General features: G+C 44.9%; 1 protein-coding gene across 1 annotated transcript; it reads right to left on the bottom strand.

Annotated features, from left to right (window-relative positions):
- Positions 1-75,310: 75,310 nt before the first annotated feature.
- Positions 75,311-131,650, bottom strand: LOC140203607 (serine/threonine-protein phosphatase 2A 65 kDa regulatory subunit A beta isoform-like). The gene is made up of 16 exons (XM_072269655.1): positions 131,590-131,650; positions 128,537-128,694; positions 122,634-122,724; positions 122,442-122,542; positions 118,815-119,047; positions 116,900-117,047; positions 113,918-114,073; positions 110,598-110,712; positions 108,149-108,219; positions 107,100-107,234; positions 101,855-102,028; positions 94,508-94,568; positions 92,569-92,723; positions 80,506-80,648; positions 77,402-77,493; positions 75,311-75,673 (listed from the first exon to the last, which is right to left on the bottom strand). The coding sequence occupies exons 1-16, from the start codon at positions 131,648-131,650 to the stop codon at positions 75,657-75,659; spliced, it is 1,911 nt and encodes a 636-aa protein (XP_072125756.1). The 3' UTR covers positions 75,311-75,656.
- Between the last annotated feature and the right edge of the window lie 12,529 nt (positions 131,651-144,179).

Genomic DNA, 144,179 nt, shown 5'->3' with positions numbered 1-144,179 from the left:
GACTGACCAGGTGGATCAGAAGAACGTGGAGCAGGATGGCATCATGAGGGAGATATCTAATGACAAACAAGAGAAAATCTGCAGATGCTGGAAATCCGAGCAACACACACAAAATGCTGAAGGGACTCAGCAGGCCAGGCAGCTTCTATGGGGAACAGTACAGTCGATGTTTCTGTAGGTGCTGTCTGGCCTGCTGAGTTCCTCCAGCATTTTGTGCGTGTTGACTGAGATACCTGTCTGGGTTTTCATTTGATCATTTCATGGGATTGAATTCAAGAGCAGAGAGGTCATGCTGCAACTCTACAGGGTACTGGTGAGGCCGTACCTGGAGTGCTGTGTGCAGTTCTGGTCTCCATACTTGAGGAAGGATATATTGGCTTTGGAGGCAGTGCAGAGGAGGTTCACCAAGTTAATCCCAGAGATGAAGGGGTTAACCTATGAGGAGAGATTGAGTTGCCTCGGACTATACTCTCTGGAATTCAGAAGAATGAGAGGATATCTTAGGGAAACATACAAAATTTTGAAATGGATAGATAAGATAGAAGTAGGAAAGTTATTTCCATTGGTAGGTGAGACTAGAACTAGGGGACTGCCTCAAGATTCAGGGGAGAAGATTTAGGACAGAGATGAGGAGAAACTGTTTTTCCCAGAGAGTGGTGAATCTGTGGAATTCTCTGGCCGGGGAAGCAGTGGAGGCTTCTTCACTAGATATATTTAAGATACAGTTATATACATTTTTAGATAGTAGGGGAATTAAGGGTTATGGGGAAAAGGCAGGTAGATGGAGCTGAGTTTAAGGACCGATCAGCCATGATCTTACTGAATGGCGGGGCAGGCTTGATGGGCCGGATGGCCTACTCCTGCTCCGATTTCTTATGTTTTTCTGAATCATGAATGGAATAACAACTGTTTCTTCCACCGGAGTCTCTCCAACTGTTCTTTTAGTTTGAGAGCTTTAGATAAGAGCAAATGTGCAGTGCGTTCTTTAGAAGCAGTGATGTGAGCTGGTTTGTAATCTCAGTGCATATTGGATTAAAGGGCAATCGGTTAATGGTGTGATGGAGCTGTTATTTCTCCATCTATCATGTTCCTTATTTATTTTGTTGTGAACTTAAACAAAACTGCTGCATGTGCAAATTCTGGATTTTTTAATTAATATGGAAATTTGCATTCTTTCATTATTTTTACAGAATTAAAATTATTTTTAAATATGTAAAAAAAAATCTCTCCCCTCCCCTCTCCTTCCTCAATTCCCCACTCTGAGCTTTTACTTCTCACCTGTCTATTACTTCTCCCTGGGTCCCCACCTCCTTCCACCTGTCCTGTGGTCCACTCTCTTCTCCTCTCCTCTCTCAGATTCTTTCTTCTCCAGCCATTGACGTTTCCCACCCACCTGTCTTCACCTAACACCTTCCAGCTGGCCTGCTTCCCCTCTCCTCACCTTTATATCCTAGCATCTTCCGCCTCCCTTTACAGTCCCGATAAAAGGCCTCGGCCTGAAACACCGACTGTTTACTCATTCCCATAGATGCTGCCTGAGCTGCTGAGTTCCTCCAGCGTTTTGGGTGAGTTGCTCTGGATTTTCAACGTCTGCAGACTTGATTCCCTTCATGTGCTACACCTCAGAAGATTCCCCAAATGTCGGAAATGCCTCGATTTTCCAGGCACAGCTGACAGATTCCAAGTGTACATCTTCAAATTGTCAGCTGTTAATTCAAGCCTTGAATTATTTGTTAGTTTGAAATGAAATCAAGAAAAAAGCCTGCCGAATCATGATTTGAACTGTTGTATAATTTAATAGTGATTAGTATTTTGCATGTATTTATGCCAAAGGTGCAGAAAGATTTCTCAAACGCAGAAATTCAAGTGTTTTTCTTTTGTGAAATGCAGCTTTTCACAAAATGACCGTTGTTTCCTCCCATGGCCCTCCCGAGGAGCTCGCCTGCACTCAGGGAGAGTGAACGGACAATAAAGGACAATTAAGACTCAGGAACAGAATTAGGCCACTCAGCCCATCGTGTCTGCTTCGCCATTCCATCATGGCTGGCTTATTACCCTCTCGGCCCCATTCTCCTGCCTTCTTCCCCATAACCTTTAACACCCTGACTAATCAAGGACGGGTCAGCCTCCACGTTAAATATACCCAGTGACTCGTCCTCCACAGCCATCAGCGTTGATGGATTGCACAAATCCACCTCCCTTTCACTGAAGAAATTTCCTCTCAGCTCTGTTCTAAATGGACGTCCCTGTATTCTGAGGCAGTGCCCTCTGGTCACAGGAAACGTCCTCCCTGTTCTAGGCCTCTTAATATTCCATAAGTTTCAATGAGATTCACCTCTCTTCCTTCCCGTCTGAACTCCATCGAGGACAAAGCCGGAGCCGTCAAGCACTCCTCTTGTTTGTTTCATTCCCAGGATCATCCTCGTGAACCCTCTCTAATACCAGCACATCTTAGATAAAGGGCCCAAAGCTGCTCACTATACCCCAAACTGCGTTCTGACCAATGCCATATAAAGCTTCAGCATTACCCTTATATTTTTTCTAGTCCTCTCAAAATGAATGCCAACATTCCATTTTCTTTCCGTACCACCAACTCAGCCTGCAAGATAATGTTTAGGGAACCCTGCACGAGGTCTCCCAATTGCCTTTGCACGTCTGATTTCTGAATTTTCTGCCCATTTGGAAAATAGTACACGTCTTTACTCCTTCTACCAAAGTGCATGGCCATACGTTTCTGGTAGTAGGCACCCTTCGATCCCGGGGATGATGGGTTTGTGCCTCTGGTGGACTGTGTCCTCTCCTGGGCAAGTAGGTTTGAAGGACCGGCTCTTGTCAATGCAGCAGGCTCCCCCTCTCCACATCACTCATGTTGTCGAAGGGAAGGGCAAGCGCCAATACAGCTCGGCACCAGTGTCATCGCAGAGGTTGCCAGAGTGAAGCTGTAAACGACATCAAACTGCCTTAGGGGTTTACCCCCAAAGCCTTTCCCATGGGTGGGCATGACTGCAAGGCAGTGGAGGTTTAAAATCAGGGTTTTCCCTCTCCTAAGCGGGCTGCCGCCCAAGGCTGAGGAATCCTACCTACTCGAAACACTTTCGGACACCACAGTATATTCCAACTGCCACTGCCTTGCTATTCTACCAATCTATCAAGTCCTTCTTCAGACTCTCTGCCCCTCCACCTATCTTGGTATCATCCACAAATGTCACCATCAAGCCATCAATTCCGTTGTCCAGATCATTGACATCTGCTTGAAAAGAAACGGTCACAATACCAACCCCTGTGGAACACTAATGGTCACCTGCAGTCAACCAGAAAAGGCCCCTTTCATTTGCAATTCTTTGCCTCCCGTCAGTCAGCCAAGCTTCTATCTTTACTAGGATATCTTCTGTAATACCATGGGCTCTTAACTTGCTAAGGCGTCTCATGTGCGGCATCTTGTCAAACTCCAAGTAAACAACATCCACTGACCCTCCCTTGTCTATCCTGCCTGTAATTTCCCCTTAAGGAAACCATGCACCTCCAAGTACTGGGAGCCTCGTCCTTAATAATGGACTCCCAACATTTTCCCAACCACTGAAGTCAGGCTGAAGGGCCTATAGTTTCATGTCTTTTGCCTCCCTCCCTTCAGAGTGAAGTGACATTTGGAAATTTCCAGTCCTCTGGAACCATTCCAGATTCTAATGACTCTTGAAAGATTATTACTAATGCCTCCCCAATCTCTACAGCTGCCTCTTTCAGAACCCTGCGGTGTAGCCCATCTAGTCCAGGTGACTTGACTACCTTCAAAACTTTCAGCTTCCCAAGCACCTTCTCCTTAATAAAAGCAACTGCACTCACTTCTGCTAACTGACTCTCGAATTTCTGGCATACTGCTGGTGTGACCATAACTTGGACCATAATGTATAGTACTGTGCAAAAGTCTTAGGCTGGTGTATATAGCTGGGGTGTCTGAGTTTTGCACGGTCCGGTAGTAATTCTTATATACTGCACTGTGCTGCTGCTGCCGCAAAAAACAATCAAATTTCTTGACATCTGTGAGTGATGATAAACCTCGCAGATGTCTGATATGGGTCTCTGATGTGGACTGAGAGTGGGAAGGGGGCAGGGAGAGGGGAGTTGTGTCCCTGTCCCCCTCTTTTGGTGAATGTCGGTGATAGCGTAGGATGATATCGTGGTTCTGCATTTGTGTTTATGGACTGTGGACTTTTTCAGATTTAGGGTTTTTATATTCTGTTTTTTTCATCGCCTTATTCTTTTCGTTTTGTTGTGTGAGGGGAGGGTGTTTGGGGGTAAAATGCTCTGTTAGTTTTTCGTGCGGGGGATGGATGGGGGGGGTCGATGTTGCTGTTCCATTTTATGTGTGGCGGGAGGGGTAGTTTTGGGGATCAGATGATCAGGATGCCATTATTTTTTGTACCAGGGCTGGGGAGGTGTAGGTTTCATGCTTCTCTCTGAGTGACTTTCATCTTCTTTCTTTGCTTCGTGGCTATCTGGAGAAGACAAATTTCAGAGTTGTATTTGGATACGTGCTTTGATCATGACCAAACCTTTGACTCTTTGGTTGGGAAAAGGGGGAAGGGAGCGGAAAGCACCAGAGAGACATTCTGTAATGACCAATAGACCAATTGTTTGGAATCAAATGCCCTTGCTTGTGTTCTCAGGGCTGAGTGTGTCTGCACTCGCACCACCCCCTCCTGCCCCTGGCAGTCCACCTCAGCCACCTCTCTCACACCCCTCCCGTGGGTGCTCCACTCTCACCATTCCCAACATCCTGTGCTCCCGCCAGATTTACAAACTTGCTCTCCACTGCACGTTGGCAAGTACAGTTCTGTGCAAAAGTCTTTGGCACCCTGGCTGGATGTGCATGTGCCTAAGTACTGTAAGTGTGAAAGTAGCATTCATATTTCTTTTGTGAGATTAATATTTCATAAATGTCCAAGATGATACTTTGAAAGCAGAGAGTCTGGGGAGCGCCAGTGTGTTTGTCAGACAGCGTTCGCAGTATGAATGTTTTTCACCTTTGCTGTACTCAGAAAATTGCCTTTCCTTCCTAGTGCCCTGAGGTCCGTTTGAACATAATCTCCAATCTGGACTGCGTGAATGAAGTTGTTGGAATTCGCCAGTTATCACAGTCTCTCCTGCCAGCCATTGTAGAATTAGCAGAAGATGCCAAATGGAGAGTGCGCCTTGCGATAATCGAGTACATGCCTCTGCTTGCAGGGCTGCTGGTGGGTGGTTTATTCTAAAATGTTTTTATAGTCTATTAGCAATGCTTCCATATGGATGATTTGCAGAATGGAAATGACTGCCTATATCAAATTGATACTTTAGTTTAAAGACGGAAATAACTTTGAACATCTTCTTTCCTTTTGCACCAGAAGCAAATGTGCGATAGTAGCAATTATACTTGTAGCCCACTGACATGGGTAGTCTTACTTTAGACTCGGGGCTCCCAACCTTTTTTTTAATTGACCATTAACCAAGCAGGGGTGGAAACCCCTGGTTTAGACCATCAGGTTTAGGCCCCTGTTTAAGGACTGCGGACTTTGTCAGACTTACGGATTTTATATTCTGTTTTTATATTGTCTGTTTCTTTTCATTTTGTTGTGCGAGGGGAGGGTGTTTGGAGGTAAAATGTTCTGTTGGTTTTTGTGTGGGGGGTGGGCTGGGGTTGTTGCTGTTCCATTTTCTGTGTGGAGGGAGGGGTGGTTTTGGGGGGGGTCTGATGATCAGGATGCCATTCAATGACTTTCATGTTTTTTCTTTGTTTCATGGCTATCTGGGGAAGACAAATTTCGGAGTTGTACATGATAATAAGTGAGCCTTTGGCCTGCACATCAAACAGACACAAACAGAAAGGGCAATAAACTCCATACAATCAGATGAGGGGGTGACAACGGTTGTCGCAGAGGAAATAAACAATATCTTTTTGAGATTTTACCAAGATCTGTACAGCTCAGAATATTCAGATTCAGCTCCACAAATACAAAAGGAATTTCTCGACTTGTTACAACTTATACCCCGAGACGAAACGTCCATGACATCACTGGAGTTTAACTTAGAGGCTAAAGAATTGTCTGCAGCTATAACTAACATGAAGGGAGGGAAAACTCCTGGGCCCAATGGAAATTCCGATTGAAATATACAAAATCTTTAAGACTAAACTAATACCACCTCTGCTTGATATGTATCAGGAGTCATTTGACACTGGATCCCTTCCCTCCTCTCTTATTATGGCAGCAATCACACTACTGTTAAAACCTGGAAAACCACCATCCCTTTGTGGATCTTATAGGTCAATCTCACATCTGAACAATGATCTCAAAATTCTCTGTAAGGTATTAGTTAGGAGGCTGGAGCCACTCTTGCCAAAAATGGTCCACACTGACCAAAATGGATTTGTAAGGGAAGGCAGGGCTTCCACAACATTCGAAGAGTGCTTAATATACTTTATGAAAAATCTGGAAGCTCCGATAGCGCTATTCTGTCATTGGATGCCAAGAAAGCCTTCGACAGAGTGGAGTGGAATAGGGGGAAAACTTCTAAGATACAGCTTCTATATTCTAACCCACAGGCTGAAGTTTCAACTAACGAGCTTTTTTCGGCATCTTTTAAACTCCAACGGGGAACAAGACAGGGCGGTCCCCTATCTCCCCTCCTGTTTATCCTGGCCATTGCGCCACTTGCTATGCCAATTTGAAAACAGGCTAACATAGCAGGAATAACTATAGGAGATGTAGAACATCGCATAGCCCTGTACATGGATGATGTAATTTTGTCAGAACAGGGTTTACCTATTTGGGTGTTAAAATTACTCCTACTATTGATAAAATTATCCCAACTAATTATAAACCTCTCACAGACTCAGTTATTCAACTTACAAACAGATGGACGAAATTGCTCATAAATTTGATTGGACGCATAAACATTCTAAAAATGTCAATTTTACTGAAGTTCCTGTACCTTTTCCAATCTATCCCACTTTCTCCTCCATCATCTTTCTTTTATTTATTTTTTTTTTTATTTTATTTTTATTTGGATAAGGAATTCACAAATATCATGTACTTTTTTCACACATATAACCTTTTCCATTTTTTTATATGTATAAAACTACAATTATTTATACATTCTTAAGTACACATTGAGATGATACAAAAGGAAAATAAACATTTAAATAGATAATTATGTACTGTGGTAAATCTAACCAATTAGGCTAAGTAATGGAATTAGTTGTTAAGAAAAATGGTAATAATAGTTTCCATATATCCCTTCTGGACCATTTCCACTGGTCCAAAATGTTGTATATAACCCTAAGTATCAACCATTGCAGGTGTTTATATCCTAATTTGTTCGTGCTTGCTCCTGCCCGCAGACATAATTATCCAATTCCTATGTACTTATTTACTCTTTCTTTTATTTATTAAAGAAATTTTTTTCTAATTTCATCTGGAATAATAGATGTCCAAGGCTCAGGCTTTTCCTGTTATATCTGCCGTATGATAGAGGTGGCTTACAGCTACCACATCTTATATGGTATTTCTGGGCGGCCCAAATTAGAGCAGGAATGTTTTATTTTGTTAAGGATCACTCCCCTCCTTGGGTCTCAATGGAATCCCAGTTGATCAATATCCCTCTAAAACTATATATGTATTCAGCAAATAAGGAAAACCTGGTCACACAATCTAAAATCCCTTTCTTAAAAAATACAATAATGATTTGGCACGGTGCTCTTGCGTAAATGGGTGAGACATCACAGTTATCCCAGTTTACTCCTATCTTTGGTAATGATAGCTCCAGCCCAGCAGAGCGGATCCTAATTTTAAAACTTGGTCGCCCCGAGGCATAGCTAAGGTGTCTGATCTTTATAATGGCAATTCATTTATGTCTTTTGAAGAACTCAAGGTCACATATGGAATTCCAACAAAACACTTTTTTAAATGCCTTTAGTTGCAAAGTTTTATTATGTCCAGGCAAAGTTACAGTTTGAAGCTCCCTCCTTTATTTACCCTAGACGACATCACTCTGAAATTATCTGAAGCTAGGGGACAAGTGTCTGAATTATACATGTAAGGCTTTCTTCTTTTATGTTACTTGCTCAGGCTAATAAAATGGCTTCTCTGTACTGTTAACTGCTGAGACAGTGGTTCTCTAGAGCAGCTTTTTTGGGTTATAATTACTGATACAGGAATTGTATTCATTTGCTAACCAATTGGGATAGATGGTATTCTTTCTTGTATGTCTGTAAGCTATTGTTTTTCGTGGGCTCTGGGCAGAAGGCGTGATGGGGACAGAGAGAGGAGACGCGAGGAGAGAGATGCTGTAAGCTGGGCAACGGCACGGACCCCGAGCGGGAGTCCGAGGCCCAGGGTCTTCAGCGAGGATAGGAGACGAGGACAGACTCGTGTGGAGTGTTTGGTGGATCACCGAGGGTGGTCCCATTCGTGGGTTGGCGGAGTTCAGAGGACATTGATTGGAGGAAGGGGGACCCGGTTCTGTAAGAGCTCCAACGAGTGTGCACCGAACTGATAGTTACTGTCTTGGCACCTTTATTCTATTTGTTTCTACTAACCCATCACCAAGAAATACTTATAAAGTGTAATCATTTAATCGCATATGGCGTACTGTCGGTTAATTGGCGGTGTGGGGTACATCACACAGCATCCACACAAACTTGATCTCCCCGTTTGGCGGGGCTGAAGGCTGCTCCCCCTAGACGAAAGCGAGCTGAGCGAGTCTGAGGCTTACCAGGGGGCTACATACAAATTGTTTGCAAGTAAATGCAAAGAGTCATCAAACAACATGCTACAAGCATGGAGAACTGATTTGCATGAGAATCTGTCAGAAAAAGAGTGGTCAGAAGCTTGTTCCTTCGTTCAAACCCAGTCAGTGAACACTCATTCTAAGCGGATAACCAGACAGTACATTACTCCAGTCAGGTTTCGTCACTTTAACCCCAACATTCCAGAAACATGCTTTAAATGTAATCACTAAAAGGGGTCTCTGTTCCATTGTATGTGCGAGTGCCCCCAGATAATCTGCTTCTGGAAGAAGGTGCTGGATTTGATTAGTCAGATTATTGGAAAAAAGGTGCTCCTTGATCCTAAATTATGTATTCTGAACATTTATCCAAAGGACTTTGTAACCTCCAAAAATGCAAGGTCTCTGCTTAATACTTGTTTATTGGAAGCCAGACGTTGCATAGCCTATTCATGGAAGAAACCCACAACCAGTGGACTTTCACAATGGCTGAAAGGAGTGACTTCGTATCTTGCTCTAGAAAAGATCAACTCCATCACAGAAAAACAAACTTGGCAAATGTCGGGAAATTTGGGATATTTTCTACAAGTTTCTGGAGAACAATATTTGGGATGATGAAAGTAACAAATTGAACTGACAGCTTGTTTTTAATGGCCGGGTGTTTGCTTTTTTTGTGCGTTGTTTTTCCTTTTATTTCTGATGTATTTTATTTTTCCCTTTTTCTTTAACCTTGTTGCACTTTCAAACCTATGGATGATCGAATGTGTTTACTTTTCATTCTGTAAAAGCAATAAAGAGATGTTTGAAAACAAATAAGTGAACCTTTGAATCTTTGAATGGGAAAAGGGGAAGGTAGAGGGAAGCACCAGAGAGATATTCTGTAATGATCAATAAACCAATTGTTTGGAAGCAAATGACCTTGAGAGCAGAATTAGTCCATTCAGCCCATTGAGTCTGCTCCAACATTCCACCATGGCTGATTTGTGATCCCTCTGAACCCTATTCTCCTGTCTTCTCCCCGTATCCTTTCACGCCCTGATTAATGAAGAGCCTGTCAGCCTCCATTTTAATTATACCCAATATCTTGGCCTCCACGGTTGTTCATGGAAATCAATTCCACAGATTCACCACCCTCTGGCTGAAGAAATCACTCCTCATCTCTGTTTCTGCCAGGTGCTCCGATTTCCTCCTCCATCCCAAAGACGTGCTGGTTGTAAACTGGTTGTTGTAGATTCCTCCTCTGTGTCGGTAACTAGCAGGAGTAGTGAGGTAGTGTTCATGGGTACGGTGTCCACTCAAAAATCTTATGGCAAAGGGGAGGAAGCTGTTCCTGAATCAGTGAGTGTGTGTCTTCAGACAAATTGTCCCTCCTTTCTGGTAGTAGCAATGAGAAGAGGCTGGTGGGGCCCTTAATGATGGACAGTGTCTTTTTGAGGCACCGCTCCTTGAAGATGTCCTGGATAATATGGAGGCTGGAGCACACGATGGAGCTGACTAATTTTATAACTCTCTGTAGCTTACTTAAGCTCTCCTGTATCATACCGGATTTAGTATGTATTTGGTTTTAAGGAAGCAAATCGCTCTCAGTTTCGGTGTGCAAACACAAAGTAGATTTTCTTCAGTAAGGCCTTTGACAAGGTCCCGCATGGGAGGTTAGTTAGGAAAATTCAATCGCTAGGTATACATGGAGAGGTGGTAAATTGGATTAGACATTGGCTCAATGGAAGAAGCCAAAGAGTGGTAGTAGAGAATAGCTTCTCTGAGTGGAGGCCTGTGACTAGTGGTGTGCCACAGGGATCAGTGCTGGGTCCATTGTTATTTGTCATCTATATCAATGATCTGGATGATAATGTGGTAAATTGGATCAGCAAATTTGCTGATGACACAAAGATTGGAGGTGTAGTAGACAGTGAGGAAGGTTTCCAGAGTCTGCAGAGGGACTTGGACCAGCTGGAAAAATGGGCTGAAAAATGGCAGATGGAGTTTAATACAGACAAGTGTGAGGTATTGCATGTTGGAAGGACAAACCAAGGTAGAACATACAGGGTTAATGGTAAGGCACTGAGGAGTGCAGTGGAACAGAGGGATCTGGGAATACAGATAGAAAATTCCTTAAAGTAGTGTCACAGGTAGATAGGGTCGTAAAGAGAGCTTTTGGTACATTGGCCTTTATTAATCAAAGTATTGAGTATAAGAGCTGGAATGTTATGATGAGGTTGTATAAGGCATTGGTGAGGCCGAATCTGGAATATTGTGTTCAGTTTTGGTCACCAAATTTACAGGAAGGATATAAATAAGGTTGAAAGAGTGCAGAGAAGGTTTACAAGGATGTTGCCGGGACTTGAGAAACTCAGTTACAGAGAAAGGTTGAATAGGTTAGGACTATTCCCTGGAGCGTAGAAGAACGAGGGGAGATTTGATAGAGGTATATAAAATTATGATGGGTATAGATAGAGTGAATGCAAGCAGGCTTTTTCCACTGAGGCAAGGGGAGAAAAAAACCAGAGGACATGGGTTAAAGGTGAGGGGGGAAATGTTTAAAGGGAACATTGGGGGGGGCTTCTTCACACAGACAGTGGTGAGAGTATGGAATGAGCTGCCAGACGAGGTGGTAAATATGGGTTCTTTTTTAATATTTAAGAATAAATTGGACAGATACATGGATGGGAGGTGTATGGAGGGATATGGTCCTTGTGCAGGTCAGTGGGACTAGGCAGAAAATGGTTCGGCACATCCAAGAAGGGCCAAAGGGCCTGTTTCTGTGCTGTACTTTCTATGGTAAAGAGTTGTCAAGGTCTGAGTCAGAGTCACGGGCAGAGCTTGTGGTTGGACTACTCAGCCACGTGGTTACCCTGGGAATTGTTAGCTGTGCTGGATATGAAGCAAAGTAACCTGAGAATTATGCAAAGGCTAACTTGTTCCCAGTGACTGAATGTAGAAAGTGGAATGTATTAACCACATGGGAGACGTGAATGTAGAATGGTGCACTGTCATGTCGAGGAGAGATACTGTGCGGGTCAGGAGTGTGGGATCTGTAATCTAAATAATCCAGCACATGCATAATTACGTTTAAATCGTGAAGTTGAAATAGCATCCTGCTGTGGATGTGGTAGCATAGGATTCACTGGGTTATTTATTTAAAGGTACATGGAGGAATAAGGCCCTTCCTGCCCTTCGAACCGTGCTGCCCAGCAATCTCTGATCCAACCCTAGCCTAAACAGGGACAGGTAACAGTGATGAATTAACCTCCCAACTGGTTAATTCTATGCTTCTAGACTAGCTTCCATCCTATGCTTCTAGACTAGCTGTTGCACATCTCTTGTCAAGCATGGCTCCTTCACCCTTCTGTTCTTTCCCTGTCTCAGTGGGACAAAACTCTGCAGAGCCTCATCCAAGTGAAGCCCAAAATGACTTCCACTTTTCAATTGTGTGTTTCTGAGTGCATTCATCCCAGTTTGTACTCCCAGGTTCCTGCCCAATACCATCATAATCCAAACACCCGCACCCCCCCCCCCAGTTATTACTGCTGCAAGCAATCTTGTCGTACACTTGCAGACATGGCAACAAGAAACAGACTTGACTTTGACCGATACGTTTATTTATTTAATTATTCGAGAATAGCATGGAACAGGCCCAACGAGACGCACTGCCCAGCAACCGGCCGATTTAACCCTCGCCTCATCACAGGACAGTTTACAATGACCAATCAGACTACTAAGTAATAAATAATGGTAATCTATTCGAAGTATTTTTTAAGTATCTAATGGGGCAACACAGTGGCGTCTGGTTAGCGCAACACTTTGCAATTGGGTTCGATTCCCACTGCCACCTGTGAGGAGTTTATACGTTCTCAGCCTGACTGCGTGGGTTTCCTCCGGGTGCTCCTGTTTCCTCCCAGAGACCTACTGGTTGGTAGGTTAACTGGACATTGTAAATTGTCCTGTAATTAGGCTAGGGTTAATCGGGGGTGGCTCGCAGGGCAAGAAGGGCCTGTTCCACGCTGTATCTCAATAAATAATCAATAATAAATAAGTATATTAAAATGCTACTTTCCAAGTGCATAATTTCCTCCACTGTGTGTAACTTGGTATGGAACAGGTTGACACTTTGAAAAAGGTGGTACGAGCATTTCATTTCGGAACTTTGTATTTTATCAGCAAGGTACATATTTGAAAATCAAGTAGTAACAGCGATCAGATCATTTCTTGACCTGTCAATGCTGTCTTGCAGTGTACGCCATTCGCGAGGCCGCGACCAACAACTTGACCAAGTTGGTGGAGAAGTTTGGCAAAGACTGGGCAGAATCCACCATTATGCCGAAAGTACTTGCCATGGCCAGTGACCCCAACTACCATCACAGAATGACCACCCAGTTCTGCATTAACGTGAGTATAGCTTTGACAATGTACTTGCCCATGGCCAGTGACCCCAACTACCATCACAGAATGACCACCCTGTTCTGCATTAACGTGAGTATAGCTTTGACAATGTACTTGCCCATGGCTAGTGACTCCGACTACCATTGCAGAATGACCACTCTGTTCTGCATAACATGAGTATAACTTTGACAATACTTCCATTACACTTCACAAGCTGCTAAAATATTTCATGAATAAAACGTACAGTTAGAACACACACTAAAGAATAAAGAATTTAACAAAAATAATATGGATTTGTTTAAAATGTTCTTTTAATATATTCTTTGTGAATGTTTAGATTCTGCAAAAAATCAATTAACACTTTGCCAAAGCTCCTCCTTCCAATATTGACATCTGCTTGATACGAGCTTCTGTGCTTGCGTTATTTGCTGAGGTGTAGTGGTGTTTTGTGTTTAATCTGCAAGGTGTCTGGAGTAAAAATTGAGTTGAGGGTGAGACTTTTTATGATTTCGTGGAGCAGAGTTCCTAACCGTCCCTGTGGAAATGGACTGATGGTGTTAGCTGAAGGACAACTGATTTAATGACCTGTTGACCCACCAGATGGCTTACAGCTTTCAAGTTTTATTTCACAAGGCTCTGTTTCCGTGCTGTAGTGGACTATGGCTCTGTCTTTTGCTTAGAGTTCTGAGTACCTTGAAATGGACATTATACATTATCTGGCTGAGGGAATTGTAAGTTTTTTGACGCAACTAGTTTCAATTTACAAGTGTACTTAAAGGCCCCCACAGTCATTCCAGTTGCGGAATTAACTTCTTTCCCTGGATTTATTTGATGGGCCTGGGCTTTGCTGGAGTTTGGACAAGGTGATGGAGAGATTCAGTTGAAATGCCCAGATAAAATGGATGTTTCTAAAAGTGGGTGAGTCTAGGACTGGAGGGCACAGCCTTTGGAACAGAGGGATATCCCTTTAGAACGGAGATGAAGAATTTCTTTAGCCGAAGCGTGGTGAGTCTACAGAATTCATCACCACAGGCGGCGATGGGAGGCCAAGTAATTGGGTGTATTTAAAGTGGAGCTTGATAGGTTCTGGAGGGTGTCGAGAGGTCTGCACGACCTGGCGTTTTTGCGGTATCCTCAAGGATTTGGCAAGCTGGACTCTCAAGAATGCAGGTGCAGCGGCCGCGGCCATTGCTGGGAGTGGACTTCAGGTTGGATGAGAGTGGCCTGAGAGGGGAAAATGAAGTGGTGTTCAGTCGATTTCAACAACGAGCCAGGTTAAAAAGTTTAAAGAGTCGCAGGGGGAAAGACTAACTTCTCTGTGAGGCTTTACACACCTCAGCAGTGAACCGACTGTCACTGTCAGCACTTGTCTCCGCACTGAATTGACTTGCTGGCTGTGCCCTGCGACCATTGGGCCCCTGGCTCAGATAAAATGCTGAACTGGCTCCTTGGCTGTGGACTGCAACCATTGGGCCCCTGGACTGGTTTCACTTCTCTCAGCACAGAACTGATTCCCTTGCTGTGGCCTGCAGCCATCTACTGATCTGAACTGGCTCCCTGCCTGTGGGCCTAATTTCGGCGACCCTGCGGTTCATGTTCTGTTTCTTACTGCTTTACTATTTTTTTTATTCTTGTTTGCCCGATTTGTTCTTTTTGGGCACATTGCGTGTCTGACGGTCTTTGCTGTGTAGGATTCTTTCTTTTTCCATGGATTCTCTTGTGTTTCTTTGTTTTATGGCTGCCTGCAAGAAGACGAATCTCCTGCTTGTATATGGAGTTCATACTTTGGTAGCAATGTACTTTGAAATTTAGACCTCTGGATCAGCAGGAACACCTCAGAAAGATATGCCTGCGCGGGCTGGACCAAAACAGGGCTAACAGCCTGCGGGAGTGCTCGCTGGGATTCAAACTCATAGGGATGGGCCACAGGCCACATTTACAGTTGAGGTGGCAGTGGAGTTAAATATCGAAGGGAAACAAAGCAAGCCCAGTAAGGAGAGCAAACCTCAGTCTGATAAGAAATGCAAGATTATATTTATTTTGGTGTAAGCAACATTACTAGTAAAGCAAATGAGCTCACAGGAGGGTGATATTGTTACTGTCATAGAGAGGGTTGAATGGCTGAACGATTCACTCAGTGAATGGTGTGGTGGGCGTGGCACCGTAATATTGATTTATTACTGAAATATCGAGGAGGAGGACATTCTGGGACACACCTTACTAATCCACAAGCCTCTACTGGTGAACTTCCGGTAAGATGGCGGTGTGCTGGGGCGCGGCGGGTTCTACGGGGCCAGCCAAACGTGTTACTATCTTTTGTTTATTTCTTTACAATCTCAAGACCCTGCTGGAAGTTAAGCACTTAAAGAGTGCTGCGGCCTACCCCAACGGCGTAGAAACTGAAGAAGCTGGACTTGGGGCAGATCGTTCTGCTCCCTGTGTCAGAGAGTCAGCAATGTGGTTGGCGTGCAGACTGGCAGCGAGCAATTGTCTTAGTCTCCTTTCTTGTGATTGCAAAACCCTGTTGAGCATTGTTAATGTGTAATGCTGCAAGTCTGGTCTTCTGATTTATTGCGGACTACAGGGGCTGGCAGCAGGGGTGACTGACACCCCTGCAGGGTGAGCGGATGTGGCCTCAAGCCATGGGGCCGCCTGTTTGCAGCCACCCAGGAGAGAGGCATCAAGAGCTGGCACTGGAGGTGGTGTAGCGCAGCGTTTAAGCTAACATTGGTGCTGTCCCTCTCCCCCAAAGTGTTTGCTTGGCAGAAGGCAGGATGTATGTGTTCGACTACAGACTGCTGCAACATTCATGGACTCAGGGACTTGGACTATATTTGTTGTGTGACTATATTTTACTGCTATATGTGCCACGTGCTGTGTATGACTGTTGGTACTGTGTTTTGTACCTTGACCCTGAAAGAACACTGTTTCGTTTGGATGTATTCATGGGTATTTATGAATGACAATTAAACTTGAACTTGATGTAAACAGCCAAGAACAGCAAAACATTGGAATATTACCTGCAAGCTGCACACCAACCGGACTTGGAAATATATTGCCATTACTTCTGAAACCATCTTTTCACTGGGCGTCTCTGGAAATGCAGCCTTTTAGCCCCTCGCAAACAGCCACTGGACTCCGCGGGGAGAAATTTCAGGCTTCGTACATCTAAGGTGTATGTGACTTTGGTCCCGCAAAATCCGTGAGGTTGGGATGTCTCACCTACCCAAACCCCGGTTTGTGTGAATGCTGTGTGATTTACTGCCCCTGGCAATCGCCTGTCAGCAGAAAATAACAGATTGTACACTGCATAGAATTATTCAGGAGTATATTTAAGAATGTTAACTTAAGCAAAGAGTTATTAAAGGAAAGAAAGAGAAAAAAAGCAAAAAGGGCCCATTCTACTTAAAAAGTCACAACTGCACACTGGAGCTCAAATCTTGAACTTCTCTGTAAATCGCGCGCTGGACCCTCCCTCGGTCTGTGTGAAAGCACACAGCACCTTCCGAAGGTCACTGGAAATCCATCTTGAACAAAGAGGCTTTCCCACGGGATTATTGGTCCTTCCTCCTTGAAGCCATTCATCTGCAGAAAGCACCCTCATCGTCCACCATCTTTCCTCCTGTCTTCTCCCAGCTCCCGCCAAACAAAGACCTCTCTGCCCAGTAATCTCTAGCACCTTCTCCCAATTCTACCATCCTGATTGGATGACACCTCATTCCTGAGCTCAGACCCAAACAGGCTGAAAGCAGAACAGATTGCTCTTACAGAACTGCTAAAATGAAATGCCTACAGCATAGCAGTAAAAATCTGAACCAGGGCATTGACTCTGACTGGGTCAGAATCCTGGATCACCCACCCTAACTGCATTGTGGGTGCACCCACACCTCAAGGACTGCAGCCCACCACAAAGGAATTAAATACCACTTCAACCTGTGATGCCCACACATTCCTTGGAGGAATATGCAAAAAGAGCTTCAAGTAACAGAGTACAGGGAGTCCCTAGGAGTGGTCACATACGACAGCTCTCCCAGTATTCAGCATGAGGTACAGGAGCAAGGATATCAGAATCAGGTTTAACGTCACCGGCATAATGTTGTGAAATTTGCTGTCTTTGTGGCAGCAGCACAGTGCAACACATAATAATAGAGAAAACTGTGAATTACAGTAAATATATAAAATAATAGTGCGGAAACAGAAATAAAAAATAGTGAAGTAGAGCATGGGTTCAGTGTCCATTCAGAAATGGCAGAGGGGAAGAGACTGTTCTGGAATCGCTGAGTGTGTGCTTTCAGGCTTCTGTGCCTCCTTCCTGAGGGTAGCAGTGAGAAGAGGGCATGTCCTGGGTGGTGGGGGTCCTTCACCATGGATGCCGCCTTTTTGAGGCATCGCTCCTCAAAGATGTCCTGGATACGAAGGAGAAAGGCAAAACACAGTTGTGCGAGTTATCAGGTTATAGCAGTACAGAACCTCAACTTCTCTGATATCAGCACGAACGATTTCAAAGGGAATGGCCCAAAGGAGGGGGGATCCAGGAAAACTTCGTGAGAAACAGAGTGAGAGAAGGACGTGACTGGAAAACTCGAGCAGGGCAAGAAACCGAGTTATTAGGAGTCTTTAGTGGGGTTGGATATGGATGTATTTCCAAGGCCTGATGAAATGTATCCTTGGCTGTTATGGGAAGGAAGGGCTGAGCTCCCAAGGTCTCTTTGAGAGTTCAGTGCTCCCATTGCTCTCTCATTGCTCCCCCTCCGTGATCTCTGCTTCCCTTCGACGGGAGTCAGTGAAACCTTCTCTCACTCTGTGATATCTGCTCAGCTCTTTACTTCATCCCTCCCCCCTCCTGGTTTCACCCAGCAGCTTGTATTTCTTTCTCCACTCACCTTCCACCCCCCCCCCACAACTTTTAAATCTACTCATCTTTTTTCTCCACTCCTGCCGAAGGGTCTCGGCTGGAAATGTCGACTGTACTCTTTTCCACCGATGCTGCCTGGCCTGCAGAGTTCCTCCAGCATTTTGTGTGTGTTCAAGGATCCTGGTTGTTTAAAATCCTAAATTGTCACAGAACAGGTGCCAGGTAACTGGATCCCAGCAGTACGGTGCCGTTCTTCGACGAAGGCAGCAACTGGTAACTACAGAGCTGTGAATCTAACATCAGTGGTAGAAAGGGTGTTGTAAAAAGTCTCGAGGGACGGGATTCAGCTGCACTTGGGCAGAGCTTCATCAGAAATGGTCAGCGTGCAAGCGGTGATTCTGTCGGCCAGTTTGAGTTTCTTGGAGTTACGGGTGTACTCATGCAGTTGGTGTTGTCTACAGGGACTTCGGTAAATATTTTGACAAAATCCCCAAATGAGCAAGAGACCGAGGGATCCGAAGTAACTTCACAAATTGGGTTCAAAGTTGATTTGCTGATCAGCTTTTGTGATTACCCCGTGGCGTACCACAGGAATCTGTGCTGGAACTCTCCTGTAAATGATTTGGATGTGGCTAGAAGTTTAGAAGATGACATAAAAATGTGAGCTTTGTCTTGCAGTGTTAGTGCTAATGATGGTGAATTGGTTAGTTGGCCAACTAGGCAGAGCAATTGTACCTAGAACATAGAACGTTAAAGCACTGTGTTAAAGTGCTGTGCTGATCTTTTAACCTACTCTGAGATCAATCTAACCGTTCCCTCCTACATAGCCCTCCATTTTTCTATCATCTGTGTGCCTATCTAAGAGTTTGTCAAATGCCCCTAATGCATCTGCCTCTACCATCACGCCTGGCGGGGCATTCCACACACCCACCCACTCTGTGTGTGTGAAACAAAAATCTTACCTGTGTACCTTCCTCCAATCATCTCAAAATTATGCCTCTGGTATTGGCCATTTCTGCCTTGGGAAAAAGTCTCTGGCTGTCCACTCTATCCACACTTCTCATCCTCCTTCACTCCAAACAGAAAAAGCCCCAACTCACTCAACCTTTCCTCATAAGACACGCTCTCTAATGCAGGCAGCCTCCTGGCAAGTCTCCCCTGTGTGCCCTCTAGATATTCTCCATGCTTCCTATGACAAGAAGGAAGAAAAAGAAAATATTTAAAGAAAAACTGGATAGGTATATGGACAGGAAAGGAATGGAGGGTTATGGGCTGAGTGCAGGTCGGTGGGACTAGGTGAGAGTGGAGTTCGGCACGGACTAGAAGGGCCGAGATGGCCTGTTTCCGTGCTGTAATTGTTGTATGGTTCTACAAGTCACTTATAAATTAATAGCATCATAACATTTTAAGTAACATTTGGATATTAAACACACAGCACGTATTTTCCCCGCATGAGCATATAAAATCATTGCAACACACCAATATCGCTGATTCAGTGGGAGCCCTGGGCTTGTTTCCCTGCAACAAGACGGTCCTATCACGGGCTGATGGGAGTCAGCGATACTCGAAGGGGGTTCCTTATGTCCAGTCTTTTCCGCAATTTAGTTTTCGTTGCATTCATTGCAGAGATATGTTGGAAATGGAAGCACCGTTTTCAGTGCTTTCATGGCTATCTCAGTATATTTAGCCTTGACTTTGATCCAGAATGTCGCCAGAGATGTTATGTCAAACATACTTTTCAGCCCACCGTCATTTGCAAGCTCGAGGAGCTGATCTTATTCCCATGCTGACATGGATGATGTGCGAGTAATGACCTCGCGTGTGTTCAAGCTGAACAGTGGGTGAGAGGGAATGAGGAAAGGTGCAGCGACTCCTATCGCCAAATCATGTCGTTTCCTCGCGGCCCGGTAGCACATGCTTTGTGGCTTGGTACTGGTCCGCAGCACGGTGGTTGGGGACTGCTGCGCTAGGGAAATTCTAAGCAGTTTCTAGAGTAGGTTACCTGGTCGGCACAACACTGTGGGCCGAAGGGCTTGTAATGTGCTGTGAATTTCTATGTTCGGAAACATGTGGTTAAACCTCCCAGCCCTCTCGTGCTTTCCCACTTATTTCTGCCTTCTCTGCTTACCGGACCTGCCTGTTCAGTGAGTTTGACACAGAATTCTGAGTTAACACCTGCTACACTAGTATCCTGTGTCCCAGCCCTGCTGCCTCACCAGCTTAAACCCTCCCAAAGTGCTCGAGCAAAGGTATGGATAAAAGGGACGCACAGAGGCGGTTTCCAATAGCGCAAGAGTCTGGGGCCAGAGGGCACAGCCTCAGAATAGAAGGACGTCCCTTTACAGCAGAAGTGAGGAGGAATTTCTTTAGCCAGAGGGTACTGAATCGGTGGAATTCATTGTCACAGACGGCTTTGGAGGCCAAGTCATTGAGTATATCTAAAGTGGAGGTTGATAGATTCTTGATTTGTTAAGGGCGTGAAAAGATATGGGAGGAGGCAGAAGAATGGGGTTGGGAGGAAAAATAAATCAGCCATGATGGAATGGCAGAGGAGACTCATAGAAACAAAGAAAATCTACAGCACAATACAGGCCCTTCGGCCCACAGAGCTGTGCTGAACATGTCCTTACCTTAGAAATTACTCCGCTTACCTATAGCCCTCTATTTTTCTAAGCTCCATGTATCCATTCAGGTGTCTCTTCAAAGACCCGATCGTTTCCGCCTCCACCGCCGCCTCTGGCAGCCCATCCCACACACTCACCACTCTCTGCATAAAAAAAACTTGCATTGAAACATAGAAAACCACAGCACAATACAGGTCCTTCAGCCCGCAAGGTTGTGCCGAACATGTCCCTACCTTAGAAATTACTCGGCTTACCTGTAGCCACCTATTTTGCTAAGCTCCATGTACCTATCCAAAAGTCTCTTAAAAGACTCTATTATATCTGGCTCCACCACCGATGCCGGTAGCCCATTCCACACACTCACCACTCTCTGAGTAAAAAACTTACCCCTGATATTTCCTCTGTACCTACTCCCCAGCACCTTAAACCTGTGTCCTCTTGTGGCAACCATTTCAGACCTGGGAAAAAGGCTCTGACTATCCACATGATCAATGCCTCTCATTATCTTACACACCTGTATCAGGTAACCTCTCATCCTCCATCGTTCCAAGGAGAAAAGGCCGAGTTCAGTCAACCCATTCTCATCAGTCATGCTCCCCAATCCAGGCAACATCCTTGTAAATCTCCTCTGCACCCTGTCTATGGCTTCCACATTCTTCTTGTAGTGAGGCGACCACAGTACTATAAGTGGGGTCTGACCAGGGTCCTATATAGCTGCAACATTACCTCTCGGCTTCTAAATTCAGTTCCATGTTTGATGAAGGCCAATACACTGTATGCCTTCTTAACCACAGAGTCAACCTGCGCAGCAGCTTTGAGCGTCCTATGGACTCGGACCCCAAGATCCCTCTAATCCTCCACACTGCCAAGAGTTTTACCATTAATACTATATTCTGCCATCATATTTGACCTACCAAAATGAACCACTTCACACTTATCTGGGTTGAATTCCGTCTGCCACTTCTCAGTCCAGTTTTGCATTCTATCAATGTCCCGCTCTAACCTCTGACAGCCCTCTACACTACCCACAACACCTCCAACCTTTGTGTCTCAGCAAACTTACTAAGCCATCCCTCCACTTCCACTTCCTCATCCAGGTCATTTATAAAAATCACGAAGAGTAAGGGTCCCAGAACAGATAACTGAGGCCGACCTCCATGCAGAATATGACCTGCCTACAACCACTCTTTGCCTTCTGTGGCAAGCCAGTTCTGATCCACAAAACAATGTCCCCTTGGATTCCATGCCTCCTTACTTTCTGAATAAGCCTTGCATGGGGTACCTTATTAAATGCCTTGCTGAAATCCATATACACTACGTCTACTGCTCTTCCTTCATCATTGTGTTTAGTCACATCCTCAAAAAATTAAATCAGGCTTGTAAAGCACGACCTGCCCTTGACAAAGCCATACTGACTATTCCTAATCATGTTATACCTCTCCAAATGTTCATAAATCCTGCCTCTCAGGATCTTCTCCATCAACTTACTGAGGTAGGACTCTTTGGTCTATAACTTCCAGGGCTATCTCTACTCCCTTTCTTGAATAAAGGAACAATATCGGCAACCCTCCAATCCTCCAGAACCTCTCCCATCCCCATTGATGATTCAAAGATCATCACCAGAGGCTCAACAATCTCCTCCCTCGCCTCCCACGGTAGCCTGGGGTACATCTCATCCAGTCCTAGCGATTTATCCAACTTGATGCTTTCCAAAAGCTCCAGCACATCCTCTTTCTTAATATCTACATGCACAAGCTTTTCAATCTGCTGCAAGTCATCACAACAATCACTAAGATCCTTTTCTATAGTGAATACGGAAGTATTCATTAAGTACCTCTGCTATTTCCTCCGGTTTCATACATACTTTCCCACTGTCACACTTGATAGGTCCTATTCTTTCACGTCTTATCCTCTTGCTCTTCACATACTTGTAGAATGCCTTGGGGTTTTCCTTAACCCTGCCTGCCAAGGCCTTCTCATGGCCTCTTCTGGCTCTCCTAATTTCCTTCTTAAGCTCCTTCCTATTAGCCTTGTGCTGTGGTAAAGGAGATAGAATTATGATCACTATCTCCAAAATGCTCTCCCACTGAGAGACCTGACACCTGACCAGGTTCATTTCCGAATACCAGATCAAGTACAGCGTCTTCTCCTATAGGCTTATCTACATATTGTGTCAAGAAACCTTCCTGAACACACCTAACAAATTCCACCCCATCTTAAACCCCTTGCTCTTGGGATCCACCAATCGATATTTGGGAAATTAAAGCCTCCCATCATGACAACTCTGTTATTATTACACCTTTCCAGGATCTGTTTCCCTATCTGCTCCTCGATATCCCTGTTACTATTGGGCGGCCTATGAAAAACACCCAGTAAAGTTATTGACCCCTTTCTGTTCCTAACCTCCACCCACAGAGACTCCGTAGACAATCCCTCCATGGCGTCCACCTTTCCTGCAGCTGTGACACTATCTCTGATCAACAGTGCCACGCCCCCACCTCTTTTGCCTCCCTCCCTGTCCTTGTTGAAACATCTAAAACCCAGCAGTTGAAGTAACCATTCCTGTCCCTGAGCCATCCTAGTCTCTAATGGCCACCACATCATATCTCCAAGTACTGATCCACGCTCTAAGCTCATCCGCTTTGTTCACAACACTCCTTGCGTTAAAATAGACGTATCTCAAACATTCGGTCTGAGAGCATCCTTTCTCTATCACCTGCCTATCCTCCCTCTCGCACTGTCTACAAGCTTTCTCTATTTGTGAGCCAACCCCCTCTTCCCTAGTCTCTTCAGTTCGGTTCCCAGCCCCCAACCATTCTAGTTTAAACTCTCCCCAGCAGCCTTAGCAAACCTCCCTGCCAGGATATTGGTCCCCCTCAGATTGAAGTGCAACCCGTCCTTTTTGTACAGGGCACAACTGCCCCAAGAGAGGTCCCAATGATGTAGAAATCTGAATCCCTGCCCCCTGCTCCAATCCCTCAGCCACGCATTTATCCTCCACCTCATTAACCACTGACATCTCCTCTGTACCCACTCCCAAGCACCTTAAAACTATGCCCTCTCGTTCTAGCCATTTCAGCCCTGGGAAAAAGCCTCTGACTATCCACACAATCAATGCCTCTCATTATCTTGTTCACCTCTATCAGGTCATCTCTCATCCTCGTTCGCTGCAAAGAGAAAAGGCCGAGTTCACTCAACCTATTCTTATAAAGCATGCTCCACAATCCAGGCAACATCCTTGTAAATCTCCTCTGCACCCTTTCTATGGCTTTCACGTCATTCCTGTAGTGAGGCAACCAGAACTGAGCACAGTACTCCAGGTGGGGTCTGACCAGGGTCCTATATAGCTGTAACATTACCTCTCGGGTCTTAAACTCAATCCCACGATTGATGAAGGCCAATGCACCGTATGCCTCCTTAACCGCAGAGTCAACCGCATAGCAGCTTTGAGTGTCCTATGGACTCTGACCACAAGATTCCTCTGATCCTCCACAGTGCCAGGAGTCTGACCACTAATGCTATATTCTGCCATCATATATGACTCGATAGCCGAATTCCGCTCTTGCGTCTTATAATCCTGGTTCCCTCTTGGCTCGGGTCACCTTGTCATGGAAGAGATCCCAGTGATGCTGTCTGCTCTGCACCCACACTTTGTACATTTCAGCCGTCCTGCCTTCCTGTTTCTAAACTCGCTCGTACCTGGCAGAAGGGGTAGTCCAGCGATTACAATATACCAGCACTTTTTCTTTACAGCTTGTCTATTGATCTGTAAATCTCCGTTGCAGGACCTCATCTCTCTCCTTGCGGGTGATCATTGGTGCCAGTGTGGACTATGCCTTTTTATCATGGGGCAAAATACATTCTGAGCATCGCACAAATCAGATCGATGATCTTTTCTTCAGTCTTGCTTCGTGAAGTTCGGGGCTGTGAATGAACGTTTGCATTTTCTGCTGGTTTTTTTTAGGTGTTGTCTGAAGCCTGTGGCCAAGAAATCACAGCAAAGCACATGCTGCCGACGGTTCTCCAGATGGCAGGCGATCAGGTGGCAAACATTCGCTTCAACGTGGCTAAATCATTGCAGAAAATAGGACCGGTTTTAGATGCCAGGTAAGTATTTGAGTTGGGGCTTATAACCCGGCCTGTGGAGAATGTTTCACCTCCAGTTTGGAATGGAAATTGAGACGCCACTGTGGTGGCATTTAGTGATGGAGTCGCACCGTCTTTTGTACCCACAGGTCCAATCCGGCCAAGACCACCGTCTCTGCCGGTCCCATCGTCCCAGGTTCTCAACCTGGGGTTCATGGACCCCTAGCGTAATGATCCATGGCACCAAAATAGTTGTGCACCCTTGCTCTAAACCTTTCCTGCCCGCGTACCTGTCCTTATTGAAGTTGTTAATGTGCCTGCCTCAACCAGTTCCTCTGGCAGCTCATTCCATGTACTGCATGGGGGAGGGGCATAAACTTAACCCTCGGGCCTCCCCCTCCCCTGTGGTGTTTGCCTCACTTTCCTGCTTGACCTTGATCCTTTGGTACCCTTAAACGATCTTCTTCTCTATCCAGAGGTTAAGGCCATAAGACACAGGAGCAGAACCAGGCCGTTCGGCCCATCGATACTGCACGGCCATTCTATCATGGCTGATTTATTATTCCCCTCAACCCCACTCGCCTGCCTTCTCCCCTTTTTTTTAAAGAAAGGACATCCTCACCAAGAACATTTAGTAGCCCGTTTCTACCCTCCAAATTACCTGTTTAAGGTCTCTCCACTGCCTTTGTATTCCAAGGGCCTCATTTTACTACAGCTTTCCCAAGCAATGCGCAATATTCCTTTGGGTTCTGGATATAGTCAGTTGTACTGTATAGAAGCATGACCTCTTGTCCATTGCATCTATACTGACAATCACTCCTTGCTATTGTAAACCCACTCAGCCACACTAACTCCACATCCCTCTGTCTTGCTCACTGAACCTGTAGAACAGGCCCGTTGGCCCACAATGTTGTACCAAACTAATTCTTCCTTTTCAGTCCGGACGAAGGGTCTGGGCCCGAAACGTCACCTGTTTATTCATTTCCATAGGTGCTACCTGACCTGCTGAGGTCCTCCAGCATTTTGTGTGTGTTGCTCTGGGTTTCCAACACCTGCAGACTTTATAAATAAAGCAGCGCCTAATTGAACCATGTCCTTTTGCCCGCACGTGGCCAATATCCTCCATTCTCCGCACGTTCATTTGCCTGTCTAACAGTGTCTAAAATACTTCAATGCTCACACAAAACGCTGGAGGAACTCAGCAGATCAGGCAGCGTCCATGGAAATGAATAACCAGTCGACGTTTCAGACCGTGACCCTTCATTGGATCGTAAACACTTGTTCTTGTTTCATACCTGCATCCACTTCCACCAGACCCGTCGGTGTGTTCCAGGTACTCAAATCCTCAGCACATCTTTGAGCTGTTCTCTTCTGGCTTTTACATCTCAACTGTGAGCCGTCTGCTTTTGCCTCAGAATTTTGTAAACTTCTGTCAACTCGTCCCTCCCTCAGACTCCATCACCCTGGAGAAAGCAACCTCTCCGGTAACATCTGCAGTACCAGCCAGCATGTCTTCTGTACCTTTTTCAGATCCTTTAAAGGGGAGGCCAGAGCTGAATTCAGTACTCCAAATGTGACCTAACCAGAGATTTATCACAGGCAACATCCTGTAAACATCTTCTGTACCTTCTCCAAAGTATCCACACCCTTTAAAGGGGAGGCCAGAGCTGAATTCAGTACTCCAAATGTGACGTAAGCAGAGATTTATCACAGGCAACGTCCTGTAAACATCTTCTATACCTTCTCCAAAGTCTCCACACCCTTTAAAGAGCTGGCCAGAGCTGAATTCAGTACTCCAAATGTGACCTAACCAGAGGTTTATCACTGGCAACGTCCTGTAAACATCTTCCATACCTTCTCCAAAGTCTCCACACCCTTTAAAGAGCTGGCCAGAGCTGAATTCAGTACTCCAAATGTGACCTAACCAGAGGTTTATCACAGGCAACGTCCTGTAAACATCTTCTGTACCTTCTTCAAAGTTTCCACGCCCTTTAGAGGGGAGACCAGAGCTGAATTCAGTACTCCAAATGTGACCTAACCAGAGGTTTATCAAGTGACTGTCCAGGTTTTTGTTCCGGCCTGCACCACCACCACCTCCTTTGGCAGCTCAGCTACCAACTCCTGCATGAAAAGTTTGCTCCTCCAATCTTCTTTAATACATTTTCCCTCTCTCCTTCAACCACTGATGGATAAATCCTGGTTAGAAGTGAAAACCGCACAGTGAGATTTCAGTTAACGCCACCACCATCTTCATCAGCATGTGACGTGGGCGATCGTGGTCTCTCCATGGCCACGGTTGTTCTTGGCAAATTATCCTGCAGAACTGGTTTGTGCCATTGACGCCTTCTGGGCCGTGTGTGTTTTTACAAGATGAGGTGACCCCCCCCCCCCCCACCCCCCAGCCATTATCAGTGCTCTTCAGAGATTGTCTGCCCGGCATCAGTGGTCGCACAACCAGGACTTGTGATCTGCACCGGCTGCACACATGACTGTCCACCATCTGCTCCCACGGCATTGCGTGACCCTGATCAGGTGGGGGGTCTCAAGCAGGTGTTCCACCTTGCCCAAGGGTGACCTGCAGGTCTGCGGAGGGAAGGAGCACCCTGCACCTCCTTTGGTAGCAACGTATCTCCACCCCGCCAACCCGTCCGGTGAACGATTTTTGTGAAATTGTGCATTTGTGATTTGATTGGAATTTGTGTGGAAAGCAATAACAGACGGATTGCATTAAAAGGAAGTTTATGCATTCAGTGCCCCCTCTCTTCAACGGCATAAAAATGCGGCATCCGAATTATTCTCCTTTTGCATCCACTAACCCAAATGAGCTCAGCTGCAGTTTGTGACCGTACTCTGCTAGTTGAGCTCTAACCTGTATCTGGCCAGTAAACGATCAGTTGTGGTAGTGGGAGCCTGCGTGAGAGGCAGAAAGAGGAGATTTTAATCTGGGTAATATCCAGTATCGCTTTAGATTTAAGTGAATGTGCTGCTGTCTTGTTTTGAAGGTCACAGGTACTAAAACTTGCTTTTAAATCACAGCACTTTACAGAACGAGTTCAAACCAATATTGGAGAAATTGGGTCAGGACCAAGATATGGACGTAAAGTACTTTGCGCAGGAAGCCATGACTGGTAAGCTGTGGCTTTGGACCCAGCTCGGTACGAGCATAAGCATTCTCCCTTCGAGCAGTTGTGGCCTGCATTGTCCCAGAGTCTGTCACTGGGTCTCTGAAGATGAGCACAAGACAAGATGGGTGTCTGCTGGGTTCCTGCTGTGGGGGCACTGATGGTAGAAAAGGCTCTTTAAGCTAAAGATGTGTGTTTTGTAATCTGCACGTGTAACGAGTGAGGGTCGGGGAAAAACATGCAGTCCTCAGCACGTTCATTAAAGGGGATAAAACACAAATTATGGATTCAAAACTCTGAACCAGCAAGAGGGTTATTCGAGCTGCTGGAACAATGCTGTGATATTTGGAACTGTTTCCAGTTAAAGGGATTTACTAATTGTTCAGAATTATAAACCTTGTTATAGAGCCAAGCATGAAGTTCTCAGTTCTGTCTCTTACTTGCCTCCCTGTTTCTGTAAGCTGAATATTTTAAGAACCAATCCAGAGTTTTGAGTACAATCCTCAGTAAAGAGTTCTGTGTTTATATTAGGTGATTTTTAGGGTTTAGGAACGGGTGTTAAAATCTAGTGCCAGACATCCCACCCTGCAAAAACTCATTTCAGGGAGGTAGCAGTACGATATGGAGAGCAAGCTGTTGCCCCATGTAGCAAGCTCCCCGTCTGCATGCACCCAAAGGAACGGCAGATTGAGTTTGGTACCAGGAGCAGCACAGGAGTTGTCATTCAGCGTAGGACTGCCTTAGGGACTCCAGCTCCGGGTTTACTCCCGAAGCCTTCCCTGTGAGTGGGTACAGCCGCAAGGCAGCAGAGGTTTGAGATCAGAATTTTCCTTCTCCTAGATGAGCTGACGAGTCCCATCTCCCCGAATAGGTCTTGAAGCAACAGGAATTAAGAGTTGGCAATGTATGAATTCACTTGCAATATTTTAGAAATGACATACTCCATCGCAAGAATTCCCACAAGTTGTCGTCATAGCTTACAGATAGATGCGTGTTCTGATTATCTTCAGAAACGTTCCCATTTTGTCTCCTTTTAATATCTAATCTGCATGTTTTCCTTCTTATCTAGTGCTTGCCTTATCATAGAAAGGAGTGAAGAAACGGCTGTCCAGACTTGCAACGAGATCTGCCGCTGACATCTTTGAAAACCTTCTTCACTCTCTCTTTGTACCGTATAGGAAAAAGGAAAGTTACGTCACATCCGGAGTTTCTCCAGTTGCCGGACGATTTCCCTCCACGCCTCTCTGACGGAGTGGGGAACCGCGTACGAGGCAAGTGACAGCAGTGGTTTGCCATTGCCTTCTGCCGGGTGAGTTTCCAAAGAGATCACCAGCTCGTAACCCAGCATGGATGGAAAGCGTGCATGGGAGCCGGCTGGATTCAAACTCGGGGTGACGCCACTACAGCATCAGCCGGGTCAGCCTACTGTATAATATGGGGACTACTTTATGTTGTAGTAACACATCGTTGCATGCGCTATTAGGCGCACATTGATACGTATGTGTGTGTTCTGCATCATTTTCTACCAGTAAAGAACCATGAAACTTCGCTCCTGTCTCCAGCATTTTTATTAATAGCATTGTTGTGTAGCCAGGCCACATACACAACACTCTTTAAAGAATTACCCCTGGAAATGTAAATGTCTCGTACGTAGTGTCACTGGATTTTAGCTGCCTTGTAGATTCTAGTTCTGCAGTCTTTCTGCTGTCTCAATTTAGCTTGAGATATCAAGCTGTCTACTTCCCCTATTTATTTTCATTGACTGTAGTGTACCCAGTGGCATTGTGTATCCGATGGGTTTAACTGTTAACAAGGATGTGAGGTTATTAGCTTTGCTGCTCTGTCGACAGTCACTTGTATCCAGTATGCCTCCTCCTCCTTTCCCAAAACACCTTCGCTTGTATTCCCAGCATCCAGTGGCAAATGCTCGAATTAAAACTGAAGATGTTGTCCAATCTGAAACTGTTCTCGGATGGGGTGGCAGAGGAGGGGCCCAGTGAGGGGCCCACATTGGATGGGCCTTGGCTTGGGGAAGTGGTCCACATTAATGGGTCCTGACCCTGATGTAGGAGAGGGTTTCGCATTTGATGGGGCCTGGTGAAGGGGTGGGTTCCACATTGATGGTTCCTAAGGTGGGGCCCACATTTAATGGGGCCTCATGTGTCTGCACTCATTGTCCCCACGTTGCTGAATGATGTGCTATAAGTTTTGACCTACCTTAATTTCCCTTTTAATTGTTTTTAACATTAAAAGAAAGAGTGCCCGTTAGACAGTTATTGAAATGACTTTCAATGCCGACCTCATTATTCCAGTGACTTGAACAGCAGTGCCAGTGGATGCTGTGATTACCTGATGGTTTGGTTCGGCAGCCATTGCTTCTGTACATATTAGTTAAAGTAGATTTTTCAATAGCTAAGCTTCTCTTCCCGACCAGAATTACACAATATTGTATCATTCCAGTGGTCTAGTCACATTTGGGATGCCATTTCAATATTGCAAATCACGTAATTTAATCTCTGTTAGCTTTTTGAGTGATTTTAGAGATTGTGTTAGGCACGTTTAACCTGTTACCAGTGGACGTCTTTCTCCTAATTTGTATATTACATCATTCTTTTGACTGCTTTAATTAATAAAGTGGATTAAGGTAAACGCTGCTTCGTGTTGCACACCAGAGAGGTGCAGGATTTACCGCCTTGCGACTTTTGCGGAGCAGAAACTCGTAAAAAGCATGTCATGTGTTTCGTTTCCTTTTAATTTTTTCCTTCTGTTACATTTCTTTTTGAGGTAGCTTTCTGTGCTGTTCACTGGGTTTTAGACCAAGGTCTTGCACACAAATCAGAGTTAGTCACTGAAGATTTAGTCAATGTGGAGAGACAAGTACAGCAGGGGAACGGGCCCTTCACCTCTTCTCTCTGGCGTCTTCTCTCTTCATCTCTTCCTAACAAAAGCCCCAAGCCCAACCTTAGTGTCCCTCACCAAAGAAACCTCCCCTTAATCATAAGACCATAAGATGGAGGAGCAGAAGTAGGCCCATCAGCCCATCGAGTCTGCTCCGCCATCCAATTCTTCCAGTCATCCCCATTCCCCTTGCCTCCTCATGATGCCCTGGCTAATCAAGAACCTATCTATCTCTGCCTTAAATACACCCAATGATTTGGCCTCCACAGCCACTTGTGGCAACAAATTCCACAAATTTACCACCATCTGACTAAAGAAATTTCTCCGCATCTCTCTTCTAAATGGATGTCCTTCAATCTTGAAGTCGTGCCCTCTTGTCCTAGACTCCCTGACCGTGGGAAATAACTTTATCATATCTAATCTGTTCAGGCCTTTTAACATTTGGAATGTTTCTATGAGATCCCCCTCCCCTCATTCTCCTGAACTGCAGGGAATACAGCCCAAGAGCTGCCAGACGTTCCTCATACGGTAACCCTTTCATTCCTGGACTCATTCTCGTGACTCTTCGCTGAACCCTCTCCAATGTCAGTATATTCTTTCTAAAATAATGAGCCCAAAGCTGCACACAATACTCCAAGTGTGGTCACACGAATGCCTTATAGAGCCCCAACATCACATCCCTGCTCTTTCATTCTATACCTCCAGAAATGAATACCAACATTGCATTCGTCGCGTTCACCACCAACTCAACCTGGAGGTTAACCTTTAGGCTATCCTGCACAAGGACCCCCAAGTCCCTTTGCATCTCTGCATTTTGAATTATCTCCCCATCTAAATAATAGTCTGCCTGTTTATTTCTTCCACCCAAGTGCATGGCCATACACTTTCCAACATTGTATTTCACTTGCCACTTCTTTGCCCATTCCCCTGAACTGTCCAAGTCTCTCTGCAGGCTCTCTATTTCCTTCACCTATCTTGGTATCATCGGCAAAATTAACCACAAATCCATTAATCCCATAGTCCAAATTATTGACGTACATTGTAAAAAGCAGCAGTCCCAACACCGACCCGTGGAACTCCACTGGTAAGCGGCAGCCAGAATAGGATCCCTTTATTCCCACTCTGTTTTATGCCGTTCAGCCAATGCTCCACCCATGCTAGTAACGTCCCTGTAATTCCATGGGTGCTTATTTTGCTGAGCAGCCGCTCCTGGGCACTTTGTTAAAGGCCTTTTGAAAATCCAAATACACCAAGTCTACTGCATCTCCTTTGTCTACCCTGCTTGCAATCTCCTCAAAAATTTGCAGTAGATTTGTCAGGCAGGATTTTCCTTTCAGGAAGCCATGCTGGCTCTGGCCTATCTTCTCATGTGCCTCCAGGTGCTCCGTAATTTCATCCTTAACAATCGATTCCAACAATTTCCGAACCACTGATGTCAGGCTAGCAGGTCTGTAGCTTCCTTTCTGCTGCTCCGACCCTTCTTAAATAGCAGAGTAACATTTGCAACTTTCCAGTCATCCGGTACAATGCCAGAATCTATCGATTCTTGAAAGATCATTGCTAATGCCTCTGCAATCTCTCCAGCTACCAAGGGTGCATTCCATCAGGTCCAGGAGATTTATCCACCCTCAGACCATTAAGCTTCCTGAACACCTTCTCAGTCGTAATTTTCACTGCACATACTTCACTTCCCTGACACACTTGAGTGTCCGGTATACTGCAGATGTCTTCCACTGTGAAGACTGATGCAAAATACTCTGCCATCTCTGCGTCTCTCATTACAATATCTCCAGCATCATTTTCTATTGGTCCTATAGCTACCCTTAACTCTCTTTTGCCCTTTATATACTTAAAAATGCTTTTAGTGTCTTCTTTGATGTTAGTCACCAGATTCCTTTCATAATTCATCGTTTCTTCTTCCATAAAACTGCAACTTTGAAGCACAGTCGTTGTATGCACAGACTTTCCCATCTCAGCCTCTGAAGCTTGTAACTTCTCCAGGGTTGTCACAGGTCTCTTCATGTACTCCCTCACTACTCCCCTTCTTGCACGGTCACTCAGTTTTCGAGAACGGCCTACTCCCTTCAGATTTACAGCTGTGCCATATCCTTTCCATTTCTTGATGATTGACTTAACTGTACTCCAAGGGATATTCTGCGACTGAGAAATATTCTTGTATCCATCTGCTGACCTGTGCTTTTCAATAACCTTTTCGCGGAGTTGCCTGGAGTGTTCTTTTGTCTTCGTGGTGTAGTTTTTGCCAGGATACTGACTCACCAGCAGTTGGACCTCTACTTCTTCTTCTTTTGTGTTTTATGGCAGTTGGCAACCAGTTTTTCAGTGCATTACCGCCATCTGCTAGACTCGTGGTGTCCCAACCAAATATGTCCTGGAGTTCTCTACTTTAGACAATCTAGTTCAGCCTGCAGTTCTCTATTAGCATCACTCTGTAGTTGCAATTCCTGGTGACTGCTTAATGCGCTCATTAGATAATGCCACAAACTGCTATCCCTCCCTAATTTTCTCACATGCTTTCATGTAGTTGCATTACCTCAATTACATTGATTTCATCTGCATCACTTGTAAGACTAAAATCGTCTTGTTAAAGAATAGTAATTATTGCACGTTATACTTTTAAAATTGCTGTTTTTCCAAGTCTGCTGCTTTTTCAGGTTTTCCTTTTCTTGGATCGTAGCCTGCAGTTGTTTACTGAGACCTCGGAGTTCTTCTTCATTTGCTTCCATGTTTTCATTTTATAATCCAAATGTAGATAATTCGCTTTGTAACACACTCCTTTTCTTTTTGTATCCTTGTAATAATTTCCTCCATTTCCCAATCTCCTTTCCAATTCACAGTTGTTCTTGTCGACTACTTCTATTTGTTGTTGCAGTTCTGCACCCTGGGCTTCAACCATAAAATCTGAGTATTTTCCTTAAGTTCTAAAACATATTTCTTAAATTCTTTTTTTTCATATTATTTTTAATTTTTTTTATTGTACAAAAAACAGCACATCTACAAAAACCACGACCTTAACAAAATCTAATTAAATATCGAGCAGCAAAAGGGAGAAAAATATGAAGGCTAAAGTAAACATACACAGCAGGGGTTCACCGCACCAAAAAACCTCAGTCCTCACCCCGTGAGAAAGTCCAATACAGGGCCCCATATCCTTTCAAAGATGTCCCCTCTGTCCTCATTACATAGTCTCAGTCTCTCCAAATGTACAGTATTTGCCAGTTCTCTCAGCCACAGATCGTACGTAGGCACAGAGTCCATTTTCAGCATTTGCAGGATTAACTTCTTAGCAATCACCCTGTCAAACAATACAGCCTTTTTTTCATACCTATTGGCTGAAGATAGGGAGCTTGTTCCTCCAAGGATGGCTATGAGCGGGTCTGGTTCCCGTCGCTTCCCATAAGCCGCAGAGAAAGAGTGAAAAATACTTTTCCAGTATGCATAAAGCTTACAACATGACCAGAATGAACGTGACAAGTTACTGCTCACAGATTTACATCTATTACAAACTGGTGAAACTTCAGGGTAGAAACTGTGCAACTTTACTTTGGAACAATGAAGTTTATGTATTGTTTTAAACTGTATAAGTGTGTGTCTGACGTTGACCGAACAATCATGTATACTCTTTAAACACTCATCCCAGACCTCCTCTGTCAGTTCTATACCCAGTTCATCCACCCATGCCTGTTTAAGACCTGCAGTATTCACCCGAGCTGCATTATGTAGAATCTGACAAAGATAGGATACCGCACTACGAGTAACAGGATCAAATTTATTTATTGCCTCCAGGGACTCATGTTTGTCTAAAACTTCGAAGTTAGGTATATATTTCCTAACATAATCTGAATTTGTAAATATCTAAAAAAAAACTAGATGCAGGGATATTATAAACTGCTTGTAACTGTGCAAATGAGGCAAAGCTTCCATTACTATATAGGTCACCTACACTACAGATGCCTCTCTGTTTCCAGGTAGAAAAAAACAGTATCATTCAGGCCAGGCAAAAAGGAATGATTGTCACAAATCGGAGTGTTAATATAAATTTTTGCGGCCTTAACGTGGAGTTGAATCTGCTTCCAAATTCTTGTAGTGCTGCCAACCACGAAGCTGTTACTAAAATGTGACTTATTAACTGCAGTGGGGCAAATAAGGAGAGCTTGTAAGGAAGTCTTTTTACAAAGCACTCGCTCTCTGAGTAACCATGCTGGGCACGAGTCTGAGGTAGAGGGTGGGCCTTTTTTCCACCATGCAAGCATGGATAGGTGGGCAGCCCAGTAATACATTTTAACGTCCAGCAGGGCAAAACCACCTGCTTCCCTGGGCTTTGACAAGTGTTTTTTAGTAATTCTAATGGCTTTATAATTCCAAATGAAGGGTATAATAATTGAATCCAATTGCTTAAAATATGACAGAGGAATAAATCATGGAATTGACTGGAAACGATGAAGAAATCGTGACAGTACAATTATCTTGATTGCATTAACCCCCCCCACCAAAGAAATCGGAAGGGTTTTCCAAAAGTCAATATTGCATTTAACCTGCTCACCTTTGTTTCGCCAATTCACTTGCAAAAGGTCATCTGGGTTTTTTGTATTAGTCACACCAAGATAGGAAAAATTATCATGAATTATTTTAAAGGGAATGGACTGTAAATATGCTGTATTAAACCACTGCAGTGACTGGCATTAGTTCACGCTTATCCCAATTAATAGAGAAACCTGAGAAACTACCAAAATGATTAATTAGAGTCAGAAGGGCGGGTATTGATGTTTGTGGGCTGGAGATAAACTCATAGTCATAGTCATACTTTATTGATCCCGGGGGAAATTGGTTTTCGTTACAGTTGCACCATAAATAATAAATAGTAAAAAAACCATAAATAGTTAAATAGTAATATGTAAATTATGCCAGTAAATTATGAAATAAGTCCAGGACCAGCCTTTTGGCTCAGGGTGTCTGAACCTCCAAGGGAGAAGTTGTGAAGTTTGATGGCCACAGGCAGGAATGACTTCCTATGATGCTCTGTGTTGGATCTCAGTGGAATGAGTCTCTGGCTGAATGTACTCCTCTGAAAACCCAGTACATTATGTAGTGGATGGGAGACATTGTCCAAGATGGCATGCAACTTAGACAGCATCCTCCTTTCAGACACCACTGTGAGAGAGTCCAGTTCCGTCCCCACAACATCACTGACCTTACGGATGAATTTGTTGATTCTGTTGGTGTCTGCTACCCTCAGCCTGCTGCCCCAGCACACAACAGCAAATATGATAGCACTGGCCACCACAGACTCGTAGAACATCCTCAGCATCATCCGGCAGATGTTCAAGGACCTCAGTCTCCTCAGGATATAGAGATGGCTCTGACCCTTCTTGTAGACAGCTTCAGTGTTCTTTGACCAGTCCAGTTTATTGTCAATTCGTATCCCCAGGTATTTGTAATCCTCCACCATGTCCACATTGACCCCCTGGATGGATACAGGGGTCACCATTACCTTAACTCTCCTCAGGTCTACCACCAGCTCCTTAGTCCTTTTCACATTAAGCTGCAGATAATTCTGCTCACACCATGTGACAAAGTTTCCTACCATAGCCCTGTACTCAGCCTCACCTCCCTTGCTGATGCATCCAACTATGGCAGAGTCATCAGAAAACTTCAGAAGATGACAAGACTCTGTGCAGTAGTTGAAGTCCGAGGTGTAAATGGTGAAGAGAAAGGGAGACAAGGCAGTCCCCTGTGGAGCCCCAGTGCTGCTGATCACTCTGTCGGACACACAGTGTTGCAAGCACACGTACTGTGGTCTGCCAGTCAGGTAATCAAGAATCCATGACACCAGGGAAGCATCCACCTGCATCGCTGTCAGCTTCTCCCCCAGCAGAGCAGGGCGGATGGTGTTGAACGCATTGGAGAAGTCAAAAACCATGACCCTCACAGTGCTCGCTGGCTTGACATCATCAGCGTATAACGAAAGGTGATGTTTATGTCCATGCATATCAATAGGAGCTATCAAAGGGTCCTGTCGGATGCTAACAGCCAGTGGCTCAATGATAACTGCAAACAAAAACGGAGAAAGGGGCAGCCTTGACGAGTCCCACGATGAATTGCAAAAGGGGAGGAAATATTCTGATTAGTGATAATAGAAGCAGATGGGTGTGAATAAATTATCTCAATCCATTTAATGAAAGATGGTCCAAATCCAAATTTCTTAAGTGCAAACATCATATATGGCCATTCCACTTGGTCAAACGCATGTTGCGCATCTAATGAAATGACTACAGCCTCTTCTGCATGTTTTGTGTATAAAGTATTGAAAGGATGTCGCAAATTAAACTGCATATATCTACCTGGCATAAAGCCAGTTTGATTTGGATGAATAATAGAACAAATGCATTGAAATCATCAAGAGATCCTTCATATGAAAAGGTATTCAGAAACCAAGACAGGGTCAGCAGGACTTGCGTCAACTTCTGACATGCTTGCAGAATCTTCTCCTGTTGCAGTGAAGGGTGTGGATGTTAGGGAGGAACACCGAGAAGTGGAGAGCCAGCAGGCCTCAGTCTTTGTCTCAGAACCCTCCAAGATCATCTTCCGACTCAGAATCCATTCCATGAAGTGGGAGGAGATGTACTCACATTACCTCTTCCAAAAGGCAGAGGGGAGCACTTTGATCCACAGCTTTAAGGAAGAGGTCTGGTAGCACCCTTGCAAATGGCCATACTGAGGAGCTGCAAATGCTTCTATGCCATACTCCTTAGTTACTCCCATTGACTTCCATTGACTTGGCAATACAGGGAATTGATATCAAAATTCATGCACTTATTTACAAATCCTTCCATGGCTTCATCCCACCTAGCCCACTTAGCCTTTCCCGGCCAAGTATCCCAAATCTTGTCTTCCCCTGTTCCAGCTCTGGATTCTAATTCTCCAGATGTTCCCACACTCTGAGACTTCCACCTTGCATTGTTATCTCTGCACCTCCTTCCAAAAAATGTCAAACCACCTGTCCAATCTCCTGTTTAACAACTAACAATTTTTAATCGTCCAAAACACTGCTGCCTTGTTCTAACATGCACCAAGACCTTTCATCCATCTCTTCTGTCCTCACCAAACAACCTAAACTCCTAGTTAAACAACATTTCAATCTTAAGACTCTTGCTTTCAATCCTGTCTGTTTCTGCAACCTCTCCCACACCTACAAATCACCCCACCCCCAATCTCTGCACCTCCAATTCCAGCATCTTGTTCAACCATAACTTTAAGCACTCTGCTATTGATGACTGTGCCTTCAGCTGTCTGTGTCCCAAACTCTGGAATCCCTTCCCAAAACCTTTCTGCCTCTCTCCCCACCTCTGTGATGCTCCTATGAAACTTCCCACCGACCAAACTCTGGTCACCTGTTCGAAAATCTCCTTTCACGGCCTGGTGTCAAATTGTGTTTGATGCTGCTGCTATGAGTGTCTCAGGACCTTTTGCTGTGTAGCTGTCAGTTCCAGTTCCGTCATAATTAACCTTTAGGCTCATCGGCCACTACAGCACAGAATCAGGTCCTTTGTCCTGTCCAGTCCGTACCAAACTATTATTCCACTTAGTCCCAGCTGCCTGCACCTGAACCTCGCCCTCTGTACCCCTCCTATCCATGTACTTATCCAAATTTCTCTCAAATGTTGAAATCAAACCCTTATCCACCACTTCCTCTGGCAGCTGATTCCACATTTGCACCACCCTCTGAGTGAAGGTTCACCCTTAAGTATTTCACCTTTCACCTTTAACCTATGACCTCTAGTTTTAGTCTCACCCTTCCACCATGAGAAAAGCCTGCTTGCATTTATCCTATCTACATCCCTCATAATCTTGGATACCTCTATAAAATCTCCCCTCATTCCCCTACACACCAGGGAATAAAGTCCAAACCTATTCAACCTTTCCCTATAGCTCAGTTCCCCAAGTCCTGGCAACATCCTTGTAAATTTTCTGTGTGCTCTTTCAATCTTACTGATATCTTTTCTTTAAGTAGGTAAACAGAACCGCACACAATACTCCAAATTCGACCTTACCTTTGTGAAAGATTGTTTCTTTACATTATAAACACCAGTTTTGTTTTTATAAAACGTATCTGAAAGTGACTTCAGGCATATTACTATCTTTACCTGCTGGTTCTTAATTATTTTGGTCAGTTTCCTCTTTTGTGTTCCCATGTCAGGTGGGTGTCACTTAAATATTCCTTAGGCCATGGGAAAGGAGTTAAGGGCAATTTATACTTCTGCATTGAATTAGTGCCACAGGTACGGCGTAGCCGCGTACCCTACGCTGTAGCCTGACGTGCATCTCCCCAAAAATGTAACCACGCGTTGCGGTGACGCAGACAGCAACAACTGATTGGTTGGCTTGATAGCATCGCATTTCCTCCTGTGCATTTCTGGTTGCTTCTTGTCTCTCAGTGGCCGGACAAGCACAGAAAATTCACCCTCCTTCTGCCTCAATCCATTCAATGCTCGTACACACCATCTCCTCCCACGTCTCGGCTCCTTTCTGCGTTGCAGTAACTTCAATAAAAGTAACTCTTGTTCAACATTTATTAGCTCCAACTGCAACATGATGCGCTCAGTTTCAGTCGCCACTGCTTGAAGTACACGAAGAAACTCAACACAGTGGCATAGAAACCCCATCGCCAACTAGCGTTTTAGCGGTGAATTGCAGAGCGACGCGGACACACCAGTGCAGAAGTATAAATGCTCACAAGGGCATAGACCACTTGCGTAGGCTACGGCATCGGCTACAGGTTAGAGCCGACGCAGAAGCATAAATCAGCCTTAAGGGTGGGGAGGGTGGAGAAGGGACAAGTGGAGGCCAAGTCAGTCAGATGACGTCTTGCATCTGGCTTCGATCGGCTGTTTCTTTGTGGCAACTATTCACCTGTCTCTCTGCTGAGTGCACAGATTGTTCTTATTAGCACTTGTTGATGTGGAAATGTCTTTGGTACCATAGTATTATATGGGAGTTGAATTCCAAAACAGTCCAATTGGCTCAACTAATCTGTCTCAATGTTTTGCCCCCCACCCCATACAAGAAAATAGTACTGATCATATTTACCCAATCAGCTCCTATCTGTCTTTAGACTTGTTTCCATCATGCACCTGTCCAGTCTTTCTGCTGCAACTGTGAACTATGAAAACAAATTCCATGGCTTCTCCAATATCTCCGGTCTTTTGTTTGAAGTTTCTTGCATTTACTGCTGTATCCATGGGCCTTTGCAGTGGATCCCATGACTACCACTGGTCCATCTTTGCAACATTTGAGAAAACACTGTCATTGCAGCATGCTGGGTTCCCTTTGTCCTTACCTACCAGCCCACGAGCCTCTGTGTCCAGCACTTCACTCTCCAAAACTTCTGCCATCTACAACGGGATCCTACCACTAAACACATCTTCTCCCTGCCCCCCCCACTCTCGCTTTCTGCTTGTCCACTCATCGCTCCCCACTGATCTCCCTCCTCCACTTATCCCTGTGAACTGCCCCGAGACCACCTCCCTCACCACTATTCAGACCCTTAAACTGTCCTTCCGTGTGAGGCGATAGTTCACCAGCAGGTCTGCCTGGGTCACCTGCTGTAACTTGGTGCAGCCTCCTCTACATTGGTGAGATTCGGCGTAGATTGGGGTATCATATATTTGAGCACCTTCACTCTATCTGCCACAAAAGGCAGGGTCTCCCAGTGGCTGTCCATTTCAATTCAACTTCCTATTCCCATTTTGGAGTGTTGGTTGTCTCCTCTACTGCTTGAAGAGGCCACACTCAGATTGGTGGAGCAACATCTCATATTCGATCTGGGTAGCCTCCAGCCTAATGGCACAAACACCGAGTTCTCCAATTTCCAGTAATCTTTCCCCACTCCCTCCTTCTGTCTGTTTCCAGCCCTCATGCGGGCTCCCCTCTTACCCTTCTCTTCACTTCCTCTGGTTCCCCCCTCCTCCTTCCCTTTCTTCCATGGTCTCTATCAGATTACCTCTTCTCCAGCCCTTTCCTTCTTCCACCTATCACCTTCCAGCCTCTCACACCCCCCTCCCCCTTCCCCCTCACCTGGTCTCGCCTATCACCTTCCAGCTTGTACTCCTTCCTGTCCCCGCACCACTTTATTCCAGCTTCTGTCCCCTTCCTTTCCAGTCTGTCCTGATGAGGGGTCTGTTTATTCCTGTCCAGAGATGGTGCTTGACCTGCCAAAGTCCTGTGTTAGTGTGACCTGTGCTGTTCCAACAAGAAAGATTCCAGTTTCAAGGTCACTCAAGTTAAGAGCAGTGGGGTAATCAGGTTGTTCTCACTGAATCCTGGTCTTCATTGGTGTGTTTTCTTGCAGGGAGTGCTGTTGGAGAGAAGTGGAAACACACTAAATAAGGAGAAGTATGTGACCTAGCATGGAGCAGTGTGCACGGGAGCCGGCTGGATTCGAACTGGGGACCTTTCGTCCCCAAGTCCGACTCTGATGCCACTACACCACCAGTCGGGTCACAGAAGGAGTATAGATGGGGAAATGCAAGCAGGCTTTTTCCACTGAGGTTGGGTGGGACTACAACTAGAGGTCGTGGGTTAAGCGTGAAAGATGACAAGCTTAAAGGGGAACATGAGGGGAAACTCAGAGGGTCATGAGTGTGTGGAATGAGCTGCAAATGCAAGTGGTGCACGCAGACATCCCACCCTGCAAAAACTCATTTCAGGGAGGCAGCACCATCAATTTGCGAGAGACTCCTGGAACTTTCCGGAGAGGTGGGATAGCTGCGATAGAGTAGCTCCTTAGCAGATAGCCGGCTAGTTTAAATAACGTTAGTTATGATAATGAATGAATGACACCTGTTAAACTCACCTCAACATGTCTTTTACAGTCTTAACCCACCATGGGCAATAGAAAAGTCACTGTTGCAAGCAGTGCAGCGAGCAACACTGTCATTATTTTTGACACCTGTTAGGCAGGGGTACACTTTAGTGTAGTCTGGGGTGAAGTACGTTTTATATTTTCTTTTTTCTTTTTTTGGAACACTCTGCCATCCATCCATCCTCTCTCCCTGCGCCCCCTCTCCCCCCCTCCCTACCCCTCCGCCTCTCTCCCCCCTCCCCCATCTGTGTGTGTGTGTGTGTGTGTGTGTGTGTGTGTGTGTGTGTGTGTGTGTGAAAAAAAATCGATTTCCAGGATATTGTACATAATTTGCAGCCATCAGGGAGCCGCTGTCAATGTGCGGGTGACTCCTGCAACTTCCGGGAGAGGCGGGATGTCTGTGCATGTGAGCTCAATTTCAACATTTAAGAGAAGTTGGGATGGGTACCTGGGTGGCAGTGGTGTGGAGGGCTATTAACCCAGTGCAGGTTGCTGGGAGTAGGCAGCTTAAATGGTTTTCTATGAAATAGATCAGCCTGGGGCCTGTTCCTGTGTTGTATGACCTATGGAAGGCTATCTTAAGTATGAAAAAACAGTTCCAAGGGAAGCTAGAGACAGAATCGGATGCACCTTAGCTTTGGCAGAGTTTGCATGCTATTACTTCCTACAAGGTGAAACCTAACATCATAAATGGCTGAATTAAGATGAATGCCTTTTATGTACACTTTGAAAGGCAGAATAAAATTATACATGTGTAATTCCGTGCAGCATCTTATATCTGTCTCAGAGGCCGACATCTGAACAGCTTTCCAGAGGGTGAACTCTTACAAAGCTTCAGGCCCAATGGTACACCTGGCAAGGTACTGAAAACCTGTGCCACCCAACCAACCAGTTCTATAGGAAATGTATCTGATTGGCACTGAAAACCTGTGCCACCCAACCAACCAGTTCTATAGGGAATGAATCTCATTGGTACTGAAAACCTGTGCCACTCAACCAACCAGTTCTATAGGAAATGTATCTGATTGGCACTGAAAACCTGTGCCACACAACCAACCAGTTCTATAGGGAATGAATCTCATTGGCACTGAAAACCTGTGCCACACAACCAACCAGTTCTACAGGGAATGTATCTCATTGGCACTGAAAACCTGTGCCACCCAACCAACCAGTTCTATAGGGAATGTATCTCATTGGCACTGCACTCACCCTTGCACCAGCTGGTCAACAACAATGCCTACGTCAGCCTACTGTTTATTGATTATAACTCAGTGTTCAACATCATCATTCCTTCATTACTGATCAACAAGCTTCAAAACCTGAGCTCCTGTACCTCCATCTGCAACTAGACCATCGACTTCCTGATCGGGAGATCAAAAATAACATCTCCTCCTCCAGGACAATCATCAAAGGCTTATTGTAACTTATTTATTTTGTTTTCTGTATTGCAGCCACAAAAAACAAATTGCACAACATATGCCAGTGATAATAAATTTGATTCTGATTTTATAATGAAGGTCCACGAACAACGCATTATTATGCATTTTAAACACTATTTATTTTGAAACTTGTAGCAATTTACTGTCTTTGGGCTGTACTTTTGCAACTTTGCACTTTACAATTGCTGCAAAGCAGCTAATTTCCTGTCATATGAGACAGTATTAATAGACCTGGTTATGGTCTCACTGGAGACTTTGCTCCAGGAGGTCATCATGCCCTTAACAATAAGTACTGTAGAACTGGTGAGTAAGGCGAACAGATTGAAATTACAAATGAGGCTAGTATGTGGATCCAGACAGCACCAAGAAAACTCCAGTCCTTGTATCTATTCAAGAGACTGCAGAATGGATGAGCAAAATTACCATAGTACGATGGTATAAAGAATACATTTTCCAAAATCCCACCTCTTTCTTCTTGAGGTTCCCCTCAACTGGAAGGAAGTAAACGTAACCCCACTCTTTAACAAAGTTGGGAGAAGACAATTGCAGAGAAAATACTTAAAGCCTATCATTGAGTGAGTGGCAACAGCACATTTAAAAAAGTAGGACTGATCAGTTGGACATATCGGGCCGAGGCCCTTCGTCAGGATGAACTGATAGAAGAGCTAGTAAGAGATTTGAGAGGGGGAGGGGGAGATCCAAAATGATAGGAGAAGGCAGGAGGGGGAGGGATGGAGCCAAGAGCTGGACAGTTGATCCTCTCATATCCCTTTTGCCAATCACCTGTCCAGCTCTTGGCTCTATCCCTCCCCCTCCTGTCTTCTCCAATCACTCTGGATCTCCCCACTTTCAAATCTCTTACCAGCTCTTCTTTCAGTTCACCCTGACGAAGGGTCTTGGCCCGAAACATCGACTGTACCTCTTCCTAGAGATGCTGCCTGGCCTGCTGCGTTCACCAGCAACTTTGATGTGTGTTATGGTAGTAGGGAATGGTATTGGATCAAAGAGAGAGAAACTGATTACCTTGGAGGTCTGGTACAAACATTAGCTTCCTTCCTGATCTCTAGTGTTGTCTGTGGAGTCTACACATTCGTTCTGAGATCCCACCAGATGCATCCATTCCCATTAGGAACTTGCTGTGCTGCTACTGAGGCACACTCAAAAGATGTGCAAGTTACTAGGTTAATTGATTATTATAACAGGAAATCAGATTAGTGTAAATGAGCTGTTTGATAGAACGGACACAATGGGTCAAATGTACGAGGTCCCTATGTTGTACAATTCTGTGACTAATAACAGGGGCCAAGCAGAGCTGGGACAGCCACTCATCCTGACATGAGAGGAAGTGGAGAAAGGCTCATTGCAGAAGTTTGTTTATGCCCAGAATCTTTATGGAACATTCTCCTCTCTGAACTTCAGTAAGATACCTAGTTGAGGTGCAGGTTGCCTTACACAAAGTCCTCACTGAAATAAATCACCAGCTACAATTACAACAACAGGGAAAGAACAGCATTGCCTTTTAATGTGGTGACAACTCTTTAGCATTTGGCTTCTCTCAGATTGGAGCTGTTTTTAATAACTCACAGTTAGTTGTCCTCTGTTGTGTAAGAGATATTAAGACTGTTCAAATTTACTGAGAATGTGCAGTAATTTCACTGGAGTTGCAAGCTGAACTAGGGTACAGGGCACAATTACTGCATGCACATAATTTGCAGGCAACACTGGTATATTTTAGAAGGTCATAGCATTTCCTCAAGATCCAGTTGACGTGACCATTGGCAGTGAATCATGTAGGTCAGTGCCCAGCATACTAAATGCAGTCATGATACATTCATTCTGTGGTGGTCCACCTATCCCATTTAGTAAGCACCCAGTGCTTCTGACCCTACACCATCCTGTTCTGCAAGGGGCAATACAATTTGTCGGTAAGTGTCACCTGGTTGACATGGTTATCTTGGTTGAAACGAGCAGTTTGTGTAACCTGTGAGATTTGGATTTGGGGGTCAAATGTTGGTGCATGGATAGAACAGGTGATGTACTCTAATGTTACATATGAGGCCTGATTTATAGTCTGATGCAAAACTGGTGATTTACTAGTCAATTAGGCTGTTGGTGCAGTTAATGGAATATGACTTTTGAAGGTAGGCTTATTGATCTTGACCGTTCTTTTGAGATCATTAAAAAAATCGAAGCAGAATTAGGTCACTTTGCCTATTCATGTATGTCCTACCATCAGTGCAATCATGGCTGATCTTCTACCTTACTAACCCTGCATCCATTTATCAGAATGGTGGATTCCAGTTAATGGGGAGACATCAGGATCAGTACATTTTGGCCCAATGAAGTGGCTGCCACAATTAGCCAAAGTTTCATGAAAATAGTTTTAAAAAGGCTAACTATGTTCAACTGAGTAACAAATTATGTACTTAAATAAATACAGAACAAATTAGAATATTACCAATATAACTGTAGTACTATGATAACACCTAATAGTTCCGACAGCATACAGTGTACGCTGCTCTGTTCTTTTTGATTGACTGTAAATGAACAAAATCAGTGTTGAAGTCATGTCAAAAATTGTTGCTTTGTCACTTGGCATCAGTAGGCTCAAATGAATACCATAGCACAAGCATACGCAATTGATGCTATTTAAAAGCTATTTGCTCTAAGCATGTTGTAGTGTCTCATGGCCAGACACATGCACACAACTGATGCTAGTTAGAAACTGTTGCATTCTCCAAATCCTCATTTTCATTGTAGCATTCAAGATGATTGTCAATATCTTAACTTTCTTCGTGGTTTCTAATTTGTTGAAGCAGTGAAATTGTTTCATTTTCATTCCCAGCCATTTCTTGCATCTCCAAGCCTGACTGCTTGAAACTGTAGTGAGAAAAACAGTTCTGAATTGTCTTACTGCTTATTTCTCTCTACCTATCCCTGACATAAACCACTGCTTTTTTGAACACAAGCTGATGATATTTAAAAACTGTTCACTCTAAGCACGGTGTACTATTTAATGACACACAAGTGCACACAACTGACACTAGTTAGAAACTGTTTGGCAATACTCTCCCCTCCCAGTTAAGAGACATAGTGTCCCAAATAAGTGAGGAAATTCTGGCTATTTTTTTGATTAGTTTATGTTGATTTAGAGTTGTCCCAAATAAGTGGCTGTCTGGATTAACTGATAGGATAACTAACCAGAATCCACTGTACAGTATATCATTTATTCACACCCAGTCCACTCCTGGTGCAAGGTCTCAGCCTGGAATATCAACTTATATTCTTCCTCTGCAGATACTAATTGATGAGCTAAGTTCTTTCAGAGTTTTGTTTTTGCTGGCAGATCCCAGAATCTACAGTCTCGTTTGTTTTCATATCCTTCATTAGCTCGAGAGACCAGATCTCTTTACAATATTCCAGGCACAATCTTACCAGATATTTATATAAATGTACTTGAATGTTATTATTCTTGTACTCCTTCTCCTTTCAATAAAGACGAGCAAACCATTTGTCTTTCTAATTGTTTGCTGTATTTTGGCATCAGTGATTCACGTACACTGGTACCCAGGTCACTCTGAGCACCAACTCCTTACAGTCTCTCATCATTTAACTACTCTACTTTTCTATTTTCCCTACCAAATTTCCTCTTGCACTTTTCCACATTACACTCCATCAGCTGTGACCTTGCAGATTCACATAACCTGCATGAATCCATTTAAAACCCAAAAGATACTGCAGATGCTGGAAATCCAGGACAACACACACAAAACGCTGGAGGAACTCAGCAGGTCAGGCATCATCTATGGAAATGAATGTTAGAGTGAATTTTTTGGGGGTAATGATTTGTTTACATTTAAGTGACTTTGGCCACCAGACTTCTACTTGACAATGCACTTCCTATGCTTCTGGCACCGTAGTTTGACCTGATGCTGTAGTTTTGAAGACAGTATTATCTATGCATTATAAATATTAATTGTTTTCTATGTTAGCATGGGAAATGCCAAATAAATGTATCGTAGACTTAATTTACATTCCTAAAGGCTGTCGATACCAACCCAGACATGTTGGCGTTGGAAGGAAAGGATGGTGTGATATTTTGTATGTAGCCTCAAAAGGAAGCATTGTCTATAACTTTTTAAGTAGCGATTGCCTTTGTGTTTAGCATATAAATATTGAGCCCGCATTGGGCTAGCAGACCTTTCTGCGGAAGGTGTCTCCGTCCGTAAGATGCCTGCTGTAGCTTGTGTCGAATAAAGAGGCTGCTTTGTACCTACCAGTGACTCTGTCTCTCTGATGATTTCGTCCACGCTCCAACAATGAATAAACTGTTGATGCTTCAGGCTGGGACATTCCATCAGGACTGGTAAGGAAGGGAGAAGATGCCAGAATAAAAGTGTAGGGAGAGGAGAAGGAGACCGAGCTTGAAGGTGATAGGTGAAGCCAAGTGGATGGGGGAGGGGGGAATGATGTAAGAAGCTGGAAGGTGACTTGCAGATGTCGGTGGGACGCAACTGAAACAAGAGGGATAAAATGGAGTTGTGGTATGTGGATGCGAGAGCAGGCAGAAACAATGGGCCTACCCAACCATTCAGCTTTGTGAATCTTGGGACCAGGTGTCAATTCTCTGGACACCTCCTCTTACTGACCCCTTGAAAAGGACCTCACTTGGGACCATCAGGATATTGTCTCTGACACCACCAGCAACCTCACCGGCTCTGGAGATCTCCCAACCACTGCCACCAACCCTCATTGTTCCCTTATCCCACACTGCAACACCTCGTATTCCAACTAAGTAGTCTTTAAGCTGATGGCATGAACATTGATTTCTCTTACTTGAATTACTTCCGGTAATTTTGCCCCTTCCATTCCCCACTCTGGCCTCTTACTACCTCTCCTCCCTGTTTATCACCTCCCTCTGGTGCCCTTCCTCCTTCCCTGTCTCCCATGGTCCACTCTCCAGTCCTTTACCTTTTCCACCTGTCATCTCTAAGCTTGTTACTTCCTCTCTCCCTCACCCCTCCTCCACCCACCTGTCTACACCTATCACCTTCAAACTTGTCTTCCTTCCCTTACTCCTCCCTTCATATTCTGGCATCTTTCCCTTCCTCTCCAGCCCTGATAAAGGGTCTTGGCCCAAAACATCGGCTGTTTATTTATTCCCATAGATCTGCTGAGTCCCTTCAGCATTTTGTGTGTACATCCATTTAAAACTTCTCTGCATCATCAGACCCCAACTTGGTATCATTAGCAAACATGGATACTGTATATTACTGTAAACCCTCTCAACAAGATCATTGGTATTGACTGAATATTAGAGCTCAACATCAACTCCTGCAACACTAGTCAACAACCTCCCAATCTCAAAGTGACCTATTTATTCCTGGTCATTATTTTCTGTTTATTAACTGATCCTCAACCCACACAAGAATATTTCCTTCAATCCCATGTGCTTTATGATTTCTTCTGTGGCACTTTATTCAAGGTCTTCTGAAAGTCTAATGAGCAGCATTACTGTCTTCCTCATCAATTCTCAGCAAACTTGAACAAGTTACACGCCAATTCTGATCAGTCCAACTTTTTCAAATGTGCTGTTGCCAGTCACTCAATGATAGGCTTTAAGTATTTTCTCTGCAATTGTCTTCTCCCAACTTTGTTAAAGAGTGGGGTTACGTTTACTTCCTTCCAGTTGAGGGGAACCTCAAGAAGAAAGAGGTGGGATTTTGGAAAATGTATTCTTTCTACCATCGTACTATGGTAATTTTGCTCATCCATTCTGCAGTCTCTTGAATAGATACAAGGACTGGAGTTTCCTTGGTGCTGTCTGGATCCACATACTAGCCTCATTTGTAATTTCAATCTGTTCGCCTTACTCACCAGTTCTACAGTACTTACTGTTAAGGGCATGATGACCTCCTGGAGCAAAGTCTCCAATGACACCATAACCAGGTCTATTAATGCTGTCTCATATGACAGGAAATTAGCTGCTTTGCAGCAATTTTAAAGTGCAAAGTTGCAAAAGTACAGCCCAAAGACAGTAAATTGCTACAAATTTCAAAATAACTAGTGCTTAAAATGCATAATGATGCATTGTTCGTGGACCTTCATTATAAAATCAGAATCAAGTTTATTATCACTGGCATATGTTGTAAAATTTGTTGTTTGTGGCTGCAATACAGAAAACAAAATAAATAAGTTACAATAATTCTTTGATGATTGTCTTGGAGGAGGAGATGTTATTTTTGATCTCCCGATCAGGAAGTTGATGGTCTAGTTGCAGATGGAGGTACAGGAGCTCAGGTTTTGAAGCTTGTTGATCAGTAATGAAGGAATGATGGTGTTGAACACTGAGTTATAATCAATAAACAGTAGGCTGACGTAGGCATTGTTGTTGACCAGCTGGTGCAAGGGTGAGTGCAGTGCCAATGAGATACATTCCCTATAGAACTGGTTGGTTGTGTGGCACAGGTTTTCAGTGCCAATGAGATACATTCCCTATAGAACTGGTTGGTTGTGTGGCACAGGTTTTCAGTACCAATGAGATTCATTCCCTATAGAACTGGCTGGTTGGGTGGCACAGGTTTTCAGTGCCAATCAGATACATTTCCTATAGAACTGGTTGGTTGGGTGGCACAGGTTTTCAGTGCCAATGAGATACCTTCCCTATAGAACTGGTTGGTTGGGTGGCACAGGTTTTCAGTACCAATGAGATTCATTCCCTATAGAACTGGTTGGTTGGGTGGCACAGGTTTTCAGTGCCAATGAGATACCTTCCCTATAGAACTGGTTGGTTGGGTGGCACAGGTTTTCAGTACCAATGAGATTCATTCCCTATAGAACTGGTTGGTTGGGTGGCACAGGTTTTCAGTACCAATGAGATACATTTCCTATAGAACTGGTTGGTTGGGTGGCACAGGTTTTCAGTGCCTTGCCAGGTGCACCATTGGGCCTGAAGCTTTGTAAGGGTTCACCCTCTGGAAAGCTGTTCAGATGTCGGCCTCTGAGACAGATATAAGATGCTGCACGGAATTACACATGTATTATTTTATTCTGCCTTTCAAAGTGTACATAAAAGGCATTCATCTTAATTCAGCCATTTATGATGTTAGGTTTCACCTTGTAGGAAGTAATAGCATGCAAACTCTGCCAAAGCTAAGGTGCATCCGATTCTGTCTCTAGCTTCCCTTGGAACTGTTTTTTCATACTTAAGATAGCTTTCCATAGGTCATACAACACAGGAACAGGCCCCAGGCTGATCTATTTCATAGAAAACCATTTAAGCTGCCTACTCCCAGCAACCTGCACTGGGTTAATAGCCCTCCACACCACTGCCACCCAGGTACCCATCCCAACTTCTCTTAAATGTTGAAATTGAGCTCACATGCACAGACATCCCGCCTCTCGCGGAAGTTGCAGGAGTCACCCGCACATTGACAGCGGCTCCCTGATGGCTGCAAATTATGTACAATATCCTGGAAATGGATTTTTTTCACAGAGAGAGAGAGAGAGAGAGAGAGAGAGAGAGACACACACACAGATGGGGGAGGGGGGGAGAGAGGCGGAGGGGTAGGGAGGGGGGAGAGGGGGCGCAGGGAGAGAGGATGGATGGATGGCAGAGTGTTCCAAAAAAAGAAAAAAGAAAATATAAAACGTACTTCACCCCAGACTACACTAAAGTGTACCCCTGCCTAACAGGTGTCAAAAATAATGACAGTGTTGCTTGCTGCACTGCTTGCAACAGTGACTTTTCTATTGCCCATGGTGGGTTAAGACTGTAAAAGACATGTTGAGGTGAGTTTAACAGGTGTCATTCATTCATTATCATAACTAACGTTATTTAAACTAGCAGGCTAGCTGCTAAGGAGCTACTCTATTGCAGCTATCCCACCTCTCCGGAAAGTTCCAGGAGTCTCTCGCAAATTGATGGTGCTACCTCCCTGAAATGAGTTTTTGCAGGGTGGGATGTCTGCGTGCACCACTTGCATTTGCAGCTCATTCCACACACTCATGACCCTCTGAGTTTCCCCTCATGTTCCCCTTTAAGCTTGTCACCTTTCACGCTTAACCCACGACCTCTAGTTGTAGTCCCACCCAACCTCAGTGGAAAAAGCCTGCTTGCATTTCCCCATCTATACTCCTTCTGTGACCCGACTGGTGGTGTAGTGGCATCAGAGTCGGACTTGGGGACGAAAGGTCCCCAGTTCGAATCCAGCCGGCTCCCCTGCACACTGCTCCATGCTAGGTCACATACTTCTCCTTATTTAGTGTGTTTCCACTTCTCTCCAACAGCACTCCCTGCAAGAAAACACACCAATGAAGACCAGGATTCAGTGAGAACAACCTGATTACCCCACTGCTCTTAACTTGAGTGACCTTGAAACTGGAATCTTTCTTGTTGGAACAGCACAGGTCACACTAACACAGGACTTTGGCAGGTCAAGCACCATCTCTGGACAGGAATAAACAGACCCCTCATCAGGACAGACTGGAAAGGAAGGGGACAGAAGCTGGAATAAAGTGGTGCGGGGACAGGAAGGAGTACAAGCTGGAAGGTGATAGGCGAGACCAGGTGAGGGGGAAGGGGGAGGGGAGTGTGAGAGGCTGGAAGGTGATAGGTGGAAGAAGGAAAGGGCTGGAGAAGAGGTAATCTGATAGAGACCATGGAAGAAAGGGAAGGAGGAGGGGGGAACCAGAGGAAGTGAAGAGAAGGGTAAGAGGGGAGCCCGCATGAGGGCTGGAAACAGACAGAAGGAGGGAGTGGGGAAAGATTACTGGAAATTGGAGAACTCGGTGTTTGTGCCATTAGGCTGGAGGCTACCCAGATCGAATATGAGATGTTGCTCCACCAATCTGAGTGTGGCCTCTTCAAGCAGTAGAGGAGACAACCAACACGCCAAAATGGGAATAGGAAGTTGAATTGAAATGGATAGCCATTGGGAGACCCTGCCTTTTGTGGCAGATAGAGTGAAGGTGCTCAAATATTTGATACCCCAATCTACGCCGAATCTCACCAATGTAGAGGAGGCTGCACCAAGTTACAGCAGGTGACCCAGGCAGACCTGCTGGTGAACTATCGCCTCACACGGAAGGACTGTTTAAGGGTCTGAATAGTGGTGAGGGAGGTGGTCTAGGGGCAGTTCACAGGGATAAGTGGAGGAGGGAGATCAGTGGGGAGGGTTGAGTGGACAAGCAGAAAGTGAGAGTCGGGGGTGGGGGGAGGGAGAAGATGTGTTTAGTGGTAGGATCCCACTGTAAATGGCAGAAGTTTTGGAGAGTAATGTGCTGGATACAGAGGCTCGTGGGCTGGTAGGTAAGGACAAAGGGAACCCAGTGTGCTGCAATGACAGTGTTTTCTCAAATGTTGCAAAGATGGACCAGTAGTAGTCATGGGATCGACTGCAAAGGCCCATGAATACAGCAGTAAATGCAAGAAACTTCAAACAAAAGACCGGAGATATTGGAGAAGCCATGGAATTTGTTTTCACAGTTCACAGTTGCAGCAGAAAGACTGGACAGGTGCAGGATGGAAACAAGTCTAAAGACAGATAGGAGCTGATTGGGTAAATATGATCAGTACTATTTTCTTGTATGGGGTGGGGGGCAAAACACTGAGACAGATTAGTTGAGCCAATTGGACTGTTTTGGAATTCAACTCCCATATAATACTATGGTACCAAAGACATTTCCACATCAACAAGTGCTAATAAGAATAATCTGTGCACTCAGCAGAGAGACAGGTGAATAGTTGCCACAAAGAAACAGCCGATCGAACCCAGATGCAAGACGTCATCTGACTGACTTGGCCTCCCCTCGTCCCTTCTCCATCCACCCCACCGTTCAGGCTGATTTATGCTTCTGCGTCGGCTCTAACCTGTAGCCGATGCCGTAGCCTACGCAAGTGGTCTATGCCCTTGTGAGCATTTATACTTCTGCACTGGTGTGTCCGCGTCGCTCTGCAATTCACCGCCAAAACGCTAGTTGGCGATGGGGTTTCTATGCCACTGTGTTGAGTTTCTTCGTGTACTTCAAGCAGTGGCGACTGAAACTGAGCGCATCATGTTGCAGTTGGAGCTAATAAATGTTGAACAAGAGTTACTTTTATTGAAGTTACTGCGACGCAGAAAGGAGCCGAGACGTGGGAGGAGATGGTGTGTACGAGCATTGAATGGATTGAGGCAGAAGGAGGGTGAATTTTCTGTGCTTGTCCGGCCACTGAGAGACAAGAAGCAACCAGAAATGCACAGGAGGAAATGCGATGCTATCAAGCCAACCAATCAGTTGTTGCTGTTTGCGTCACCGCAACGCGTGGTTACATTTTTGGGGAGATGCAGGTCAGGCTACGGCATAGCGTACGTGGTTACGCCGTACCTATGGCGTAGATTCAATGCAGAAGTATAAATTGCCCATAACTCCTTTCCCATGGCCAAGGGAACATTTAAGTGACACCCACCTGACATGGGAACACAAAAGAGGAAACTGACCAAAATAATTAAGAACCAGCAGGTAAAGATAGTAATATGCCTGAAGTCACTTTCAGATACGTTTGATAAAAACAAAACTGGTGTTTATAATGTAAAGAAACAATCTTTCACAAAGGTAAGGTCGAATTTGGAGTATTGTGTGCGGTTCTGTTTACCTACTTAAAGAAAAGATATCAGTAAGATTGAAAGAGCACACAGAAAATTTACAAGGACGTTGCCAGGACTTGAGGAACTGAGCTATAGGGAAAGGTTGAATAGGTTTGGACTTTATTCCCTGGTGTGTAGGGGAATGAGGGGAGATTTTATAGAGGTATCCAAGATTATGAGGGATGTAGATAGGATAAATGCAAGCAGGCTTTTCTCATGGTGGAAGGGTGAGACTAGAACTAGAGGTCATAGGTTAAAGGTGAAAGGTGAAATACTTAAGGGTGAACCTTCACTCAGAGGGTGGTGCAAATGTGGAATCAGCTGCCAGAGGAAGTGGTGGATAAGGGTTTGATTTCAACATTTGAGAGAAATTTGGATAAGTACATGGATAGGAGGGGTACAGAGGGCGAGGTTCAGGTGCAGGCAGCTGGGACTAAGTGGAATAATAGTTTGGTACGGACTGGACAGGACAAAGGACCTGATTCTGTGCTGTAGTGGCCGATGAGCCTAAAGGTTAATTATGACGGAACTGGAACTGACAGCTACACAGCAAAAGGTCCTGAGACACTCATAGCAGCAGCATCAAACACAATTTGACACCAGGCCGTGAAAGGAGATTTTCGAACAGGTGACCAGCGTTTGGTCGATGGGAAGTTTCATAGGAGCATCACAGAGGTGGGGAGAGAGGCAGAAAGGTTTTGGGAAGGGATTCCAGAGCTTGAGACACAGACAGCTGAAGGCACAGTCATCAATAGCAGAGTGCTTAAAGTCATGGTTGAACAAGATGCTGGAATTGGAGGTGCAGAGATTGGGGGTGGGGTGATTTGTAGGTGTGGGAGAGGTTGCAGAAACAGACGGGATTGAAAGCAAGAGTCTTAAGATTGAAATGTTGTTTAACTAGGAGTTTAGGTTGTTTGGTGAGGACAGAAGAGATGGATGAAAGGTCTTGGTGCATGTTAGAACAAGGCAGCAGTGTTTTGGACGATTAAAAATTGTTAGTTGTTAAACAGGAGATTGGACAGGTGGTTTGACATTTTTTGGAAGGAGGTGCAGAGATAACAATGCAAGGTGGAAGTCTCAGAGTGTGGGAACATCTGGAGAATTAGAATCCAGAGCTGGAACAGGGGAAGACAAGATTTGGGATACTTGGCCGGGAAAGGCTAAGTGGGCTAGGTGGGATGAAGCCATGGAAGGATTTGTAAATAAGTGCATGAATTTTGATATCAATCCCCTGTATTGCCAAGTCAATGGAAGTCAATGGGAGTAACTAAGGAGTATGGCATAGAAGCATTTGCAGCTCCTCAGTATGGCCATTTGCAAGGGTGCTACCGGACCTCTTCCTTAAAGCTGTGGATCAAAGTGCTCCCCTCTACCTTTTGGAAGAGGTAATGTGAGTACATCTCATCCCACTTCATGGAATGGATTCTGAGTCGGAAGATGATCTTGGAGGGTTCTGAGACAAAGACTGAGGCCTGCTGGCTCTCCACTTCTCGGTGTTCCTCCCTAACATCCACACCCTTGACTGCAACAGGAGAAGATTCTGCAAGCATGTCAGAAGTTGACGCAAGTCCTGCTGACCCTGTCTTGGTTTCTGAATACCTTTTCATATGAAGGATCTCTTGATGATTTCAATGCATTTGTTCTATTATTCATCCAAATCAAACTGGCTTTATGCCAGGTAGATATATGCAGTTTAATTTGCGACATCCTTTCAATACTTTATACACAAAACATGCAGAAGAGGCTGTAGTCATTTCATTAGATGCGCAACATGCGTTTGACCAAGTGGAATGGCCATATATGATGTTTGCACTTAAGAAATTTGGATTTGGACCATCTTTCATTAAATGGATTGAGATAATTTATTCACACCCATCTGCTTCTATTATCACTAATCAGAATATTTCCTCCCCTTTTGCAATTCATCGTGGGACTCGTCAAGGCTGCCCCTTTCTCCATTTTTGTTTGCAGTTATCATTGAGCCACTGGCTGTTAGCATCCGACAGGACCCTTTGATAGCTCCTATTGATATGCATGGACATAAACATCACCTTTCGTTATACGCTGATGATGTCAAGCCAGCGAGCACTGTGAGGGTCATGGTTTTTGACTTCTCCAATGCGTTCAACACCATCCGCCCTGCTCTGCTGGGGGAGAAGCTGACAGCGATGCAGGTGGATGCTTCCCTGGTGTCATGGATTCTTGATTACCTGACTGGCAGACCACAGTACGTGTGCTTGCAACACTGTGTGTCCGACAGAGTGATCAGCAGCACTGGGGCTCCACAGGGGACTGTCTTGTCTCCCTTTCTCTTCACCATTTACACCTCGGACTTCAACTACTGCACAGAGTCTTGTCATCTTCTGAAGTTTTCTGATGACTCTGCCATAGTTGGATGCATCAGCAAGGGAGATGAGGCTGAGTACAGGGCTATGGTAGGAAACTTTGTCACATGGTGTGAGCAGAATTATCTGCAGCTTAATGTGAAAAGGACTAAGGAGCTGGTGGTAGACCTGAGGAGAGTTAAGGTAATGGTGACCCCTGTATCCATCCAGGGGGTCAATGTGGACATGGTGGAGGATTACAAATACCTGGGGATACGAATTGACAATAAACTGGACTGGTCAAAGAACACTGAAGCTGTCTACAAGAAGGGTCAGAGCCATCTCTATATCCTGAGGAGACTGAGGTCCTTGAACATCTGCCGGATGATGCTGAGGATGTTCTACGAGTCTGTGGTGGCCAGTGCTATCATATTTGCTGTTGTGTGCTGGGGCAGCAGGCTGAGGGTAGCAGACACCAACAGAATCAACAAATTCATCCGTAAGGTCAGTGATGTTGTGGGGACGGAACTGGACTCTCTCACAGTGGTGTCTGAAAGGAGGATGCAGTCTAAGTTGCATGCCATCTTGGACAATGTCTCCCATCCACTACATAATGTACTGGGTTTTCAGAGGAGTACATTCAGCCAGAGACTCATTCCACTGAGATCCAACACAGAGCGTCATAGGAAGTCATTCCTGCCTGTGGCCATCAAACTTGACAACTTCTCCCTTGGAGGTTCAGACACCCTGAGCCAAAAGGCTGGTCCTGGACTTATTTCATAATTTACTGGCATAATTTACATATTACTATTTAACTATTTATGGTTTTTTTACTATTTATTATTTATGGTGCAACTGTAATGAAAACCAATTTCCCCCGGGATCAATGAAGTATGACTATGACTATGAGTTTATCTCCAGCCCACAAACATCAATACCCGCCCTTCTGACTCTAATTAATCATTTTGGTAGTTTCTCAGGTTTCTCTATTAATTGGGATAAGCGTGAACTAATGCCAGTCACTGCAGTGGTTTAATACAGCATATTTACAGTCCATTCCCTTTAAAATAACTCATGATAATTTTTCCTATCTTGGTGTGACTAATACAAAAAACCCAGATGACCTTTTGCAAGTGAATTGGCGAAACAAAGGTGAGCAGGTTAAATGCAATATTGACTTTTGGAAAACCCTTCCGATTTCTTTGGTGGGGGGGTTAATGCAATCAAGGTAATTGTACTGCCACGATTTCTTCATCGTTTCCAGTCAATTCCATGATTTATTCCTCTGTCATATTTTAAGCAATTGGATTCAATTATTATACCCTTCATTTGGAATTATAAAGCCATTAGAATTACTAAAAAGCACTTGTCAAAGCCCAGGGAAGCAGGTGGTTTTGCCCTGCTGGACGTTAAAATGTATTACTGGGCTGCCCACCTATCCATGCTTGCATGGTGGAAAAAAGGCCCACCCTCTACCTCAGCCTCGTGCCCAGCATGGTTACTCAGAGAGCGAGTGCTTTGTAAAAAGACTTCCTTACAAGCTCTCCTTATTTGCCCCACTGCAGTTAATAAGTCACATTTTAGTAACAGCTTCGTGATTGGCAGCGCTACAAGAATTTGGAAGCAGATTCAACTCCACGTTAAGGCCGCAAAAATTTATATTAACACTCTGATTTGTGACAATCATTCCTTTTTGCCTGGCCTGAATGATACTGTTTTTTTCTACCTGGAAACAGAGAGGCATCTGTAGTGTAGGTGACCTATATAGTAATGGAAGCTTTGCCTCATTTGCACAGTTACAAGCAGTTTATAATATCCCTGCATCTAGTTTTTTTTAGATATTTACAAATTCAGATTATATTAGGAAATATATACCTAACTTCGAAGTTTTAGACAAACATGAGTCCCTGGAGGCAATAAATAAATTTGATCCTGTTACTCGTAGTGCGGTATCCTATCTTTGTCAGATTCTACAGAATGCAGCTCGGGTGAATACTGCAGGTCTTAAACAGGCATGGGTGGATGAACTGGGTATAGAACTGACAGAGGAGGTCTGGGATGAGTGTTTAAAGAGTATGCATGATTGTTCGGTCAACGTCAGACACAGACTTATACAGTTTAAAACAATACATAAACTTCATTGTTCCAAAGTAAAGTTGCACAGTTTCTACCCTGAAGTTTCACCAGTTTGTAATAGATGTAAATCTGTGAGCAGTAACTTGTCACGTTCATTCTGGTCATGTTGTAAGCTTTATGCATACTGGAAAAGTATTTTTCACTCTTTCTCTGCGGCTTATGGGAAGCGACGGGAACCAGATCCGCTCATAGCCATCCTTGGAGCAACAAGCTCCCTATCTTCAGCCAATAGGTATGAAAAAAAGGCTGTATTGTTTGACAGGGTGATTGCTAAGAAGTTAATCCTGCAAATGCCGAAAATGGACTCTGTGCCTACGTACGATCTGTGGCTGAGAGAACTGGTAAATACTGTACATTTGGAGAGACTGAGACTATGTAATGAGGACAGAGGGGACATCTTTGAAAGGATATGGGGCCCTGTATTGGACTTTCTCACGGGGTGAGGACTGAGGTTTTTTGGTGCGGTACACCTCTGCTGTGTATGTTTACTTTAGCCTTCATATTTTTCTCCCTTTTGCTGCTCGATATTTAATTAGATTTTGTTAAGGTCGTGGTTTTTGTAGATGTGCTTTTTTTTTGTACAATAAAAAAAATTAAAAATAATATGAAAAAAAAGAATTTAAGAAATATGTTTTAGAACTTAAGGAAAATACTCAGATTTTATGATTGAAGCCCAGGGTGCAGAACTGCAACAACAAATAGAAGTACCCGACAAGAACAACTGTGAATTGGAAAGGAGATTGGGAAATGGAGGAAATTATTACAAAGATACAAAAAGAAAAGGAGTGTGTTGCAAAGTGAATTATCTACATTTGGATTATAAAATGAAAACATGGAAGCAAATGAAGAAGAACTCCGAGGTCTCAGTAAACAACTGCAGGCTACGATCCAAGAAAAGGAAAACCTGAAAAAGCAGCAGACTTGGAAAAACAGCAATTTTAAAAGTATCACGTGCAATAGTTACTATTCTTTAACAAGACGATTTTAGTCTTACAAGTGATGCAGATGAAATCAATGTGATTGAGGTAATGCAACTACATGAAAGCATGTGAGAAAATTAGGGAGGGATAGCAGTTTGTGGCATTATCTAATGAGCGCATTAAGCAGTCACCAGGTATTGCAACTACAGAGTGATGCTAATAGAGAACTGCAGGCTGAACTAGATTGTCTAAAGTAGAGAACTCCAGGACATATTTGGTTGGAACACCACGAGTTGAGCAGATGGCGGTAATGCACTGAAAAACTGGTTGCCAACTGCCATAAAACACAAAAGAAGAAGAAGTAGAGGTCCAACTGCTGGTGAGTCAGTATCCTGGCAAAAACTACACCACGAAGACAAAAGAACACTCCAGGCAACTCCACGAAAAGGTTATTGAAAAGCACAGGTCAGCAGATGGATACAAGAATATTTCTCAGTCGCAGAATATCCCTTGGAGTACAGTTAAGTCAATCATCAAGAAATGGAAAGGATATGGCACAGCTGTAAATCTGAAGGGAGTAGGCCGTTCTCGAAAACTGAGTGACCGTGCAAGAAGGGGAGTAGTGAGGGAGTACATGAAGAGACCTGTGACAACCCTGGAGAAGTTACAAGCTTCAGAGGCTGAGATGGGAAAGTCTGTGCATACAACGACTGTTGCCTGGGTGCTTCAAAGTTGCAGTTTTATGGAAGAAGGAACGATGAATTATGAAAGGAATCTGGTGACTAACATCAAAGACGACACTAAAAGCATTTTTAAGTATATAAAGGGCAAAAGAGAGTTAAGGGTAGCTATAGGACCAATAGAAAATGATGCTGGAGATATTGTAATGAGAGACGCAGAGATGGCAGAGTATTTTGCATCAGTCTTCACAGTGGAAGACATCTGCAGTATACCGGACACTCAAGTGTGTCAGGGAAGTGAAGTATGTGCAGTGAAAATTACGACTGAGAAGGTGTTCAGGAAGCTTAATGGTCTGAGGGTGGATAAATCTCCTGGACCTGATGGAATGCACCCTTGGTAGCTGGAGAGATTGCAGAGGCATTAGCAATGATCTTTCAAGAATCGATAGATTCTGGCATTGTACCGGATGACTGGAAAATTGCAAATGTTACTCTGCTATTTAAGAAGGGTCGGAGCAGCAGAAAGGAAACTACAGACCTGCTAGCCTGACATCAGTAGTTCGGAAGTTGTTGGAATCGATTGTTAGGGATGAGATTACGGAGTATCTGGAGGCACATGACAAGATAGGCCAGTGCCAGCATGGCTTCCTGAAAGGAAAATCCTGCCTGACAAATCTACCGCAAGATTTTGAGATTACAAGCAGGGTAGACAAAGGAGATGCGGTAGACGTGGTGTATTTGGATTTCAAAAGGCCTTTGACAAAGTGCCCACAAGAGGCTGCTTAGCAAAATAAGCACCCATGGAATTACAGGGACGTTACTAGCATGGGTGGATCATTGGCTGATCGGCATAAAACAGAGTGGGAATAAAGGGATCCAATTCTGGCTGCCGCTTACCAGTGGAGTTCCACAGGGGTCGGTGTTGGGACTGCTGCTTTCTACGATGTATGTCAATAATTTGGACCATGGGATTAATGGATTTGTGGTTAATTTTGCCGATGATACCAAGATAGGTGAAGGAAATAGAGAGCCTGCAGAGAGACTTAGATAGTTCAGGAGAATGGGCAAAGAAATGGCAAGTGAAATACAATGTTGGAAAGTGTATGGTCGTGCACTTGGGTGGAAGAAATAAACAGGCAGACTATTACTTAGATAGGGAGATAATTCAAGATGCAGAGATGCAAAGGGACTTGGGAGTCCTTGAGCAGGATACCCTAAAGGTTAACCTCCAGGTTGAGTTGGTGGTTAAGGCAACGAATGCAATGTTGGTATTCATTTCTGGAGGTATAGAATATAAGAGCAGGGATGTGATGTTGAGGCTGTGTAAGGCATTCGTGTGACCACACTTGGAGTATTGTGTGCAGCTTTGGGCTCATTATTTTAGAAAGAATATACTGACATTGGAGAGGGTTGAGAGAAGATTCATGAGAATGATTCCAGGAATGAAAGGGTTACCGTATGAGGAACGTCTGGCAGCTCTTGGGCTGTATTCCCTGCAGTTCAGGAGAATGAGGGGAGGGGGATCTCATAGAAACATTCCAAATGTTAAGAGGCCTGAACAGATTAGATATGATAAAGTTATTTCCCACGGTCAGGGAGTCTAGGACAAGAGGGCACGAATTCAAGATTGAAGGACATCCATTTAGAACAGAGATGCAGAGAAATTTCTTTAGTCAGACGGTGGTAAATTTGTGGAATTTGTTGCCATGAGCGGCTGTGGAGGCCAAATCATTGGGTGTATTTAAGGCAGAGATCGATGGGTCCTTGATTAGCTAGGGTATGGGGAGGAGGCAAGGGGAATGGGAATGACCGGAAGAATTGGATGGCAGAGCAGACTCGATGGGCTGATGGGCCTACTTCTGCTCCTCCACCTTATGGTCTTATGATTAAGGGCAGGTTTCTCTGGTGAGGGGCACTAAGGTTGGGCTTGAGGCTTTTGTTAGGAAGAGATGAAGAGAGAAGACGCCAGAGAGAAGAGGTGAAGGGCCTGTTCCCCTGCTGTACTTGTCTCTCCACGTTGACTAAATCTTCAGTGACTAACTCTGATTTGTGTGCAAGACTTTGCTCTCTAAAACCAGGTGAACAGCACAGAAAGCTACTTCAAAAAGAAATTTAACAGAAGGAAAAAATGACAAGGAAATGAAACACATGACATGCTTTTTACGTGTTTCTGCTCTGCAAAAGTCTCAAGGAGGTAAATCCTGCACCTCTCTGGTGTGCAACACAAGGCAGCGTCTACCTTAATCCACACACATAAAAGTTGCTGGTGAACGCAGCACCTGCAGAATTCCTGTTGTTTGCATTTACCTTAATCCACTTTATTAGGGAAACCAGTCAAAACAACGATGTAATGTACAAATTAGGAGAAAGATGTCCACTGGTAACAGGTTAAACGTGCCTAACACAATCTCTAAAATCATTCAGAAAGCTAACAGACATTAAATTACATGATTTGCAATATTGAAATGGCATCCCAAATGTGACTAGACCACTGGAATGATACAATATTGTGTAGTTCTGGTCGGGAGGAGAAGCTCAGCTATTGAAAAATCTACTTTAACTAATACATACAGAAGCAATGGCTGCCTAACCAAACCATCAGGTAATCACAGCATCCACTGGCACTGCTGTTCAAGTCACTGGAATAATGAGGTCGGCATTGAAAGTCATTTCAATAGCTGTCTAACGGGCACTCTTTCTTTTAATGTTAAAAACGATTTAAAGGGAAATGAAGGTCGGTCAAAACTTCTCGCACATCATTCAGCAACCTGGGGACAATACAGTGCAGACATCCTTCCCCACATGAGGCCCCATTAAATGTGGGCCCCACCTTAGGACCCACCAATGTGGACTCCACCCCTTCACCAGGCCCCATCAAATGCAAAACCCTCTCCTACATCAGGGTCAGGACCCATCAATGTGGACCACTTCCCCAAGCCAAACCCATCCAACGTGGACCCCTCACTGGGCCCCTCCTCTGCCACCCCATCCGAGAACAGTTTCAGATTGGACAACATCTTCAGTTTTAATTTGAGCATTTGCCACTGGATGCTGGGAATATGAGGAAGGGGAGGAAGGGGAGGAAGGGGAGGAAGGGGAGGAAGGGGAGGAAGGGGAGGAAGGGGAGGAAGGGGAGGAAGGGGAGGAAGGGGAGGAAGGGGAGGAAGGGGAGGAAGGGGAGGAAGGGGAGGAAGGGGAGGAAGGGGAGGAAGGGGAGGAAGGGGAGGAAGGGGAGGAAGGGGAGGAAGGGGAGGAAGGGGAGGAAGGGGAGGAAGGGGAGGAAGGGGAGGAAGGGGAGGAAGGGGAGGAAGGGGAGGAAGGGGAGGAAGGGGAGGAAGGGGAGGAAGGGGAGGAAGGGGAGGAAGGGGAGGAAGGGGAGGAAGGGGAGGAAGGGGAGGAAGGGGAGGAAGGGGAGGAAGGGGAGGAAGGGGAGGAAGGGGAGATGATGATGATGATGGATACAAGTGACTGTCAAGAGAGCAGCAAAGCTAATAACCTCACATCGGGGTTCGGGTTCGGGTTCTAGTATGTCTTTTAAGTTTCTACCCCTTTTGAAGGCTGAGACTATGGTGTATTGTCCCAGTGTCCCTACCTTCCACTTTTAGTTCTTCAAAGTGTGTTTTAACTGTCTTGTGAATATTCACTGCAATCCCACTGTATCTCGTTATCAAGGGTAGTTTCCGTGTTGTGTTGTCCTGTGTTGGGGGATTTGTGATACTTTTTAAAAAGTCAGATTTGATGTGTCTGAGTCTCTGTCTGCTGCAGCCCCTGTGTCTAAGTGCAGAGAAGAGGATAGTAGTGGCTTGGTGGAAGTCCTCTGCCCTGGTGCAGATGCGGTGAAACCGGGTCAGCTGTCCCTTGACAATGCTTCTGAAGGTGTGTTTGGGATGGTGGCTCCCTGTGTGTAGGAGGGTGTGTGTGTCTGTGGTTTTAAAGAATACTTTGGTGGCTAGTTTCTGGCTGCCATTTTCTGGTGCTAGTTTAAATACCGTAGTGTCCAGGAAGTCAACTTTCTCCCTATTTATTGTGGCCTTAACCTTAATCGATGGATGATGAGTGTTTAGGATTTGAATAAATTCCTCTAATTTTACCTCCGAGTGTGTCCACACTCCCCAGATGTCATCCAGGTATCTATAAAGACACATGGGTATCTTGGGGCACTTTGGATAAACTGTTTCCTCCCATTTTGCCATGTATATTTTGGCATAGGCTGGAGCAAACTTCTTTCCCATCGCTGTGCCCTTGACTTGTAAGTAGAATTCATTATTGAATTCAAAGTCATTTTTAGTTAGGCTGAGGTGAAGGAGTTCTATCAAGGCCTCGTCTGGTCTCTCTAGCTGAGGGTTCTCCCGAAGGATATCGCTCACTGCCGGTATACCCCTGTCCGTTTCTATATTGGTGTACAGGCTTTCCATGTCCATGGTGAAGAGTACGGCCTCAGGGGACACTGACATGGAATTGACTATCCGGACAAAGTGGTACGTGTCCTTGATGTAGCTGGAGTGTTTCTGCAATAGTGGGTTAAGGAAGGCATCAATGTATTCTGCTATCCTGTATGACTCACTGCTGCAGTCCGACACGATGGGCCTGCCGGGTGGTATTTCTCCCGGAACAGTCCATGAGTCTGGGTTCCTGTGTATTTTGGGGAGGATATGGAACTTTCTTGCTCGTGGCTGTATCCCTGTCAGGTACTCCACCTGCTTCTTCCCCAGGTATCTAGTCCTTTCTTGTTCTCACAGAATGTTCCTAATTTCTGTGTGTGTTTCCCAGTATATGGGTTCCTTTAGTTTAGTGCAGTGTTCGGTGTTGTTTAATTCTCTGTGTGCCTCAAATAGATATTGCTGTTTGTCCATGATAACTATGCTGCTCCCTTTATCTGCTGGTTTGATAACAATATCCATATTTTCCTTCAGCTCTTTCAGGGCTGTTCTCTCCTTCCTAGTTAAATTGGCCTTATCCTGTACTTCTCCCTCCCTCTCCATTATCTCATCCAGTGTGCTCTCGAATTGTAGGACCGCTTCTGACCTGTACCTCCTCTTGGGGCTCCAGTCTGAGCGAGGGGTGAAATGGGTCTTTCTACCTTCTGCCTCCGCAACAAAGTGGACGAGTACCAATCTCCTATCGAACTTATCCATGTCCTCCTCAATCTGCTCCTTATGGAGTTTTGCAGTTGGTACAAAAGTGAGGCCCCTGTTCAGAACTTTTTGCTGGGTTTCTGTAGGGATGAACGTACGGGAGAGGTTCACGATGGTCTCTCCCAGTCGTGGACCCTGCCTCTCTCGGCTTTGTCTCCACTCTAGTTTAAAGACTGCATCCACCTCTTGACTATGGTCAGGGCTGTGTTCTCTGTCCAATCGATGTGGTCTCTGTCTACCTTAAACTGCCTCGCCAGGACTGCAGGGATATAATTCTTAGTTCTAATAACCTCATTTAGTTGGCCCAGGGTTGCTTGTTCTGCCTCTGTCAAACAGTGGCTAAAGTTCAGTTCTGGCACCCAGATACTGGCATTGGGAAATTTAATATGGGCCATTCTTAATAGTTGCTGAAGCTGTTTAGTCGCTGTTGCTGGTTGATGTGATCTGTTGTTTATTCCAAAGGAAAGGATAACCTTCTTAGTTTCCAGTTGTGGCTTTAACTTTGTCAGGATAGCAGTGGCATGGGTGAATTTGGCTCCCGGAAAGCTGTCCAATTGAACATCCTTATTAGGGCATCTTTTGATCCTGGAAATGTTAGAGTCCCCTATAATTAGTATAGGTTTAAGGGGCCTTAGTTCCCAAGTTACATTTTTCTGTTTAGAGTGAGGATGCCTCCTTACTTGGCCCTCCTGGTTGTTGCAAATAGGGGTTACCTGTCCTCTTGTTTGTCCCACGTCCTCCGACTCTCGGGCTGTGTGGTTCCCTGGGGTGGAAGACTTGCTCGGTCCTCGTGTACTGGCTCCCCTTGTCTGTCTGCCCATCCGCACTGGTGTGGGGTGGGGTGCTGATTCCCTGGAGTCTTGGGTCGGGGAGGCCGTGGGGGTGGCGGGCTGGGGCTCCCCTGCTCCTAGGTTGGATTGCGTCTTCTCCGAGGGGCTCATGGCTGGGGAGGGGCTCACCTGGCGTCTTCTCTGTTCCTGTGACTGGGGCAGTGGGGCCGCATCGGCGTCGAGTTAGTTAACTAGCTCCAGCGCCCTCCCGTGGACGATACCGGAACTCCCACTGCAGGCGTCGGCGCCGAGAGGGCTGACCAGCTCCAGCGCCCTCCCGTGGACGATACCGGAACTCCCACTGCAGGCGTCGGCGCCGAGAGGGCTGACCAGCTCCAGCGCCCTCCCGTAGACGGTGCCGGAACTCCCACTGCAGGCGTCGGCGCCGAGAGGGCTGACCAGCTCCAGCGCCCTCCCATGGACGGTGCCGGAACTCCCACTGCAGGCGTCGGCGCCGAGAGGACTGACCGGCTCTGGCGCCCTCCCGTGGACGGTGCCGGAACTCCCACTACATGCATCGTTCTCAGGACCTGTTGGCCTGAGACAGTCCCGCAGCGCAATTACCGGCCACAACTTCGTTTTACTCGGCGCCGACGGACGGGGTGCAGCGTGGGCGGTCTTTTTCCGGGGCTCGGGTGTGATACGAGTCCGGTCACGGCTGACCCAGAAGCCGTCCCTGAAGGTTCCCCTCTCCCCCTTGGAATGCGGTTTCCATTGTCCGTGGGGTCATTGTGGCCACGTCCGAATTGTGCGGCGCCTCGTGGGCCCGGTCTGCCGTTCTGGCACAGGTCTTGAGACCAGATCCCAAAAATATGCTTTTGGACAGCCTCCAATTTGATTTGAAAATTTCCTTTAAATTTCGTATGTTCCAGATTACGGTTTTGGTGATTGCTTCTGGTAAGCGATCAATCAGATCCGATTCAAGTTCCAATTCTTGCAGGCTACTTTGGTAGTGTCCAATTAAAATTTCTCGTGTTTCTTTAGCCCAAGCGTCCGCATTGGCAGCAATTTTATGAAGCGTTTCTTGGGAGGGGTTTGCCGGCTTTATGAATTTGGTCAGTCTATATGCCTGGGTAGTAATCCCCTTTGGTGGCCTGTTCATTTGTTCCAAAACTCTTAGGTGGTGCAGAGTCTGGATTATTTTATATATTAATCTAACCGTGGTGGAAAAGGAATCCCTGGGAAACCCGAGGTCTCTGCAGTTACCACGGTGGTCTGACGCGCCATGTGCTGACAAGCCCCCGGTCCTCTCTCTCCAATTTCTCCTCCACATCGTTAAAGTAAGACAATAATCACCAAACTACCCATGAAGTCCGCTTAATTAATGTTCTTACCGCTTGTTCTGCGTCTCGGGTTCAGTGATTTCGACTCCAGCGGATTGCCTTTAATAAAGCGTATTGCCTTTAATACTCTCCAATTTCTCCTCCACGTCATTAAAGTAAGACAATAATCAGAAAACCACAGATGAAGTCCAGTTAATTAATGTCCTTATCGCTTGCTTTTCATCTTGGGTTCAGTGATTTCGACTCCTGTGAATTGCCTTTAACAAAGCATATTGCCTTCAATAAAGCGTATTTCCCGACTGGGAGAGTCACCAATTTCGCCTCTTCTCTGTGGCTTCCTCATGGGGAATTCTGTAAAGACTGAGGTGGTCTCTCCTTTAAAATGTTCCACTCCACCCCCGGCCCCCTCCCACCTCTGTATTGTTTTACTAAACCTGTTTCTCCATTTCTGCTGCAGCCTCTGGCTGTTGCCCAGATCCCGGTCTGCCTTGTTTGTTAAGATTCTTAAAGGCAAATTATCCACTAATCGCGCTGCTCCTTTTTATTGTTCGACCCTCCCCATTCTTTTAGCTCCAAATTTTTCATTTCTATTCCTTTAATACCTAGTTAGAGTTGAGATTCGATTTCATCCTATTTCTCCTTTTAGGATTACATTGTTTTATTGTGACTTTAGTGTTCAAACTGTGAGTTTACTGTTCTGTGGGTATAATGTGGTCGGAGCTTGTGGCTGATGTATGTTGGGGTTGGGGTTTAACCTCAGTCGTCTGTGCCAGTTTTCCTAGCTCCTTGGATTTACTTTGGCTTATGAGGACCAGGATGATGAGGGACGTGTCACTGCTGGTTAGGATGCGAGTATGCGGGCAGTGGGCAAAATATCCCTCTAGTGTTTGTGGATCTCGTACTGGAGATGCAGTATCACTTTACCCTGCCACTTTGTTTTTAGCCCACGTTGTCATCATCTCGGTCCCCGACTGGGATCTTCCTCCTCTTTAACCTCCATTCTGGCGTTTAAGTTACAATGGAGTTATTGCCTATGGATAGTGTTTTGCATTTGGGGGTTTTTTTACAGGGACTGGGTGCTGTGATCTGGGGGTTGTGTGGTAGCTAATTGAGGGGTGTGTGGGGAGGGACATGCCCGGGGGTAGAGTTAGGTAATGGGGGTTGAGGATTCACGGCGAAGGGAGGTGGGGTGGGATGGCAAATGGCATTGCGGGGGGGGGGTTCCCCTGCAGTAGGGGTGAGGGCTGAAATAGGATCCTAACTGCCGGTGATATTGGGTGAATTTGGCCCTGTGATGGGGTAAGGGCTTAGGTTTATGGGGGTGTGTAGCAGGGTTGGAGTTGTTAGGTTTAGGGGTAGGGTAAAGGACAGTTATATAAACCCTTTTATGTGGTGTGGTGTGGTTTGGGTTATTTGAGGTGCTGTCCAGTTTAGTTGGTGCAAGGTCCATTGGAAGTTATGGTTATGGTGAATGCTAGGGTTGGGGATGTTTGTGGGGTGGCATGGTTCTGGTAATGTGGGGGGAACCTGGCTCCCGGGTGAGGAGAGGGCTTGGGTTTATGGGGGTGTGCTGAAGGGTTGGAGGTGTTAGGCTGAGGTGTATGGCTGGGTAGTGAGGTCACGGGACTTTGCGGTGGTGGGAGGGTTAGGGTTAGAGCACCCAAACCGATGGTGTAGTCGGGTGAACTTGCCCCCCCCAGTGGAGAGGGGGCTCAGGTTTATGGGGGTGCGTAGGATGGGTGAAGTCATTATGTTTAGGGATACGGCCGAGGAATGTGTACGCAGGCCTACCCATGGGGGTGTGGGAAGAAGAGGAACATGGGGTCCATCGTTAAGTAGGCCCCTTTGTGGGGCTGTGGGCAGGGTCCACTTGGGCGCCGTCTGGTTTAGTTGGGGTGTGAGGCCCTTTTGGATGTTACGATCAGGTTGGGGGGTAGGGTTGAGGGGAAGTCCGCTGGGCGGTGGGAGGTATAACTGGTGGTGAAGGGTGAGTTTGGCCCCCTGGCGAGAAGAGGACCTGTGTTTATGGGGATGAAGATGTTAGGTTTCAGGGCAGGGCCATGTGCTGGGGATGCATTCTACCCCATGGGGGCAAGCTGGGAGGTTGGGGCAAGTACTGTGCCTGGATCAAACTGGTCATTACAAGTCTATTCTTCCTCATGGTTATTCCTGTAGAGTTATAATTTCTCACGTTATCCCTCTCTATTTGGGGAATTAGTTTCTGTTCTGGGGCCTAGTTGTTAGTCTCTATTTCCCAAGAAAGACGTACCTTTCCTATTTAATGGTCACCTGTCTTAATTTTGTTTCAGGGTGGGTGACTGAAGGGGCTCCTCCTCTTCCTCCCTCCCCTCATTTTCTCAATGTTTTTTTTATTATTAATTTTTTATTGCAACACCAACAAATTACATTCAATACAACCAGTTGCCAATTACATTTTGACTGTTAAACCCCGCCACCCCCCAACCTTCATCACCATCCCCCCTCCACCAATCAACTGAATAGTAGTACATACACAGACAAAGCATTCCTATTTTAACAAAAGATCTTTTAAGTTAGATATCAAATTTGTCCACATTAAGATTGTGTTTGGTCGTGCATCATTTACTCTTGCTGATGAAAGTTCCAGGTAAGAAATGTCCAAAAAGCTCCGAAGCCCGTGAGTATTTGAAATATCGTGGGGAGGTTTCCAACGCTGGACTACAATCTTCTTAGCTGCAGTCAGGCCTGCCAGCCAGATTTTGCATGTTTTTTCCGTAAGGGAAAGGTGGGAGACATCATTTAGAAGATGTACAGCGGGGTCCATTGGTAATTGTACCCCCGTTAGTTCTGTAAGAGTACTGATAACCTTCCCCCACAAACCAAAATCCCCTGGACATTCCCATACAATATGTATAAAAGTGCCAATGGCTCCATGGGGCAAAATGAGCAATAAGAGTCAGGAACCAGTCCCATTTGATGTCTAATTCTCGGTGTTAAATATGCTCTATGACAAAAATTTCAAGTGTATATACCAATGATTTGGGTTTTTCGAAGCACCGGCAGCATTATCCCAAATCGCAACCCAGTCCAAGTCTTGTCCCAATTCAGATATGTCCCTATCCCAAGCTTTCATTCCCGATGTGGGCATATATTTCTGGGAGTTTAATTTATCATAGATATACAACACTATCTGTCCTGGAGGACTCTGTATCCAATTTAAAATGGGATGGTCCTTTAAATCTGACCCCCAGGGAACGCCGTAGGCTTTACAAGCTGATCTTACTCGAAAGTAGCAAAAAAGAGAATGTTTATCAATATTATATCGAGATACCAGTTCTTGAAAGCCAAGGATAGTACTTGCCCCATTAATATCTTGAAGAGTAGTAATACCTTTATCCACCCAAGTTCTGTTAGTGAATGGTTTCCCCCCAGATAGAAAACGATTATTGTTCCATAATGGAGATGATTTACACCATACACTTTTAAATTTTAGGAATTTTTCTGCTGCCCTAAACACTTGTAGCATATGGGTTAAAATTGGATCGTAATACAAATCACATTTTTTGGTAGACATACCTATAAGGAGAAAGTCCTTCAACCTTATTGGTGCTATTAGCTCCAGTTCTATATTTTTCCAGGACGAAACTTTATCCTCCTCCATCCAATAGCTAAGACTTTTTAATACAAATGCTCAGTGATACAATTTAAAATTTGGACATGCCAATCCCCCATTCGACTTTTTGAATTGTAGAACTGACCATTTTATATTGGGTCGTTTACCATTCCAAACATAGCATCGTAGTAAGGAGTCCAGTTTTTGCCAATATCCTGCCGGAGGTGCAAGTGGGATCATTGAGCTGATAAAATTAATGCAGGGTAAGATGTTCATTTTAATGACCGAAATACGGGCCGGGACTGATGCTGGCAGGTGTCTCCATCTATTAATATCTTCCTCTTTTTTTTAGAATTAAAGAGTAATTTGTTTCAGCCACAGCTGATATGGAAATATTAACTTTAATACCCAAGTAGAGGACCTCATTTGTAACTTTAATCTGGGGAGGAAGAGACACCTTACTTTTATCCGTATTAATCAGCATCAGGTCTGATTTTAACAAATTAACTTTGTATCCTGAAAGAAATCCAAATTGCTCCAGTGTTTTTAAAACATAGGGGAGAGTTTGTTGAACATTCGCCATATAAACTAGCGTGTCATCCGCGTAAACTGATATTGAATGCAATGTTGTACCTATTGTAATAGGGGAGATCTGAGGAGAGTTTGTGCAAGCGGTTCAATAGATATATTAAAAATTAAAGGAGACAAAGGGTCCCCTTGTCGTGTGCCCCGTCCTATGTCAAATAATTCTGAGAAACCTCCTCCCACACATACCTGGGCTGAAGGATTAGCATACCGTGTTTGAATCATATTGATAAATTTATCGCCGAACTTAAATTCTTTTAGAACTCTCAAAAGGTATGGCCATTCAAGGCGATCGAACACTTTTTCAGCATCTAGAAATAGCAGGCCACAGGCAGCCGGGATTTTATGTGTTGCACTCAGTACGTGTAAGAGCCAGCGAATATTATCAGATGCGAGACACCCCCTGATAAAGCCCATTTGATTTGGGCTGATTATTTTCCCAACTACTGTCTCAAGTCTACTGGCTAAGACTTTGGAAAATATCTTGAGGTCGGCATTTATCAAGGAGATTGGACGGTAATTGGCACACTCCAAGGGGTCCTTACCGGGCTTAGGTATAACTGTGATCAGGGCTGTGTTTAATGCCGTTCCATCTCCTCCCGAGGGGCATGTGGACTTTGCCCAGGGTCTTCTTCCATATCTCCCAGCACCGATGATTTCAGAACTCCTTTTGCTTCCTCTGCCGAGTTAAACGACATCTTCATGCCCTTGATAGTCACTTTCAAGATCGCTGGGTATATGAGGAACGAGTCGATCCCCTTCTGTCGAAGCTTAGCGCGGATCTCCTTGTATCCCTGCCGTTCCTGCATCGTGCCGGGGCTGTAGTCGGCAAAGAACTGTAGCTGGGTGCCATCAGGGAGAGTAGGTTTGGCTTTCCTCGCACCCTCCAGGATAGCCTGCCGGTCGGTGTACCCTAGAAGCCTAAAAACCATGGTCCGCGGTCTTGAGGAGTTGTTGGAAAAGATCCTATGTGCTCTATCGATCTCCAGTGGAGTGCTGTGGGAATTCTTGAGCGCTGGAATCCAATCAGGCAGCATCTTCTGGAGGTAACCTCTTGGATTGTCGCCCTCAGCGCCTGTCGGTAAGTCGACTGGCCGCACGTTGTTTCTCCTGGATCTGTCCTCCAAGTCGTTTAACTTCTTCCATATCTTAGACACCTCCGCAAAACTTCCTCTATTTTATTGAAGACCGTTAAATGTTTTAGCGTGAATGTCCGCTTGCTCCTTTAACGACCGGAGAATGTTGCCATTCTCTGCCATACGCTTCTGTATGGGGTCGTGAGCCTTTTCCAGCAACTCCCTTAGCACGTGGGCTACCATTTCTTGCAGCGACTCCATCTCCCTTACCATTGTTTGTTTAATTAGCATAACTATTTCTTCGGATGAATCGCTAGCTTGTTGTCGCCTGCTGGTATCTTGTTTCCTGGTTGAATTTGTATCTTTTTTTGAAGCCATGTCTTTAGTTAGATCTTTCTCCAACTCAGCCTTGTATTAAGACCGTCTATGAGCCCTGAAGAACTTGAAAAAGGAGGGTTGTATGTCAGCGCTCAGTGCCGTGCCGCCATCTTGCCTTGTGCCTCACCGGAAGTCAATGTTTTTAATTATTGGGTGCAGTGTTGGCCCTCCAGTGGGTATATTTTATATTGTGGGCTTAGCTTTTTAGGCCTTGTTTAGGCTGTTTGGGGAATACGTCTGTAGTCTTTCAATCCATATCCTCTCTGCTCTTTTTAAAATAATAAGAGGAATAGATAGAGTGGATAGCCAGTGCCTCTTTCCCAGGGCGCCACTGCTCAATACAAGAGGACATGGCTTTAAGGTAAGGGGTGGGAAGTTCAAGGGGGATATTAGAGGAAGGTTCTTTACTCAGAGAGTGGTTGGTGCGTGGAATGCACTGCCTGAGTCAGTGGTGGAGGCAGATACACTAGTGAAGTTTAAGAGACTACTAGACAGGTATATGGAGGAATCTAAGGTGGGGGCTTATATGGGAGGCAGGGTTTGAGGGTCAGCATAACATTGTGGGCCGAAGGGCCTGTACTGTGCTGTACTATTCTATGTTCTATGAACTTCTTTACTCAGAAAGTGGTAGCTGTGTGGAACGAGCTTCCAGCAGAAGTGTTTGAGTCAGGTTCAATGTTGTCGTTATTGGACAGCTATATGGACAGGAAAGGAATGGAGGGTTATGGGCTGAGTGCAGGTCGGTGGGAATAGGATTGGGGAAGAGTTCGGCATGGACTAGAAGGACCCAGATGGCCTGTTTCCGTGCTGTGATTGTTATATGGTTATATGGAAGGCATCAATGTATTCTGCTATCCTGTATGACTCACTGCTGCAGTCCGACACGATGGGCCTGCCGGGTGGTATTTCTCCAGGAACAGTCCATGAGTCTGGGTTCCTGTGTATTTTGGGGAGGATATAGAACTTTCTTGCTCGTGGCTGTATCCCTGTCAGGTACTCCACCTGCTTCTTCCTGAGGTATCTAGTCCTTTCTAGTTCTCGCAGAATGGTCCTAATTTCTGTGTGTTTGCCAGTATTTGGGTTCCTTTAGTTTAGTGTAGTGTTCGGTGTTGTTTAATTGTCTGTGTGCCTCAAATAGATATTGCTGTTTGTCCATGATAACTATGCTGCTCCCTTTATCTGCTGGTTTGATAACAATATCCATATTTTCCTTCAGCTCTTTCAGGGCTGTTCTCTCCTTCCTAGTTAAATCGGGCTTATCCTGTACTTCTCTCTCCCTCTCCATTATCTCATCCAGTGCGAGGGCGAGGGTGAGGGTGAGGGTTAGGGTATGCGGGCAGTGGGCAAAATATCCCTCTAGTGTTTGTGGATCTCATACTGGAGATGCAGTATCTCTTCACCCTGCCACTTTGAAAACGGAACACATGACATGCTTTTTACGTGTTTCTGCTCCGCAAAAGTCGCAAGGAGGTAAATCCTGCACCTCTCTGGTGTGCAACACGAAGCAGCGTTTACCTTAATCCACTTTATTAGGGAAAGCAGTCAAAACAACAAATTAGGAGAAAGACGTCCACTGGTAACAGGTTAAACGTGCCTAACACAATCTCTAAAATCATTCAAAAAACTAACAGACATTAAATTACGTGATTTGCAATATTGAAATGGCATCCCAAATGTGACTAGACCACTGGAATGATACAATATTGTGTAATTCTGGTCGGGAAGAGAAGCTTAGCTATTGAAAAATCTACTTTAACTAATACGTACAGAAGCAATGGCTGCCGAACCAAACCATCAGGTAATCACAGCATCCACTGGCACTGCTGTTCAAGTCACTGGAATAATGAGGTCGGCATTGAAAGTCATTTCAATAACTGTCTAACGGGCACTCTTTCTTTTAATGTTAAAAACGATTAAAAGGGAAATTAAGGTAGGTCAAAACTTATAGCATATCATTCAGCAACCTGGGGACAATGCAGTGCAGACACATGAGGCCCCACCTTTGGACCCATCAATGTGGAACCCACCCCTTCAACAGGCCCCATCAAATGCGAAACCCTCTCCTACATCAGGGTCAGGACCCATTAATGTGGACCACTTCCCCAAGCCAAGGCCCATCCAATGTGGGCCCCTCACTGGGCCCCTCCTCTGCCACCCCATCCGAGAACAGTTTCAGATTGGACAACATCTTCAGTTTTAATTCGAGCATTTGCCACTGGATGCTGGGAATACAAGCGAAGGTGTTTTGGGAAAGGAGGAGGAGGCATGCTGGATACAAGTGACTGTCGACAGAGCAGCAAAGCTAATAACCTCACATCCTTGTTAACAGTTAAACCCATCGGATACACAATGCCACTGGGTACACTACAGTCAATGAAAATAAATAGGGGGAGTAGACAGCTTGATATCTCAAGCTAAATTGAGACAGCAGAAAGACTGCAGAACTAGAATCTACAAGGCAGCTAAAATCCAGTGACACTACGTATGAGACGTTTACATTTCCAGGGGTAATTCTTTAAAGAGTGTTGTGTATGTGGCCTGGCTACACAACAATGCTATTAATAAAAATGCTGGAGACAGGAGCGAAGTTTCATGGTTCTTTACTAGTAGAAAATGATGCAGAACACACACATACGTATCAATGTGCGCCTAATAGCGTATGCAGCGATGTGTTACTACAACATAAAGTAGTCCCCATATCATACAGTAGGCTGACCCGGCTGATGCTGTAGTGGCGTCACCCCGAGTTTGAATCCAGCCGGCTCCCCTGCACGCTTTCCATCCATGCTGGGTTACGAGCTGGTGATCTCTTTGGAAACTCACCCGGCAGAAGGCAATGGCAAACCACTGCTGTCACTTGCCTCGTACACGGTTCCCCACTACGTCAGAGAGGCGTGGAGGGAAATCGTCCGCCAACTGGAGAAACTCCAGATGTGACGTAACTTTCCTTTTCCCTATACGGTACAAAGAGAGAGTGAAGAAGGTTTTCAAAGATGTCAGCGGCAGATCTCGTTACAAGTCTGGACAGCCGTTTCTTCACTCCTTCCTACGATAAGGCAAGCACTAGATAAGAAGGAAAACATGCTGATTAGATATTAAAAGGAGACAAAATGGGAACGTTTCTGAAGATAATCAGAACACGCATCTATCTGTAAGCTATGACGACAACTTGTGGGAATTCTAGCGATGGAGTATGTCATTTCTAAGATATTGCAAGTGAATTCATACAATTGCTAACTATTAATTCCTGTTGCTTCAAGACCTATTTGGGCAGGTGGGACTCGTCAGCTCATCTAGGAGAAGGAAAATTCGGATCTCAAACCTCTGCTGCCTTGCGGCTGTACCCACTCACAGGGAAGGCTTTGGGAGTAAACCCGGAGCTGGATTCCCTAAGGCAGTCCTACGCTGAATGACAACTCCTGTGCTGCTCCTGGTACCAAACTCAATCTGCCATTCCTTTGGGTGCGTGCAGACGGGGAGCTTGCTACATGGGGCAACAGCTTGCTCTCCATATCGTACTGCCCAGGCTTGTGTATCTGGACAGCTGGGACACAACATCCATGGTCGACTCCGACCGACGGAGGCCTCAGTCACTATAAGACCTATTGAATGGGTAGCACTACAGACATGCCACCTCTCCCGGAAGTTCCGGGAGGCTCCCGGATATGAATAGCGGCTCCCTGATGCCCGCAAATTATATACAATATGATGGAAATCAATTTTTTTGAGAGTGAGCGAGAGAAAGCAAGAGAGCGTGAGCGCAAGAGAGAGCAAGCGAGAGCACACGAGTGAGAGAGCGAGCGAGAAAGCAAGCGAGAGTGCTTGAGAGCGCTCGAGCGACCATGAGAGAGAGAGAGAGAGAGAGAGAGTGTGAGCGAGAGCCCGCCATGCAGAGTGTTCCAAAAAAAAATAGAAAACATACATCACCCCAGACTACACTAAGGTGTACTCCTGCCTAACAGGGGTCAAAATAATGACAGTGTTGCTCGCTGCACTGATTGCAACAATGACGTTTCTCTTGCCCATGGTGGGTTAAGACTGTAAAAGACGTGTTGAGGTGAGTTTAACAGGTGTCATTCATTCATTAACATAACTAACATTACTTAAACTAGCTGGCTAGCTGCTAATGGCTACTCTATTGCAGACATCCCACCTCTCCCGAAAGTCTCCTGCAAATTGATGGTGCTACCTCCCTGAAATGAGTTTTTGCAGGGTGGGATGTCTGGCACTAGATTTTAACACCCGTTCCTAAACCCTAAAAATCACCTAATATAAACACAGAACTCTTTACTGAGGATTGTACTCAAAACTCTGGATTGGTTCCTAAAATATTCAGCTTACAGAAACAGGGAGGCAAGTAAGAGACACAACTGAGAACTTCATGCTTGGCTCTATAACAAGGTTTATAATTCTGAACAATTAGTAAATCCCTTTAACTGGAAACAGTTCCAAATATCACAGCATTGTTCCAGCAGCTCGAATAACCCTCTTGCTGGTTCAGAGTTTTGAATCCATAATTTGTGTTTTATCCCCTTTAATGAACGTGCTGAGGACTGCATGTTTTTCCCCGACCCTCACTCGTTACACGTGCAGATTACAAAACACACTTCTTTAGCTTAAAGAGCCTTTTCTACCATCAGTGCCCCCACAGCAGGAACCCAGCAGACACCCATCTTGTCTTGTGCTCATCTTCAGAGACCCAGTGACAGACTCTGGGACAATGCAGGCCACAACTGCTCGAAGGGAGAATGCTTATGCTCGTACCGAGCTGGGTCCAAAGCCACAACTTACCAGTCATGGCTTCCTGCGCAAAGTACTTTACGTCCATATCTTGGTCCTGACCCAATTTCTCCAATATTGGTTTGAACTCGTTCTGTAAAGTGCTGTGATTTAAAAGCAAGTTTTAGTACCTGTGACCTTCAAAACAAGATAGCAGCACATTCACTTAAATCTAAAGCGATACTGGATATTACCCAGATTAAAATCTCCTCTTTCTGCCTCTCACGCAGGCTCCCACTACCACAACTGATCGTTTACTGGCCAGATACGGGTTAGAGCTCAACTAGAAGAGTACGGTCACAAACTGCAGCTGAGCTCATTTGGGTTAGTGGATGCAAAAGGAGAATAATTCGGATGCCGCATTTTTATGCCGTTGAAGAGAGGGGGCACTGAATGCATAAACTTCCTTTTAATGCAATCCGTCTGTTATTGCTTTCCACACAAATTCCAATCAAATCACAAACGCACAATTTCACAAAAATCGTTCACCGGACGGGTTGGCGGGGTGGAGATACGTTGCTACCAAAGGAGGTGCAGGGTGCTCCTTCCCTCCGCAGACCTGCAGGTCACCCTTGGGCAAGGTGCAACACCTGCTTAAGCCCCCCCACCTGATCAGGGTCACGCGATGCCGTGGGAGCAGATGGTGGACAGTCATGTGTGCAGCCGGTGCAGATCACAAGTCCTGGTTGTGCGACCACTGTTGCCGGGCAGACAATCTCTGAAGAGCACTGACAATGGCTGGGGGGTGGGGGGGGGGGTCACCTCGTCTTGTAAAAACACACACGGCCCAGAAGGCGTCAATGGCACAAACCAGTTCTGCAGGATAATTTGCCAAGAACAACCGTGGCCATGGAGAGACCACGATCGCCCACGTCACATGCTGATGAAGATGGTGGTGGCGTTAACTGAAATCTCACTGTGCGGTTTTCACTTCTAACCAGGATTTATCCATCAGTGGTTGAAGGAGAGAGGGAAAATGTATTAAAGAAGATTGGAGGAGCAAACTTTTCATGCAGGAGTTGGTAGCTGAGCTGCCAAAGGAGGTGGTGGTGGTGCAGGCCGGAACAAAAACCTGGACAGTCACTTGATAAACCTCTGGTTAGGTCACATTTGGAGTACTGAATTCAGCTCTGGTCTCCCCTTTAAAGGGCGTGGAAACTTTGAAGAAGGTACAGAAGATGTTTACAGGACGTTGCCTGTGATAAACCGCTGGTTAGGTCACATTTGGAGTACTGAATTCAGCTCTGGTCTCCCCTTTAAAGGGTGTGGAGACTTTGAAGAAAGTACAGAAGATGTTTACAGGACGTTGCCAGTGATAAACCTCTGGTTAGGTCACATTTGGAGTACTGAATTCAGCTCTGGCCAGCTCTTTAAAGGGTGTGGAGACTTTGGAGAAGGTATAGAAGATGTTTACAGGACGTTGCCTGTGATAAATCTCTGCTTACGTCACATTTGGAGTACTGAATTCAGCTCTGGCCTCCCCTTTAAAGGGTGTGGATACTTTGGAGAAGGTACAGAAGATGTTTACAGGACGTTGCCTGTGATAAATCTCTGGTTAGGTCACATTTGGAGTACTGAATTCAGCTCTGGCCTCCCCTTTAAAGGATCTGAAAAAGGTACAGAAGACATGCTGGCTGGTACTGCAGATGTTACCGGAGAGGTTGCTTTCTCCAGGGTGATGGAGTCTGAGGGAGGGACGAGTTGACAGAAGTTTACAAAATTCTGAGGCAAAGGCAGACGGCTCACAGTTGAGATGTAAAAGCCAGAAGAGAACAGCTCAAAGATGTGCTGAGGATTTGAGTACCTGGAACACACCGACGGGTCTGGTGGAAGTGGATGCAGGTATGAAACAAGAACAAGTGTTTACGATCCAATGAAGGGTCACGGTCTGAAACAGCGACTGGTTATTCATTTCCATGGACGCTGCCTGATCTGCTGAGTTCCTCCAGCGTTTTGTGTGAGCATTGAAGTATTTAAGACACTGTTAGACAGGCAAATGAACGTGCGGAGAATGGAGGATATCGGCCACGTGCGGGCAAAAGGACACGGTTCAATTAGGCGCTGCTTTATTTATAAAGTCTGCAGGAGTTGGAAACCCAGAGCAACACACACAAAATGCTGGAGGACCTCAGCAGGTCAGGTAGCACCTATGGAAATGAATAAACAGGTGACGTTTCGGGCCCAGACCCTTCGTCCGGACTGAAAAGGAAGAATTAGTTTGGTACAACATTGTGGGCCAACGGGCCTGTTCTACAGGTTCAGTGAGCAAGACAGAGGGATGTGGAGTTAGTGTGGCTGAGTGGGTTTACAATAGCAAGGAGTGATTGTCAGTATAGATGCAATGGACAAGAGGTCATGCTTCTATACAGTACAACTGACTATATCCAGAACCCAAAGGAATATTGCGCATTGCTTGGGAAAGCTGTAGTAAAATGAGGCCCTTGGAATACAAAGGCAGTGGAGAGACCTTAAACAGGTAATTTGGAGGGTAGAAACGGGCTACTAAATGTTCTTGGTGAGGATGTCCTTTCTTTAAAAAAAAGGGGAGAAGGCAGGCGAGTGGGGTTGAGGGGAATAATAAATCAGCCATGATACAATGGCCGTGCAGTATCGATGGGCCGAACGGCCTGGTTCTGCTCCTGTGTCTTATGGCCTTAACCTCTGGATAGAGAAGAAGATCGTTTAAGGGTACCAAAGGATCAAGGTCAAGCAGTAAAGTGAGGCAAACACCACAGGGGAGGGGGAGGCCCGAGGGTTAAGTTTATGCCCCTCTCCCATGCAGTACATGGAATGAGCTGCCAGAGGAACTGGTTGAGGCAGGCACATTAACAACTTCAATAAGCACAGGTACGCGGGCAGGAAAGGTTTAGAGCAAGGGTGCACAACTATTTTGGTGCCATGGATCATTACGCTAGGGGTCCATGAACCCCAGGTTGAGAACCTGGGACGATGGGACCGGCGGAGACGGTGGTCTTGGCCGGATTGGACCTGTGGGTACAAAAGACGGTGCGACTCCATCACTAAATGCCACCACAGTAGCGTCTCAATTTCCATTCCAAACTGGAGGTGAAACATTCTCCACAGGCCGGGTTATAAGCCCCAACTCAAATACTTACCTGGCATCTAAAACCGGTCCTATTTTCTGCAATGTTTTAGCCACGTTGAAGCGAATGTTTGCCACCTGATCGCCTGCCATCTGGAGAACCGTCGGCAGCATGTGCTTTGCTGTGATTTCTTGGCCACAGGCTTCAGACAACACCTAAAAAAAAACAGCAGAAAATGCAAACGTTCATTCACAGCCCCGAACTTCACGAAGCAAGACTGAAGAAAAGATCATCGATCTGATTTGTGCGACGCTCAGAATGTATTTTGCCCCATGATAAAAAGGCATAGTCCACACTGGCACCAATGATCACCCGCAAGGAGAGAGATGAGGTCCTGCAACAGAGATTTACAGATCAATAGACAAGTTGTAAAGAAAAAGTGCTGGTATATTGTAATCGCTGGACTACCCCTTCTGCCATGTACGAGCGAGTTTAGAAACAGGAAGGCAGGACGGCTGAAATGTACAAAGTGTGGGTGCAGAGCAGACAGCATCACTGGGATCTCTTCCATGACAAGGTGACCCGAGCCAAGGGGGAACCAGGATTATAAGACGCAAGAGCGGAATTCGGCTATCGAGTCAAATATGATGGCAGAATATAGCATTAGTGGTCAGACTCTTGGCACTGTGGAGGATCAGAGGAATCTTGTGGTCAGAGTCCATAGGACACTCAAAGCTGCTATGCGGTTGACTCTGCGGTTAAGGAGGCATACGGTGCATTGGCCTTCATCAATCGTGGGATTGAGTTTAAGACCCGAGAGGTAATGTTACAGCTATATAGGACCCTGGTCAGACCCCACTTGGAGTACTGTGCTCAATTCTAGTTGCCTCACTACAGGAATGACGTGGAAGCCATAGAAAGGGTGCAGAGGAGATTTACAAGGATGTTGCCTGGATTGTGGAGCATGCTTTATAATAATAGGTTGAGTGAACTTGGCCTTTTCTCTTTGCAGCGACGGAGGATGAGAGATGACCTGATAGAGGTGAACAAGATAATGAGAGGCATTGATTGTGTGGATAGTCAGAGGCTTTTTCCCAGGGCTGAAATGGCAAGAACGAGAGGGCATAGTTTTAAGGTGCTTGGGAGTGGGTACAGAGGAGATGTCAGTGGTTAATGAGGTGGAGGATAAATGCGTGGCTGAGGGATTGGAGCAGGGGGCAGGGATTCAGATTTCTGGATCATTGGGACCTCTCTTGGGCCAGGTGTGCCCTGTACAAAAAGGACGGGTTGCACTTCAATCTGAGGGGGACCAATATCCTGGTAGGGAGGTTTGCTAAGGCTGCTAGGGAGAGTTTAAACTAGAATGGTTGGGGGCTGGGAACCGAACTGAAGAGACTAGGGAAGAGGGGGTTGGCTCACAAATAGAGAAAGCTTGTAGACAGTGCGAGAGGGAGGATAGGCAGGTGATAGAGAAAGGATGCTCTCAGACCGAATGTTTGAGATACGTCTATTTTAACGCAAGGAGTGTTGTGAACAAAGCGGATGAGCTTAGAGCGTGGATCAGTACTTGGAGACATGATGTGGTGGCCATTAGAGACTAGGATGGCTCAGGGACAGGAATGGTTACTTCAACTGCTGGGTTTTAGATGTTTCAACAAGGACAGGGAGGGAGGCAAAAGAGGTGGGGGCGTGGCACTGTTGATCAGAGATAGTGTCACAGCTGCAGGAAAGGTGGACGCCATGGAGGGATTGTCTACGGAGTCTCTGTGGGTGGAGGTTAGGAACAGAAAGGGGTCAATAACTTTACTGGGTGTTTTTCATAGGCCGCCCAATAGTAACAGGGATATCGAGGAGCAGATAGGGAAACAGATCCTGGAAAGGTGTAATAATAACAGAGTTGTCATGATGGGAGGCTTTAATTTCCCAAATATCGATTGGTGGATCCCAAGAGCAAGGGGTTTAAGATGGGGTGGAATTTGTTAGGTGTGTTCAGGAAGGTTTCTTGACACAATATGTAGATAAGCCTATAAGAGAAGACGCTGTACTTGATCTGGTATTGGGAAATGAACCTGGTCAGGTGTCAGGTCTCTCAGTGGGAGAGCATTTTGGAGATAGTGATCATAATTCTATCTCCTTTACCACAGCACAAGGCTAATAGGAAGGAGCTTAAGAAGGAAATTAGGAGAGCCAGAAGAGGCCATGAGAAGGCCTTGGCAGGCAGGGTTAAGGAAAACCCCAAGGCATTCTACAAGTATGTGAAGAGCAAGAGGGTAAGACGTGAAAGAACAGGACCTATCAAGTGTGACAGTGGGAAAGTATGTATGGAACCGGAGGAAATAGCAGAGGTACTTAATGAATACTTCCGTATTCACTATAGAAAAGGATCTTAGTGATTGTTGTGATGACTTGCAGCAGATTGAAAAGCTTGAGCATGTAGATATTAAGAAAGAGGATGTGCTGGAGCTTTTCGAAAGCATCAAGTTGGATAAATCGCTAGGACTGGATGAGATGTACCCCAGGCTACCGTGGGAGGCGAGGGAGGAGATTGTTGAGCCTCTGGTGATGATCTTTGAATCATCAATGGGGATGGGAGAGGTTCTAGAGGATTGGAGGGTTGCCGATATTGTTCCTTTATTCAAGAAAGGGAGTAGAGATAGCCCTGGAAGTTATAGGCCAAAGAGTCCTACCTCAGTAAGTTGATGGAGAAGATCCTGAGAGGCAGGATTTATGAACATTTGGAGAGGTATAACATGATTAGGAATAGTCAGTATGGCTTTGTCAAGGGCAGGTCGTGCTTTACAAGCCTGATTTAATTTTTTGAGGATGTGACTAAACACAATGATGAAGGAAGAGCAGTAGACGTAGTGTATATGGATTTCACCAAGGCATTTAATAAGGTACCCCATGCAAGGCTTATTCAGAAAGTAAGGAGGCATGGAATCCAAGGGGACATTGTTTTGTGGATCCAGAACTGGCTTCCCACAGAAGGCAAAGAGTGGTTGTAGGCAGGTCATATTCTGCATGGAGGTCGGCCTCAGTTATCTGTTCTGGGACCCTTACCCTTCGTGATTTTTATAAATGACCTGGATGAGGAAGTGGAAGTGGAGGGATGGCTTAGTAAGTTTGCTGAGACACAAAGGTTGGAGGTGTTGTGGGTAGTGTAGAGGGCTGTCAGAGGTTAGAGCGGGACATTGATAGGATGCAAAACTGGGCTGAGAAGTGGCAGACGGAATTCAACCCAGATAAGTGTGAAGTGGTTCATTTTGGTAGGTCAAATATGATGGCAGAATATAGTATTAATGGTAAAACTCTTGGCAGTGTGGAGGATTAGAGGGATCTTGGGGTCCGAGTCCATAGGACGCTCAAAGCTGCTGCGCAGGTTGACTCTGTGGTTAAGAAGGCATACAGTGTATTGGCCTTCATCAATCATGGAACTGAATTTAGAAGCCGAGAGGTAATGTTGCAGCTATATAGGACCCTGGTCAGACCCCACGTATAGTACTGTGGTCGCCTCACTACAAGAAGAATGTGGAAGCCATAGACAGGGTGCAGAGGAGATTTACAAGGATGTTGCCTGGATTGGGGAGCATGACTTATGAGAATGGGTTGAGTGAACTCGGCCTTTTCTCCTTGGAACGATGGAGGATGAGAGGTTACCTGATACAGGTGTGTAAGATGATGAGAGGCATTGATCATGTGGATAGTCAGAGCCTTTTTCCCAGGTCTGAAATGGTTGCCACAAGAGGACACAGGTTTAAGGTGCTGGGGAGTAGGTACAGAGGAAATGTCAGGGGTAAGTTTTTTACTCAGAGAGTGGTGAGTGTGTGGAATGGGCTACCGGCATCGGTGGTGGAGCCAGATATGATAGAGTCTTTTAAGAGACTTTTGGATAGGTACATGGAGCTTAGCAAAATAGGTGGCTACAGGTAAGCCGAGTAATTTCTAAGGTAGGGACATGTTCGGCACAACCTTGCGGGCTGAAGGGCCTGTATTGTGCTGTGGTTTTCTATGTTTCAATGCAAGTTTTTTTTATGCAGAGAGTGGTGAGTGTGTGGGATGGACTGCCAGAGGCGGCGGTGGAGGCGGAAACGATCGGGTCTTTGAAGAGGCACCTGAATGGATACATGGAGCTTAGAAAAATAGAGGGCTATAGGTAAGCGGAGTAATTTCTAAGGTAAGGACATGTTCGGCACAGCTTTGTGGGCCGAAGGGCCTGTATTGTGCTGTAGGTTTTCTTTGTTTCTATGAGTCTCCTCTGCCATTCCATCATGGCTGATTTATTTTTCCTCCCAACCCCATTCTTCTGCCTCCTCCCATATCTTTTCACGCCCTTAACAAATCAAGAATCTATCAACCTCCACTTTAGATATACTCAATGACTTGGCCTCCAAAGCCGTCTGTGACAATGAATTCCACCGATTCAGTACCCTCTGGCTAAAGAAATTCCTCCTCACTTCTGCTGTAAAGGGACGTCCTTCTATTCTGAGGCTGTGCCCTCTGGCCCCAGACTCTTGCGCTATTGGAAACCGCCTCTGTGCGTCCCTTTTATCCATACCTTTGCTCGAGCACTTTGGGAGGGTTTAAGCTGGTGAGGCAGCAGGGCTGGGACACAGGATACTAGTGTAGCAGGTGTTAACTCAGAATTCTATGTCAAACTCACTGAACAGGCAGGTCCGGTAAGCAGAGAAGGCAGAAATAAGTGGGAAAGCACGAGAGGGCTGGGAGGTTTAACCACATGTTTCCGAACATAGAAATTCACAGCACATTACAAGCCCTTCGGCCCACAATGTTGTGCCGACCAGGTAACCTACTCTAGAAACTGCTTAGAATTTCCCTAGCGCAGCAGTCCCCAACCACCGTGCTGTGGACCAGTACCAAGCCACAAAGCATGTGCTACCGGGCCGCGAGGAAACGACATGATTTGGCGATAGGAGTCGCTGCACCTTTCCTCATTCCCTCTCACCCACTGTTCAGCTTGAACACACGCGAGGTCATTACTCGCACGTCATCCATGTCAGCATGGGAATAAGATCAGCTCCCCGAGCTTGCAAATGACGGCGGGCTGAAAAGTATGTTTGACATAACATCTCTGGCGACATTCTGGATCAAAGTCAAGGCTAAATATCCTGAGATAGCCATGAAAGCACTGAAAACGGTGCTTCCATTTCCAACATATCTCTGCAATGAATGCAACGAAAACTAAATTGCGGAAAAGACTGGACATAAGGAACCCCCTTCGAGTATCGCTGACTCCCATCAGCCCGTGATAGGACCGTCTTGTTGCAGGGAAACAAGCCCAGGGCTCCCACTGAATCAGCGATATTGGTGTGTTGCAATGATTTTATATGCTCATGCGGGGAAAATACGTGCTGTGTGTTTAATATCCAAATGTTACTTAAAATGTTATGATGCTATTGATTTATAAGTGACTTGTAGAACCATACAACAATTACAGCACGGAAACAGGCCATCTCGGCCCTTCTAGTCCGTGCCGAACTCCACTCTCACCTAGTCCCACCGACCTGCACTCAGCCCATAACCCTCCATTCCTTTCCTGTCCATATACCTATCCAGTTTTTCTTTAAATATTTTCTTTTTCTTCCTTCTTGTCATAGGAAGCATGGAGAAGATCTAGAGGGGACACAGGGGAGACTTGCCAGGAGGCTGCCTGCATTAGAGAGCGTGTCTTATGAGGAAAAGTTGAGTGAGTTGGGGCTTTTTCTGTTTGGAGTGAAGGAGGATGAGAAGTGTGGATAGAGTGGACAGCCAGAGACTTTTTCCCAAGGCAGAAATGGCCAATACCAGAGGCATAATTTTGAGATGATTGGAGGAAGGTACACAGGTAAGATTTTTGTTTCACACACACAGAGTGGGTGGGTGTGTGGAATGCCCCGCCAGGCGTGATGGTAGAGGCAAATGCATTAGGGGCATTTGACAAATTCTTAGATAGGCACACAGATGATAGAAAAATGGAGGGCTATGTAGGAGGGAACGGTTAGATTGATCTCAGAGTAGGTTAAAAGATCAGCACAGCACTTTAACACAGTGCTTTAACGTTCTATGTTCTAGGTACAATTGCTCTGCCTAGTTTGCCAACTAACCAATTCACCATCATTAGCACTAACGCTGCAAGACAAAGCTCACATTTTTATGTCATCTTCTAAACTTCTAGCCACATCCAAATCATTTACAGGAGAGTTCCAGCACAGATTCCTGTGGTACGCCACGGGGTAATCACAAAAGCTGATCAGCAAATCAACTTTGAACCCAATTTGTGAAGTTACTTCGGATCCCTCGGTCTCTTGCTCATTTGGGGATTTTGTCAAAATATTTACCGAAGTCCCTGTAGACAACACCAACTGCATGAGTACACCCGTAACTCCAAGAAACTCAAACTGGCCGACAGAATCACCGCTTGCACGCTGACCATTTCTGATGAAGCTCTGCCCAAGTGCAGCTGAATCCCGTCCCTCGAGACTTTTTACAACACCCTTTCTACCACTGATGTTAGATTCACAGCTCTGTCGTTACCAGTTGCTGCCTTCGTTGAAGAACGGCACCGTACTGCTGGGATCCAGTTACCTGGCACCTGTTCTGTGACAATTTAGGATTTTAAACAACCAGGATCCTTGAACACACACAAAATGCTGGAGGAACTCTGCAGGCCAGGCAGCATCGGTGGAAAAGAGTACAGTTGACATTTCCAGCCGAGACCCTTCGGCAGGAGTGGAGAAAAAAGATGAGTAGATTTAAAAGTTGTGGGGGGGGTGGAAGGTGAGTGGAGAAAGAAATACAAGGTGCTGGGTGAAACCAGGAGGGGGGAGGGATGAAGTAAAGAGCTGAGCAGATATCACAGAGTGAGAGAAGGTTTCACTGACTCCCGTCGAAGGGAAGCAGAGATCACGGAGGGGGAGCAATGAGAGAGGGTTTCACTGAACTCTCAAAGAGACCTTGGGAGCTCAGCCCTTCCTTCCCATAACAGCCAAGGATACATTTCATCAGGCCTTGGAAATATATCCATATCCAACCCCACTAAAGACTCCTAATAACTCGGTTTCTTGCCCTGCTCGAGTTTTCCAGCCACATCCTTCTCTCACTCTGTTTCTCACGAAGTTTTCCTGGATCCCCCCTCCTTTGGGCCATTCCCTTTGAAATCGTTCGTGCTGATATCAGAGAAGTTGCGGTTCTGTACTGCTATAACCTGATAACTCGCACAACTGTGTTTTGCCTTTCTCCTTCGTATCCAGGACATCTTTGAGGAGCGATGCCTCAAAAAGGCAGCATCCATGGTGAAGGACCCCCACCACCCAGGACATGCCCTCTTCTCACTGCTACCCTCAGGAAGGAGGCACAGAAGCCTGAAAGCACACACTCAGCGATTCCAGAACAGTCTCTTCCCCTCTGCCATTTCTGAATGGACACTGAACCCATGCTCTACTTCACTACTTTTTATTTCTGTTTCCGCACTATTATTTTATATATTTACTGTAATTCACAGTTTTCTCTGTTATTATGTTTTGCACTGTGCTGCTGCCACAAAGACAGCAAATTTCACGACATTATGCCGGTGACGTTAAACCTGATTCTGATATCCTTGCTCCTGTACCTCATGCTGAATACTGGGAGAGCTGTCACATGTGACCACTCCTAGGGACTACCTGTACACTGTTACTTAAAGCTCTTTTTGCATATTCCTCCAAGGAATGTGTGGGCATCACAGGTTGAAGTGGTATTTAATTCCTTTGTGGTGGGCTGCAGCCCTTGAGGTGTGGGTGCACCCACAATGCAGTTAGGGTGGGTGATCCAGGATTCTGACCCAGTCAGAGTCAATGCCCTGGTTCAGATTTTTACTGCTATGCTGTAGGCATTTCATTTTAGCAGTTCTGTAAGAGCAATCTGTTCTGCTTTCAGCCTGTTTGGGTCTGAGCTCAGGAATGAGGTGTCATCCAATCAGGATGGTAGAATTGGGAGAAGGTGCTAGAGATTACTGGGCAGAGAGGTCTTTGTTTGGCGGGAGCTGGGAGAAGACAGGAGGAAAGATGGTGGACGATGAGGGTGCTTTCTGCAGATGAATGGCTTCAAGGAGGAAGGACCAATAATCCCGTGGGAAAGCCTCTTTGTTCAAGATGGATTTCCAGTGACCTTCGGAAGGTGCTGTGTGCTTTCACACAGACCGAGGGAGGGTCCAGCGCGCGATTTACAGAGAAGTTCAAGATTTGAGCTCCACTGTGCAGTTGTGACTTTTTAAGTAGAATGGGCCCTTTTTGCTTTTTTTCTCTTTCTTTCCTTTAATAACTCTTTGCTTAAGTTAACATTCTTAAATATACTCCTGAATAATTCTATGCAGTGTACAATCTGTTATTTTCTGCTGACAGGCGATTGCCAGGGGCAGTAAATCACACAGCATTCACACAAACCGGGGTTTGGGTAGGTGAGACATCCCAACCTCACGGATTTTGCGGGACAAAGTCACATACACCTTAGATGTACGAAGCCTGAAATTTCTCCCCGCGGAGTCCAGTGGCTGTTTGCGAGGGGCTAAAAGGCTGCATTTCCAGAGACGCCCAGTGAAAAGATGGTTTCAGAAGTAATGGCAATATATTTCCAAGTCCGGTTGGTGTGCAGCTTGCAGGTAATATTCCAATGTTTTGCTGTTCTTGGCTGTTTACATCAAGTTCAAGTTTAATTGTTATTCATAAATACCCATGAATACATCCAAACGAAACAGTGTTCTTTCAGGGTCAAGGTACAAAACACAGTACCAACAGTCATACACAGCACGTGGCACATATAGCAGTAAAATATAGTCACACAACAAATATAGTCCAAGTCCCTGAGTCCATGAATGTTGCAGCAGTCTGTAGTCGAACACATACATCCTGCCTTCTGCCAAGCAAACACTTTGGGGGAGAGGGACAGCACCAATGTTAGCTTAAACGCTGCGCTACACCACCTCCAGTGCCAGCTCTTGATGCCTCTCTCCTGGGTGGCTGCAAACAGGCTTGAGGCCACATCCGCTCACCCTGCAGGGGTGTCAGTCACCCCTGCTGCCAGCCCCTGTAGTCCGCAATAAATCAGAAGACCAGACTTGCAGCATTACACATTAACAATGCTCAACAGGGTTTTGCAATCACAAGAAAAGAGACTAAGACAATTGCTCGCTGCCAGTCTGCACGCCAACCACATTGCTGACTCTCTGACACAGGGAGCAGAACGATCTGCCCCAAGTCCAGCTTCTTCAGTTTCTACGCCGTTGGGGTAGGCCGCAGCACTCTTTAAGTGCTTAACTTCCAGCAGGGTCTTGAGATTGTAAAGAAATAAACAAAAGATAGTAACACGTTTGGCTGGCCCTGTAGAACCCGCCGCGCCCCAGCACACCGCCATCTTACCGGAAGTTCACCAGTAGAGGCTTGTGGATTAGTAAGGTGTGTCCCAGAATGTCCTCCTCCTCGATATTTCAGCAATAAATCAATATTACGGTGCCACGCCCACCACACCATTCACTGAGTGAATTGTTCAGCCATTCAACCCTCTCTATGACAGTAACAATATCACCCTCCTGTGAGCTCATTTGCTTTACTAGTAATGTTGCTTACACCTAAATAAATATAATCTTGCATTTCTTATCAGACTGAGGTTTGCTCTCCTTACTGGGCTTGCTTTGTTTCCCTTCGATATTTAACTCCACTGCCACCTCAACTGTAAATGTGGCCTGTGGCCCATCCCTATGAGTTTGAATCCCAGCGAGCACTCCCGCAGGCTGTTAGCCCTGTTTTGGTCCAGCCCGCGCAGGCATATCTTTCTGAGGTGTTCCTGCTGATCCAGAGGTCTAAATTTCAAAGTACATTGCTACCAAAGTATGAACTCCATATACAAGCAGGAGATTCGTCTTCTTGCAGGCAGCCATAAAACAAAGAAACACAAGAGAATCCATGGAAAAAGAAAGAATCCTACACAGCAAAGACCGTCAGACACGCAATGTGCCCAAAAAGAACAAATCGGGCAAACAAGAATAAAAAAATAGTAAACCAGTAAGAAACAGAACATGAACCGCAGGGTCGCCGAAATTAGGCCCACAGGCAGGGAGCCAGTTCAGATCAGTAGATGGCTGCAGGCCACAGCAAGGGAGTCAGTTCTGTGCTGAGAGAAGTGAAACCAGTCCAGGGGCCCAATGGTTGCAGTCCACAGCCAAGGAGCCAGTTCAGCATTTTATCTGAGCCAGGGTGTCAATGGTCGCAGGGCACAGCCAGCAAGTCAATTCAGTGCGGAGACAAGTGCTGACAGTGACAGTCGGTTCACTGCTGAGGTGTGTAAAGCCTCACAGAGAAGTTAGTCTTTCCCCCTGCGACTCTTTAAACTTTTTAACCTGGCTCGTTGTTGAAATCGACTGAACACCACTTCATTTTCCCCTCTCAGGCCACTCTCATCCAACCTGAAGTCCACTCCCAGCAATGGCCGCGGCCGCTGCACCTGCATTCTTGAGAGTCCAGCTTGCCAAATCCTTGAGGATACCGCAAAAACGCCAGGTCGTGCAGACCTCTCGACACCCTCCAGAACCTATCAAGCTCCACTTTAAATACACCAATTACTTGGCCTCCCATCGCCGCCTGTGGCGATGAATTCTGTAGACTCACCACGCTTCGGCTAAAGAAATTCTTCATCTCCGTTCTAAAGGGATATCCCTCTGTTCCAAAGGCTGTGCCCTCCAGTCCGAGACTCACCCACTTTAGAAACATCCATTTTATCTGGGCATTTCAACTGAATCTCTCCATCACCTTGTCCAAACTCCAGCAAAGCCCAGGCCCATCAAATAAATCCAGGGAAAGAAGTTAATTCCGCAACTGGAATGACTGTGGGGGCCTTTAAGTACACTTGTAAATTGAAACTAGTTGCGTCAAAAAACTTACAATTCCCTCAGCCAGATAATGTATAATGTCCATTTCAAGGTACTCAGATCTCTAAGCAAAAGACAGAGCCATAGTCCACTACAGCACGGAAACAGAGCCTTGTGAAATAAAACTTGAAAGCTGTAAGCCATCTGGTGGGTCAACAGGTCATTAAATCAGTTGTCCTTCAGCTAACACCATCAGTCCATTTCCACAGGGACGGTTAGGAACTCTGCTCCATGAAATCATAAAAAGTCTCACCCTCAACTCAATTTTTACTCCAGACACCTTGAAGATTAAACACAAAACACCACTACACCTCAGCAAATAACGCAAGCACAGAAGCTCGTATCAAGCAGATGTCAATATTGGAAGGAGCAGCTTTGGCAAAGTGTTAATTGATTTTTTGCAGAATCTAAACATTCACAAAGAATATATTAAAAGAACATTTCAAACAAATCCATATTATTTTTGTTAAATTCTTTATTCTTTAGTGTGTGTTCTAACTGTACGTTTTATTCATGAAATATTTTAGCAGCTTGTGAAGTGTAATGGAAGTATTGTCAAAGTTATACTCACGTTATGCAGAACAGAGTGGTCATTCTGCAATGGTAGTCGGAGTCACTAGCCATGGGCAAATACATTGTCAAAGCTATACTCACGTTAATGCAGAAGAGGGTGGTCATTCTGTGAAGGTAGTTGGGGTCACTGGCCTTGGGCAAGTACATTGTCAAAGCTATACTCACGTTAATGCAGAACAGGGTGGTCATTCTGTGATGGTAGTTGGGGTCACTGGCCATGGGCAAGTACATTGTCAAAGCTATACTCACGTTAATGCAGAACAGGGTGGTCATTCTGTGATGGTAGTTGGGGTCACTGGCCATGGGCAAGTACATTTTCAAAGCTATACTCACGTTAATGCAGAACAGGGTGGTCATTCTGTGATGGTAGTTGGGGTCACTGGCCATTGCAAGTACATTGTCAAAGCTATACTCACGTTAATGCAGAACAGGTTGGTCATTCTGTGAAGGTAGTTGGGGTCACTGGCCATGGGCAAGTACATTGTCAAAGCTATACTCACGTTAATGCAGAACAGGGTGGTCATTCTGTGATGGTAGTTAGGGTCACTGGCCATGGGCAAGTACATTGTCAAAGCTATATTCACGTTAATGCAGAACAGGGTGGTCATTCTGTGAAGGTAGTTGGGGTCACTGGCCATGGGCAAGTACATTGTCAAAGCTATACTCACGTTAATGCAGAAGAGGGTGGTCATTCTGTGATGGTAGTTGGGGTCACTGGCCATGGCAAGTACTTTCGGCACAATGGTGGATTCTGCCCAGTCTTTGCCAAACTTCTCCACCAACTTGGTCAAGTTGTTGGTCGCGGCCTCGCGAATGGCGTACACTGCAAGACAGCATTGACAGGTCAAGAAATGATCTGATCGCTGCTACTACTTGATTTTCAAATATGTACCTTGCTGATAAAATACAAAGTTCCGAAATGAAATGCTCGTACCACCTTCTTCAAAGTGTCAACCTGTTCCATACCAAGTTACACACAGTGGAGGAAATTATGCACTTGGAAAGTAGCATTTTAATATACTTATTTATCATTGATTATTTATTGAGATACAGCGTGGAACAGGCCCTTCTTGCCCTGCGAGCCACCCCCGATTAACCCTAGCCTAATTACAGGACAATTTACAATGTCCAGTTAACCTACCAACCAGTAGGTCTCTGGGAGGAAACAGGAGCGCCCGGAGGAAACCCACGCAGTCAAGCTGAGAACGTATAAACTCCTCACAGGTGGCAGTGGGAATCGAACCCAATTGCAAAGTGTTGCGCTAACCAGACGCCACTGTGTTGCCCCATTAGATACTTAAAAAATACTTCGAATAGATTACCATTATTTATTACTTAGTAGTCTGATTGGTCATTGTAAACTGTCCTGTGATGAGGCGAGGGTTAAATCGGCCGGTTGCTGGGCAGTGCGTCTTGTTGGGCCTGTTCCATGCTATTCTCGAATAATTAAATAAATAAATGTATCGGTCAAAGTCAAGTCTGTTTCTTGTTGCCATGTGTACAAGAGTACGACAAGATTGCTTGCAGCAGTAATAACTGGGGGGGAGGGGGGCGCCGGTGTTTGAACTATGATGGTATTGGACATTGGGCAGGAACCTGGGAGTAAAAACTGGGATGAACACACTCAGAAATACACAATTGAAATGTGGAAGTCATTTTGGGCTTCACTTGGATGAGGCTCTGCAGAGTTTTGTCCCACTGAGACAGGGAAAGAACAGAAGGGTGAAGGAGCCATGCTTGACAAGAGATGTGCAACAGCTAGTCTAGAAGCGTAGGATGCAAAGATCAGCCTGGGCTCCAGAGGGTTACAATGTGGCCAGGGAGGGAGCGAAGAATGGACTTCGGAGAACTAGGAGGGGCCACGAGAAGGACTTGGCGAGTTGGATTCAGAAGAACAAACTTGAAGAACAGGAGGATGGCCAGAGTGAGAGTCTGGGCCGGCCAGAGCTAAAAGAGGCAAAATGTTTGGAGTCAGTGGACTTTGGGGGAGATCCGCAATGAATACTTTTCTTTAGTAATCACCAGTGAGAGGGACCTTGATGCTTGCGAGAGCAGTGATATGCTGCAACATGTTGACATTGAGAAAGAGGATGTTCTGGAATTTTGAAAAGCCCTAGGATAGATAAGTCCCCGGGGCCAGATGTGATATACCCCAGGGTTACTACGAGAAGCAAGGGAAGAGATTGCTGCACCTTTAGTGACGATCTGGGCATCCTCACTGGCCAGTCCTCACCGGAGGAAGTACCAGATGATTGGAAGTTGGCAAATGTTATTTCCTTGTTCAGGAAAGAGAGTAGGGATGACCCTGGGAATTATAGACCAGTCAGTTTTACTTCACCAGTGGGCAAATTACAGGAGAAGATTCCTACAGACAGGATTTACAAGAAGCATAGTCTGATTCGGGAGAGTCAGCATGGCTTTGTGAGGGGCATGTCGTGTCTTGAGCCTGACCCAATCCTTTGAGGATGTGACAAAGCACGATGAAGGATTTTTGGTTAGGCACCTGGCAGGCTCACTCAGCATCATGGAAGCACCAGTAAGATGACATGGACAACTTTGAAGGACTTTCGTTCAACAAAAGTAACGATTCATCAAGGCTATACTCACCGCGATCCACCAGCCACGTCATGCACAAGCAGTTCAACTTCTCATCAAAAAACTCCACTCCCTAAACAGGTTTTGACAGAAGAAAGAATGTTGATAAAATAACCCCTCGAATTTCTAGTAGAACATGCCAACTTGCCACATTTGCATTCTAGCCGTCTTCAACTTTCGCTACTTACCAGTACAGTTTGCTAACTCCTTTGAGCCAATGGTGAAGGGGTCACACAAGAAAGACTGGCAACATGCTCTAATAAACTGCACAAAACTAGATTGTGCCGTGGCAGAAGGCTACACAGAAGATACCCTATCTAAGGTACTTGCATCTAGTATTTTGACTATCCTTAATTAATTTCTTTGTGTCAATACCAGGACTATGATCCATGAAAAATAGGAAAAATCTTAAAAGTGTCCGATGGTTTAATGCAGACAGTAAGAACGTTACTAACCACTATCGGTGGCGTAGCAGTTGGCGTGACACTATTACAGCTTGGGAATTCTGATGTCACCTATAAGGAGCCAGTAAATTTTCCCTGCGGAACGTGCGGGTTTCCTCTCACAATCCAAAGACGCACCAGTTGGGAGGTTAATTCATCACTGTTACCTGTCCCTGTTTAGGCTAGGGTTGGATCAGAGATTGCTGGGCAGCACGGTTCAAAGGGCGGGAAGGGCCTTATTCCTCAGTGTACCTTTAAATAAATAACCCAGTGAATCCTATGCTACCACATCCACAGCAGGATGTTATTTCAACTTCACGATTTAAACGTAATTATGCATGTGCTGGATTATTTAGATTACAGATCCCACACTCCTGACCCGCACAGTATCTCTCTTCGACATGACAGTGCACCATTCTACATTCACGTCTCCCATGTGGTTAATACATTCCACTTTCTACATTCAGTCACTGGGAACAAGTTAGCCTTTGCATAATTCTCAGGTTACTTTGCTTCATATCCAGCACAGCTAATAATTCCCAGGGTAACCACGTGGCTGAGTCGTCCAACCACAAGCTCTGCCCGTGACTCTGACTCAGACCTTGACAACTCTTTACCATAGAAAGTACAGCACAGAAACAGGCCCTTTGGCCCTTCTTGGATGTGCCAAACCATTTTCTGCCTAGTCCCACTGACCTGCACAAGGACCATATCCCTCCATACACCTCCCATCCATGTATCTGTCCAATTTATTCTTAAATATTAAAAAAGAACCCATATTTACCACCTCGTCTGGCAGCTCATTCCATACTCTCACCACTGTCTGTGTGAAGAAGCCCCCACCAATGTTCCCTTTAAACATTACCCCCCCTCACCTTTAACCCATGTCCTCTGGTTTTTTTCTCCCCTTGCCTCAGTGGAAAAAGCCTGCTTGCATTCACTCTATCTATACCCATCATAATTTTATATACCTCTATCAAATCTCCCCTCGTTCTTCTACGCTCCAGGGAATAGTCCTAACCTATTCAACCTTTCTCTGTAACTGAGTTTCTCAAGTCCTGGCAACATCCTTGTAAACCTTCTCTGCACTCTTTCAACCTTATTTATATCCTTCCTGTAATTTGGTGACCAAAACTGAACACAATATTCCAGATTCGGCCGCACCAATGCCTTATACAACCTCATCATAACATTCCAGCTCTTATACTCAATACTTTGATTAATAAAGGCCAATGTACCAAAAGCTCTCTTTACGACCCTATCTACCTGTGACACTACTTTTAGGGAATTTTCTATCTGTATTCCCAGATCCCTCTGTTCCACTGCACTCCTCAGTGCCTTACTATTAACCCTGTATGTTCTACCTTGGTTTGTCCTTCCAACATGCAATACCTCACACTTGTCTGTATTAAACTCCATCTGCCATTTTTCAGCCCATTTTTCCAGCTGGTTCAAGTCCCTCTGCAGGCTCTGGAAACCTTCCTCACTGTCTACTACACCTCCAATCTTTGTGTCATCAGCAAATTTGCTGATCCAATTTACCACATTATCATCCAGATCATTGATATAGATGACAAATAACAATGGACCCAGCACTGATCCCTGTGGCACACCACTAGTCACAGGCCTCCACTCAGAGAAGTTATTCTCTACTACCACTCTTTGGCTTCTTCCATTGAGCCAATGTCTAATCCAATTTACCACCTCTCGATGTATACCTAGCAATTGAATTTTCCTAACTAACCTCCCATGCGGGACCTTGTCAAAGGCCTTACTGAAGAAAATCTACTTTGTGTTTGCACACCGAAACTGAGAGCGATTTGCTTCCTTAAAACCAAATACATACTAAATCCGGTATGATACAGGAGAGCTTAAGTAAGCTACAGAGAGTTATAAAATTAGTCAGCTCCATCGTGTGCTCCAGCCTCCATATTATCCAGGACATCTTCAAGGAGCGGTGCCTCAAAAAGACAGTGTCCATCATTAAGGGCCCCACCAGCCTCTTCTCATTGCTACTACCAGAAAGGAGGGACAATTTGTCTGAAGACACACACTCACTGATTCAGGAACAGCTTCCTCCCCTTTGCCATACGATTTTTGAGTGGACACCGAACCCATGAACACTACCTCACTACTCCTGCTAGTTACCGACACAGAGGAGGAATCTACAACAACCAGTTTACAACCAGCACGTCTTTGGGATGGAGGAGGAAATCGGAGCACCTGGCAGAAACAGAGATGAGGAGTGATTTCTTCAGCCAGAGGGTGGTGAATCTGTGGAATTTTTTTCCATGAACAACCGTGGAGGCCAAGATATTGGGTATAATTAAAATGGAGGCTGACAGGCTCTTCATTAATCAGGGTGTGAAAGGATATGTGGAGAAGGCAGGAGAATAGGGTTGAGAGGGATCACAAATCAGCCATGGTGGAATGTTGGAGCAGACTCAATGGGCTGAATGGACTAATTCTGCTCTCAAGGTCATTTGCTTCCAAACAATTGGTTTATTGATCATTACAGAATATCTCTCTGGTGCTTCCCTCTCCCTTCCCCTTTTCCCAATCAAAGATTCAAAGGTTCACTTATTTTTCTTCAAACATCTCTTTATTGCTTTTACAGAATGAAAAGTAAACACATTCGATCATCCATAGGTTTGAAAGTGCAACAAGGTTAAAGAAAAAGGGAAAAATAAAATACATCAGAAATAAAAGGAAAAACAACGCACAAAAAAAGCAAACACCCGGCCATTAAAAACAAGCTGTCAATTCAATTTGTTACTTTCATCATCCCAAATATTGTTCTCCAGAAACTTGTAGAAAATATCCCAAATTTCCCGACATTTGCCAAGTTTGTTTTTCTGTGATGTAGTTGATCTTTTCTAGAGCAAGATACGAAGTCACTCCTTTCAGCCATTGTGAAAGTCCACTGGTTGTGGGTTTCTTCCATGAATAGGCTATGCAACGTCTGGCTTTCAAAAAACAAATATTAAGCAGAGACCTTGCACTTTTGGAGGTTACAAAGTCCTTTGGATGAATGTTCAGAATACATAATTTAGGATCAAGGAGCACCTTTTTTCCAATAATCTGACTAATCAAATCCAGCACCTTCTTCCAGAAGCAGATTATCTGGGGGCACTCGCACATACAATGGAACAGAGACCCCTTTTAGTGATTACATTTAAAGCATGTGTCTGGAATGTTGGGGTTAAAGTGACGAAACCTGACTGGAGTAATGTACTGTCTGGTTATCCGCTTAGAATGAGTGTTCACTGACTGGGTTTGAACGAAGGAACAAGCTTCTGACCACTCTTTTTCTGACAGATTCTCATGCAAATCAGTTCTCCATGCTTGTAGCATGTTGTTTGATGACTCTTTGCATTTACTTGCAAACAATTTGTATGTAGCCCCCTGGTAAGCCTAGACTCGCTCAGCTCGCTTTCGTCTAGGGGGAGCAGCTTTCAGCCCCGCCAAACGGGGAGATCAAGTTTGTGTGGATGCTGTGTGATGTACCCCACACCGCCAATTAACAGACAGTACGCCATATGCGATTAAATGATTACACTTTATAAGTATTTCTTGGTGATGGGTTAGTAGAAACAAATAGAATAAAGGTGCCAAGTCAGTAACTCTATCAGTTCGGTGCACACTCGTTGGAGCTCTTACACAACCGGGTCCCCCTTCCTCCAATCGATGGCCTCCGAACTCCACCGACCCACGAATGGGACCACCCTCGGTGATCCACCAAACACTCCACACGAGTCTGTCCTCGCCTCCTATCCTCGCTGAAGACCCTGGGCCTCGGACTCCCGCTCGGGGTCCGTGCCGTTGCCCAGCTTACGGCATCTCTCTCCTCGCGTCTCCTCTCTCTGTCCCCATCACGCCTTCTGCCCAAAGCCCACGAAAAAGAATAGCTTACAGACACACAAGAAAGAATACCATCTATCCCAATTGGTTAGCAAATGAATACAATTCCTGTATCAGTAATTATAACCCAAACAAGCTGCTCCAGAGAACCACTGCCTCAGCAGTTAATAGTACAGAGAAGCCATTTTATTAGCCTTAGCAAGTAACATAAAAGAAGAAACCCTTACATGTATAATTCAGACACTTGTCCCCTAGCTTCAGATAATTTCAGAGTGATGTCTTCTAGGGTAAATAAAGGAGGGAGCTTCAAACTGTAACTTTGCCTGGACATAATAAAACTTTGCAACTAAAGGCATTTAAAAAAGTGTTTTGTTGGAATTCCATATGTGGCCTTGAGTTCTTCAAAAGACATAAATGAATTGCCATTATAAAGACCAGACACCTTAGCTATGCCTCGGGGCGGCCAAGTTTTAAAACTGGGATCCGCTCTGCCGGGCTGGAGCTATCATTACCAAAGATAGGAGTAAACTGGGATAACTGTGATGTCTCACCCATTTCCGCAAGAGCATCGTGCCAAATCATTATTGTATTTTTTAAGAAAGGGATTTTAGATTGTGTGACCAGGTTTTTCTTATTTGCTGAATACATATATAGTTCTAGAGGGATATTGATCAACTGGGATTCCATTGAGACCCAAGGAGGGGAGTGATCCTTAACAAAATAAAACATTCCTGCTCTAATTTGGGCCGCCCAGAAATACCATATAAGATTTGGTAGCTGTAAGCCACCTCTATCATACGGCAGATATAACAGGGAAAGCCTGAGTCTTGGACATCTATTATTCCAGATGAAATTAGAAAAACATTTCTTTAATAAATAAAAGAAAGAGTAAATAAGTACATAGGGATTGGATAATTATGTCTGCGGGCAGGAGCAAGCATGAACAAATTAGGATATAAACACCTGCAATGGTTGATACTTAGGCTTACATACAACATTTTGGACCAGTGGAAATGGTCCAGAAGGGTTATATGGAAACTATTATTACCATTTTTCTTAACAACTAATTCCATTACTTAGCCTAATTGGTTAGATTTACCACAGTACATAATTATCTATTTAAATGTTTATTTTCCTTTTATATCATCTCAATGTGTACTTAAGAATGTATAAATAATTGTAGTTTTATACATATAAAAAAATGGAAAAGGTTATATGTGTGAAAAAAGTACATGATATTTGTGAATTCCTTATCCAAATAAAAATAAAATTAAAAAAAAATAAATAAAAGAAAGATGATGGAGGAGAAAGTGGGATAGATTGGAAAAGGTACAGGAACTTCAGTAAAATTGACATTTTTAGAACGTTTATGCGTCCAATCAAATTTATGAGCAATTTCGTCCATCTGTTTGTAAGTTGAGTAACTGAGTCTGTGAGAGGGTTATAATTAGTTGGGATAATTTTACCAATAGTAGGAGTAATTTTAACACCCAAATAGGTAAACCCTGTTCTGACAAAATTACGTCATCCATGTACAGGGCTATGCGATGTTCTACATCTCCTATAGTTATTCCTGCTATGTTAGCCTGTTTTCAAATTGCCATAGCAAGTGGCGCAATGGCCAGGATAAACAGGAGGGGAGATCCCTGTCTTGTTCCCCGTTGGAGTTTAAAAGATGCCGAAAAAAGCAGGTTAGTTAAAACTTCAGCCTGTGGGTTAGAATACAGAAGCTGTATCTTAGAAATCTTCCCCCTATTCCACTCCACTCTGTCGAAGGCTTTCTCGGCATCCAATGACAGAATAGCGCTATCAGAGCTTCCAGATTTTTCATAAAGTATATTAAGCACTCTTCGAATGTTGTGGAAGCCCTGCCTTCCCTTACAAACCCATTTTGGTCAGGGTGGACCATTTTTGGCAAGAGTGGCACCAGCCTCCTAACTAATCCCTTACAGAGAATTTTGAGATCATTGTTCAGATGTGAGATTGACCTATAAGATCCACAAAGGGATGGTGGTTTTCCAGGTTTTAACAGTAGTGTGATTGCTGCTATATTAAGAGAGGAGGGAAGGGATCCATTGTCAAATGACTCCTGATACATATCAAGCAGAGGTGGTATTAGTTTAGTCTTAAAGATTTTATATATTTCAATCGGAATTTCCATTGGGCCCAGGAGTTTTCCCTCCCTTCATGTTAGTTATAGCTGCAGACAATTCTTTAGCCTCTAAGTTAAACTCCAGTGAGGTCAAGGACGTTTCATCTCGGGGTATAAATTGTAACAAGTCGAGAAATTCCTTTTGTATTTGTGGAGCTGAATCTGAATATTCTGAGCTGTACAGATCTTGGTAAAATCTCAAAAAGATATTGTTTATTTCCTCTGCGACAACCGTTGTCACCCCCTCATCTGATTGTATGGAGTTTATTGCCCTTTCTGTTTGTGTCTGTTTGATGTGCAGGCCAAACGTTCACTTATTATCATGTACAACTCTGAGATTTGTCTTCCCCAGATAGCCATGAAACAAAGAAAAAACATGAAAGTCATTGAATGGCATCCTGATCATCAGCCCCCCCCCAAAACCACCCCTCCCTCCACACAGAAAATGGAACAGCAACAACCCCAGCCCACCCCCCACACAAAAACTAACAGAACATTTTACCCCGAAACACCCTCCCCTCGCACAACAAAATGAAAAGAAGCAGACAATATAAAAACAGAATATAAAATCCCTAAGTCTGACAAAGTCCGCAGTCCTTAAACAGGGGTCTAAACCTGATTGTCTAAACCAGAGGTTTCCACCCCTACTTGGTTAATGGTCAATTAAAAAAAAGGTTGGGAGCCCCGAGTCTAAAGTAAGACTACCCATGTCAGTGGGCTACAAGTATAATTGTTACTATCGCACATTTGCTTCTGGTGCAAAAGGAAAGAAGATGTTCAAAGTTATTTCCGTCTTTAAACTAAAGTATCAATTTGATATGGGCAATCATTTCCATTCTGCAAATCATCCATATGGAAGCATTGCTAATAGACTATAAAAACATTTTAGAATAAACCACCCACCAGCAGCCCTGCAAGCAGAGGCATGTACTCGATTATCGCAAGGCGCACTCTCCATTTGGCATCTTCTGCTAATTCTACAATGGCTGGCAGGAGAGACTGTGCTAACTGGTGAATTCCAACAACTTCATTCACGCAGTCCAGATTGGAGATAATGTTCAAACGGACCTCAGGGCACTAGGAAGGAAAGGCAATTTTCTGAGTACAGCAAAGGTGAAAAACATTCATACTGCGAACGCTGTCTGACAAACACACTGGCGCTCCCCAGACTCTCTGCTTTCAAAGTATCATCTTGGACATTTATGAAATATTAATCCCACAAAAGAAATATGAATGCCACTTTCACACTTACAGAACTTAGGCACATGCACATCTAGCCAGGGTGCCAATGACTTTTGCACAGAACTGTACTTGCCAACGTGCAGTGGAGAGCAAGTTTGTAAATCTGGCGGGAGCACAGGATGTTGGGAATGGTGAGAGTGGAGCACCCACGGGAGGGGTATGAGAGAGGTGGCTGAGGTGGACTGCCAGGGGCAGGAGGTGTGGTGCGAGTGCAGACACACTCAGCCCTGAGAACACAAGCAAGGGCATTTGTTTCCAAACAATTGGTCTATTGGTCATTACAGAATGTCTCTCTGGTGCTTCCCGCTCCCTTCCCCCTTTTCCCAACCAAAGAGTCAAAGGTTTGTTTATGATCAAAGCACATATCCAAATACAACCCTGAAATTTGTCTTCTCCAGATAGCCACGAAGCAAAGAAAGAAGATGAAAGTCACTCAGAGAGAAGCATGAAACCTACACCTCCCCAGCCCTGGTACAAAAAATAATGGCATCCTGATCATCTGATCCCCAAAACTACCCCTCCCGCCACACACAAAATGGAATAGCAACAGCGACCCCCCCCAATCCATCCCCCGCACGAAAAACTAACAGAGCATTTTACCCCCAAACACCCTCCCCTCACACAACAAAACGAAAAGAATAAGGCGATGAAAAAAACAGAATATAAAAACCCTAAATCTGAAAAAGTCCACAGTCCATAAACACAAATGCAGAACCACGATATCATCCTACGCTATCACCGACATTCACCAAAAGAGGGGGACAGGGACACAACTCCCCTCTCCCTGCCCCCTTCCCACTCTCAGTCCACATCAGAGACCCATATCAGACATCTGCGAGGTTTATCATCACTCACAGATGTCAAGAAATTTGATTGTTTTTTGCGGCAGCAGCAGCACAGTGCAGTATATAAGAATTACTACAGGACCGTGCAAAACTCAGACACCCTAGCTATATACACCAGCCTAAGACTTTTGCACAGTACTATACATTATGGTCCAAGTTATGGTCACACGAGCAGTATGCCAGAAATTCGAGAGTCAGTTAGCAGAAGTGAGTGCAGTTGCTTTTATTAAGGAGAAGGTGCTTGGGAAGCTGAAAGTTTTGAAGGTAGTCAAGTCACCTGGACTAGATGGGCTACACCGCAGGGTTCTGAAAGAGGCAGCTGTAGAGATTGGGGAGGCATTAGTAATAATCTTTCAAGAGTCATTAGAATCTGGAATGGTTCCAGAGGACTGGAAATTTCCAAATGTCACTTCACTCTGAAGGGAGGGAGGCAAAAGACATGAAACTATAGGCCCTTCAGCCTGACTTCAGTGGTTGGGAAAATGTTGGGAGTCCATTATTAAGGACGAGGCTCCCAGTACTTGGAGGTGCATGGTTTCCTTAAGGGGAAATTACAGGCAGGATAGAGAAAGGAGGGTCAGTGGATGTTGTTTACTTGGAGTTTGACAAGATGCCGCACATGAGACGCCTTAACAAGTTAAGAGCCCATGGTATTACAGAAGATATCCTAGTAAAGATAGAAGATTGCCTGACTGACGGGAAGCAAAGAGTTGCAAATGAAAGGGGCCTTTTCTGGTTGACTGCAGGTGACCATTAGTGTTCCACAGGGGTCGGTATTGTGACCGTTTCTTTTCAAGCAGATGTCAATGATCTGGACAACGGAATTGATGGCTTGGTGGTCACATTTGTGGATGATACCAAGATAGGTGGAGGGGCAGAGAGTCTGTAGAAGGACTTGATAGATTGGGAGAATAGCAAGGCAGTGGCAGTTGGAATATACTGCACTGACCGAAAGTGTTTCTGGTAGGTAGGATTCCTCAGCCTTGGGCGGCAGCCCGCTTAGGAGAGGGAAAACCCTGATTTTAAACCTCCACTGCCTTGCAGTCATGCCCACCCATGGGAAAGGCTTTGGGGGTAAACCCCTAAGGCAGTTTGATGTTGTTTACAGCTTCACTCCGGCAACCTCTGCGATGACACTGGTGCCGAGCTGTATTGGCGCTTGCCCTTCCCTTCGACAACATGAGTGATGTGGAGAGGGGGAGCCTGCTGCATGGGAAGAGCCGGTCCTTCAAACCTTCCTGCCCAGGAGAGGACACAGTCCACCAGAGGCACAAACCCATCATCCCCGGGATCGAAGGGTGCCTACTACCAGAAACGTATGGCCATGCACTTTGGTAGAAGGAGTAAAGACGTGTACTATTTTCCAAATGGGCAGAAAATTCAGAAATCAGACGTGCAAAGGAAATTGGGAGACCTCGTGCAGGGTTCCCTAAACGTTATCTTGCAGGCTGAGTTGGTGGTACGGAAAGAAAATGGAATGTTGGCATTCATTTTGAGAGGACTAGAAAAGATATAAGGGTAATGCTGAAGCTTTATAAGGCATTGGTCAGAACGCAGTTGGGGGTATAGTGAGCAGCTTTGGGCCCTTTATCTAAGATGTGCTGATATTAGAGAGGGTTCACGAGTATGATCCTGGGAATGAAACATACAGGAGGAGTGCTTGAGGGCTCCGGCTCTGTCCTCGATGGAGTTCAGACGGGAAGGAAGAGGGGTGAATCTCATTGAAACTTATGGAATATTAAGAGGCCTAGAACAGAGAGGAGGTTTCCTGTGACCAGAGGGCACAGCCTCAGAATAGAGGGACGTCCATTTAGAACAGAGCTGAGAGGAAATTTCTTCAGGAAAGGGCGGTGGATCTGTGGAATCCATCAACGCTGAAGGCTGTGGAGGACGAGTCATTGGGTATACCTAACGTGGAGGGTGACAGGTTCTTGATTAGTCAGGGTGTTAAAGGTTACGGGGGAGAAGGCAGGAGAATGGGGCCGAGAGGGTAATAAGCCAGCCATGATGGAATGGCTAAGCAGACACGATGGGCTGAGTGGCCTAATTCTGTTCCTGAGTCTTAATTTATTGTCCGTTCACTCTCCCTGAGTGCAGGCGAGCTCCTCGGGAGGGCCATGGGAGGAAACAACGGTCATTTTGTGAAAAGCTGCATTTCACAAAAGAAAAACACTTGAATTTCTGCGTTTGAGAAATCTTTCTGCACCTTTGGCATAAATAGATGCAAGATACTAATTACTATTAAATTATCCAACAGTTCAAATCATGATTCGGCAGGCTTTTTTCTTGATTTCATTTCAAACTAACAAATAATTCAAGGCTTGAATTAACAGCTGCCAATTTGAAGATGTACACTTTGAATCTGTCAGCTGTGCCTGGAAAATCGAGGCATTTCTGACATTTGGGGAATCTTTTCGGGTGTAGCACATGAAGGGAATCAAGTCTGCAGACATTGGAAATCCAGAGCAATTCACCCAAAACGCTGGAGGAACTCAGCAGCTCAGGCAGCATCTATGGGAATGAGTAAACAGTCGGTGTTTCAGGCCGAGGCCTTTTATCGGGACTGTAAAGGGAGGCAGAAGATGCTAGGATATAAAGGTGAGGAGAGGGGAAGGAGGCCAGCTGGAAGGTGTTAGGTGAAGACAGGTGGGTGGGAAAGGTCAATGGCTGGAGAAGAAAGAATCTGAGAGAGGAGAGGAGAAGAGAGTGGACCACAGGAGAGATGGAAGGAGGTGGGGACCCAGAGAGAAGTAATAGACAGGTGAGAAGTAAAAGCTCAGAGTGGGGAATTGAGGAAAGAGAGGAGAGGGGAGAGATTTTTTTTACATTTTTAAAAATAATCTTAATTCTGTAAAAATAATGAAAATTTCCATATAAATTAAAAAATCCAGAATTTGCACATGCAACAGTTTTGTTTAAGTTCACGCCAAAATAAACAAGGAACTTGATGGATAGAGAAATAACAGCTCCATCACACCATTAACCGATTCATCTTTAATCCAATATGCACTCAGATTACAAACCAGCTCACATCACTGCTTCTAAAGAACGCACTGCACATTTGCTCTTATCTGAAGCTCTCAAACTAAAAGAACAGTTCGAGAGACTCCGGTGGAAGAAACAGTTGTTATTCCATTCATGATTCATAAAAGCATAAGAAATCGGAGCAGGAGTAGGCCATCCGGCCCATCAAGCCTGCCCCGCCATTCAGTAAGATCATGGCTGACCTGTCCATAAACTCAGCTTCATCTACCTGCCTTTTCCCCATAACCCTTAATTCCCCTACTATCTATCCTCTCCAGCCCTTTACCTTTCCCACCCATCACCTGCCTTCAACTCCCCTCCCCTACACACCAACCTTTCCCATCACCTGGTCTACCTATCACCTACCAGCTTGTACTCCCCCCATCCTCCCAACCTTCTTATTCTGGTGCCTTCCCCCTTCCTTTCCAGTCCTGACGAAGGGTGTCAGCCCAAGGGTTCATTCCCCTCCATAGATGCTGCCTGACCTGCTGAGTTCCTCCAGCATTGTGTGTGTGTGTATGTGTGTGTGCACGCGTGTGGCTGTGGATTGCCAGCATCTGCAGAATCTGTGATTATAACACTTTAGAATGCTGGACATCACCGCACAGCTTCAAGCAAACGGCAGTTACAATGTTTGTCAACAGGAAAGAAAGCAGATGAACATGGGCCAACTGCTGTCCCCTTCCAGGAATCGATATCAGTGAGAGTAAAAGCCTAGACACATCAGTCTGTGTTGCAACACGTCCCATTCTGGCACACTTATCCAGATACCTGTATCTTGTGGTGGAGCATGGACTGCTCGTCACCTTCAGCAGATGTACAAGTTCCAGAGACGACAACCAACTTTTTGATCGCCTGATGAACAATAAGCGACCTTTCCTCAGCACTCTGGACTTGACAACAGCTTCCAAACAGCACACAGAAGAAAGCTCTCCATTGGTGTTTGCCTGATTTCGGTAGGCTAATCAAATATTATCCACCATGGCCACCAGTCACGCAAGGGGTATGTTAAAGTTTGTACTTCATGATAAAATTACCTTATCTTTGAGCTGAGCCAAGACCAGGGGAAGCAGGTGCTCAACAGTGCTGTCCTTGCCCAGGATGGTGGACAAGCCCATAATAACAGAGGCCAGAGCTGACTTCACGTGTTGATTGGTGTCAGACACAAGTTCCTGGAAAAGAAACACAAAAAATGATCAAATGAAAACCCAGACAGGTATCTCAGTCAACACGCACAAAATGCTAGAGGAACTCAGCAGGCCAGGCAGCACCTACAGAAGCGTCGACTGTACTGTTCCCCATAGAAGCTGCCTGGCCTGCTGAGTCCCTTCAGCATTTTGTGTGTGTTGCTCGGATTTCCAGCATCTGCAGATTTTCTCTTGTTTGTCATTAGATATCTCAGTCATGATGCCATCCTGCTCCACGTTCTTATGATCCACCTGGTCAGTCATGGATCATTCTTAAATAATTTCTTTTACAGTTTGATATTCTAGTTTATATAAATCATGGAACAGAACCGGCCCCATAACCCACAATGTTATACTTAAATTCCTAATCAAGTGGGCAATCTAATCTACACGATGTCCATATTCTTCCGTTTTCCTCACATTCGTGTGCTTATCTAAACGTCATTAAAAGTCCCCGATATATCTGCCTCTACCATCACTCCATGCAGCCAACACCATGTTAAAAAACCAGCAACACACACAAGATGCTGGAGGAACTCAGCAGGCCAGGCAGCACCTATGGAGAAAAGGACAGTCGACATTTCAGTCCAAAACCCTTCGGCAGAACTCAGCCCTTTGGGAGAGGGGGAGGGAGCAGGAGAGGGGGATGGGGAGGGAGTGGGAGAGGGGGATGGGACAGGAGAGGAGAATGGGACGGGAGAGGGGGCAAGATGTGACTTGTGCTTGGACACTGAGCTTTTCCAGTTACAAGCAGTTCACACTGATAAATGGTGCCTGAATCCTCGTTTCAGACCCACCCAAAATACTGAGGGACTTTTTCCTGAAGTGAATGAGATGAGTTGCTACATTAATTTTAGATAGACTGTATAACCAGCCAAGAATTTGAGAAGGCATATTACCTTAACATACGGCAAGATGTGACATATTATGACAGTCTCCCTGCAATCTACTGGCAAGTTTTCACAGAAATCTGCAAGATAGAGTACTGCATGTTAGAGAGTTATTCTCAAACAAAACAATGGAGTCAGAGAAAAGTACAGCACAGAAATAGGCCCTTCAGCCCATCTATTCTGTGCCGATCCATTTAAATTGCCTACTCCCATCAACCTGCATCTGGACCATAGCCCTCAATACCACTACCATCTGCGTACCCATCCAAACTTCTCTTAAACGTTGAAATCGAGCTTGCACGCACCACTTGCGCTGGCAGCTCGTTCCACACTCTCACCACAATGATAAATCAATAAAGTTTAACAGATTAAGCAATTGCTGAAAAGCATCTGCCTTAATATTTGTATCTTCTCACAAGATAGTGGCAAGAGAAAACATACATTCTGAAGCACTATTTAAGTCGCACAAGGAAAAGCAAGGCCAGCACCTACAGTGTAAACATCAAGAGTCAGCACAGGTTCAATTTTGGTACATCTGTACATTTTCCCTGGAGTAAACCCCGAGGGAAAAATCCGGAGCCGGATTCTCCGAGGCAATCCTACGTTGAGTTCAACGCTGACTGGCAACTCCTGCGATGCCACTGGTACCAAACTGTATCGGTCTCTGCCGATCCTTTGGACTCATCAGATGTGTGGAGAGGGGGAGCCTGCTACATGGGCAACAGCTTACTCTCCATATCATACTGCCCTGGCTTACGTATCACGTAGACAGCTGCACGTAACATCCATGGTGGACCCTGACCAACGGAGGGCCTCGGGTTAGGCAGTCAGTGGTACAAATGTAAAGAACAGCATTCACTCTTTTTCACAATCTCACAACCTTTCAAGACTCTGCACAAGCAATGAAGTGCAATTTGTAAGGAGCAGCCACCATCGAAACATGAAGTCAAGTGGCACACAATTCCTTTCCATTTGCTGTCATCCAGTTCTGGGATCAGATCAGGATGCCAAAGGGGAGGCATGCTGGCATGCTGTTCTCACTTGGAGAAGTGTCACCTGGATATGTGGTACCACATTAAATAGAGTCATAGAAAAGCACAGCGCAGAAAAGGCCCTTTGGCCCCTCTCGTCCATTCTGAACAATTCAAACTGTCTACTCCCATCTGCTTGCACCAGGTCCATAACACCACCACCACCCCCATATTCCTACTATCCATGTACCTATTCAAACTTCTCTTAAATATTGAAATCAAAACTGCATGGACCACTTGTGCTGGCAGCTCGTTCCACTCTCATGACCCTCTGTGTGAAGAAGTTTCCCCTCATGTTCCCCTTAAGCTTGTCACCTTTCACCCTTAACCCATGACCTCTGGTTGTAGTCCAACCCAATTTCAGTGGAAAAAACCTGCTTGCATTTATCCCATCCATACGCCCCCATAATATTGTACCTCCATCAAATCTCCTCTCAGTCTTCTGCATTCTAAAGAATACAGTCCTAACCTATTCAATCTTTCCTTCTAAGTCAGGTCCTCCAGACCAGGAAACATCCTTGTAAATTTTCTCTGCATTCTTTCAACCTTGTTTACATCTTTCACAGGAGTTCAAAGTTCAGGGGTGTCCAGGGAAGGGGTCGCACCTCTGGTGAAGGGGCTTGTCGTGTCCATTCCGGGGCAGCTCACTCACCTTTGCTCCCCACCGGACACTCATCTCTCCCCTGTGGCTGCAAGCAGCCATTTGCACGTGACAGCAGTCTCATACTCCAGTGAGATTCGGACAAGCCAGTCCTAGCATGCAAAGTCAGCCTCAGCGGACTGGGCGGGTGCGATCTACAGTAAAGCCCAACGGCCAGGAAGGTGGCTCTGCATCGCACTGTGGAGAGCGAGGGGCATGAAAAGACACAGAAAGCGTCCTGGTCATCCACTGCAAACAAGAAGACCCCTGTTTCTTCTGGCGCTTGTTCATACCACTGGACCCGGACTTCTGAGGCCAAGAGAGTGGAACTGCCACAGTGCAAAGGCTTTTCCATTTTAAAAACTCTCCCGCACAGGTTTCCTGTCATTGTCAGACAAAATGTGCAACCACCATGCATACTATACACAACCTTGACATTTGTCTCCTTACAGGCAGCCACAAAGCAAAGGAACCCAACAGAACCCATTAAAGACAGAAAACCATCAATCACACAATGCGCAGGAAAAAAAGACAAATTGTGCAGACAAGAAAAGTAAGCAAATAATGTTCAGGACTGCACTGCAAAATGCCAGGTTGTACAGCTGGATCAAAGGCCTCGTCTCCACTAGGAAAGTTACAGGCACAGATTGCAGTGTCATTGCCCAGAACAAGAGTCTATTAATGAAGTAATTGATAGTTGTTTCTGCTGCCAGAAAGTTGTCACTGTGCTTCACCAACAACATCTTAAACCGGATGGAAAAGACAAGAATGAGAATTCCCAACCAACCTTTAACTTTGTTGGCCCCAGCTGCTCGCACTTCAGCCTCACAATCTTTCAACAGGTTTTGGAAAGCAGGAACCAGATCATTTTCCACAATTTCAGGACCCACGGTTTTCTGAAGCTTTAAAGGCAAGAGAAACCAAATGAGTAACAAAGATAGAGTGGGTTTCAATAGCAGCAATCTGTGCATTAACACGTGAACAGAGGAATCACAAAGACAACACCATCTTTCTTTTCCACGCTCGTGTCGCTGCTGCCATCAGGTAGAAGGTGCAGGAGCCTCAGGACCCTCACCACCAGGTTCAAGAACAGTTACTACCCCTCAATCATCAGGTAGAAGGTACAGGAGCCTCAGGACCCACACCTCCAGGCTCGAGAACAGCTATTACCCCTCAACTATCTGGTAGAAGCTGCAGGAGCCTCAGGACCCACACCACCAGGTTCAAGAACAGTTATTACCCCTCAACCATAAGGATCTTGAACTACAGGGGATCAGTACACTTAATCAATTGAGATGTTCCCACGAGCAATGATCTTACTTTAATTACTCTTTATCTTGTTATTTCATACTCTTGTTATTTATTGCTATTTATTTATATTTGCATTTGTACTTTATCTTTTATTGATCCTGTTTACAGTTACTATTCTATAGAAATTGCTGAGTATGTCCACAGGAAAATGAATCTCAGGGTTTTATGTGGTGACATGTATGTACTCTGAAAATATGAACTTCAAAATTAAAAATCTGAACTATACTTTAGCTACAGACTTCATTGCAAGATTAGTTTATACGTGATCTTGAGCATAGAAAGTGCATTTTGTGATGGTCTGTCATTAGCAATGATAGCAGAACTTTATAAATACAATAAACTCTGTATCGTTCTAATGCAATTGTTTTCCAATAATGGGTTGGTGCCAATTTCACAAGTGCTCTGGCAACCTTTATCTTGTTCTGGCATATTTCCCCTTCCTTTCCAGTCCTGATGAAAGGTCTTGGCCCAAAACGTCAACTGTTTATTCACTTCCATAGATGCAGCCTGACCTGCTGAGTTCTTCCAGCATTTTTGTGTGTGTTACCTTATATGGAGCTTATTTTTGAACACGGGTTAGTTATCGTATAAAGACAGACAATATAAAGTCTTTGCCTGTTCCAAGGGTAACAATCCTAAGATGACAAAATGGCTGTGTTTTCTGTGTGCTTTTGAACACTGGTCCATCTGTAATTTGCTTTAATTTTCGATCAGGTTTACAGTTTTTAATTATGTAATTTTATCATGGGTGGCAGGGTGGAAATACATCTCTACCAAGAGACATGTAAGGCGTTCCTTCCCTCCGCTAGCCTGCAGGTCACCCTTGGGCAAGGTGTAGCACCTGCTTAGCCAACCCCACCCCCCCAATCAGGGTCACGTGAAGCCATGGGGTAAGAGGAAAGAAACCCAGAGAAATGTTGCCATTGTGTTCACATGTTTATCAATGAGTGGATACCCCATGCTCTGGTAAAGAAATAAATGAGTGGGGAGAAAAAGGGAATGGTCAGATAAATGGTGTCCATTTAGAAGCAGCATTCTTTAGTGTTACCCAGGTAAAACAGCTGTAATGATCTATCCTTGATAAAATATCCACAGATAAACCAGCTGCTTCAGTACAGATTTTACACTCATACAGAACAGAAAGATTTAATCTCAATGCTTTGGGGTGGGACCAGATTTTCCTGGCCTAAAGAGACGGAATTTTAAATTTTTAAAGAAAGGCAAAGTTGAGAAAATATTGTCGTTGATGGCTCTGAATCCGAAAGTATGGTACACAGACAACAACGTGAGCAATTGTAATCAGCTAATTTCTCAGGTCAAAAGAAACAACTAAATAATGTTATTTAATCATTAAATAATGCTTCTTAATTGTTAAATAATGTTAACCTGATTGTTAATGTTTGCAATTAACCTATGTAGGCAATGTGCCTTTATTTTGAGGACTTGTATTACATTGTGGTGAGAAAAGCACGGAGATTTCAGTTGATCCGAGTGTTTTCCCAGGCTGGGAAAGCCTAAGACTAAAGGGCATAGATTTAATTGGAGACACAGAACGCAACAAGCTGTTCCGGCCCTTCAAACGGCACCGCCAGTAACCCACCAACTTGTGCAACAATCTACAATGACCCTTTAACCTACTAACCGGAATGCTTTTGGACTGTGCGAGGAAACCGGAGCACCAGGAGGAAGCCTGAGGCAACAAGTTTTATACTGAGAACAAAGACCATCTGGTTCAAAAAACATAAACACACAGGAGATTCTGCAGATGCTGGAAACTTAACACAAAATACTGGAGGAACTCAGCAGGCCAGGCAGCATCTATGGAAATGAAATAAACAGTCGATGTTTCGGGCCAAGACTGCTCTTCAGGGCTATAAATCTGCCGATGACACAACTATTGTTGGCAGAATTTCAGATGGTGACAAGGGGCCGAAGAGGAGTGAGATAGATCAGCTGGTTGAGTGGTGTGGCAACAATCTGGCACTTTGTCAGTCAGACCAAGGAACTGATTGTGGACCACAGGAGGGTGAAGTTGAATCACCACCTCCCTACACCATACCTGGTTTGTGTGAAGTCAGCAGTGGGAAGGAACCAGCGAAGTCCAGTCCATCAAAATTTTAATTAAATTAATTAATTAATGCCCTACATCACAAAATTTACCACAATGACAGTAAAACCAATGATTGTGGACGTCAGGAAGGGGAAGTCAAGGGAACATACGTCAGTCCTAATCAAGGGGACTGTGGAAAGGGTGAGTAATTTCAAGTTCCTGAGTGTCAAAGTCTCTGAGGATCGTCCTGGCTTTTCAACCTTTCGGCTCATTTTTAAACAGAACTGAAGTTCCCCTTAACTTCCTCCAGTCAAAAGTGAAAAATATCAGTGTCATCAACCTGTGCACGTGCTGAATCCCCAGATCCCTGGCACTATGCCAACAAGTTTGTTCTAAACCCCTGTCACAGGATTATCCTTCAGATACACTGAAAAAGATCTGAGCTCAATTCAGACCAACTTTGTTCTATTTCAGATCCATGTTTAAAAACAGGCTAATTAAATGAATCTGGAAAGAAATCTCAGCACCTTTTGGCATGTCAGTCAATTATATTAAAAATACGCAGGTGCTTGATTTAATGATTTTTTAAAACTATATTAGAGGAACTAATCGTGTTTTCATGACTTTTGACAGAATCAGAAGGGATTCCAGCTGGAACAGAAAACTTAAAGACTAGCTTTAAAACATAAATGCACCATATCATCATACCAAAGAGATGCATTTTGTGCTTTAGCAATAACACGTACCTCAGAAAACTTGTCTGCCACCACATAGCGAACACGCCAGGATTCATCGCCCACTGCCTGCCGGAGGGTCGGCATCACCAACGCTTCCAGGTCTTCCTGGGGCAGCAGCTGGGCTATGCTCACACAAGCCTCAACTGCCAACAGCCTCACCGAATCCTGTGAAAAAGATGTTCAAACCGGGTTTGAGCTGGTTCTTCATTAAAAAACAAAATTAATTTCCTGAAGTTAACATTAGGAAGAACTAATCTCATCAAAAAAATCATAAAAATAAATACTGACAATATAACAATTGTTTCCCAGATGATATCCGTTCAGATCACCTAGAAAGTAGCAACAGGTTTCATTACTTTGCAATGTGTGCTGGAATCTTCCCAGGATACAAGTACTGGAATGGAAATTTGGAGTGTATCAACATGCAACCTTTGATGGAAGCATTCCTTGGATTAGTATATTAGCAAATGTCATGACAGTGCAAAAATTTATTGATAAATCAATTTTCTTTCTCCTGCTCTTGAAGCACCATTCTCTGCTGAGTGAATCTCCAAGCTAATCACCCAAGTGGTCACTTTTCACCGTAGGATGTAGGAGCTGAATTAGGCCATTTGGCACATCGAGTCTCCTCTGACATTTCATCATGGTTGATCCATTTCACCTTCAGCCCAATCTCCTGCCTTCTCCCCATATCTCTTCATCGAAACAGGGAAATCTACAGCACTTTACAGGCTATCCAGCCCCAAAGTTGTGCCGACCAAGTAACCTACTCGAGAAACTGCCTAGAATTTCCCTACCGCATAGCCCTCTATTTTCCTAAGCTCCATGTACCTATCTAAGAGTCTCTTAAAAAACCCTGTATCCATCTCTACCACCTTTGTTGTCAGTGCATTCCACACACCCACCACTCTCTAGGTGAGAAACTTACCTCTGACGTCCCCCTTATACCTACTTTCAAGCACCTTAAAACTATGCCCCCTCATGTTAGCCATTTCAGCCCTGGGAAAAAGTCTCCGGCTATCCACACAATTAATACCTCTTATCATCTTACCAGCTTCAACCAGGTCACTTCTCATGCCCTGACTAATCAAGAATCTATCAACCTCTCTGCCCTGAATATACCCAATGACTTCTCCTCTGTGACAATGAATTCCACAGATTCTCTGGATAAGGAAATCCTTCCTCATCTCCATTCTAAATGGACAAACCTCTGCTCTGAGATTGCTTCCTCTGGTCTTAGGCTGTCCCACCATAAAAAACATCCTCCCCATATCCACTCTAGAGGCCTTTTAGTATTTGACAGGTTACAATGAGATCCCTCCCCCTCATTCTTCTGAATTCAAATGACTACAGGAACAGAGCCATCGAATGCTCCTTGAACGACAAGCCTTTCAATCCTGGACCTTTCAATCACTTTCGTGACCCTCCGTTGAACCCACTCCTGTCTTGGCAAACCCTTTGTTAGATAAGGGGCCCAAAACTACCTTCAATATTCCAAGTGAAGCCTTATAAAATGTGAACATTACATCCTTGTTTTGATACGCTAGCCATCATTGGTGGGGTCTGAACCTGGAGCAAGTGTGAACATCTCCTTGGCTACAGATGTGAAGGTTTATTTCCAGGAGTCACTGGACAGTAACCAGAAGAGAAGCTTACTCAACACCAAGGAGCACACGTCCAACCGTTAACCAGAAGCTAGGTGAGGGTCAAAGTGTCCATCCCAGCTCCCCTTCAGCGTACCATTTCTGTACGACTCTGGCTCCTTAGTACACGAGGATACTGCGGACTGCGTCAAGCCTTTTGCCCGGGATACTTTAGGTTGGAGGAATATGAAAGGACACACACTGATTAAACAGTTCGCTCTTCAGGCAAAAGCCTCAAGATAACCACCTTCTTGGAGGAGCATCTCCAGCTGGAGTACTGGAATGGTGTAATCATGCCAATAGATTGACAGGCACTGCTTCCATCTGCTGTGGACAAAGGAAGTTTATAAAGCAGGGGCTCCCAACCTGGGGCCCCTCGGTTGATGGTAGGGGGTCGATGGCGTAAAAGAGGGTTGTGAACCCCGGTTACAAAGGTGAACAGATGGTGCAGACTACGACAACAGAAACTTTGCAAGCAGGAAGTGGCATTAACAAGGCGTAGCATATTGAGTACATGGACGTATTAACCGGATGCAACTCAGTTCTTTGCCACGGACACACCATCCGTACTAATCTTTCCCACCTCCAGCTCATCCATACAGTAAAATGCAAGCGGTAATGTGGGGTGGGGGGGGGGGGAATTGCTCCAGTGAGCGGAATGACAGACAGCCTGTTACCGGAACGAGCCAAGTGCTCTCCGTTATTTCACACACTGCCATGACGTGTGGGATACAGAGGCTCCTCAGTACAAGCAATTGATACACATGTGACATAAAGCCAAGGTGACAGCAGCAGCTTCAGCAAGATAAATCATGACAAGCCATGGGGAATAAGATCACCTTTCTTCACTATAATCCACGCTTCCCTCATCCACGTCACCTGCATTCCCACCCCACAAGCCTTTCCAGCGCAGCAGTGTCTGTAGCCCCCACCACCCACAATAGACTCCTAGACTAATCTCAATCCTCCGCTATCTGCAAGGGGCCTCTGCCACTAATCACACCCCACTTTCCCCACCCCACCCTTCAGGGTTCCACGCCACTCATTCATCCTTGTCGCTCTCCCCGAAAGCAAGACAAGGTCTACAGTCGCCCATTTGCCTCCGTTCAGGGCTGCAAACAGTTCTTGCAGGCGAAGCGGTGCTTTCCTCTCGGGGCTATTCGCTGTATCTGGAGCTCCTGCCGTGGCCTCCTCGACATCGGAGGACCAACACAGATGGGGTTGGGGGGGCGGCTTCTTCAACGAGCACCTTCTCTGGTTCCGCTGCGACAGCCGGGGTATCCCAATGGCCACCCACTTCAATTCGACTTCCCGCTGCCACCCCAGTATCTGCTCTACAACTACATACCTGCTCATCAGAAGCCAGGGAAGTGAAGAGGGGTATAATGTCACTTTTCAAAAACTCCAGCTCCACAACCTTTGCAAATTCACCCAACTTTGATGCTGCTGCCTGGCGGACCACTGGTGTGTCATCTGAGCACAAGCTGTGGAAAAGTCTGCAGAAAAAATAAAATTAAAGGTCACATAGGAGTAGTCGCCCATTGATGCAGAACTTAACAATTCGCAAGCAGAAATACAAGCACTAAAAATTGACATTTTTGCAATTAATGTTTCTAAATCAGAAGCTACTAAAATATTTTGCTAAACCCATCATCATTATGTGCTGTGTCATATGCTATGGGTGGTCACGGTCTTTCCATGACCCTGATTGTTCTCCGTAAAGTTTTCTACAGAAGTGGTTTGTCATTTCCGCCTTCTGGGCAGTGTGTGTCTTTACAAGGTGGGTGACCCCCAGCCCATTATCAATGCACTTCAGAAACTGTCTACCTGGCGTCAGGTGTCGCATAACCGGGACTTGTGATCTGCACCGGCTGCTCATCCACCACCTGACCCCATGGCTTCACCTGACCCTGATCGGGGCGGGGGCGGTCGGGAGGGGTCGATGGTATCGAAGCAGGAGCTACACCTTGCCCAAGGGTGGCCTGCAGACCAGCAGAAGGAAGCCTTACACCTCCTTTGGTAGAGACGCATCTCCACCACACCACCCAAAAATCCAATATTTGTGGTATTCAGATTTTATCCTGAGAAATACTTCAAGATAGCAACAGAATATAGAAATTTACTGCACATTACAGACCCTTCAGCCCACAATGTTGTGCTGACCACGTAACCTACTCTAGAAGCTGCCTAGAATTTCCCCACCATACAGCCCTCTCTTTTTCTGAAACAACTGACTGTATCTGAAAGTTTACACAAATGACGCCACAAAAAATTTTAATTCAGGGAGTAAAGCGGCTGGAAGTGAACCCCAGATGTGGGACTCCTGCACTTGGAGCAGAACAGAGCCATTGGTTGTGGACTGCAGGGGCACACAGTTACCAAAGCAACCTTCTCGTCCGACAAAACTCAAACACCTCCGAACAAGTGAAATCCTCTGCGCGCCAGATTAATCAAAATGGCCCTGAAGCAGAGCAACAGGCTTGACAAGACACGGCTCTCAAAAAGAGCACGCCTTTGTAAATGACAAGGCCACTTCAACCCCACAGCCGAGAGTAAGCGATGAGCACCACTCGACTATGATGCACCTCGGCTTTTGCTCCTTCCTCACTAAAAACACACAAAAAACCTTCAGTTTATGTCATTAAAAACAAAAATGCCACACTTTCTGTGCTATTTTGGGGCTGATTATTCTCTAAACTAGAAACTTCTACCCACTCAGTTAAAACAAGGTCCCGTCCACCATGGTGGTAGCATGTTATCGCCAATAAAACCAAATTATACCGAAATTGGGTGGCAGGAAGGAAATACGTCCCTGCCAAAGGAGGTGTAAGGCACTCCTTCCCTCCACTAGCCTGCAGGTCACCCTAGGGCAAGGTGTAGCACCCGCTTAGCCTCCCCGATCAGGACTACGTGAAGCCGTGGGAGCAGGTGGTGGACGGTTGTATGAGCAGCAGGTGCAGATCTCAACTCCTGACACTGACACCAGGCAGACAGTCTCTGAAGCGTATTGATAATGGGCTGGGGGTCACCCGTCTTGTAAAGACAGACGCTGCCCAGAAAGAAGGCAATGGCAAACCACTTGTGTAGAAAACTTCGCCAAGAACAATCCTGTCCACGGAAAGACCCACGATCGCCCACACCATACGACACAGTACATAATGAGCGATACTACAGGATGTAGATTTTCTACAATAATACTGTAATATTCCTAGCCAACTTCAATCATGTTCATCTCCAGCATTCCAAGGGAGGAAAGTACTTACTGACGCAGCTCGGTCTTTACACAGCTGGATACCCGAGGGTAGCAGACACTGAAAAGGCTGCATGCCGAAGTCCTGGACGTGAACCAGTCACCACAAGTCAGGCGCTTGACCAGTGGCACAAAGTGGACTTCTAGGTCTGCAGGAGAGTGCTCGTGGGAGATGGCTCGCAGTGAATCGATGGCTTTATTTCGTACTACCGATTTTTCCACCGTTGCCAGGTTCTCCAAGGGAGGCTGATTAGTGGGAAAGAATTAAACTGAAACACATCTTCTTTTTACTCTACTTCTAAGAAACACAATATTTAGAAACAATCTTTAAGATAAATTCTTACATTGCTGAGAATTAGGAATTCTCATAAAGAAAATGAGACAGAGAAACATTTAAAGGCAGAAGAATATAGAGCCGTGCTGGAGGACAAAACACAAACTACCAAAAACTGTATAAATCAAAGGACATATTTTCTCAATCACAGAAATTCCCAAGGTTCCTAACCAGAAAACTCTGTACTAATATTAAATGGAAATTACACTGACACATTCCTAATTACCAGTAATTACTATTTCATCTTCAAATTAAGTACCAATAATTGTTCATCCTATGAGGTTTTAATATGCAAATAAACATGAAGCTGCCTGTCAGAATAATTTTGCCAAAGTTTGAGGGAAGTCCATGGTCATCCACTTTGTTAGAAGAAATAAAAGTGTAAACTACTTTCTAAATTGGGAGAAAATTCAAGAATCCGAGGTGCAAAGGGACTTGGGAGTCCTCGTGCAGCATTCACTAAAGGTTAACTTGCAGGCTGAGGAAGGCAAATGCAATGTTAGCAGTCATTTCGAGAGGACTAGAATATAAAAGCAGGGATGTAATGTTAAGGTTTTATAATGTATTGGTGAGGTATCATTTAGAGTATTATGAGGAGATTTGGGCCCCTCATCTAAGAAAGGAGGTGCTGACAGTGTGCAGAGTTTCAAGGAGATTCACAAAAATAATACTGGGAATGAAAGGCTTGTCACGTGAGGAGCCTTTGATGGCTCTGGGCCTGTACTCGCTGGAGTTCAGAAGAATGAGAAGAGACCTCATTGAAACCTATCAAATGTTGGAAGGTCTGAATAGAGTGGATGTGGAGAGGATGTTTCCTATGGCAGGGGAGTCTAAGGCTAGAGGGCACAGCCCCAGAATAGAGGGATATGCTTTTAGAATGAAAATGATGAGGAATTTCTTTAGCCAGAGGGTGGTGAGTATGTGGAATTCTGTGCCACAGGTGGCTGTGGAGATCAAGTCATTGGGTATATTTAAGGCAGAGATTGATAGGTTCTTGATAGGTTCATGGCATCAAAGGTTACTGGGAGAAGACTGGGGAGTGGGGCAGAGGAGGCGAAAAAAGGATCAGCCATGATTGAAAGACAAATTGATAAGACTCTTGATTAATCGCAGCATGGAAGGATACAGGGAGAAGGCAGGAGATTGGGGCTGAGAGGGGAAAATGGATCGATGGGCCAAATAGCCTAACTCTGCACCTATATCTTATATAACTATTCAAACAACAACTGTGCCCACGTTTCAGTTTAGAATTGCAGGCATCACAGGGGCTCCGAGAAAACGTTTCTGAATTGCTATTTTCTATAATACAAAGCCACGCCATCTCAGCGTCCTTCAAGAAACACTGCTAAAAGTTTGTGATATTTTATATACAGCCCCCACCCACACATGAGCAAATTGGATTCCTTACGTAAATGCTTTAAGAATTCTCTGCCTGTACTCGCAGGTAATTTTACACAAAAAGAAAACATTTTTGAAAGGAGTATCAATACAAAAGAACGTACACACTCTATACGCAACATACTGACGCTGGAATGTCTAATTTGAAACCACTGCAATCAATAAAGTAAAACATGGAATAGTAAAGTACAGAAACAGGCCATTCGGCCCACAATGTTGTGCTGAACCAGCTAAAAAGAAAATCAAAAACCACCAAGAACTGATCCCTCCTACCTACACAATGTCCATCTCCCTCCATCTTTTTCATACCCATGCGCCTATCCAAAAGTCTCTGAAAAGTCTCTACCATCATACCAGTCAATGTATTCCAGGCATCCACCACTCTGATGGTAAAAAAAACTTACCCCTCACATCCCCCTTGAACCTACCTACCCACTCTCACCTTTAATGCATACCTCTGGTATTAGACATTTAAATCCTGGGAAACAGATACTCCTCTTTACTTAATCTATGCACATGCTCCTCATAATCTTACAAACCTCTAGCAGATCTCCCCTCGGCCTCCAGCGCTTCAGAGAAAACAACATAAGTTTATCCAGCTCTCATGATCACACGTCCTCTAAACCAGGCAACATTCTGGCGAACCTCTTCCGCATCGACCCCAAAGCCCCAACATCTTTCCTATAGTGGGACAATCAGAACTGCATGCAATACTCCAGACGTGGCCCACCCAGAGTCTGATAAAGTTGCAGCACTTCCTCTAAAGCAGGCAGCATCCTGGTTAAACCTCATTGATCGAGCTACTTTGGTGGTTTCATAAATTGATTTCATTGTTTTAATTCTGAATTGTCCTATGATGAACTGATCACTGAAAATCATTTCAATTTGATCTATGCCCTGTAATAGCCTGAGGCCCTCGTTATTTAATTTCAGAATCTTGTTCCCCATTACGGGTATTTAAAAACAATACAAGTATGTTATTTTAAATAAATATTTAATGCATAGGACCATTGCATCTGGGCATTAAAATCTGTGTTTTGTTTCCCCCAGTTGGGCTCATGTTGAACGTATATTTGGTCAATACAGAGCAGAGGTTTCAGTGTTCGGGGGACGGTATCAGTCCGTGTATGTTTTCCAACAGGCTGCGTGGGTGAACCTGGATCAGGGGTAGAGTAACTACACTTCACTGTAGCAATTCTCAATGATACACCCCTCCAATATTTCAACCAGGTCCTGAAGAAGGGTCTCGGCCAGAAACATCGACCGCTTACTCTTTTCCACAGACGCTGCCTGAGCTGCTGAGTTCCTCCAGCGTTTTGTGAGAGTTGATTTGGATTTCCAGCATCTGCAGACTTTCTCGTGCCTACAAATATGTTGGGGTGGCACAAAGCCTCATCTGCCTCAAAGATTTTATTGCAAACAATAAAAGCAGAGAGGGTTCTGTATGAGTCCGTTTACCCCTCATTCATGCAACCCATCATAACAAAGAAAGATTACAGGGCCATTGCCGGGTTTGGAGGACCTGAGTTATATGGAAAGATTGAATATGTTAGGACTTCTTTTTATCTTGGAACATAGAAGATTGCAAAGAGATATGACAGAAGGAGACAAGATTACGAGGGGTTTAGATAGGGTAAATGCAAGCAGTCATTGTCCACTGAGGTTGGATGAGACTGCAGCTAGAGGTCATGGGTTAAGGGTGAAAGGCGAAATGTTTAAGGGGAACATGTGCTGAACTTTTCTATGACTCATTATAAAGTCACTTACTTTATCATTGCCTGTGGAACCCTGCTGCTTTGAGAATCATCTTCTGGAAATTAACCTTTATTAAGACAGTAATACCACTTCAATGGCATTAACCGCGTGTCTGTCTTGTGCAGTGCTTTGTAAATGTACGACCGCTCTTACCAGCAAACAGTGAACATACTCCGGTCCGCCAACGAGCACCGTGAAGCTCCCTAGTTGCTCCGCTAATGCCAGCAGTGCCTCGTCTTCATCGAAAATGGTGTCTGCATCTAGACGAGAAATCAGTGGCAAGGTGACTCTGAGAGGCGATTGTTCAAACCGAAGCAGCCCAACCACACGCAGCTTTGTACCTACCAGTCAGAAGTGGGAGCAGCTCATTCCGGGTATGCTCTACCCCCAAGGCCAAGGCAATTGTGGACAGTTGCTTTATGTTGTTCAACCGTGACTGGGGAAAGGAAAGAAATGAAATTGATCAATGCCATCCAACCCTGAACAGAATTCTGGAAAAAAAAAGATATTACTGGCCACTCCACTGGGCACCGCACAACATTATTCTCGTCAGCACAAGTCCCGAGCCCAGTCATTAAATGGTTTCTCTTTCTACAGATGCCGAGCCTCTGCTTTGGTCATCCATTTCCATGAATACAGGACCATAATTCACTGAAAGTGGTGCCATGGGTAGATATGGTCATGAAGAAAGCTTCTGGCACCTTGGGCTTCATAAATCAAGGTAAGTTTGGATGTTATGTTGAAATTCTATAAGACAGTAGTAAGACCTAATTTGGAGTGTCATGTGCACTTTCAGCTGCCTACCCACAGGAAAGATGTCAGTAAAGTTGAAAGAGTACAGAGAAGGTTTAGAAGGATGGTGCCAGGACTGGAGGACCTAAGTTATGAGGGAAGATTGAATAGGTTAGGCCCTTATTGCTTGGAACATAGAAGATTGAGAGGAGATTTGACAGAGGTATGAAGGATCTAGGGTAAATGCAAGCAGATTTTTGCCACTTTGGTTGGGTGGGACTACAACCAGAGGCCATGGTTTAAGAGTGAAAGGTGAGAGGTTTAAGGGGAACATGAGGGGGGAATTTCTTCACTCAGAAGGTGGTGAGAGTGTGGAATGAGCTACATACTTTTCAAAAACTTGTGAACGTCAGAAGCAATATAGCAATGCAAAGGGCCTTAAGAATAAGTTGAGGGTGATATGAAGGATCTTCCAGCAATGGAACAGAAACAAAAAGAATAAAGCTAGATCAAGTCCTTTGAATAACCATATACTTAATTTCCTCAACAGTTTTCCAAATTAAACAATGAATATTGTGGATAGCAAATTGATTTTGGAGTAGTATATACAGACAACTTTCTTATTGCCCTAATCAAAGACTGGCAGGACAGTCAAGGTAAGAAGGTATAACAATAATCTTACCTCTAGTTTTTTACTGAGTCTGGCCTCCTGTGCCTTCAATCTCTCCTCCTGATACTTTTCATGCACTTCCTTCAATTTGTCTACACTAGATCTCTTGGCAGATGCTGTCCCTGTTAGGGATGCAATCAAATCAAAGTTATAATAGGTAGTAGCTTCCAATTCAACCAATTCTTTATCATTCAAAATATACACCTCAGCAGGGAGAAATCAACTAACAATTTTACTTAGTTTCTATTCATTTATCGCTACCTGAAGCTTAAGTTTCCAATTAAAATCTATCTGATTCAACGCAGTAATAGCTGCCAGAATTAATTGGAAACTCTCACATACCATTTTGTTTTGTTTATCACACATGTACTGACAGCCCCAGTCTTAGAACACATACCAACTAACACATGTAGGGTTCTTGGTAATGTTAACTGCTAAGGCTAATGAAATGGCGTCTCTGTAATGCTAACTGCTGATGTAATAGTTTCTCTGTAGCTGCGATATTTGGGTTTTAACTACAGATAACAGGGAACTAACCAAATGAGAGACACATTATTCTATCTTGTTTGTCTGGGAACCGAGCTTTTGTGGTTTTTCGGTCGAGGTGAGTGAGGAGGTAGAACGAGTGCGGGGAGTGCTCGGTGATCACCGGACGGAGTCTACGGGAATTCAAGGGTCCAGCGGTTGGCAACGTTTCGGCGGAGGTCATTGAGGAGGAACACCGGAGGCGTGAGCTCCAAAGATTTTTGTGCACAAACTGTTAACTTTAACAAGAGTGGCGTCTTTGTCTTTTATATTTGGTTTCTCTACTAACCACACAACAAAATAAGGGTTATAAAGGCCATGTGTCAGTTTGCCATCACCGTGAAGGCCGACGAAAAGGAAAGGGCGGATTGAGCAGTGGATCATTTGGGGGCTTCTGATGATGCCCTACCTCCAGTTTACTGTAACCTGACTGCTCTGAAGAGCAAGCAGCTGCCGGAATTGAGTTCTGGAGGAGTGGCAGCTGCTCAGTGAGGTGATCCGGGCACTGGCACTATCTGGTATGTATTTGGAAAGGGGGATATGGCGCAGGCGGAGAAGACAAAACCAGCTTCAGTACCTCCATTACTGAGAGAATAGCCTCGTTTGAAGTTAAAGAACCAAATTTTATACCGGTCATGTCAGCCCCGGACCGACCTCGGCCTTGCCAGCTGGTTCTGCCTGAGAAGTATCGGAGCATTGCGTTGAGTTCACTTCATGATGATCCTGGACATTTGGGGGTGGACAAGACCTATGGTTTTTCTGGCCCTGAATGAAGTTGGAGGTTGAAGAGTACTGCAAGTCGTGCATTCGCTGCATACGCTGGAAGACACTGCCTGTGCAGGCAGCTCCTCTGTCATACCTGCAGAGTGCAGGGCTCCTGGACCTGGTGTGTATGGATTTCCTGTCTATAGAACCCGATGCCAGCAACACGGACCACTACACTGGATATGCTCAGGCTTTTCCTATCAAGGACCAGAAGGCGACTACGGTGGCAAAAGTGTTATGGGAGAAGTATTTCATGCATTATGGCCTTCTCCAGGCGGATACATAGCGACCAGGGATGGGACTTCGAGAGTAGACTCATCTACGAGTTACTGGGCATGCTGGGAGTTGAGAAATTGAGGACCATGCCCTATCACCTGCAGGGCAATCCCCAGCCTGAGAGGTTTAAGCTTGGGACCCTGGAGATTAGCAAGGAGAGCAGGTGGAGTTAACATATCGGGCATCTGGTTCACTGTACCCGAAATGAAGCTACTGCGTGCACGCCATATGCAGGAAGCCAAGGCGTTACTAGTGAAGGCTTGAAACATGGATTGTCCCATATAACTGCTGAAAAGGCATGTTTAATTGGGGCCCATGCAACTGTCCGAGGCTTCACCTTTAGTTTGGAGAAAGTGGGAGAAACCTAAGTCAAACTTGAGAGTAAGAACTAGTTCTACCAGGTGAGGAAAGATGGTGATGAAGGGGAACTGATGAGGTCTGTTGTCTAGAAAGAAGCAGAACATTAAGGACTTCCTGGAAGGGGATGAAAATGTATAAACACTAAACCCATAGTGAAAATAAAGTGATCTGGGCCAAGTAACTGAAAGTGATTGAAGTGATGGAGAGATTGCAGACCAGATAATGTTCTAAGTGTCGGTTGCCAGAAAAACATTGGCAAGAACTGGAGGAAGAACACTTCCTACTTCTTTTTAAAATTAGGACTACATTATCTGTTACATTGATAAAACCAGACAGGTTTCCGGTTACCATTGCATCTCTATTGGTAGAGTAATCCTTCAATACCGTACCATATGAATAGCCTGGATTGTGGGAGCCCAGGTCGGTCTTACAAGAGATAATGTTAAGCCTGGAAAATTGTAGCTATGGAGGAAAGATTGGATAAGCTTGGGTTGTTTTCTAGTCTTGAGATGTATAAAATTGGGAGGATCAAATGGCAGAAATGAGAAGGGCTTATTTCCTGAACAGGGGGTTAAAAAAAAACTGAGGTCCATCGTAACTGCTAGTAGTATTAAAAGTATTTTCACTCAGAGGATGGTAGAGGGATCTGAAATACTTCCCCTCATATTTAAAAAGTAAATGAATATCTGAAGCGCTGTGATCAACTGGGCTACAGAGCCTGAGGTAGGACGTGGAATTAGAATGGGTAGCTCTTTTCTTGACCATCACAGATGCAATTCCCAACATATTTATTTTTATGGTTCTATGAGCTTGGCTTAGGAAATAGGCAGGTAGGTTTTATTTTTAGAAACACAATTTAGTTGTTCAACTAATTTTTAAAAGTGTTTATACTTGTAAACTTTCAACTTAAAAAACTTTCTTTTATCAAGTGTTTTTGGAATGTGTCATCTCAGGTGTTTACAGAGAGAACATTTTGAGATGCAGACGTACCCTTTTTAACAAAGCAACTCAATGACACATTAGATCCTTCACCCTCAGGAAGCGATTTCCAGCTCTTTTCAGATTCAGCCCTGAAAACAAAAAGTAGAAAACTAATTTTGAGCTTAAGAGCTTGGCAGATAAATATCATATTGTCTTTGGAATTTTGCAGTGACGAAGGATCGCAGATCGACATTGCAGACTGCTTTTCTTTTCACAAATTCTGCCTGATTCCGTGCGTGTTACAGCAAGCCACTCACAACATTTCTGAGCCAAATCCCACAGACTCAGGAGCACAGCAAATATCATAGATTATCATTAAACTGCAGAATAGAATGAATTATGTCACTGGATGGAACAATCAGCTCTTGAAAGAAAACCTGCTAGAAATTTAGTAAACTTTTTGAAAACAGAAATCAAAATATCACAGATGCTGGAAATGTAAAGAGAATGACAAAATATTCAGCAGGTGAAGCAGTGTCTAAAAAGAGAGAAACAAAATTACTGAAATAATATTTCAAAAGTCACTGTCATTGTTTCATGCTCCACCTCCTCAGTAGAAAATACTGTACTACTCTTTAAAGAAGTCTGCTAAATAAATGAACAACAGTCACGTGCAACCTAATTTAAAAATAAGTACTTTCAATAGGGGAGAAGGCATCCCATTATGTTTAACTTATAAAACAGTCATACTACCAATATTCTGAGAAGTCCTTTTCCAACTAAGGCTGTATTGCCCAGTGACATTACCTTTGTAGAGAAAGTGGTTTAGCCTTGGGCTTCTCAGCAGCAATGGAGGAAGGGGTTTTGATTTGTGGTTTGGTGGAACTGGACACTTTGCTTAGTTTTGCTGGAGTCCTTTTAATCGATTCGTCACAGGACTGGTAATACAAGAGAAAGAAAACGGTGAAATGTTCAAAGGTTCATTTTATTGTCAAAGTATGCACGTACAACTCTGATACTTGTCTTCTCCAGATAGCCCTGAAATACAGAAAGACCATGAGAGTTGATGAAAGAAAAGACACCAACTCTCCCCACCATCAGTACGACAAAGAAAAGAAACAATAACAATCCCCGACCCCCTCGCCTGCAAAACAGACCAGTGACAGTAACATCGAAACCCCCAACCCCACCTTACACACAAAATATTTACAGCTCACCCACCCACCAACCAGCCACAATTAACAAAACACCAAAACCTGAAGGAAACCAATATGAAGTACAGTCCAAAATTCACATATGTCTCAGGATATTGGAAACAGCTTTCCATCGGCATACGAAGACAGTGGCTGCAAACTCAACAAATCAGCAAAAGCATTTTCAACTTAATCAATCCAATTTTAGTTGGTAAATTAATCAAGGCTGACAACTGAAAATATTCAGAGGATGGCAAATCAATTTGGCTAAATGCTGTAAAAAATAAATTGTAAAGACTGCAACAATCCAGATTTCCCCAAACTTTCAGAAAGCATTGCCTCCTGCTGCTTTAACATAGCAGATACAAAGCAGGAGAATAGCAGCAACTGGGGAAAGACAACCGAACGCACTATTGAATGCTGCATACTTTTCAAAGACTTTTGAAAGTCAGAAGCAATATAGCAATGCAAAGGGCCTTAAGAATGAGTTGAGGGTGATATAAAGGATTTTCCAGCAATGGAACAGAAACAAAAAGAATAAAGGTAGATCAAGTCCTTTGAATAATCATGCACTTAATTTCCTCAAACACCAGGAAATCTGCAGATGCTAGGATTTCAAGCAACACACATAAACATTCACCAGCAACTTTGATGTGTGTTACTGAATTTCCTCAACAATTTTCCAAATTAAAAAATGAATATTGTGGATAGCAAATTGATTTTGGGGTAGTATATACATACAACGTTCTTATTGCCCTAATCAAAGACTGGCAGGGCAGTCAAGGTGAGTACGACGACAATCTTACCCTTAGTTCGTTAATGAGACTGACCTCCTGTGCCTTCAATCTCTCCTTCCGAAGCTTCTGCCCTTTCTTCAATTTGTTTACAATAGGTTTATGTTTCCTCAGATCATCTTTAGGTGCATGAATCCTGCCCTCGATATCACTCTGCTCAGATGCTTTCTCTGTTCAGGATGCAATCAAATCAAAGTTATAATAGGTAATAGCTTCCAATTCAACCAATTATTTATCATTCAAAATACATACCTCAGCGGGGTGAAATCAACTAACAATTTTACTCAGTTTCTATTCATTTATTGCTACTTGAAGCTTAAATTTCGAATTAAAATCCACCTGATTCAATGCATTAATAGCTGCCAGAATTAAATGGAAACTCTCACATACGATTTTGTTATGTTTATCACACATGTCCTGAGATCCCCAGTGGCAGGAAATGCATTTTGATTTTGACACTGTCCTCCTGGTACCATTCTCCCGTAAATATAATCAAAAGCTGTCACTGTACAGTGCAATCAGATCCATAACTCACTAAATGCACTCTTAAAGCTCAGAATACTACTAACACACAGCTGAGCAAGGCAATAGACTCTTAAATGTCTTCTTAATTGGCCCAGTAAGCCAATAGATGAAGGGCAAACAGGGAAGGAAAGAAATAACTGATATCCCCCAAAATACCAATTACGCACATAAAGCCCCAACCTCGTCGGACACCGACCGGCCAGAGTCACGGCCTCGTTGGAGACGTGGCTCACACTCTCAACAGCAAATACAGTTGTGGACTCATTGAGATCATAAGCAGGGAAACATCAGGAAACAATTTAAATATAAAATCAGATTTTTAAAAAAATCGAAGCTAATGGTGAGCATTGCATCAATAGGCAGAGAAACACTTGCTGCAAAATAGATTACATGCAACATTTCACTAACCAAAGCTAGAACTCACTGACCACTGCTTTTAAACCTTTTCCTTTGTGTGGTACAAATCTTGCCAGTGTAGTTTTCATGTTGATTTCCAGAGTTCAATTTGATTCGGGCTATTTAATCCCACACCCTGTCAAATACAGCCTCATTAAAGGCAGTCACTCAAATCACCTGTAAATACTGCACTAACTCTGACCCTGGAAAGTCAAAATGGGCATGGGGGAACAGATTACTGAAGAGCAAATGTCCCTTAAGAGCACAGTTGGTGACACCTCCCATTACTTTTATGATTGGACAGTAATTAGCCAGATCGGATATACTCTGTTTTTGGTGGATAGAACGTAACTAGGGACATGTAGTTGCCACTGACAGACCTGTACTGGATATGCTTGGCTTGCTAGGCATTTAGTTCTGAAGTGCAACTTTAAGCACGACACATCGGAGGTTGTCCATTTTCATTATTATTGCTGTTCCTGCTACTCGCTCATTCTTTGATTTGGCTGAAAACTACCATTATAACAGTGAGGACTTTGGGAGGAAGCACAGATGCATCATTCACTCAGTTCTTCGAGTTGAATATAGTTTCACAAAGTTCATTCCAGGCTCTGGTTTAATTGAAGGTGGGGATCTTCACTGGAGAAGTGTCCTCATGTTAGCTAACCTATCACCATCACGACTGTGTGATCCAGGGTGGCAGAACTTTGATCAGATCCATTGGTTGGGGAACTGCTGAACTCTTCATTGAAGATGAGAAAATCTGCAGATATAGGAAATCCAAAGTAATACCCAGAAAATGCTGAAGGAACTCTGCAGGCTAGGCAACAGCTACGGAAGAGAGTTAACAGTCGTGGAACAGTCCATGTTTCGAACCTAAACGGGCATCACTCCACAACCCTTCCTACGCTACAAAGATAACTGCATTGGTCCTGCTTCCAGCACCCATGCTGAGCTCATCAATTTCCTCAACTTTCTCCAATTTCCACACTGCCCTCAACTGGCCCACTTCTGACACCTCTCACCCCTTTCTCGATCCCGTCTCCATCTTTGGAGACAGTTTATCTGCTGATACTCTTTACAAACCCACTGACTCTCACAGCTCTCTGGACAAGACATCTTCCCACCCTATCACTTGCAAAAATGCCATTCCCTGGCCTCAGTTCCTCCATTTCCACTGCATCTGCTCCCAGAATGAAGCTTTTCATTCCAGAACAACTGAGATATCCTCCTTCTTCAAAGAAAAGGGCTTCCTTTCCTCCACTATCAACGTAGCCCTCAACCACATTGCACAAATCACCCTGAACCCTTCCACCTGCCGCCACACGAAGGATAGGGTTCCTCTTGTCCTCACCTATCACCACACAAGCCTCTGCATCCCGCACGTAACTCTCTGCAACTTCTGCTATCTCCAAAGGGAGCCCACCACCAAGCACATCTTTCCGTAGGAATCACTCCTTACACGACTCCCTTGTCCACTCATCCCTCCCCACTGATTTCCCTCCTGGCACTTATCCTTGCAAGCAGAACAAGGGCCACACCTGCCCCTACACCTCCTTCCTCACTACCATTCAGGGCTTCAAACAGCCCTTCCACGCCAGGCGACACTTCACCCGTGAGTCTGTTGGGATCACCTATAGTATCTAGTGTTGCCTCCTATATATTGATCAGACCAGACTGGGAGACATTTGTCAAGCAGCTTCGCTCCATCTGCCACAAAAAGCGGGATTTTCCGGTGGCCAGCCATTCCAACTCTACTTTCCATTCCATTATGTCAGTCCATGGTCTCCTGTCACTGTGAGGCCACCCTCAGGTTGGAGCGGCAAAGAGCTTATTTTTTGTTTGGGTGATCTCCAACCTGATGGCACAAACGTCAATTTCTCAAACTTCCAGTAACTGCCTCCTCCTCCTCTCCATTCGTTTCCCTCTCTCACCTCATCTCCTTACCTGCCCATCACCTCCCACTGGGGCTCCTCCTCCTTCCCTTCTTCAATGGTCCTCTGTCCTCTCCTATCAAATACCCCCTACTCTAACCCTTTACCCCTTTCACCAATCAACTTCCCAGCTCTTTACTTTAACCGCTCCATCTCTCCCAGTATCACCTATCACCTGCCAACTTGTATCTCTTCCTTCCTTTCCCCCACCTTCTTTTTCTGACTCCTTCTTCCTTCCGTTCCAGTCGTGAAGGTTTTCGGCCTGAAACATCGATTGTTTACTCTTTTCCTTTAATGCTGTCTGGCCTGCTGAGTTCCTCCAGCATTGTGTGTGATGCATCTGTTTACTGCATGCTGCTTTTGCCATTTAACAAGCTGATGGTTCTGTGTAGCAGCTCTATTCAGTTCAGATCCACCCAATGCAACTTGTAAAACTTCTTTCTATACTCACCACTGAACTGGCATTGGTCCCTAGCTTGATAGTAATGGTCAAAAGGAGTGATAGACCAGGCCTCGAGATTACAGTTTGCAGCTGAATACAATTCTGCTGATATGGACAATTGCAACCCTTCATGAGCAACTAGATTTGCTGAGACTCTCCCATCAGTACTGAGCTGTAATGTTAGCTGTGCTTACATGGAATTCTGTGAGTACCTACCGAGTATAAATACTGAAAAGCTCACACATAGCTGTCAGAAACTTCATACCTGATTGTGTCATGGATACAGATTCGTCAGACGAGCTGCAGGATCCTTGGCATGACTGTAAACTAGGGCTGGTGTTAGTCTTTCTATCAGCTTCGTTTGATGAAGGGGCACTGTCTTCTGAGGAAGCAGACTGCACAAGGGCAAGAGAATGGAAATAGATTAGTTCCCGAGCTGTTAGTATTTTCTGATTTGATAAAATAAAGATTAGATGGGCAGGAAGCTTGCAAACATTTAACATCCAGCAACTTAAATTCTGTACATCCATCCACTGGATTGCCCCCTCCCTGCCCTTTCAATGCATCCCATTATATCCTTCCATATATTTCACTAACCTGCTGCAACCTATTAGCCCAAACCCTCAAAGTTTAATGTTCATCTCAAACATGTTACCCTTGAAAGAATCACACAAGAAATTCCCAGCCTTTTCTTTGTGCCCAGTGATCTCATTTAGACCCTGCCATAGTCTACTGGCATCCCTTTGGTTAACCTGGGCTTCCAACTCGGCTCGATATTGCCTCTTGGCGCCCCTAATGGCTTTCCGGAGTTCACGCCTGGATTCTGTGTAGCCACTGGTATCCCCGGACCTAAAAGCCGCAGCTCTAGCCTTTAAAAGGGATTTGACCTCATAATTCATCCATGGTTTCCGGTTAGGGAATACCCGGATCGTCTTGTGAGACACACAGTTCTCCGTGCATTTCCAAAGAAGTCTGTGACAGCTGAGGCATACTCATTGAGGTTAGCTGCCGAGTCCTTGAATACCTGGTCCATTTCCGACACCTCCCTCCCCTTTCTAGACCTTTCTGTCTCTATCTCTAGAGACAGCTTATCTACTGATGCCTACTATAAGCCTACAGACTCTCACAGCTATCTGGTCTATTCCTCTTCTCACCCTGTCTCTTGAAAAAATACCATCCCCTTCTCGCAAATCCTCCATCTCCGCCGCATCTGCTTTCAGGATGAGGCTTTTCATTCCAGGACGAAGGAGATGTCCTCCTTTTTTAAAGAAAGGAGCTTCCCTTCCTCCACCATCAACTCTGCTCTCAAACGCATCTCTGCCATTTCACGCACATCTGCTCTCACCCCGTCCTCCCACCACCCCACTAGGGATAGGGTTCCCCTTGTCTTCACCTACCACCCCACCAGCCTCCAGGTCCAACAAATAATTCTCTGTAACTTCCGCCAGCTCCAACGAGATCCCACCACTAAGCACATCTTTCCCTCCCCCTCCGCTTTCCACAGGGATGGCTCCCTACGCGACTCCCTTGTCCATTCGTCCCCACCATCCCACCCCACCGATCTCCCTCCTGGCACTTATCCTTGCAAGCGGAACAAGTGCTACACACGCCCTTACACTTCCTCCCTTACCACCATTCAGGGCCCCAGACAGTCCTTCCAGGTGAGGCGACACTTCACCTGTGAGTCGGCTGGGGTGGTATACTGCGTCTCGTGCTCCCGATGCAGCCTTCTATATATTGGTGAGACCCGACGCAGACTGGGAGATCGTTTCGCTGAACACCTACGCTCTGTCCACCAGAGAAAGCAGGATTTCCCAGTGGCCACACATTTTAATTCCACGTCCCATTCCCATTCCGATATGGCCATGGCCTCCTCTACTGTAAAGATGAAGCCATACTCAGGTTGGAGGAGCAACACCTTATATTCCGACTGGGTAGCCTCCAACCTGATAGCATGAACAGTGACTTCCCTAACTTCCGTTAATGCCCCACCTCCCCCTCGTACCCCATCCATTATTGCCCATCCTCTGGGCTTCCCCCCTCCCCCTTTCTTTCTCCCTAGGCCTCCTGTCCCATGATCCTCTCATATCCCTTTTGCCAATCAGCTGTCCAGCTCTTGGCTCCATCCTTCCCCCTCCTGTCTTCTCCTATCATTTCGGATCTCCCCCTCCCCCTCCCACTTTCAAATCTCTTACTAGCTCTTCCTTCAGTTAGTCCTGACGAAGGGTCTCGGCCCAAAATGTCGACTGCACCTCTTCCTATAGATGCTGCCTGGCCTGCTGCGTACACCAGCAATTTTTATGTGTGTTAATTAATTAGGTGCTGATTGCATCGTCTCTGATCTGGGCCGACATTTACATGCCAGGCAGCACCTAATTAATTAGCTTGTTTATTTTGGCTTTTTTCTGGGTGCGTTCCGGCTATCGCTGCACCACTGCATGCTTCGCGGATCAGTAGCGGTCCGCGGCCCAGAGGTTGGGGACCACTGATGTACAGCGTAGTTTCACTTAGCAGAGTCAAGAAGACAGCCAGCACGCTGGAACATTCACACATCTTTCTATCAGACAGTTCTTTGTAAGCACTCAAAACATCCTGCAAACCTGCCCTGAACCTACGTGCCCTTTCAAAGTTAAAGTCATACTTTTCTGCAATCATTGCAGCATTGTCAATTGTAGCGAAAATCTCACGCAGTTCAAAGCTATGGCAGCTTAATGCTGAGATGCTGAGTGTAGTTCCCGGGGAAGAAGCTTGGCTTTTCGCCACTCTCGCAGCTCGGGGTGCGCGCTGCCTCTATAACGGCTCGCTTCACAACAAACGCTGAACGCTATTTCACTTTTCGCTGCTCAGGGTGCGCGCTGCCTCTATAACCGCTCGCTTCACAACAAACGCTGAACGCTATTTTCGCCACTCTCTCTGCTCGGGGTGCGCGCTGCCTCTATAACGGCTCGCTTCACAAGAAACGCTGAACCCTATTTTCACCACTCTCGCTGTTCAGGGTGCGCGCTGCCTCTATAACGGCTCGCTTCACAAGAAACGCTGAACGCTATTTTCACCACTCTCGCTGCTCGGGGTGCATGCTGCATTTTTTTGTAATAGTGAAAACACCTTCTTGTCAGCGAAAACCGGTAACTAATTTGGTCTTTCACAACAGCGAGGAGTCGTAAAGTGAACGTTCCAAAAAACGGGGGCCAGCTGGACACTGAACACTTGCTGACAAGTTTGGAATTACCTGAGATCTTTCCTCTTCATCCTGCCTGAGCAAGCATCTGGTCCATCTCAACCCCATTTTGTTCGGGAGTTATCACCTCTTTAGCTCTCTATTATTTCCTAGCTGAAGACTGAGACACAACAGTTTGTGCTTCTTATCTGATATCAAAATATTTCTCATGGTTTCTGATTTGGCCACTGTGATGTCATCAGCTATTGTGATGTCATCAGCCACTGTGATGACATCAGCCATTGTGATGTCATGACCCACTGTGATGACATCAGCCACTGATTAAAACTAATTAAAACATGCTATCCCAAATATTTGAAGCACTTCATTATTTGAACCTTCCCATCATTGATTATAATCATTGGCCACAAATTTCAGTTGGGGTGGGTCTTGTGATTTATTGAATGAAACAGTTGTGTCTGACAGACTTTTTGTTCCAATGTACACAGAAAAGAAAACGACACAGAATTACATTCGTGATCCCAGTGCATTAATATTCACCTCTTTGGGCAAGTTAGGATTAAAAAAAAGAAATCACTCTAAATTGTTCTCCGAGGCAAAAGAATAATAAGGGGAAAGTTGACATTTGTCCGTACAATTGGCTTTAATTGATTCCTAATCTAAATTACCTTCCCACCAATGGTTAGCCAAATAGCCTCACACCTCCTCCCTGCAGGAAGCAAAGAATCTTTAAAATATAGAAATGGTCTTTGAGGAAAACAAATCCTGGCACTTCTAGAAGAATTGCCAACTGAAGAAAACTCAATTCTACCATTGACTTGTTTCCAAAATGCATCAGGCTTGTTTAGATGTTCCTTTGCAAACTTCTGATGCTGAAATTTGTGGTAACGATGCAGGAAAAGTTTTCTTCTGATGACTCTTCCATGAAGGTCATATTTCTTCAGTGTCGCTGCACAGTAGAACAGTGCACCACCACTCCAGAGTCTGCTAAATCTTCCTGAAGGTCTTTTGCAGTCAAACAGGGGTTTTCATTTGCCTTTCTGGCAATCCTATGAGTAGCTCTCTTGGAAAGTTTTCTTGGTCTTACAGACCTCAACTTGACCTCCACCGTTCCTGCTAACTGCCATTTCTTAATTACGTTACGAACTGAGGAAACGGCTATCTGAAAATGCTTTGCTATCATCTGATAGCCTTCTCCTGCTTTGTGGACATCATTTATTTTAATTTTCAGAGTGCTAGGCAGCTGCTTAGAGGAGCCCATGGCTGCTGTTTGTTGGGACAAGGTTTGAGGAGTCAGGGTATTTATAAAGCTTTAAAATTTGCATCACCTGGCCTTTCCTAATGATGACTGTGAACAAGCCATAACCCTAACAAGCTAATTAAGGTCTGGAACCTTGGTAAAAGTTATCTGAGAACTCAAATCTTTTGGGGTGCCTAAACTTTTCAATGGTGCTCCTTTCCTTTTTTTCACTCAAAAATTGTACAAAACCAAAATAATACACTAATCTTGCTCAATATGTTGAAAAGAATGTTTCATCTTCAACATTATGATTTTTGGAGATCAGTTCATCTTCTACTCACTTAACTATTCACAGTAACAGAAATTTTGACCGGGGTGCCCAAACGTTTTCCTGCCACTGTATGTCAATTTAGGCAGCTGCAGGTACCATGATGTTTACTTCTGCATAGACTGCAAGTCAACGTTATATTTTTTTTCAATATTACTGGTACTGTGAAAATGGTATTCTTCATCATCCACTTCAAGGTTCGACATGTGTGTTTAGAGATGCTCTTCTGCACACCACTGTTGTAACGTGAGGTGATTTGAGTTACTGTCACCTTCCTGTCAGCTTGTACCAGTCAGTTGTCGTTTTGGGCCAAGATGCTTCATCAGGACTAGAAAAAAAAAGATGAGATCAGAGTAAGAAGGTGGGGAAGACGTACAAGGTTGTGGGTGATAGGTGAAACCAGGAGATGGGGAGTGGTGAGGTAAAGAGCTGAGAAATTGGTGAAAGAGATAAAGTGCTGGAGAAGGGGGAATCTGATAGGAGAGGACAGAAGGCCATGGAAGAAAGGGAAGGGGGAAGAGCACCAGAGGGAGGTGATGGGCAGGTAAGGAGATAAGGTGAGGGAGCAAAATGTGAATGGAGAATGGTGAAGTGGGGGGGTCATTACCGGAAGCTGGAGAAATTGATGTTGATGCCATCAGGTTGGAGGCTACCCAGACGGAATAAGGAGTTGTTCCTCCAACCCGAGTGTGGCCTCATCGCAGCAGTAGAGGAGGCCATGGACCAACATGTTGGAATGGGAATGGGAGGTAGAATTAAAATTGGTGGCCACCAGGAGAAGTGCCACAGCTGCCCCTGGATCTCCTCCCTCACTACCATTCGGGGCCCAAACAGTCCTTCCAGGTGAGGCAACATTTCACCTGTGAGACCCGGCCCAGATTGGGAGACCACTTTGACGAGCACCTACAGTCCATTCAGCAGAAGAAACCAGGACCTCTTGGTGGCCACCAATTGACTTGGATGAGGAAGTGGAGGATTAGGTTAGTAAATTTGCTGATGACACAATGGTTGGCGGGGTTGTGGATAGTGTGGATAGCGGGACATTGATAGGATGCAAAACTGGGCTGAGAAGTGATAGATGAAGTTCAACACAAATAAGTGAGAGGTGGTTCATTTTGGTAGGTCAAATATGATGACAGAATATAGTATGAATGGTAAGGCTCTTAGCAATACGGTGACCTTTTATCCAATATTTTCATTTAATTATTTATTACTCTTTCAGTCTTTTTTTCAAAGTTTTAGATTTCATCAGAAAGTCTTTCTTTCTTTCTTGATCGTATCCTGAAAATGGACTGCCCAGTCCTCTTTTTTTTTGTTTCTTTAGTGTAGTGGGTTCTTTTTCCTTTTCATTTAAAACCCAATGTTTTTTCCTTTCTCTTCATAAACTGCTAAGACAATTGTTATTTTCATTTTTTATTATATATTTTATACTAGTTTAACAATATCTATGATTTTGACAATGTCTATCTTAATCTTGGATTATATTGTTACCGATATATATATTTGAATGAATTCTCCTCTTGATTTGTATTTAAGCTTTTTTTAAATCAATGAAAAGATTAATGAAGAAAAAGACTCTTGGCAGTGTGGGGGATCAGAGGGATCTTGGGGTCCGAGTCCATAGGATGCTCAAAGCTGCTGTGCAGGTTGGCTCTGTGGTTAAGAAAGCATACAGTGTATTGACCTTCATCAACCGTGGGATTGAGTTTAGAGCCGAGGGGTAATGTTGCAGCTATATAGGACCCTGGTCACACCCCACTTGGAGTACTCTGCTCAGTTCTGGTCGCCTCACTATAGGAAGGATGTGGAAAGCATAGAAAGGGTGCAGAGGAGATTTATAAGGATGTTCCCTGGACTGGAGAGCATGCCTTATGAGAATAGGTTAAGTGAACTCGGCCTTTTCTTCTTGGAGCGACGGAGGATGAGAGGTGACCTGACAGAGGTGTATAAGATGATGAGAGGCATTGATCGTTTGGATAGTCAGAAGCTTTTTCCCAGCTAGCATGAGAGGGCACAGTTTTAAGGTGCTTGGAAGTAGGTACAGAGGAGATGTCAGGGCTAAGCTTTTTATGCAGAGAGTGGTGAGTGCGTGGAATGAGCTGCTGGCGATGGTGGTGGAGGTGTTCTAAGAGTAAAGTTAAGAGTAAATTGCTAAGTTCTAAGAGTAAACCTAGCAATTATCAGCCTGTGAGTTTGACGTCAGTGGTGGGTAAGTTAATGGAAAATATTCTTAGAGATGGTATATATAATTATCTGGATAGACAGGGTAGCTGTTTAGGAACAGTCAACATGGATTTGTGCATGGAAGGTCATGTTTGACAGATCTTATTGAATTTTTTGAAGAGGTTACTTGAAAAGTTGACAAGGGTAAAGTGGTGGATGTTGTCTATATGGACTTCAGTAAGGCCTTTGACAAAGTTCCACACGGAAGGTTAGTTAGGAAGGTTCAATCGTTAGGTATAATATTTAAGTAGAAAAATGGATTTAACAGTGGCTGGATTGGAGATGTCAGAGAGCAGTGGTGGATAACTGTTTGTCAGGTTGGAGGCCGGTGACTAGTGGTGTGCTTCAGGGATCTGTACTGGGTCCAATGTTGTTTGTCATATACATTAATGATCTGGATGATAGAGTGGTAAATTGGATTAGTAAGTATGCAGATGATACTAAGATAGTTGGCATTTTGGATAATGAAGTGGGTTTTCAAAGCTTGCAGAGAATTTGGGCCAGTTAGAAGAGTGGGCTGAAAGATGGCAGATGGAGTTTAATGCTGATAAGTGTGAGGTGCTACATTTTGGTAGGACTAATCAAAATAGGACATACATGGTAAATGGTAAGGCATTGAAGAATGCAGTAGAACAGCGTGGTCTAGGAATAATAGTGCATAGTTCCCTGAAGGTGGAATCTCATGTGGATAGGATGGTGAAGAAAGCTTTTGGTATGCTGGCCTTTATAAATCAGAGCACTGAATATAGGAGATGGGATGTAATGTTGAAATTGTACAAGGCATTGGTGAGGCCAAATTTGGAGTCTTGTGTACAGTTGTGGTCACCAAATTATAGGAAGGATGTCAACAAAATAGAGAGAGTACAGAGGAGATTTACCAGAATGTCACCTGGGTTTCAGCACCTAAGTTACAGAGAAAGGTTGAACAAGTTAGGTCTTTATTGTTTGGAGCGTAGAAGTTTGACCGGGGACTTGATAGAGGCATTTAAAATTATGAGGGGGATAGATAGAGTTGACTTGGATAGGCTTTTTCCGTTGAGAATAGGGGAGATTCAAACAAGAGGACATGAGTTGAGAGTTAAGGGGCAAAAGTTTAGGGGTAACAAGAGTGGGAACTTCTTTACTCAGGGAGTGGTAACTGTGTGGAATGAGCTTCCAGTAGAAGTGGTAGAGGCAGGTACAATTTTGTCATTAAAAAAAAGTTTGATAGGTATATGGACAGGAAAGGAATGAGGGTTATGGGCTAAGTGCAGGTAGATGGGACTAGGTGAGAGTAAGCATTCGGCACGGACTAGAAGGGCCACGATGGCCTGTTTCCGTGCTGTAATTGTTATATGGTTATATGGAAAGCAGGAGATTGCGGCTGAGAGGAAAAATGGATCACCCATGATCAAATGGCAGAGTAGACTTGATGGGCCAAGTGGCCTAATTCTGATCTGCATCTTATGCTCTTAACCACATTCTCTACTACCCCTTTATAATCCCTCCTCAATCCTATCGCCCTCTTTCTGATCCCACACCAGTTCCCCACTACCCACAACACAATTGTGTCGCGTTCTGGTTGCCTCAGGATTGGAAAGGTGCAGAGGAGGTTTGTAAACGTAACTTTGCTGGATCAAATAACAACAGTACAAAAAGATCGTTACTTATCTTTCCACCCGTTTAGTTCTTCGAGCTCAGCCGGTGAGTGAATTTGGACCTGACATCAGGGAGAGAACCTTTCTGATCTCCCCAGCAGTTCAACTAATTCACTGCCTGATGTCAGAATTGTCAGAGGTTATAAGGCCACCGATACAAAAGAACAATCAATTTGATAAGCATTCCAGCCAAGTCAATGGACTATGGATACAAAGAACAATCAGCTTGATAACCATTCCGGCCAAGTCAATGGACTATTGATACAAATGAACAATCAGTTTGATAACCATTCTCTTGGTTGACGTGCTAAGTCGTCTTAGGTGGGACGAATGATTTAATCTACGAGATGTAGATGATTTCAGCTGAGCTGACATCTTGTAGATGATTTACAGCTCAGCTCAAAGCAACCCCTCAGCTAAGTCAAGATTGGGAATTAAATATCCAAGGATATCAGGTTATACGGTATGATAGGCAGGAAGGTAAGGGAGGTGGGGTAGCGCTGTAAGGATGAGATCAGTGCGACAGTGAGAGACGATATAAGATCTAAGGAGCAGAACGTTGAGTCCATCTAGGTAGAGATTAGGAACAGTAATGGAAAAAAAATCCCTAGTGGGAGTTGTCGATCAGCCACCAAATAATCACATTACAGTGGCACAGGCAGTAAACAGAAATATCTCAGGCACGGGAGAATGGAACAGCAGTTATCATGGGAGACTAACTTGCACAGAGATTGGGTGAATCAAATTGGTCGAGACAGTCTTGTGGAGGACTTCATTGAACGCATAAATGATGGCTTTCTTGAACAGCGTGTTACTTAACCTGCAAGAGAATGTGTTATCTTAGATCTGGTCCTGTGCAATGAGAAAGGTAAGATTAGTGATCTTGTAGTTAGGGATCCTCTCGGAAAGAGTGATCACAGTATGACTCAGTTTCCCATACAAATGGAGGGTGCAAAAGTAGTCTGGGAACACAGGCTATATGGTGGGACTATTGAGGAGCAGTGGAAGACTTTCAAAGAGATTTTTCACGGTGCTCAACAAAAGTATATTCCAGTTAAAAGCACGGACAGTAAGGGTGGGGAGAGCCAGTCTTGGATAACTGAGGAAATTAAAGAAGGCGTCAAACTAAAAGCGTGTGAATAGAAAGCCTCCAAGAGTAGTGGGAAACTGGAAGACTGGGAAAATTTCAAACAGCAACAAAGACCCATCAAGCAATTAATAAAGAAAGGGAATAAGGAAAGAAAATAAACTAAAATTCTCTGGACTGTGGGCAGGTTCTGGTGGATTAGAAGATGGCGAATGTCACGCCACAGTTCAAAAAATGATGTAGGCTAATGCAGGTAACTACAGGTCAGTTAGTTTAACATCTGTAGTTGGAAAATGCTTGAAGCTATCATTAAAGAAGAAATAGCGAGGCATCTGGCAAGAAATGGATCCATCAGGCAGATGCAGCATGGATTCAGCAAGGGCAGATCCTGTTTGACAAACTTACTGGAGTTCTTTGAGGATATAACGAGCACAGTGGATAGAGGGGAACAGATGGACGTTATTTACTTGGATTTCTGGAAGGTGTTTGATAAGGTACTGCATAAAAGACTTATCCATAAGATAAGGATGCAAAGAGTTGGGGTGATGTATTAGCATGGATACAGGATTGGTTAACTGAAAGAAAGCAGAGTTCGGATGCATGGGTGTTACTCTGGTTGGCAATCAGTGGTGAGCAGTGGTGCCATATGGGTCGGTGCTGGGCCCGCAACTGTTCACAATATATATTAACCATCTCAAAGAGGGAACCAAGTGTAGTGTATCGCTTAAGTTTGCTGATGATACCAAATTGAGTGGAAAAGTAAATTGTGCAGAAGATACAGAGAGATACATATCGATAGGTTAAGTGAGTGGGCAAGGGTCTGGCAGATGGGGTACAATGTTGGTAAATGTGAGGTCATCCACTTTGTTAGGAAAAATAGAAGAGCAGATTATTATTTAAACGGTGAAAATTTCCAGCATACTGCTGTGCTGAGGGACTTGGGAGTACTTGTGCATGAATCACAAAAGGTTAGTTTGCAGGTGCAGCAGGCTATCACAAAAGCAAATGGAATACAGTATTGGCATTCATTACTAGAGGGACTGAATTGAAGAGCGGGGAAGTTATGCTGCAACTGTACAGGGTACTGGTGAGGCTGCACCTGGAGTACTGCATGCAGTTCGGGTCTCCATACTTGAGGAAGGATAGACTGGCTTTGGAGGCAGTTTGATGGTCAGGTTGGGATTGGTGCGGGGAGAGTAGAGGGCAGTGCATTCAGTGGAGGAGTGAAGGAGTGATGAATTCGATGTCCCGTCGGCAATTCGAGATGAGAAGATCCAGAGCAGGCAGAGAACCAGAGCGGGGAGTCCAAGGAGAGGAGGAGGTGAGTGAGGGTAATTTCAGAGATGTGAGAGCGGATCGTTTACACAGAGAGTGGTGGGTGCCTGCGGTGGTGGTAGAGATAGATGCATTAGAGATTTTTAAGAGACGTTTAGATAGGCACATGAATGTGAGGAAGATGGGAGGATATGGACATTGTGTAGGCAGGAGAGATGAGCTTAGTTAGCTAATTGATTACTAATTTAATTGTTCTGGCACAACATTGAGGGCCGAGGGGCCTGTTCCTGTACTATACTGTTGTATGTTCTATTAAAGGACTCCTGCCCTCAGCTGCAGGGATATCTTTGAAGGAACGTCGGAGGGTCACGCCAACGGGTCTTTTCACTGCTTTAGCCTTCAGCACAAGCAGGGCTTTGGTTCGGAGGTTGGGAACGTGAGCTGGATTTCAAGTTAACAACCAAACCTGTTGGCAGATGTTTGCCCTGGCCAGACAGCTTGGTGTCAGTGTGAGTGAGAGAGAGGATTCCAGTCTTTCTGCATGTAAGGATGTAATGCTGAGGCTTTATAAGGCAGTAGTGAGGCCTCACCTGGAGTCTTGTGTGCATTTTTGGGCCCCTTATCTCAGAAAGGATGGACTGACATTGGATGTTTGAATAGGCAGCTCAGGCAACGCATCACCAAATAATTAGATAGGGCGTCAAAGGTTAAAGGGAAAATGGGTTTGAGAGGGAAATGGATCAGCCATGATGAAACAGCGGAGCAGACTCGATAGTCTGAAAGGCCTAACTCTACTCCAATGTCTTCAGTTCTTCCGGTCTTTCATATGGAGGCTGTCCTCCAGTCCGCTGAAGGAGTCTGTTAATGAGCTAGGCCTGGAGGTTCTGCATTGGTCAGAATGGACCATGGATGTTGTGTCCTAGCTGTCTACATGATGTGAAAGCCAGGGAAGTACAACACGGAGAGCAAGTTGTTGCCCACACAGCAGGCTAGCTCTCTCCACGCAGCAGATGAATGCAAAGGAATGGCAGAGGTCGATAGTTTGGCATCAGCCCAAAGCAACTTGTTTTAAGGCGTCAGTAACCCACCTAGGTGCCTTCTCCTGTCAGTAGAAACGGTTCCACCAATCTTAGTAGCTCAGCCAGACGTGAAGGCCAGGAGCTGGACTTGGTTGTCAGAAGCCTGCCCTGCCGTGCGATGTAATCATGTCTGCTCTATGCTGACCACAATTCTTTTTTTCCTGTACTGGTTTACGTATTAATAAACAGCCAGTAGGTGGAGATTGTGTCTCTCTCAGTCCATCAGGGTCAAGCATATTTTGCTTCCAACCCACAACACACACACCAAGTGCTGGAGGAACTCAGCAGGTCAGGCAGCAACTCTGCTGAGG

Source organism: Mobula birostris, chromosome 10, assembly GCF_030028105.1.
Source record: "Mobula birostris isolate sMobBir1 chromosome 10, sMobBir1.hap1, whole genome shotgun sequence".
In the NCBI taxonomy this organism is placed as follows: domain Eukaryota; kingdom Metazoa; phylum Chordata; class Chondrichthyes; order Myliobatiformes; family Myliobatidae; genus Mobula; species Mobula birostris.
The sequence above is the reverse complement of the archived record's forward strand: the minus strand, read 5'-3'. Positions and strand labels throughout refer to the sequence as shown.

Bases quoted from the DNA above. Each gene is read 5' to 3' on its own strand.
- LOC140203607 (XM_072269655.1), bottom strand. From the start codon at position 131,650: ATGTTTCAGGCCGAAAACCTTCACGACTGGAACGGAAGGAAGAAGGAG. The intron at 122,543-122,633 runs GTAGGTACAAAG...GTCTAGATGCAG, and splicing joins GCTGCTCCCACTTCTGACTG to ACACCATTTTCGATGAAGAC. The intron at 108,220-110,597 runs GTTGGTTGGGAA...TCTATCTTGCAG, and splicing joins TGGGGCCAACAAAGTTAAAG to ATTTCTGTGAAAACTTGCCA.